Source organism: Ornithorhynchus anatinus, chromosome 3 (assembly GCF_004115215.2).
Source record: "Ornithorhynchus anatinus isolate Pmale09 chromosome 3, mOrnAna1.pri.v4, whole genome shotgun sequence".
In the NCBI taxonomy this organism is placed as follows: Eukaryota; Metazoa; Chordata; class Mammalia; order Monotremata; family Ornithorhynchidae; genus Ornithorhynchus; species Ornithorhynchus anatinus.
In genome coordinates, this window is record NC_041730.1 from 5,022,851 (window position 1) to 5,161,825 (window position 138,975).

The following is a 138,975-nucleotide window of genomic DNA, read 5'->3' on the forward strand; positions in this document are numbered from 1 at the left end:
GGCCGTTCCTGCCCGGGCACGGCCCGCGGCCCCAGCGGCGGCTGCCAGCCCACGCCCCTCCGAGGGCACGGGGGAGGGAGGAAGCGGGGTCTCGATTCCCTCCGCACCTTGACTCACAGCTAGGTGATTTAATGGGCTCCGGCTTTAATGATAATGTTGGTATTAAACGCTTACTATGTGCAGAGCACCGTTCTGAGCGCTGGGGTAGACACGAGGGAATCAGGTTGTCCCACGTGGGGCTCCCAGTCTTAATCCCCATTTTACAGACGAGGTAACCGAGGCACCGAGGAGTTAAGTGACTTGCCCAAAGTCACACAGCCGGCAAGTGGCAGAGCGGGGATTCGAACCCATGATCTCTGACCCCAAAGCGCGTGCTCTTTCCACCGAGCCACGCTGCTTCCCGAGGAGGCGAAACCCGCCGGCTTCCCGCCGAGGAACGGCCGGCCGGACGTCTCTTCCGGCCACCCAGAAGCCCGAGTGACCAAGAGCCCCACCTGCCAGTCCCGCCAGCTGTTTTCCCTTCAAGCCCTCACCCCGGGCTGGACCTGTTTCGCACCCCTGCTCCCCGGAGTTGGCCTGCCCAACAGAATGTGTGACTTCAACCCGCCATTTTAGGAATCCGACTGGGCACAGAGAGGCGACCTCCGGCCCCTCCTCCCAGGCCTCTGCACATCCCGACTGAGCTCACCGGGGGACTCCTGCTTCTCCCACACTCCAAATCCGCTGGGAGAGGGGTCCCGCCCTGCCAAAGATTAACCCCCACCCCCCAGTCGGCCCTGAAAGATAAACAAGGACCACCGCTGGCTCGTCCTCTGTAGCGGAGGTGGGGATGGGGGAGGGAAAGAGAAAGAGTGTCTGTGTATGTGTGTTTCTGGCTTTCATCGCCCTCCTCCGCCACCCCCATCCACCACCCTCATCCGTTCCGTGCACTTCGGTCGTAGCGCAGGCTTCCAGCCCTTAGAACGGTGCTTGGCACGTAGTGAGCGCTTAACAGATACCGTAATTATTCTTGTCATTCCCCTCCTCTGCCTCCCCAGAGGGCCCGGCAGAGGGGAGGGGACACAGGCGTGCCAAGTCACGGGAGCGGGGCGGGTCTTGGTTTTAAAGGCCCAAGGCAAGAGGGCATCAAAGCCCGGGCATTGGCCCAGAGCAGGACGCTTCTTGGAGAGGGAGTGAACGGGGAGTTTGGTGTGGGCTGCTGGATGCCCATCGCATGGGAGGGAGGGAGGGAGGGCTGGGCGGGCTGGGGCACGCACGCCCTCCTCTGCTTCACCCCCCCACCTCCCCGATGCTTGAAGTCTCTGCCAGTGACTGCCCTGACTCCCTCCGGCCGGCTCCCTTTGTGGCCAAAGCTCCTGGGCTTCTCTGGGCCACCTGCACCCTGGTGCCCACAGGCCCACCTGCCCACAAGCAGGTTGGCCACTACGGGAAGCCACTTCGATGTCCGGTTTCTAAAACGTCCAGGCAATGGGTAGGCAGATTGTGGGGCTTAGGTGCCTGAGTTTGTCCTCCGCCTCCCAGACCCTGGACGGACTCCTCCCTGAAGCAGGAGGGGACTCAGCTCACCTGTCCAGTAATAATAATAATAATTATAGTATTTAAGTGCTTAATAATAATAATGTCGGTATTTGTTAAGCGCTTACTATGTGCAGAGCACATAGCCCGGGCTTGGGAGTCAGAGGTCATGGGTTCTAATTCCAGCTCCGCTGCTTGTCAGATGTGTGACTTTGGGCAAATCGCTTCACTTCTCTGGGCCTCAGTTCCCTCCTCTGGAAAATGGGGATGAAGACGGTGAGCCCCACGTGGGACAAGCTGATCACCTTGTATCACCCCCGCGCTTAGAACGGTGCCTTGCCCATAGCAAGGGCTTAACAAATACCAACGTTATTATTATTATTATTATTATCACCTGGGCACTGCCCGGCTCCCTTTGGGAAGACGCCCCTAGGCGGACACCCCTGAGCCCAGGTCCTACCCTCGCCTTTGCCGGGAAGTAGAAAGAGGCCCTGCAGTTTAATCAATCCATCAGTGGCATAGAGAAGCAGCGTGGCTCAGTGGAAAGAGCGTGGGCTTTGGAGTCAGAGGTCATGAGTTTGAATCCCAGCTCTGCCACTTGTCAGCTGTGTGACTGTGGGCGAGTCACTTCACTTCTCTGTGCCTCAGTTCCCTCATCTGTAAAATGGGGATGAAGACTGTGAGCCCCACGTGGGATGACCTGATTCCCCTGTGTCTCCCCCAGTGCTTAGAACAGTGCTCTGCACATAGTAAGCGCTTAACAAATACCAACATTATTATTATTATTATTACTCTGCACATAGTAAGCGTTTAACAAATACCATTATTATTTAGAGAAGCAACATGGCTTAGCGGCTGGACCCCGGGCCTGGGAGTCAGAAGGTCATGGGTTCTAATCCCGGCTCTGCCACTTGTCTGCTGTGTGACTGAGCAAGTCGCTTCACTTCCTCTGGGCCTCAGCTCCCTCAATCTGGAAAATGGGGATGGAGACCGTGAGCCCCACGGGGACAGGGATCGGCTTAGATCCAACTCGGCGCTTAGTGCAGTGCCTGGCACATCGTAAGCGCTTAACAAATACCTCAATTAATTATCATTATTTATCTGATCGCTTACTATGGACAGAGCACTGTACTGAGCGCTTAGGAGAGACCAATAGAGTCAGTCGATAGGATCCCCCACCCACAAGGGGCTTCATTCCCCAGTGCTGCCATTAAGAGGGGTTAACAGAGCTGACCTGCTCCATTTCCTTTCCTGTCCAGCCCAGGGCCCGGGATGGGGGAGGCCAGGGTGGGCCGGGGTCGGACTGAAGCTACAAATATGTGGAGGGGGGCAGGGGCCGGGGGGCGAGGAGAGGAAGGGAGGAAGAGGAGAGGGTTTCCAAGCGCTTAGTACAGTGCCCTGCAGATAGTAAGCGCTCAATAAATACGATCGAATGAAGGAAGGAAGGAAAGAGTCGTCCAGGGTCTGGGAGGCAGAGGAGCGGGAAGCAGCGTGGCTCGGTGGAAAAGGCCCGGGCTTGGGAGTCAGAGGACGTGGGTTCTAATCCGGGCTCCGCCACTTGTCAGCTGTGTGACTTTGGGCGAGTCACTTCACTTCTCCGGGCCCGAGTTCCCTCATCTGCAAAACGGGGGTGAAGACTGTGAGCCCCACGTGGGACAACCTGATGACCTTGCATCCCCCCCAGAGCTTAGAACGGTGCTTGGCACATAGTAAGCGCTCAAAAAATGCCATCATCGTTATTATTATAAGAGAGGGAAGGGGGAGAAGGACTGTCTCTATCTGTTGCCGATGTGTACATTCCAAGCGCTTAGTACAGTGCTCTGCACATAGTAATAATAATAATGTTGGTATTTGTTAAGCGCTTACTATGTGCAGAGCACTGTTCTAAGCGCTGGGGTAGACACAAGGGACTCAGGTTGTCCCACGTGGGGCTCACAGTCTTAATCCCCATTTTCCAGATGAGGTCAATGAGGCACAGAGAAGTGAAGTGACTCGCCCACAGTCACACAGCTGACAAGTGGCAGAGCTGGGATTCGAGCTCGTGAGCCCTGACTCCAAAGCCCGTGCTCTTTCCAAGAGGGGAGGAGGGGGGAAAAGGAAGGGTAAAGAGGAGAGGGGGATGGAAGGGGGGGGCCACCCTGTGCTCAGAGCTGGATCAAAGGGGAGCCCCTCCCCCCTCCATCTTGGAGGATCCTGGTGCACGTCTGATGTGATGTCATCCGAGATTCCTGCCTTTAGCTCTCCCTTGGCCTTGGGTGGGTCCCTGCTGCCTTATAACTCATCCACCCGTACCCCCTCTCCCCCTCCCCGCCCTGCACACGCACACACACTCCTCTGCTGCTTTGGCAGGAGATCCAGAGGCCTGGAGGGGGTGGGGGCGGAGGAGGGCCAGCCTGCAGCACGGGCCCGGGGGCTCTGTTCGGACCCCAGGTCGGGCTTCTGGGTCGGGGTGGCCATGGAGGAGGAGAAGTGAAGCCATCAGCCACCCCCCAACCTCCCGCCTCTGCTACTATGGGGAGAGAATTTGGACCAGGCCACCGGTTGTCCCTTCAGACCCCTCCTCCGTCCCCCAGGAAGCTTTGGTTTTTTCTTTTGCTTAATAGTAGTTGTTGAGTGCTTACTGTGTGCCAGGTATCGCGCATAAGCACTGGGGCAGATACAAGCCGATCAGGCTGGACGCAGTCCCTGACCCACGTGGAGCTCACAGTCTTCATCCTCATTTTACAGATGAGGAAACCGAGGCACAGAGAAAGGAAGTGATCCGGCCAGCCGACGCGTGGCAGAGGCGTCATTAGAACCCAGATCCTCCTGCCGCCCAGGCAGGCCCGCGCTTTATCCGCTGCCTCCAGACGCCCGGTGAGGCCGAAGGTGAGCCCCCCTCCCCGACCTCAGCCCCCCCACAAGCGGGGAGCTGCGGCCAGAACCCAGGAGGCAGATCTCCCAGCGGCGGAGTCCCGGCCCAGCGTTTTGGCCGATTCAGTTTCTCCGGCCGGTCCCGGGGTCACCCTGGGGCTCCTGGATCCACTGCCAGAGGAAGGTCCGACCCATCCTGTCCCACACCCCACCCCATCCCAACCCGGACCCGGGCCCAGAGATCCCCACCCAAGAGAAAGGAAAAGCGAGAGGACGGAGGGAGAAGATGTTCCATATATCTTCCTTCCTGGATTCCTTTCCTCTCCCGGGGGGCGGGGGGGTTATGGGAAAATCCTCATACTTTTCCAGGGAGAAAAATGTCCGGAGCCTGGAAGACCCGTTTCTGATCCCAGCTCTGCCAACTGCTTGCTTGTGACCTTGGGCAAGTCACTTAACTTAGAGAAGCAGCGTGGCTCAGTGAAAAGGACCCGGGCTTGGGAGTCAGAGGTCATGGGTTTGAATCCCAGCTCTGCCACTTGTCAGCTGTGTGATTGTGGGCAAGTCACTTCACTTCTCTGGGCCTCAGTGACCTCATCTGGAAAATGGGGATTAACTGTGAGCCTCACATGGGACAACCTGATGACCCTGTATCTCCCCCAGCACTTAGAACAGTGCTCTGCACAAAGTGAGCGCTTAACAAATACCAACATTATAATTATTATTATTATTAACTTCTCCGTGCCTCAGTTTCCTCAACTGTAAAATGGGGATTAAATACCTGTTCTCCCTCTTACCTAGGCTGTGAGCCCAAAATGGGTCAGGGACTGTGACCGATCTAATTAACTTGTACCTACCCCGGTGCTTTAGAACAGTGTTTGAAGCACAGTAAGCGCTTAACAAATACCACAAAAAGGACACTTTAGGGGGGATTGTCTCCTCAAGTGCTGTTTCTCTGCACGACCAGACTCCCTTCCGGTCTTCGAATGCCTCCGAATAAACCACCACCTCCATGAAACCTTCCCTGCTTGCCCTCATCCAACTCCAGCCACCCCACTCCCCATCCAGTGACTTCTCTGCACTGGGAATTATTATCATTATTATTATGGTATTTGTTAATAATAATAACAATGTTGGTATTTGTTAAGCGCTTACTATGAGCAGAGCACTTTTCTAAGTGCTGGGGGACGTACAGGATAATCAGGTTGTCCCACGTGAGGCTCACAGTTAATCCCCATTTTACTGGTGAGGTAACTGAGGCACAGAGAAGTGAAGTGACTTGCCCACAGTCACATAGCTGACAAGTGGCAGAGCTGGGATTCGAACCCATGACCTCTGACTCCCAAGCCCGGGCTCTTTCCACTGAGCCACTCTGCTTCTCTTCGTGCCAAGCACTGTTCTAAGCAATGGGGCCGGTATAAAATCATCAGGTTGTCCCATTTAAGGCTTACAGTCTTAATCCCCATTTTAGAGATGAGATAACTGAGGCACAGAGTAGTTAAATGGTTGCCCAAGGTCACACAGCAGACAAGCGGCAGAGCTGGGATTAGAACTCATGTCCTCTGACTCCCAGGTCCGGGCTCTGTCCACTAAGTCACTGCTTCTGTTTGCTGTTGCCTATGATCTTACATGTATTTTGTTCCTAATTTTCTGCTTCCAGCAGTTTGGGTTTATCTGTTGCCGCTGGGTGACTGTATCTGGAAGAGTGAGGGTAGGGATCAGTCAATCAATCTATCAGTGGTATTTATTGAGCGTTTACTATGTGCCGAGCACTACTTATTACCATCTTATTACTATTACTTATTACTACTTATTACCATCTCCTCCAAGAGGCCTTCCCAGACTAAGCCTCACTTTTCCTCATCTCCCACTCCCTTCTGCGTCACCCCGACTCGCTCCCTTTGCTCTCCCCACTAAAAGCTCCACAGCACTTATGTATAGATCTGTCATTTTATTTATTTAATAATAATAATAATAATAATGTTGGTATTTGTTAAGCGCTTACTGTGTGCAGAGCACTGTTCTAAGCGCTGGGGTAGATACAGGGTCATCAGGTTGTCCTACGTGAAACTCCCAGTTAATCCCCGTTTTACAGATGAGGTAACTGAGGCAGAGAGAAGTGACGTGACTTGCCACAGTCACCCAGCTGACAAGTGGCAGAGCAGGGATTCAAACCCATGACCTCTGACTCCCAAGCCCAGGCTCTTTCCAGTGAGCCACGCTGCTTCTTAATAAACAAAACAATATTTGTATTGATGTCTGTCTCCCCACCTCTAATAATGATAATAATAAAAATATGGTATTTGTTAAATGCTTACTATGTGCCAAGCAGGGTTCTAAACGCTGGGGTAGATACAAGGTAATCAGGTTGTCCCACGTGGGACTCATGGTCTTAATGGCTCAGTGGAAAGAGCACGGGCTTGGGAGTCAGAGGACGTGGGTTCTAATCCGGGCTCCGCCACTTATCAGCTGTGTGACTGTGGGCAGGTCACTCAGTGACTTCATCTGTAAAATGGGCATTAAGACTGTGAGCCCTACGCGGGACAACCTGATTCCCCTGTGTCTACCCCAGAGCTTAGAACAGTGCTCTGCACATAGGAAGCGCTTAACAAATACCAACATTATTATTCACTCCTCTGGGCCTCAGTTACCTCATCTCTCAAATGGAGATTGAGACTGTGAGCCCCACATGGGACAGGGACTGTGTTCAATTTGATTTGCTCGTATCCACCCTAGCGCTTAATACAGTGCCTGAACATAGTAAGAGCTTAACAAATACCATCAGCATTATTATTATTATTATTATTCTCTGTGCTTCAGTTTCCCCAACTGCAAAATGGGGACAAAGTACCTCTTCTCCCTCTTTATTTAGACTGTGAGTCCCATGTTGGGCAAGGACTGTGTCTGACCCCACTAACCTACATCTACCTCAGCATTTAGAACAGTGCTTGACGCATAGTAAGCGCTAAACAAATGCCACTAAAAAAAAAAAAGGCCCATCCGAGGACGCTGCGTATGGGCCAAGGACTGCCAGGTGGATGCCCGGCTATTCCCGGCGGGCAGGCTGAATCCAGCTGTCTTGTGTCCTGCCAGGAGGAAATGTCCGGGCTGTGGCTTTCGTGGGCCCCCTCTGTGGGGGCTTAGTACAGTGCTTTGCACACAGTAAGCACTCAATAAATACGATTGAATGAATGAATGAATCTGTCACTCACCTTGCCTTCCTCAGCTGGATTCTTGTTCTCTTTCTGGCCCTCCACACTCTGAGTTTTGGCCTGAATTCCCACCCCCACCTCCACTTAATAATAATAACTGTGGTATTTGTTAAGCGCTTACTATGTGTCAGGCACCGCACTAAGCACTGGGGTGGATTCGAGCAAATCAAATTGGACGCGGTCCCCGTCCCACGTGGGCTCACCGTCTCAATCCCCATTTTCCAGATGAGGTAACTGAGGCCCTGAGAAGTGAAGTGTAGGCCCTGGAAAGCAGCGCGGCTCAGTGGAAAGAGCCCGGGCTTGGGAGTCAGAGGTCATGGATTCTATACCAGCTCCACCGCTTGTCAGCTGTGTGACCTTGGGGAAGTCACTTCACTTCTCTGTCCCTCAGTGACCTCATCTGTAAAATGGGGATTAAGACTGTGAGCCCACGTGGGACAACCTGATCACCTTGTATCCACCCCAGCGCTTAGAACAGTGCTTTGCACATAGTAAGTGCTTAATAAATGCCATTATATAAAGCGACGTGTCCAAGGTCCCACAGAAGACAAGTGGGATTAGAACCCATGACTTTCGGACTCCCACTTCCACCCCCACCCCCATCTGTCTCCTTGGGTGTGTACTAGGGTCTCACGTGCCTCAGAATCTCTTAACTTCCTCATTCTCCCTCTTGAACTTGAGTCTTTTTTCCCTTTAAGGGAACTGCCTAGGGTCAGAATGACATCTGTTACCCTCTGACCCTTCCCGACCCCCTCACCCCACCCTGACCCTCTGCGTTTCTCTCCTCGAACCCCGGGCACCCTGCCAAACAGCCGCCAACCCCCGTACGCAGAAACCCTCCCGGCCCCGGCCCCGGCCCCTGCCCCGGATGTTCCCAGGATTTAAACGGTTTCCTTCAAGGGAAACACCCGTGGGCGGCTGGGAGTCCCCTTGCCATCCCCGGGCAAAGGGGTTCCCCCTTCAGGGGAGGTGCCAGGGTAGTGATCACTGTGGTGTGTGTTAAGCGCTTACTTGGTGCCAGGCACTGTGCTAAGCACTAGGAGAGATACAAGATAAATGGGTTGGACACAGCCCCTGTCCCACATGGGGCTCTCAGTCTCAACTCCCATTTTACAGACGAGGTAACTGAGGCACAGAGAAGTGAAGTGACCTACGCAAGGACACAAAGCAGGCAAGGGCGGAGCCGGGATTAGAACCCAGATCCTTCTGACGCCCAGGCCTATACTCTATCCTCTAGACCACGTTGCTCCTCTCCAGAGCCACTGGATGCCGATTTCTCCACAGAGGGAATCCCTCTCCAGTTCGGTGGAGGAATAATGACAGGGGAGGCAGGATGCCTGAGGATCACATCCCCAGGACCCTAAAACCACAAAACACGGTACTAAGCGCTGGGGTAGGTACAAGATAATCAGGTCCCACATGGGGCTCTCAGTTTCAGGAGGGAGAACAACCTCCAGCTCTAGATTGTAAGCTCGCTGTGGGCAGGGAATGTGTATGTTTACTGTTATATTTTACTCTCCCCGCACACAGTAAGCGCCCAATAAGTACGATTGAATGAATGAATTAATCCCCATTTTGCAGTTGCGGAACTAAGGCACGGAGAGGTTGAGTGACTTGCCCGAAAATGGCAGAGCCAGGATTAGAACTCAGACCCTCTGACTCCCAGGCCAAGGTTCTTTCGACTAGCCCACGCTCCTTCCCAGTGGTAATTGTTAAGTGTTTATTAGGTACCCTAAACAGTTCTAAGCTCTGAGGCAAATATAAGATCATCAGATCGGTCCCAGGCCCTCTCCCACCTGGAGCTCACAGTCTAAGTATGATAGGGGGGCGAGGGAAATTGCCATTTTGGGCAGGGTGACGGTATTGGGTAAAACTTGTGCTGAGAATTTACCAGTCCTGGCCAGTGGGGATATGTACCAAATCACATAGAGGATCACTCAATTTTACTCCCTTCTGGCTTCCTTTTCAGAATCAATCAATCAATTGTATGTATTCATTCACTCAATCGTATTTATTGAGCACTTACTGTGTTCAGAGCACTGTACTAAAGCTCTTGGAGGAGTACAAGAGAAGCAGCATGGCTTAGTGGAAAGAGCCCAGGCTTGGGGGTCAGAGGTCATGGGTTCTAATCCCAGCTCCGCCACTTGTCAGTTGTGTGACTGTGGGCAAGTCACTTCACTTCTCTGGGCCTCAGTTACCTCATCTGTAAAATAGGGATGAAGACTGTGAGCCTCACGTGGGACAACCTGATTACCCTGTATCGACCCCAGCGCTTAGAACGGTGCTCTGCACATAGTAAGCGTTTAACAAATACCCACATTATTATTATTATTATTACTTCACTTCTCTGTGCCTCAGTTACCTCATCTGGAAAATGGAGATTAAGACTGGGAGCCCCACGTGGGGAAACCTGATAACCTTGTATCGATCCCAGCGCTTAGAACAGTGCTTGGCGCATAGTAAGTGCTTAACAAATACCATCATCATCATTAGTATTACAACAACAAGCCGACACATTCCCTATTGAGCACGTACCTTGTGCAGAGCACAGGACTAAGAGTTTGGGAGAGGACAAGAGTTGGTAGACACGTTCCCCACCCACGATGAGCTCACGGTCCGGAGGTAGAGACGAACCTTAATATAAATACACAAAATTACCATATGGACATCGGCGCTGTGGGGCTGGGGGCTGGGTGAATAAAGGGAGCAAGTCATTGTGACACAGAAGGGAGTGGGAAAAGAGGAAATGGGGGCTTAGTCAGGGAAATTCTCTCAGAGGAGATGGGCCTCCAATAACGCTTTGAAGGCCGGGAGAGTCATCGTCTGTCGGATATGAAGAGGGAGGGCGTTCCGGGCCAGAGGCGGGATGTGGGCGAGAGGTCAGTGGCGAGACAGGCGAGATGGAGGGACAGAGGGTAGGATGGCATTAGGGGAGCCAAGTGCGTGGGCTGGGGTTCATTCCAAGTGCTTAGTACAGTGCTCTGCACATAGTAAGCGCTCAATAAATACTATTGAATGAATGAATGAATGAATGAATGAATGAATGAATGAAAGAAAGGAGAGCAGCAAGGTGATGGAAGGCTTTAAAGTCGACAATGAGGAATTTCTGTTCTTGAGGAGTGGGGAAAACGGACTGGTTGTTTTTGCAGGAAAATGATTGAGGCAGTAGAGTGACTTACCCTATTTATTTTGTTAATGAGATGTACATCACCTTGATTCTATTTATTTGCTATTGTTTTATTGAGATGTTCATCCCCTCGATTCTATTTATTGCTATTGTTCTTGTCTGTCCGTCTCCCCCAATTAGACCGTAAGCCCGTAAAGGGCAGGGACCGTCTCTATCTGTTACCGATTTGTACATTCCAAGCGCTTAGTACAGTGCTCTGCACATAGTAAACGCTCAATAAATACTATTGAATGAAAGTGTGGACTGGAGTGGGGAGAGGCAGGGAGGTCAGGAAGGAGGCTCATACTGTAATCAAGGCGGGAGAGGATAAGTGCTCGGTAGCAGTTTGAATGGAGAGGAAAAGGCGGATTTTGTAAAGGTTGAACTGACAGGATTTAGTGATAGATCGAATGTGTGGTTTAAAGGGAGAGATGAGACAAGGATATCGCCGAAGCTTTGGGCTTTCGAGACAGGAGGGGTAGTGGAACTGTCTACAGTGATGGGAAAATCAAGGGGAGGACAAATCAGATCAGATCAAATCAGACAAATCGAATCAATCAGAAGCAGCATGGCCTGAGGGAAAGAGCCTGGCCCTGGGAATCAGAAGACTTGGGCTCCTCTAATCCTGATTCCACCTCTTGCCTGCTGTGTGACCTTGGGGAAATCGCTTAACTTCTCTGGGCCTCAGTTCCCACCTCTGTAAGACTGTAAGCTCAACACCTGTCCTCTCTCCTACTTAGGCTGGGAGCCCCATATCGATGGTGAGAGAAATAAGACCAAGGCACAGTGAGTAGGTTGGTGTTAGAGGAGCAAAGTGTAATAATAATAGTAATAAGGACGGTATGTGTTAAGCGCTTACTCTGTGCCAAGCGCTGTTCTGAGGGCTGGGGTAGATACAAGGTGATCAGGGTGTCCCACGTGGGGCTCACAGTCTTCATCCCCATTTTATAGATGAGGTAACTGAGGCATACAGATGTGAAGTGACTTGCCCATAGTCACGCAGCTGACAAGCGGCGCAGCCGGGATTAGAAAGCGTAAGGGTTGAGCTGTAGAGGGAGAGGAGTGAGGTGAGGTGGGAGGGAGAGAGCTGATGGAGTGCCTTGAAGCCGATGCTGAGGAGTCTCAGTTGGATGCGGAGGAGAATGGGCTCCCACTGGAAGCTTTTGAGGATCGATCAATCAGTGGTCTTTATTGAATGCCTACCGTGTGCGGAGCACTGTAGTAAACGCCCGGGAGACTACAATACAGAGTTGGTAGTCATTTCCCCGCCCACAATGAGCTTACAGCCTAGAGAGGGAGACAGACATTAATGGAAATAAATAATTTACAATATATAATTGATAGATATGTGCATAAGGAGAGGGAAGACAGGCACAGAACTTTAAAGAAAAATTATTGCAGCCAACAGAGTTCATTCATTCATTCATTCAATAGTATTTATTGAGCGCTTACTATGTGCAGAGCACTGTACTAAGTGCTTGGAATGAACAAGTCGGCAACAGATAGAGACAGTCCCTGCCGTTTGACGGGCTTACGGTCTAACCGGGGGAGACGGACAGACGAGAACAATGGCAATAAATAGAGTCAAGGGGAAGAACATCTCGTAAAAACAATGGCAACTAAATAGAATCAAGTGAAGTAAGGACTCGAGAGACGAGAGGCTGGAGGCAGGGAGGTCAACGAGGAGGCAGGGAGGTCAAGGCGGGATGTGATAAGTGGAGTCAGCACTGTGTCCACCTGGTTATCTCGTTTCTAAGCCAGTACTTAGTACTGTTCTTGTCACATAATACTTGCATAATAAGAATAATAAGAAAAAGAAGAAAAACAAGTGGACGATATTGACAACCTCTATGATTCTGGGATCTTACCTTTCTAATAACAATAATAATTATGGTCTTTGTTAAGTGCTTACTTTGTGCCAAGCACTGTTCTAAGCGCTGGGGTAGACACAAGGTAATCAGGTTGTCCCACATGGGGATCACAGTCTTCACCCCCATTTTACAGATGAGGTAACTGAGGCACCAAGAAGTTAAGTGACTCGCCCAAAGTCACACAGCTGACAAGTGGTGGAGTCGGAATTAGAGCCCACAACCTCTGACTCCCAAGCCCCTGCTCTTTCCACTAAGCCACACAGCTTCTCTATCCACCTCTACCCCCAGCCCCACAGCACTTACATATGTAGCTGTCATTTATTTCCAGTAATGTCTGCTTCCCCCTCTAGACTGTAATCTCTTTGTGGGCAGGAATCTGTCTATTTGTTGTTACATTGTACTCTCCCAAGCGCTCAGAGCAGTGCTTTGCACCCAGAAAGCGCTCAATAAATACTATTGAACGGATGAATGAATGTTCTATTATTGTACTGTCCCCTCCCAAGCGCTTAGTACAGCATTCTGCACACAGTAAGCACTCCATAAAGATGACTGACTGACAGACGGTATTTTTTTCTGATTTTCCGCTTCCGGCAGCTGGGGTTTATTAGTTGCCTCTGTGTGACTGCAGTCGGGAAGGCAGGAATTCCCTCCCCCTCTCCCGTCCGTCCCGTCTGCCCCATAGCTGCTCTGCCAGTGCCCCATGGGTGTGCCGCTCCCAGGCCCGGAGACGCTCAGAACAGCTGAGCTGCTAAACTGACCGTGGCCCTGCCGCTTGACTGCTATCTGACCTTGTCCAAGTCACTTCACTTCTCTCGGCCTCAGTTCCCTCCTCTGTAAAATGGGGAGCCCCATGAGGAACAGGGACTGTGTCCAACCCAATTTCCTTGTATCCACCCCAGAGCTTAGTACGATGCCAGGCACATAGTAAGCACTTAACAAATATCACAGTTATTATTATTACAGGCCAAGGAATGGCACGATTTCCTCCGAATGGATGAGTCTCTTTTTCTCAACCCCAAAAGCCTGGAGGCATCTTGGGGCCACAGAGCAGGAAAGGAGCACTGGGGGAAGCTCTAGAGAAGGGTCATTTTTTAAAAGTGGTATTTGTTGAGTGCCTACCGTATGTCAGGCACTGTACTAAGCATTGGAGCAGATAGAGGCTAATCAGGTCAGGCAAAGTCCCTGTCCCACATGGGATTCACAGTCTTAATCCCCATTTTATGGATGAGGGAACCGAGGCCCAGAGAAGTGAAGTGATTTGCCCAAGGCCATATAGCAGACAAGTGGCAGAGCCAGGATTAGAACCCAGGTCCTTCTGACTCCCAGACCCGTGCTTCTCATAAGTCTCGGCAGCGGCAGCCCGGGAAGACACTCCGGGAGAAGAAGCGGGAGCTAAGGGGGGGGAGACAGAGCCCCTCAGGGTCCCCCCCAGAGGGGGACAGGGAAGCCTTGGTCCTCGGGAGAACATCAATCAACCAATCGACGGTAGTTATTGAGCGCTTACTAAATGCAGAGCACTGTGTGTCTGTTATATTGTACTCTCTCAAGGACTTAATACAGTGCTGTCCACGCAGTAAGTGCTCAATAAATACAATTGACTGACCAGCCCAACGGGGCGCGGGTCCACTTCAGGCTAACCTAGCAATAGAGGGAAGGGCAAACAATTCCCCTTCCCTACCCTCTCCCCCTGCAAGCTGAGACTCAGGACCTGGGTGAAAATGAGAATGGAAAGAGAAAGCCAAGCGGGGAGTTTGCGATTGTCAGCAGAGAAAGGCAGCGAGATGATGAATGAATTTATCCCCACAAAGCCCAGTCGAAAAGCAGCAATTCTTAGGAACGTAAAGCTCTGTTTGAGCACGGAGCAGTGGAAAGAGCACAGGCCTGGGAGTCAGAGGACGTGAGTTCTAATCCCAGCTCTACCACTTCATTCGTTCATTCAAATCCTACATGTGCACTTGGGAGAGTACGATACAACAAACCGCACATTGCCTGCCCACGGTGAGCTTACAGTCTAGAGCGGGGCGAGACAGACATTGCTATAAATAAATAAATAACAGATATGTACATAAGTGCTTTGGGGCTGGGAGGGAGGAAGAACAAAGGGAGCAAGTCAGCAGAAGGGAGAGGGAGATGAGGAAAAGGGAGCTTAGTCTGGAAAGGCCTCTTGGAGGAGATGGGCCTTCGATAAGGCTTTGAAGGCGGGGAGAGGAATCGACTGGTGGCTTTGAGGAGGGAGGGCGTTCCAGGCCAGAGGCAGGACGTGGGCTAGGGGTTGGCGGCTCGAGACAGGCGAGTTTAAGGCACGGTGAGAAGGTGAGAATTAGGCAAGCGAAGTGTGTGGGCCGGGTTGTAGTGGGAGAGTAGTGAGGTGAGGTGGGAGGGACAAGGTGATGGAGGGCTTTAAAGCCAACGGTAAGGAGTTTTTGTTTGATGCAGAAGTAGATGGGCAACCGATGGAGTTTTTTGAGTAGTGGGGAAACATGGCCTGAACGTTTTGCAGAAAAATGATCCGGACAGCAGAGTGAAGTATGGACTGGAGGGGGGAGAAACAAGAGTCTGGGAGGTCAGAAAGGAGGCTGATGCAGTCATCCAGGTGGGAGAGGATGAGTGAGTGTAGTAACTTGGTGACATTTTGGATGGAGAGGAAAGGGCTGATTTTAGCTATGCTGGGAAGGTGGGACCACCAGGATTTAGTGATGGATTGAATATGTGGGTTGAGAGTAGTGTCAAGGATAATGTCAAGGTTAGGGGCTTGTGAGACAGGAAGGCCGGTGGTGCCATCCACAGTGATGGGAAAGTCAGGAGGAGGACAGAGCTTGGGTGAGAAGATGAGGAGTTCTGTTTTGAACATGTTAAGCTTGAGATGCTGCTGGGAAGGATGGGAGAGTTGAAGAGGGGGTCAGAAGGGGGAAGGACTGAGGAGGGCAGGGGAGATTTTAGGGAGCTCATGCCTGATAGGGTCAATTCTCTTAATAAAGTAGGTGGCCAGGTCACTGGGGGAAAGGGAAGGGGGGGGGGCAGGGGGGTCAAGGGGTCTGAGGAAGAATTTCAATGTCTGGAACAACCGGTGAGGGCGATGGGCATGGGTGTCAATAAGGGTGGAGAAACAGTTTTGCCAGACAGAGGAGAGGGGAGAGTTAAAGCATGCGAGGATAAACTTGAAGTGGACAAAGGCAGTCTGATATTTAGATTTCCGCCGGCAGCGCTCTGCGGCTCTAGCTCAAGACTGAATCGGGGCAGTGGGTTAGTGGTGGGAGATCGACAAAGGGGTAGGGGAGCGAGTGAGTTGAGTTCAGGAGAGAGGATGGTGCTGAGAGCGTCTTTTTGGACATCAAGGGAGGGTAGTTTGAGTAATAATAATGATGGTATTTGTTAAGCGCTTACTATGTGCAAAGCACTGTTCTAAGCGCTGGAGTATGGAGGCTAAGTGGGGCACGATGAGTTGAGAAAACTGGATGGGGTCAAAAGATGGGAGGTGTCTGTGGGGGAAAAGTACAGATTTATGGGGAGGAGGTGTGTGGGAGAGGAGGCACGTGAGGAGGTTGTGGTCAGATGGAGGGACTTGAGGTTGTGGTCAGATAGTCAGATGTGGTCAGTTGGGGAGGGTAGAGATTGTGCAGTGGTTAAATTTGATTTGTTAAGCACTTACTATGTGCCAGGCCCTGGAGTCAGCGCTGGGGTGGATACAACCAAATTGGGTTGAACACAATCCCTCTGCCGCAAAGGGCTCACAGTCTTAATCCCCATTTTAAAGGTGAGGCGCCTGAGGCAGAGAGAAGCGAAGTGACTTGTCCAAGGCCACACGGCAGACAAGTGGCAGAACCGGGATTAGAACCCATGACCTCCTGACTCCCAGGCTTGGGCTGTATCTACTAGGCCATGAAGGGGAAGATCCAGGCTAGGGAGAAGGGAAGACGGTTGAAGATTCTTGGCTTTTGATGATGATGATGATGGTGGTGGTATTTGTTAAGTGCTTACTCTGCGCCAAGCACTGTTCTAAGCGCTGGAGTAGATTTGTGATCCCAACTTGGAGCCGGGCGCCGGAGTGCCTCTTACCTCCTCCCTCGAGCAAACTGGACAATCTGTCTTCCCCCCTTCCCCACCGCCACCCATGACAAGGGCAGGGCCCAGGAGTCTGGGCCCCCAGGCCTTTTTCATCTCTCAATTAATCAGTGATATTTATTGAGCACTCACTATGTGCATTTGGAAGACGCCCCCTCCCAGCCCCACAGCACTTATGTCCATATCTGTAATTTATTTATTTGTATTGATGTCCGGCTCCCCCCCTCTAGACTGTAAGCTCCTTGCGGGCAGAGAATGTGTCTTTTTATTGTTGTATTGTCCTCTCCCTAGGAGCTCTGCACACAGTAAGTGCTCAATAAATAGGATTGAATGAATTAACAAATACCCTCCCCATCCCCCACTCCTTCCTGTGGGCAGCTCCCTCCCCTAACCCTGTCAGGAAATCCGCTGCCACTGGTCAGAGTTACTCTCTCTGGGGCTGGTGAGACCAGCCTTGGGGTGTTATCTCACACATTCGCAAACACACGCTCTCTCTCTCAATCAATCATATTTATTGAACACTTACTGGAAGCAGAGCACTATACTAAGCATTTAGGAGAGGGCAGTATAAAAGAGTTGATAGACCTGTTTCTTGCCCACAAGGAGCTTACGATAATAATAATAATAATAATAAATATCTATTAAGCCCATACTATGTGCCAGGCACAGTTCTAAGCACTGGGATCGATACAAGATTATGGGTTGGATACAGTCCCTGTCCCACTTGGGGCTCACAGTCTTCATCCCCATTTTACAGATGAGGGAACTGAGGCCAGAGAAGTGAAGTGATTTGACCAAGGTCACACAGCAGACAAGTACAATGCCTGGCACCTAGTAAGTGCTTAGCAAATACTATTATCTCATCACGGGAAAGCAGCGGGGCTTAGTGGATAGAGCACAGGCCTGAGAGTCGGAAAGACCTGGGTTCTAATCCTGGTCCCGCTTCTTTTGTGCCGTGTGGCGAGAGACAAGCACCCAGGATCTCTGAAACACGGGCGACGTGTACCCTCAGCCCCCTACAGATGGGCAACTTACACTCAAGGATAAGCCTGGGGCCCAGGACTCCTGGGTCCGCGGTCACCTCATCCTGCACCTCTGCTCCTGCCCCATCCATACTCCTGCCTCCTGCCCCCAATCCTTGCCCCCGCTCTGCCCCGGCCCCTACTCCCATCTCTAGCCCTTCCAATAATACCGACGGCATTTAAGTGCTTACTAACAAGCACCGTGCTAAACACCGGGGTAGATATAAGACAACCAGGTCAGTCACGATCCCCGTCCCTCATCCGACTCACATTCTAAGCGGGAGGGACAGTGGGCATTTAATCCTCATCTTACAGATGAGGAAACTAAGGTCCGGAGAAGTTAAGCGACTTGCCCAAGGTCACAGAGGAGGCAAGTGGTTGAGCTGGGATTAGAATCCAGGTCTTTTGATTCAATCAATCGATCAGTGGTATTTACTAAGTGCTAACTGTGGGCAGAGCATCGTACCACAGAGTTGGTAGACATCATCCCCGACCTCGAGGAAGTTGGAGGGTGAGGGGCAGGGACCCCAGGAGACTCCTATCGACCTTCGCATGAAGCAGAAGCTCCTCACTCTCGGCGTCCAAGCCGTCCATCCCCTTGCCCCCTCCTACCTCACCTCCCTTCTCTCCTTCTCCCTCCCGGCCCTCACGCTCCGCTCCTCTGCCGCCGCTCACCTCCTCCCCGGGCCTCCTTCTCGCCCGGCCCGTCGTCAACCCCCGGCCCGCGTCCCGCCTCTGTCCTGAAACGCCCTCCCTCCCCTCCTCCGCCAAACTCACTCTCTTTCCCTCTTCCAAGCCCTCCTGAGAGCTCACCTCCTCCGGGAGGCCTTCCCAGTCTGAACCCTCCCTTTCCCTCTGCTCCTCCTCCTCCCCTCGCCATTCCCTCGACTCCCTCCCTCTGCTCTACCCCCTTCCCCTCCCCACAGCTCTTGTGTCTATTTGCATATACTTATCGCTCTATTAATTTTATTAACGATGTGCATTTACCTATGGTTCTAGTTATCTATTTTGATGGTAGTGATTCCTGTCTACTTGTACCCGTCAATTGTTTCGCTGTCCGCCTCCCCGCTTTTAGATTGTGAGCCCGTTGAAGGCCGAGGGGCAAGGGCCCGGGACCCCGGGGGACTCCGGGGCACGGGGCCGGACAGCGAGGGACCCCGGGGGGCTCCCGGGTCCAGGGGTGGGGGGCGAGGGGGTGAGAGACCCCAAAAGACCGCTGGGCCCGGGGGCGGGAGGTGAGGGACCCCAGGGGACTGGGGGATTCCCGGGGAGAGGGGCGGGGGGCGAGGGACAGGGACCCCAGGGGCTCCTGGGCCCAGGGGTGGGGGGTGAGGGACCCCAGGGGATCCTGGGCCCAGGGGTGGGGGGTGAGGGACCCTAGGGGACTCCTGGGCCCAGGGGTGGGGGGGTGAAGGGGTGAGGGACCCCAGGGGACTCCTGGGGACAGAGGTGGAACGGCAAGGGCCTCCGGGGCAGAGGGCCGGGCGGTGAGGGCCCCCGGGGGCCGGGGAAGGAGAGGGTGAGGGCCGGGCCCCGGCGGGGCCCCCCTGGCAGGGGGAGCGGGGGGGGCGGGGGGCGGGCCGGGCCCCGGTCCCCGGTCCTCGGCCCCGCCCGCCGCCGCCCGGGATTGGCTCGTCCGGGCCGGGGGCAGGGAGGGAGGGGGCGGGGCCCGGGGCCTCCGAGCCGGGCCCGGGGCCCGGGGCCCAGTGTCCGCCCCGACCCCTCCGCCCGAGGACCCTCCGGTGCCCCGGACCCCCAGGACCCCGCGCCCCGGAGCCCCTCGGTGAGTGTCCGGCGGGACCGGCGGAGGCGGCGGCCCCCGGGGACCCCGGACCCCTTCGGCCTGCACTGCGGGGCGGCCTCTCTCTCCCCGTCCGCCCCTTCCCCTCCGGCCGGCCGGCCGGCCTCGCTGGCAGCGCTCCTCGGGGCGGGGGCGCCCGGCCCGGCCCGCTCCGCTCCGGCCCGGCCCGGCCCGGCCCGGCCCGGCCGCCGCCTCCACCCTTATTTAGAGAAACGGGAGACAGCGCGGCGGGGCGGCCTATCTTTAGCCGCCGCCCCCGGGGGGGCCCGAAATGGATCCTTGGGCAGGGCAGGGCAGGGCAGGGCAGGGCAGGGCTGGGCAGGGCTGGCAGAGCGAGGAGAGCATGGCAAGGCTGGGCAGGACCGGCAGGGTAAGGATGGCAAGTAGGGCAGGGCTGGGCCGGGCAGGACTGGCAGAGGGAGGATGGCATGGTAAGGCAGGGCTGGCAGAGTAAGGATGGCTTGGCAAGTAGGGCTGGGAGGGACTGGCGGAGCGAGGATGGCATGGCAAGTAGGGCTGGGCGGGACTGGCGGAGGGAGGATGGCACGGTAAGGCAGGGCGGGGCTGGCAGACTAAGGATGGTATGGCAAATAGGGCTGGGCGGGACTGGCGGAGCGAGGATGGCACGGTAAGGCAGGGCGGGGCTGGCAGAGTAAGGACGGCATGGCAAGTAGGGCAGGGCTGGGCCGGGCAGGACTGGCAGAGCGAGGATGGCAAGGTAAGGCGGGGCAGAGCTGGCGGGGCAGGGCGGGGCAGGGGCGGGTGGCAGGTTGGCGCCAGGGCCGGGCCCGGGGCCCGGGCACGAAGACTGGGGGGAGGGGGCTGGGGGGCCGGACCCCCTCCCCGGCCGCTGTCTCTCGGCCTGTCTCTCAGTCTCTGTGTCTCTCCGTGTCTCTCCCTCCCTCCCGGGGCGGGGCGGCTCCGTCGCCCCCTGGTGGCGGCGGCGAGGGCCGGAGGGCGCCCCCCGGTGGCCACCTCTGACCCTGCCCCGGACGCCCCTAATCATTATTCATTCGTTCAATAGTATTTATTGAGCGCTTCCTATGTGCAGAGCACTGGACTAAGCGCTTGGAATGAACAAGTCGGCAACAGATAGAGACGGTCCCTGCCGTTTGACGGGCTTACGGTCTGATCGGGGGAGACGGACGGACGAGAACGATGGCGATAAATAGAGTCGAGGGGAAGAACGTCTCGTAAAAACCGATGGCGACTAAATAGAATCGAGGCGATGTACATTTCATTAACAAAATAAATAGGGTGATGAATAAATAAATAAATAGGGTAATTAGAACCGCGATATTCCTTAAGCGCTGACCGGACGCCGGACGCCGGACTCGACGCCGGACTGAATGCAAACAAGTGGGAGCGGACGCGGCTCCTACCCGAGTGCTGAGCACTGGACTGAGCGCTCGGGAGAGGATAATGCAAGACTTGGTAGACGCGGTCGTCATCATCGGTGGACTTTATTGAGCCCTGACCGTGTGCGGAGCACCGGACTAAGCCCCTGGGAGAGGACGGTGCAACAGAGGTGGTACACGGTCACCGTCTCAGTGGTACTTACTGAGCTCTCACTGGGCAGGGCGCTGTACTAAACGCTTGAGAGAGGGCGACGTAAGAGAGTTGGTAGATACGATCGTCACCTTAATGGTATTTATTGAGCTCCGACTGTGGGCGAAGCGCCGCACCGAACACTTCGGAGAGGGCAACGGAGTTGCTCGATATGGTCGTCATCTCGATGGTATTTATTGAACTCTGTGGGTAGAGCACTGTAATAATAATAATAGTGGTATTTGTTAAGCGCTTACTGTGTGCCAAGCGCTGTACTAAGCACTGGGGGGATACAAGCAGATGGGGTTGGACACGGTCCCCGTCCCACATGGGACAGATGAGGTGACCGAGGCCCAGAGAAGTGAAGTGACTCGCCCAAGGTCACACAGCAGACACAAGGTGGAGCCGGGATTAGAACCCATGACCTTCTGACCCCAGGCCCCTGCTCTATCCGCTGCGTCATGCTGCTTCTCTAATAATAATAATGACGGTATTGCTTACTATGTGCCAAACTCTGTTCTAAGCGCTGGGGTATATACAGGATAGTCAGGTTGCCCCACGTAGGGCTCATACATGGAGCTGTCCTGAGCGCTTGGGAGAGTACGGGGCAGCGGAGTTGGGAGACGCGGTCATCATCATCTGTGGTATTTACTGAGCCCTGACTATGGGCAGAACACTGGACTGAGCGTTCGGTTGAGGACAGTGCGACGGAGTTGGTAGACAAGGTTCCTCCCCTCAAGAAATTTATGGTTTAGAGGAGGAGCTTTAAAGAGAAGCCGTGTGGCCTTGTGGCTGGCGCCCGGGCCTGCGAGTCAGAGAACCTGGGTTCTAACCCTGGCTCGGCCACATGTCGGCTGTGTGACCTTGGGCAAGTCACTTAATTGCTCTGTGCCTCGATTACCCTCTCCGTAAAATGAGGATTAGATCCCACGCCCTCCTACTTACCGTGGCTCAGTGGAAAGAGCACGGGCTTTGGAGTCAGAGGTCATGGGTTCAAATCCTGGCTCGGCCACTTGTCAGCTGTGTGACTTTGGGCGAGTCACTTAACTTCTCGGTGCCTCAGTTACCTCATCTGTAAAATGGGGATTAAGACTGTGAGCCCCACGTGGGACAACCTGATTCCCCTGTGTCTACCCCAGCGCTTAGAACAGTGCTCGGCACATAGTAAGCCCTTAACAAATACCAACATTATTATTATTATTATTATTTAGACTGTGAGCCCCGTATGGGACAGGGACTGTGTCCAACCTAATCAACTTGCCTCCACCCCTGCATTTAGAACAGGGTTTGGCACATAGGAAGTGCTTAATAAGTATGATAATTAGGCAGTGTGACCTAGTGGATAGAGCACAGACCTGGGTTCTGATCCGGACTCCACCACTTGTCTGTTGTCTGACCTCGGGCGAGTCACTTAACTTCTCTGTGCCTCAGTTCCCTCATCTGTAAAATGGGGATTAAGACTGTGAGCCGCAATAGGGGCAGGGACTGTGTCCAACCTGATTAGCTTGTATCTATCTACCCCAGCGCTTAGCACGGTGCCTGACACATAGTAAGGGCATACTACTACTTGAAAAAAAAAAAAGAGGGTGAGCCCTCACTCTGAAACAGTGTGAAGCAGCATGGTACAGTGGAAAGAGCGCGGGCTTGGGAGTCAGAGTTCATGGGTTCAAATCCCGGCTCTGCCACTTGCCAGCTGTGTGACTTTGGGCAAGACACTTAACTTCTCTGTGCCTCAGTTACCTCATCTGTAAAATGGGGATTAAAAAACTGTGAGCCCCATGTGGGACAACCTGATTACCTTGTATCCCCCAGCGCTTAGAACAGTGCTTTGCACATAGTAAGCGCTTGACAAATACCACCATTTATTTTATTTATTTGAAACAATGCCCCACTGTGCAGGTGGTGAGGTTTGATGGTGTTCGGGGGAGCAGGTATACACCAGTCATATTTATTGAGCACTTTCTGTGTGCAGAGCACTGTACTAAGCACCAGGGCCCGGAGAGCCAGGCTGACAGGAGAAGAAGGAGGAGGAGGAGGGGATGAATCGGGCTTTTGCGCAGAACTTCACCCTGCTTCGGGTCCATCTCTTACTTCCCTGACAGGATCAGTGAACGAGAGTCCCTCCCTCGCCCTCCGTCCCCCCGAAAAAGATTCCAGTTTGAAGGAAGAGCCTGGGGGACCCCTGCCTCACTTTTTCTGTGGCACAGTCCAGTGGGTTCTGATGTGGGGGGACTGTCTGTGCCCACCCCGGTACCCTCGTGGTCCGGGGCGGCTGCTGGAACCCGGATGTCGAGCGACAGCGGGGGGAAACCTGGGCTCTCACGTTACGCTTTCAGGCCCAGCCGGGGCCGGGAGGGGCCCAGCCCCTCCAAACCAAGCCCGCCCTCCCCCTCTCCGGCCCCCTCCCTGCCCCCGGCCAAGGGCTCCCTGGGTGGCGGGCAGCCCCTCCCACATCTGGCACTGGGGCGGACACATCTGGCCCGGGGTGAGGCCGGCAGCTGGCGGGATTCTGGGGGCCCCGGCGGTGGGTCGGATGGGCCGAGCCCCTGGATTTCCCATCCGCTGTGGGGGCCTCGGGGTGATATCAGTGGCTGGGGGCTCCCCACTCCCTCCCCGTCCATCCAGCTACGCCTTTTCCTCCCCTCTAACTCCTGTCCCTTCCCTTCTGCTTGCTCACCCTCCCTCATTGTCCTCTCCCCCCGCACACATTCCACAAAGCTGGACAAGAAGTGCAGGCCGGATCCACGCCCCCCTCCCCCCAGATCCCTGGAGATGAAGTGCACCCCCTGCGTCCCCCAACGACCAGGTCACCCCTCACCCCACGCTCTTGGCCCCCCGGCCCCACCCATGAAGCCCAAGAGGATCCTACGCCTGAATCTGTGCAGGGCAGGGAGGGTGTGAAAATGCACTCCCCCAAATAATAATAATAATAGTACTTGTTAAGCACTTAATATGTGCAAAGCACTGTTCTAAGCACTGGAGTAGATCCAAGTTAATCAGGTTGGACACAGGCCCTGTCCCACATGGGTCTTACAGTCTTAATCCCCATTTTACAGATGAGGAAACTGAAGCCCGGTGAAGTGATTTGCCCAAGGTCATACAGCAGACATGTGGCAGAGCCAGGATCAGAACTCAGGTCCCCGGGCTCTACCCACTAGACCACACTGCTTCTCTAGGGACTGAGAGTGCTGCCTCTGCCCTCCCCCCTCCCTGCTTTTAGCGGGCCGGAGTGGGGGCCGCTGCTTGGCGGCCCAAGCCTGGGGAGGGAAACCTGCAGTGTTCTCATCTCCCCCCCCCCCGTAGCGAGCCCCCGGCCAACTCCTCAAGTACCCCCGGGACCTATTACTACAGTTTTGTTCCCTTTTTTTTTTAAGCTATTTGTTGAGCGCTTACTATGTGCCAGGCACTGTACTAAGCCCCGGGATAGATACAAGGGAATCAGGTTGGACACACTCCATGTCCCACATGGGGCTCACAATCATAATCCCCATTTTACAGACGAGGGAATCGAGGCACTGAGAAGGTGAAGAATAGCCGTGGTATTTGTTAAGCACTTACTATGTGCCAGACACTGTACTAAGCTCTGGAGTAGATACATGATGATTGGGTTGGACTCGGTCCCTGTCCCATATGGGGCACACAGTCTTCATCCCCACTTTACTGATGAGGTAACCGAGGCACAGAGAAGTGAAGCGACTCGGCCTAGGTCGCACAGCCGACGAGTGGCGGGGCCGGGACTAGAACCCAGGTCCTTCTGGTCCCTGAACTCGAGGAGCGAAATATTTCCCACCGTGTCCCTCCTGATTTGCTTGTATTCGTTCATTCAATCGTATTTATTGAGCGCTTATTGTGTGCAAAGCGCTGTACTAAGTGCTTGGAATGTACAATTCGGCAACAGATGAGACGATCCCTGCCCCACGACGAGCTCACAGGTCTAAAAGAGAGAGACAGACAGCAAAACGTCTACTCCAACACTCAGTACAGTGCCTGGCACACAGTAAGCGATTAACAAATACCACTCGATATTCTTATCTAGTGGAAAGGGCAGGGGCTGGGAAGTCAATCAATGGAATTTAATGAATACCTGCCCTAATGCCCTGGGGGAGCACAGCCGAGTAAGGAAAACGGACTCATTCATGCAGTCATATTTTTTGAGCGTTTACGGCTTAGACTCTGCCCTTGAATTGAGAGTCTAATCTGGCCTTATGTGTTGGTCAGCCATGGACAATAATAATAATAATAATGATAATAATAATTGTGGTATCTGTTAAGCGCTTACTATGTAATAATAATAATAATGTTGGTATTTGTTAAGCGCTTACTATGTGCCGAGCACTGTTCTAAGCGCTGGGGTAGACACAGGGGAATCAGGTTGTCCCACGTGGGGCTCACAGTCTTAATCCCCATTGTGCCAGACACTGTACTAAGTGCTGGGGTGGATACAAGCCAATCGGGTTGGACACGGTCCCTGTCTCATGTTGGGCTCACAGTCTTCATCCCCATTTTACAGACGAGGGGAACTGAGGCCCCGAGAAGTGAAGCAGACAAGTGGCGGAGCCGGGATTAGAACCCAAAGTCCTTCTGACTTCTAGGCCTGTGCTCTATCCACTAGACGTCTAATGATAATAATAATAATTGTGGTATTTAGTAACGATGGTATTTGTTAAGCGCTTACTATGTGCCAAGGACTTTTCTAAGCGCTGTGGTGGATACAAGGTAATGCGGTTGTCCCACGGGGGGCTCACAGTCTTAATCCCCATTTTACAGATGAGGTAACTGAGGCCCAGAGAAGTGAAGTGACTTGCCCAAAGTCACACAACTGACAAGCGGGTGGAGCCGGGATCAGAACCCACGACCTCTGACTCCCAAGCCTGGGCTCTTTCCCCCGAGCCACGTTTAAGTGCTTACTTTGTGCCAGACACTATATTAAGCACCGGAGTGGGTACCAGCAAATCGGGTTGGACACGGTCCCTGTCCCATTCGGGGCTCACAGTCCCATTTAACAGATGAGGCAACTGAGGCCCAGAAAATGAAGTGACTTTCCCGAGGTGACACAGCAGACAAGTGGCGGAACCGGGATTGGAACCCTTCTGACTCCCAGGCCCCGGCAGTAGCCGCTGCGCCGCTACAGGCCTCATCCATTCCTCTCAGGGCGTGTCGTGAGAGGAAACGAACGAAGGGCAAGGGCAGCGTGGGGATGAAAGCGGCCTGTAGGGATCCCAGCTTCTCCCCCTGCCTGGGTTACAGCTGGATATCCTCATTTGGACCCGACGCTGTAGGACGTCGACTGCCACCTGGCAGCGGACGCGAAAGGTCTCTCCCGACTCTGTTGTACCATACGCTCCCAAGCTCTAAGGACAGTGCTCTGCACACAGTGAGCAGCGTGGCCTCGTAGATACAGCAAAGGCCTGGGAGTCAGAAGGCTGTGGGTTAATAATGTTGGTATTTGTTAAGCGCTTACTATGTGCCGAGCACTGTTCTAAGCGCTGGGGTAGACATAGGGGAATCAGGTTGTCCCACGTGGGGCTCACAGTCTTAATCCCCATTTTACAGATGAGGGAACTGAGGCACAGAGAAGTTAAGTGACTCGCCCACAGTCACACAGCCGACAAGTGGCAGAGCTGGGATTCGAACTCATGAGCCCTGACTCCAAAGCCCATGCTCTTTCCACTGAGCCACGCTGCTTCTCACAAGCTGGGTTCTGATCCCAGCTCCACCCGTTGTCCGCTGTGTGACCTTGATGAAACCACTTCACTTTTCTGTGCCTCAGTTACCCCGTCTGGAAAATGAGGAATGAGATTGGGAGCCCCCTGTGTCTCCAAACCCGATTTATTTGCGTCTACCTCGGTGCTCAGTAATAATAATAATGATAATGACAGTTGTGGTATTTAAGGGCTTACTCTGCATGAAGGCTCAGGTGGATACAAGCGATTGGGGTTGGACACAGTCCCTAATCCACATGGGGCTCACAGTCCTAATCCCCATTTTCTGGATAATGAAACTGAGACTCAGAGAAGTGAAGTGACTCGGCCCAAGGTCCCACAAGTGGCAGAGCCAGGATTAGAACCCAGGACCTTCTGACTCCCAGACCTATCCTCTATCCACTAGGCCACGCTGCTTCCTGACACACAGGAAGCACTTAACAACTACCATCATCTTCATTATTATTATTTTCGCTGCTGTTGTTATCATTAGCTCGATAAATATGATCGACTGATAGGTTGCTCGGTAGGGGAACTGGGAACCTCCCCCCGCATGTCCCCGACTCATCCGAACGTGCTCTATTCCAGGGTACCGCGGGGCTGGAAAGGAGCCGCGGGGGGACAACCCCCCCTTGACCTCTGACCTCTGGAGAGGCCGCACCAGGCGAGGAAGAAGCCATCCCCGCCCCACGGCTTTCCGGCAGACCCGGGGCCCGAAATCTCCACCACCGCACTCGTCCATCCCCGCCGTCGGCAGGCCCCAGTGAAAATGGACGCCGTGGGCGTTAGGGTCTGAAGCCCCGGGTCTCCCACCCCCCTCCTCCCTCCCCCTCCCGGGGACCCCGGGGAGGGGGAGCCGGGGCGGCCGCGGGCCTCCGGAGGCCCCAGCCCGCTGCGCCATGTCCACCAAAGTGCCCATCTACCTGAAGCGCAGCAGCCGCAAGGGGAAGAAGGAGAAGCTGCGGGATCTGCTGTCGTCGGACATGATCAGCCCACCTCTGGGCGACTTCCGCCACACCATCCACATCGGCAGCGGCGGCGAGGGCGACGTCTTCGGGGACATCTCCTTCCTGCAGGGCCAGTTCCACCTGCTGCCCGGCGCGCCGGGCCAGGAGGAGCCCCAGGAGGGGGCGGATGCCCCCTTCGCCCTCCCCTTCCGGTTCTCCCGGACGGCCACGGTCGGGGGCCGCCCGGCCGGGGGGCCGTCCCCGCTGCTGAAGAACGCCATCTCCCTGCCGGCCATGGGCGGACCCCAGGCGCTCACGCTGCCCACCGCCCAGGCCCCGCCCAAGCCCCCGCGGCTGCACCTGGAGGCGCCCCCGCCCCCCGAGCCCGCCGAGGAGGCCGCGGGCCGGAGGACCGGGCAGGCCGGGCCGGCCCGCAACGGCCTGGGCCTCGAGGGGCACCCCGAGGAGCCCTTCCTGCCTCATGCCAGCTCCCTCCTCTCCCTGGACGTGGACCTGGGGCCCTCCATTCTGGACGACGTCCTGCGGATCATGGACAGGCAGCAGGAGGTGGGCAGGACGGGGGTCCCCACGTAAAGCCCCCCGTCCTCCCCCGGCTCGACCCCGCGCCTGGGGGTGTCGACTGGGAACCGGCCAGCGGGGCGTCGGGTGGGAGGAGCCGGACGGGGGCCGGGAGTCCCGCCACGGCGATCACAGACCGCCCTGCCCACCTCCCCAGAGAGGTTCTCTGCCCCCTCTGGACCCACGCAGGGGGCGGATAATAGAGCTGGAGCCCCTTCGACGGGAGAAAGGGGCGAGAGGATCGGGCTGGGCTTGCCTCCCCTGCTAGGAGGGGTCCCCTCACCCCCGGGGTTACCCCTAGGTGCCCCCCTTCCACCCCTTTAAGCAGGAACCCAACCATCTGGGTGGATGGGATGGAGAAAGGGGCTCCAGTGTGGGGAGCTATCACGGGGTGGATTCCGGGGAGGGGGACTGCGACAGGAATGACTGCTGAGGGTCCGGGGCAACCTCTGGACCCTTCCCCCTGCCCCCGCATCCCGTATCGCCCCTTCACTCTGCGTGTGCCCAAGTTGCAATAAACGTTCTGGCGTTTCCCACTCTCTGCTCCAGTGTTTCCAGCTCTTGGGGGCAGGACTGGGGAGTGGTTTGGGGGTTGCTGGGGAGGCAGAGGAGAACCGCCAGATTTCCTGGGTAAACCCCTCCTCCCTCCGACCCCTGGTTTCCCCACTGGTCTGACACTTCTCTGGTCAATCAATAGTATTTATTTAGCGCTTAGCGTGTGCAGAGCACTGTATTAAGTGCTTAGGAGGAGAGTCCAATACAACACACACATCCCCTGCCTACGGTGAGTTTACAATCTAGTGGGGAGCTTCCAGGCGCGATCGAGACCTAGGCTGCAGAGAAGTAGCTTGGCCAAATGGAAAGAGCAGGAGTCTGCAAGTCAGAAGACCAGGGCAGGCCCCGACTCTGCAGAGTGATCTCGGGTCAGCCACTTCACTGCGCTGGACCTCAGTTTCCTCATAATAATAATAATCATGTTGGTATTTGTTAAGCGCTTACTATGTGCAGAGCACTGTTCTAAATGCTGGGGTAGATACAGGGTAATCAGGTTGCCCCACATGAGGCTCACAGTCTTAATCCCCATTTTACAGATAAGGTAACTGAGGCCCAGAGAAGTTAAGTGATTTGCCCAAAGTCACACAGGTGAGAAGTGGCAGAGCTGGGATTCAAACCCATGACCTCTGCTCCCAACCCCGGGCTCTTTCCACTGAGCCACGCTGCTTCTCCTAATAATGTTGGTATTTGTTAAGGGCTTACTATTTGCAGAGCACTGTTCTAAGCGCTGGGGTAGATACAGGGGAATCAGGTTGTCCCATGTGAGGCTCACCGTTAATCCCCATTTTACAGATGAGGTAACTAAGGCCCAGAGAAGTGAAGTGACTTGCCCACAGTCACACAGCTGAGAAGTGGCAGAGCCGGGATTCGAACTCATGATCTCTGACTCCCAAGCCCAGGCTCTTTCCACTGAACCATGCTGCCTCATCTACCTGCTCTCCCAGCCTCTTAGACTGTGAGCCCTGTGTGAAACGGGGACCAATCTGATCCTCTTGTATCCACCTTGACATCTAGCAGAATAAGGACTAAACAGCATGGCATAGTGGATAGAGCACCGACCTGGGAGTCAGAAATAACGATAATAATAATAATGTTGGTATTTGTTAAGCGCTTACTATGTGCAGAGCACTGTTCTAAGCGCTGGGGTAGACACAGGATAATCAGATTGTCCCACGTGAGGCTCACCATCTTAATCCCCATTTTACAGATGAGGCAACTGAGGCCCAGAGAAGTGAAGTGACTTGCCCACGGTCACACAGCTGACAAGTGGCAGATCAGGGATTCGAACCCGTGACCTCTGACTCCCAAGCCCGGCCTCTTTCCACTGAGCCACACTGCTTCTCATGGACTCTAATCCTGGCTCTGCCACCTGTCTGCTGTGTGACCTTGGGTGAGTCACTTCACTTCTGTGGGCCTCAGTTACCTCATCTGTAAAATGGGGATCGAAACTGTGAGCCCCACGTGGGACAGGGACTGTGCCCAGCCTGATTAGCTCGTATCCACCCCAACACTTAGTACAGCAACTGGCATACAATAGTTGCTTAACAAATGCCATTATTATGATGATGACGATGATTATTAAATGTCCTGATTAATGAATTCATCAGAGAGTTACTGTGAAGCCTCAAGTGGCATCCTGCCCAAGGTGGGTACGAAATGTCCTGAGACGCGGCCCTCCCCTTCCCTTCGGACTCAGACTCTGTCCAACCTGATTATCTTGTATCTACCCCAGCGCTTAGTATAGTGCCTGCCACATAGTAAGCACTTAATAGATGACACAATTATTACTAATTTCCCCAGTGCCTGGAGAAAAGGACAGGGGAGAGCTTTCATCTCATTTATTGGGATGGGAACTCCCCCAGAGAAGCAGCTTGGCCTAGTGGAAAGAGCCCAGGCCTGGGAGGCAGAGGACCTGAGTTCTAATCCCGGCTCCGCCACTTGTCTGCTGTGTGACCTTGGGCAAGTTACTTCACTTCTCTGGGCCTCAGTTCCCTCATCTGCAAAATAGGGATTCAATCCCTGTTCTCTCTGCTACTTAGACTGGGTAATCATGTGGGGCCTGATTATCTCCTATTTACCTCAGCACTTAGTACAGTGCTTGGCACATAGTAAGCGCTTAATAAATGCCACAGTTATTGCTCACACCCTCCCCTCCCTGCTAATCCCTCCCACTGGGGCAAAGGTAGGAGAGAAATGGGTGGGATTAGAGTAGAAGGGTCCATCCAGTCAATGGTATTTATTGAGCATTTACTGTGTGTACTCAGCAATCAAACAATGATATTTATTGAGTGCTTACCCTGTGCAAAGTACTATACTAAGTGCTTGGGAAAAAAACAATACAATAGAAATGCTAGACTTGAACCCTGCCCACAAGGACTTTTCCATCTATACGGAAAGACAGGTTAAAATTAATTACAGATCAGGGAAGTGGCAGAGTATAAGGAAGGATATGGATTGTAGGGCTGAGAATAGGGAATCAATATGCTTAGGGATTAATAATAACAATTTCATTCATTCAATAGAATTTATTGAGCACTTACTATGTGCAGAGCACTGTACTAAGCACTTGGAATGTACAATTCGGCAACAGTTAGAGACAATCCCTGCCCAGTGATGGGCTCACAGTCTAAACGGGGGAGACAGGAAAGTAAAACAGAATAAAACAAAAACAAGACATCATCAAGATAAATAGAATCAAGGGGATGTACACCTCATTAACAAAATAAATAGGGTAACAAGTAATATATACAAATGAGCACAGTGCCGAGGGGAGGGGAAGGAGGGAGAGGAAGGAAAGGGGGGCTCGGTCTGGGAAGGCCTCTCGGAGGAGGTGAGCTCTCAGTAGGGCTTTGAAGAGGGGAAGAGAGTGAGTTTGGCAGAGGTGAGGAGGGAGGGCGTTCCGGGACAGCGGGAGGACGTGGCCCGGGGGTCGACGGCGGGATAGGAGCGAACGGGGGCCGGTGAGGAGGTGAGCTGCAGAGGAGCGGAGTGTACGGGGTGGGCGGGAGAAAGAGAGAAGGGAGAGGAGGTAGGAGGGGGCCAGGTGATGGAGAGCTTTGAAGCCAAGAGTGAGGAGGTTTTGCTTCATGTGAAGATTGATAGGCAACCACTGGAAGTTTTTGAGGAGGGGAGTGACAGGCCCAGAGCGTTTCTGTAGGAAGATGATCCGGGCAGCGGAATGAAGAATAGACTGGAGTGGGGAGAGACAGGAGGAAGCGAGATCAGAGAGGAGGCTGACACAGTAATCCAGTGGGGATATTATGAGAGCTTGTACCAGCCCAGTAGCCATTTGGATGGAAGGGAAAGGATGGATCTTGGCGATATTGTAAAAGTGAGACCGGCAGGCCTTGGTGACGGATTGGATGTGTGGGGTGAATGAGAGAACTGAGTCAAGGATGACAACAAGGTTGCGGGCCTTTGAGACGGGAAGGATGGTGGTGCCATCCACAGTGACAGGGAAGTCAGGGAGAAGACAGGGCTTGAGAGGGAAGATAAGGAGCTCAGTAACGATGGTATTTGTTAAGCACTTACTATGTGCCAAGCGCTTGGGAGGGGGGCAGGAATACAAGCAAATTAGGTTGGACACAGTCCCTGTCTCATGTGGGGCTCACAGTCTCAATCCCCAGTTTACAGATGAGGTAACTGAGGCCCAGAGAAGTGAAGCGACTTGACCAAGGCCACACAGCAAACACGTGGTGAAGTCAGGACTAGAACCCATGACCTGACTCCCAGATCCATGCTCTACCCACTAGGCCATGCTGGTATTTGTTAAGCACATACTATGTGCCAAGGACTGTGTGACTTTGGGCAAGTCTCTTAACTTCTCTGTGCCTCAGTTATCTCATCTGCAAAATGGGGATTAAGACTGTCAGCCGCACGTTAGAACGGTGGTGCTTGGCACATAGTAAGCGCTTAACAAATGCCATCGTTATTATTATTATTGACTGTTCTAAACATATGGGGCTCTAGGTGAGGTAATTGAAGAACAGAGAAGTGAAGTGACTTACCCAAGGTCACGCAGCAGACACGTGGGGGAGCTAGGATCAGAACCCGCATCCTCTGATTCCCAGGGCGGGGCTCGTTCCACTAGGCCATGTTCTAATCCCGGCTCCACTGCCTGTCTGCTGTGTGACCTTGGGCAAGTCACTTTAATGCTCTGTGCCTCAGTTACCTCATCTGTAAAATGGGGGTTGAGACCATGAGCCCCTCGTGGGATAGAGACTGTGTCCAACCTGCTTACCTTGTATCTACCCCAGTGCTTAGAACAGAACCTGGCACATAGTAAGTGCTTAACAAATACCATAATTATTATGTTGCTGGTTCAGACCCAAGTGCATAGGTGATGCAGAAGGAAGGGTTTAATAGGGAAAATGAGGGCTAAATTGAGGAAGATCTCTTGAAGGAGATGTGATCTGGGGAGGGTTTTGAAGGTGGAGAGAATGGTGGTCTGTTGTAAAGGAAGCAGCATGGCTCAGTGGAAAAGAGCCTGGGCTTCGGAGTCAGAGGTCATGAGTTCGACTCCCGGCTCTGCCACTTGTCAGCTGTGTGACTGTGGGCAAGTCACTTCACTTCTCTGGGCCTCAGTTCCCTCATCTGTAAAATGGGGATTAACTGTGAGCCTCACGTGGGACAACCCGATTACCCTGTATCTCCCCCAGCGCTTAGAACAGAGCTCGGCACATAGTAAGCGCTTAACAAATACCAACGTTATTATTATTATGAAGAGGGAGGAAGTTCCAGGCCAGAGGGAGGATGTGAGCCTGGCGTTGGTGGCCAGATAGATGAGATTGAGGTAGAGAGAGGAAGTTGGGATTAGTGGAGCCAAATGGACTGGGTTGCAGTAGATCAGCAGGATGAGGTAGGAAAGGGGAGAGCTGATCACATGCCTTAAATAATAATATGGCATAATAATATGGCATAATAATAAGATGGCATTCGCTAAGCACTTACTATGTGCCAAGCGCTGTTGAGGGCGATACAAAGTCATCAGGTCATCCCATGTGGGGCTCACAGTCTTCATCCCCATTTTACAGATGAGGTAACCGAGGCACAGAGAAGTCAAATGACTTGCCCAAAGTCACACAGCTGACAAGTACCAGAAGTGGGATTAGAACCCACGACCTCTGACTCCCAAGCCCGGGCTCTTTCCACTGAGCCACTCTGCTTCTTAAAGCCTGTGGTCAGGAGTTTCTGCCGGAGGAAGAGGTTGAGAATGGGAGTCCTGGCCCAGGAATAAGAATAACAACAATAATAATTATGGTACTTGTTAAGCTTTTACTGTGTGCCAAGCACTCTTCTAAGTGCTGGGATAGATACAAGTTAAGCAGGTTGGACCCAGTCTCTGTCCCACATGGGACTCACACTCTTAATCCCCATTTTACAGATGAGGGAACTGAGGCCCAGAGAAGTGAAGTGACTTGCCCCAAGGGAACACAGCAGACATGTGGCAGAGCTAGGATTAGAACCCAGGTCCTTCTGACTCCCAGGCCTGTCCTCTATCCACTAGGCCACACTGCTCCCAGCCTTCTTCCCACTCCGTGGTTCAGCACCGTGCCCCAGCGATGCCTTTTTCATTTTTTTTTTTATGGTATTCATTAAGGACTTAACCTGTGCCAGGGACTTTACAAAATGTTGGGGTTGATACCAGATAATCAAGTTGGACACGATCCCTGTCCGACATGGGCTCTCAGACTTAATCTGAGAAGCAGAATGGTGCAGTGGCTAGAGCCTGGGCCTGGCAGTCAGAAGGTTGTGAGTTCAAATCCCTGCTCCATCACTGGTCTGCTGTGAAACCTTGGGCAAATGACTTCACTTCACTGGGCCTCAATTCCCTCATCTGTAAAATGGGGGTTGAGACTATGAGCCTCCTGTGAGACAGGGACTGTGTCCAACCCCATTTGCTTGTATCCTCCCCAGCTCTTAGTAGTAAATAATAATGATCATAATGGTATTTGTTAAATGTTTACTATGTGCCAGGCACAACGCCTGGTCCACAACACTGGTACAATGCCTGGAGCACAGTAAGTGCTTAACAGATACCACAATTATTATTATTATATTTAATAATCCCCATTTTGCAGATGAGGGAAATGAGGCCCAAGGTCACACAGCAGGTAAGTGGCAGAGGCAGGTTTTGAACCCAGATTCTCTGACTCCCAGGCCCAGGCTCTATCCACTAGGCCACCTTGCTTCTCTCGCAAAGCGGAGCTGGCGGGGAAGCCTGGACCCCCGTGCGACCCCCTCCAACCCCCGCCTCCCCTGGCCTTCACCCCCCAAGTCCTGCGCTGAGACATTTTAGCAATAACTCGAAGGAGCAAAGGGAAAACCATCTCCCACCCCCAACCCCTCCCGTCCACTCGGGCCATGTGCAGTAGGGGAAGGGTGGTTTCCATAGCAACCGTGTGGGCCTGTCCATCCGTGGGAGGCGAGGGGAGGGGCGGTCAGCTGGTGGAGGAGAGACGGGACCTACTGGGGGAGGCGGAGGGTTCCGAGCTCAGCACGGGGTCGCTGAGGGGCAGTGTGGTCTAGTGGGTAGAGCCTGGGCCTGCCAGTCAGAGGATCTGGGTTCTAATCCTGGCTCTGCTACTTGCCTGCTGGGTGACCTTGGACAAGTCACTTTATTTCTCTAGGCCTCAGTTACCTTATCTGTAAAATGGGGATTGAGGCTGTGAGCCCCACATGGGACAGGGACTGTATCCAACCCGATTTGCTTGTATCCTCTCCAGTGCTTAGCACAGTGCCTGACACGTAGTAAGTGCTTAACGATACCATTATTATTATTATAAGTGGAGAGGTCGCGCTTAGAACCCAAGACCTCTGGCTCCTAAACCCATCCTCTTTCCACTAAGCCACACTGCTTCTTAGTGAGGTGGCTTGCTTAAGGTCACACAGCAGAAAAGAGGAGGAGCCCGGATTAGAACCCCTGCCCTTCTGACTCCCAAGCCCGGGCTCTAGCCACTAGGCCATGCTGCTTCTCTGCTTCTAATGCTGCTTCACTATGCCATGCTGCTTCTTGATGGGAAGGAGGTGGGAAGGGAATGCTGAGGCGGAATTAATGGGAATATAGACATCTGCATTCATTCATTCCTTCAGTCGTATTTTTTGAGAGCTTATTATGTGCAGATCACTGTACTAAGTGCTTCGAAAGTCCAATTCAGCCACAGATAAAGACAATCCCTACCCAACAACGGGCTCACAGTCCAGAAGGGGAGATCTGCATGCCCCTGTCTCAGCCCTCCTACCCCTGGCTCATTGGACACCGAAAAAGATTGTCCTTTTTGTTGTTGGACTTAATGTTTGTAGTGCCCGGTGCTGTTTTCTCTTTTGCCTCCTTGTCTCTCTCTCCATACACAGCTTTTGCTAAAAGGCAGCTAGCTATGGTATTGTATTGAGGGGGCACTGTGTCAAAAGCACTGTGCTAAAACCTGGGATAGATATAAAATAGTCAGACTGGACCCAGTCCCTGTCCCGAACGGGGCTCACAGTCTGAGGGAGGGGAGACAGATATTTTATTTCATTTTACAGATGCGGCGCAGGGAAGTTAAGATCGCACAGCAGACAAATAACAGAGCCACCCTGCCTAGAGACATAAGTATATTTTTATTCATGCCTTCCATTATTTTTTTCACCTACTCCACCTTTCTAAATTTGTACTACTTCCTGTGGTAGCCCTTTTCTTGCTCCTGCTTCCATTATTTGTAAATTCATTCATTCAATAGTATTTATTGAGCGCTTACTATGTGCAGAGCACTGTACTAAGGGCTTGGAATGTACAATTCGGCAACAGAGACAATCCCTGTCCAATGATGGGCTCACAGTCTAATCCGGGGAGACAGACAGCAAAGCAAAACAGAACAAAACAAAAACAAGACCACATTATCACAATAAATAGAATCAAGGGGATGTACATTTCATTAACAGAATAAATAGGGTAATAAAATATACAAATGAGGATAGTGCTGAGGAGAGGGGAAGGGGGGAGGGGGAGGAGCAGAGGGTCAGGGGGAGAAGTGGGGGAGCTCAGTCTGGGAAGGCCTCTTGGAGGAGGTGAGCTCTCAGTGGTGCTTTGAAGAAGGGAAGAGAGTTTGGCGGAGGTGAGGAGGGAGGGCATTCCAGGACAGGGGAAGGATGTGGGCCAGGGGTCGACAGCGGGATAGGCGTGAATGGGGGACAGTGAGAAGGTGAGCAAATGATTTTTGTGTCTCCCCCATTAGATTATAAGCATCTTAAAGGGAGGGAATGTGTCTTCCTCCTGTTACACTCTCTCAAGCGCTTAGTAAAAGCTATTGATTGAGTGAGAAACTCTCCCCAGCCTTAGTTCAGTTTTGTTTTGTTTTTAAAATGGTGTTTGTTAAGCACTTCCTATCTGCCAAGCACTGTTCTAAGTGCTGAGGTAAATAATTATCATCATCATCATCATCATGGTACTTGATAAGTGCTTACTATATGCCAAGCACATAGGCGCTGTCCCACATTGGGCTCACACTTTTAATCCCTATTTTACAGATGAGGGAACTGAGGCCCATTCATTCAATAGTATTTATTGAGTGCTTACTGTGTGCAAAGCATTGTACTAAGCACTTGAGAGTGTACACTCTAACATCAGACACATTCCCTGCCCACAGTGAGTTTAGAGAAGTTAAGTTATTGCCCAAGGTTGGAGAGCAGACGAGTGGTGAAGCCGGCATTAGAACCCAGGTCTTTCTGACTCTCAGGCCTGGGCTCTATCCTCTAATAATAACAATAATTATGGTATTTGTTAAGCGCTTACTATGTGCCAAGCACTGTTCTAAGCACTGGGGTAGATACAAGGTAATCAGGCTGTCTCACGTGGGGCTCACAGTCTTAATCCCCATTTTACAGATGAAGTGCACAGAGAAGTTAAGTGGCTTGCCCAAGGTCACACAGCAGACAGTGGCAGAGCTGGGATTAGAACCCATATTCTCTTGACTCCTAAACCTGTGTCCTTTCCACTAGGCCATACTGCTTCTCTAAGCCACACTGCTAAGCCATAGTATATAAAAATCCATCAGGTCAGCTCCAGTCCCTGTTCTACATAGGGTTCACAGTCTAAGTATTATTATTATTTGTTAAGCACTTACTAAGTGTCAAGCACTGTTCTAAGCACTGGGGTAGATTCAAGTTAATCAGATTCCAATCCCTGTCCCTGTCCCTGAGTCCTTGTCCCATTTCAGGCTCACAGTCTGAATAGGAGGAGGTAGGAATTTTTCCCCATTTTACAGTTGAGGCACAGAAAAGTCAAATGGCTGGCCCAAGTTCACACAGCAAGCCACTGGCAGTGTGGGAATTAGAACCCAGGTCCTGTGCCTCCCAGGCCCTTGCTCTTTCCAACTAGGCCATGCTGCTTTCCTGCAGTTGCTTTGGAGTGCACTGCTGGAGAACATACAACAGAAATTCATTCATTCAATAGTATTTATTGAGCGCTTACTATGTGCAGAGCACTGGACTAAGCGCTTGGAATGTCCCAGCAAGCACTGGTTGTTAGGAGTGGCCTCCATAATAGTAATGATAATAAGTGCTTACTCTATGCCAAGCACTAAGTGCTGGGGTAGATAATAATGTATTTGTTAAGTGTTCACTATGTCTAGAGCACTGTTCTAAGCGCTGGGGGAGATACAGGATCATCAGGTTGTGCCACATGAGGCTCACAGTTAATCCCCATTTTACTGGTGAGGTAACTGAGGCACAGAGAAGTGAAGTGACTTGCCCACAGTCACACAGCTGACAAGTGGCAGAGCCAGGATTTGAACCCATGACCGGGTTCTTTCCACTGAGCCACGCTGTTTCTAGATACCAGGTAATGAGGTTGTCCCATGTGGGGCTCACGTCTTAATCCCCATTTTACAGATGAGGGAACCGAGGCACAGAGAAGTGAAGTGCCTTGCCCAAATCACTCAGTTTACAAGTGGTGGAAGTGGAATTAGAACCAAAGCAGTGAATAACAATAATAATGATGATGATACTTGTTAAGTGCTTTCTATTTGCCAAGCCCTGTTCTAAGCGCTGGGGGAGATACAAGGTAATCAGGTTGTCCCTCGTGGGGCTCACAGTCTTAATTCCCATTATACAGATGAGGTAACTGAGGCACAGAGAAGTTAAGTGACTTGCCCAAAATCACACAGCTGACAAGTGGTGTAAGTGGGATTAGAACCAATGCCTTCTGAATAATACTAATAATGATGATACTTGTAAAACGCTATGTGCCAAGCACTGTTCTAAGCGCTGGGGTAGATACAAGGTAATGAGATTGTCCCACATGGGGCTCAGTCTTAATTCCCATTATACAGCCGAGGTAACTGAAGCCCAGAGAAGTGAAGCAACTTGCCCAAAGTCGCAGAGCAGACAAGAGGCAGAGTGGGGCATGGCTAAGTGGAAAGAGCCTGGGCTTGGGAGTCAGAGGTCATGAGTTCGAATCCCAGATCTGCCACTTAATAATAATAATAATGTTGGTATTTGTTAAGCGCTTACTATGTGCCGAGCACTGTTCTAAGCGCTGGGGTAGACACAGGGGAATCAGGTTGTCCCACGTGGGGCTCACAGTCTTAATCCCCATTTTACAGATGAGGGAACTGAGGCACCGAGAAGTTAAGTGACTTGCCCAAAGTCACACAGCTGGCAAGTGGCAGAGCCGGGGTTTGAACCCATGACCTCTGACTCCAAAGCCCGTGCTCTTTCCAGTGAGCCACGCTGCACTTGCCAGCTGTGTGACTGTGGGCAAGTCACTTCACTTCTCTGGGCCTCAGTTCCCTCAACTGTAAAATGGGGATGAAGACGGTGAGCCTCACGTGGGCCAACCTGACCCTGTATCTCCCACAGCGCTTAGAACAGTGCTCTGCACATAGTAGGCGCTTAACAAATACCAACATTATTATTATTAGAACCCACGACCTCTGACTCCCAAGCCCGAGATTGTCAAACTGCGCCACGCGCAAGGCCCCAAACCCTCCGTCCTCGGGAGGACAGACGGCACGTGACGCAAGTCATCCTTCCCATTGCGCCTGCGCCCCACCCGCCTCCCGTTGCCCCGGCAACGCGGTTCGGCGGAGGGCCGCCTTTCCAGCCGCACCTGCGCACTGGCCTCTCTTCGCCCCCCGCCCGCGAGGACCCGGAAAAGAGGGGCGCGCGGAGGAGCGCGCGCTCGTCCGCCCGCCCCCGCGGCGCCTGCGCAGTGAGCGGAGGACGTTAGCGGGCGGTCGGGGTCCGGCGCCTGCGCGCTGCGGGCCCCGGGGGCCCCGGTCCAGACAGAGACAGAGACGGGAGGAGGAGGGAAGATGGCGGCCGTGGTGGAGAATGTAGTCAAGCTGTGAGTGGCCATTCCCTCCCAAACCTCTTCCCGGGGCGGCCGGGCGGGGCGGGGGTGTGCTCAAGAGGGTCCCAGCGGGACCGGCTGTCGGAAAATACCGAGTCCTTGTCGGAATTCGGGACGAGGAGAGGGGGGAACCTATGGCCCCTATAGAGGACCTGCAGGGCGCGAGGCCCACCGTCGAGGACGGGTGGAACCAGCTGCTTTCCGGGACTGACGTGATGGGGGGGCCGAATTCGAGGGATCAAGCAGTCTTATTTATTCAGGGTGTCAGACGTGTTTATTGAGCGCTTGCTGGGTGCAGAGCGCTGCAAGAAGCGCTGGGAAGGCGCAGCGTAACCGTTGGTCGACACGTCCCCTGCCCTCGAGTGGGGGAGGCAGCCCCAGGGGGTGCTTAGTACAGAGGAAGCAGCGTGGCGCAGTGGGAAGGGCACGGGCTTGGGAGTCAGAGGTCATGGGTTCGAATCCCGGCTCTGCCACTTAATAATGTTGGTGTTTGTTTGCTTGCTGGGTGCAGAGCTCTGTTCTAAGCGCTGGGGGAGATACAGGGGCATCAGGTGGTCCCACGTGAGGCCCACGGTTTTCATCCCCATTTGACAGATGAGGGAACTGAGGCCTAGTGAAGTGACTTGCCCACAGTCGCATAGCTGAGAAGTGGCAGGGTCGGGATTGGAACCCATGACCTCTGACTCCCAAGCCCGGGCTCTTTCCACTGAGCCACGCTGCTTCTGCACTTGTCAGCTGGGTGACTGTGGGCAAGTCACTTCACTTCTCTGTGACTCAGTGACCTCATCTGGAAAATGGGGATGAAGACTGAGCCTCACATGGGACAATCTGATCACCCTGTATCTCCCCCAGCACTTAGAACAGTGCTCTGCACAGAGTATGCACTTAACAAATACCTACATTGTTATTACAGAGGGAGGAAGGTTGGAGGGTCGTGAAGGAGGTACAGGATGGGCATGAGGGACCCTCGGTGAAAATGGAAGGGGGCAAACAGGTGGCCCTTAGGGGGACACTGGAGGGAGGGACAAGATGGAGAGACGATGCCCCCGGGTACCAAGGGAGCACAGGGGATGCCCTCCCCCTAGTTATCCCAGAAATCTGATTTCCTTTGGCCAGGGGCAGTGGTGGAGGTGGGGAAGACTTGGCCTGATGCCCTTCCCTTCCCCTAGACCCTGCTACTGGCCACAGGATCCCCCCCGACCCCCAAGAACTGAGCCTTGGCATTCCAAGTGTTCTTGGACTTAATGTTTGTAGTGCCCAGTGCTGTTTTCTCTTTTACCTCCTTGTCTCTCCATACACAGCTTTTGCTAAAAGGCAGCTAGCTATTGTATTAAGGGGGCACTGTGTCACAAGCACTGTGCAAAACCCTGGGATAGACGTAAGAGATCTTGGACCCAGTCCCTGTCCCGAACAGGGCTGAGCTGGGAGAAAGAGGGGGCAGAGGCGGGGAGGTTTCGGGGCGCTAGCCTCTCCTCGGCCTTGAACATTAAAGGAAGGGCACATTCATTCTGGGCAGAGCGCATCCCGTTAAACTGACCCAGAGGCCCAGAGAATCCCCTGGGTGGGTTAGCGGTCAAGCAATCGTGTTTATCTTCTAGACTGTGAACCCGTTGTGGGCAAGGATTGTCTCTATTTGTTGGACTTTCCAAGCACTTAGTACAATCCTCTGCACACAGTAAGCGCTCAATAAAGACGCTTGAATGAACTGAGCTCTTATTGGGTGCAGAGCACTGTTCGAAGCACCTGGGTGAGTCCAATAGAATAGAGTTGGTAGGCAAGTTCCCTGTCCTTGAGGAGTCAGAGTACCTGGAGTCCCAGTCCAATTGTCTGATGTGTGACCTTGGGTATGTCACGTCACTTCTCTGGGCTTCAGTGGAAAGAGCCTGGGCTTGGGAGTCAGAGGTCGTGGGTTCTAATCCCAGCTCCGCCGCTTGTCAGCTCTGTGACTTTGGGCAAGTCACATCACTTCTCTGGGCCTCAGTTCCCTCATCTGTAAAATGGGGATGAAGACTGGGAGCCCAACGTGGGACAACCTGATGACCTTGTATCTACCCCAGCGCTTGGAACAATGCTTGGCACATAGTCAGCACTTAACAAATACCAACATTATTATTATCTATCCCAGCACATAGTACAGTGCCTGACATATAGCAAGTGCATAAAAAATACCTTAAAAAAATAAGCCAATGAGCTGATAGTCTTGAGGGGGAAATAAAGCATTAGTATAAATGAATGTTACCATGTTGGGCATGAGTGCTGTAGGGCAGAGGGAGGGGGAATAAAGGGTGAAAATCCCAGTGTCAGTGGTCTTGGGTAAGCTTAACAATCGCCCGGTGGGCTAATGTGGCCATCGGCCGGGGGGTGGGCTAGTCACTGTCTTGGGCCTGGGGGTTGGAGGCCCCAATAAATGGGTAGGCTGGGCTGGGGGCCAGGGGCAGAAGGGGCTTTGTCGCCCCTGGCCATTTTAGCGCCTTTCCCCAAACGGTATGAGAAAGGCATCCCGATTTGGGAATTCCAGTCCAAGGCCCGGAGGACTCTGAAAGGTCTCCATCATATTGACCGTTGGGGCTCCTTTCACTCAGTGGTGTTTATTGAGCTCTTACCATGTGCAGAGCACTATACTAAACGCTTGCAAGAGATCAGTACAGCAGTTCATTCAGTACTATTTATTGAGCGCTTACTATGTGCAGAGCACTGTACTAAGCGCTTGGAATGTACAAATCGGTAACAGGGACAGTCCCTGCCCTTTGACGGGCTTACAGTCTAATCGGGGGAGACGGACAGACAAAAATAATAGCAATTGGTAAACGTGTTCCCGGCCCACAACGAGCTGGTCTTTTTTCATCCACCTCGCTCCCCTTCCTGCAGGCCCTCTTCCACCCCACCCCGCCTCTGGTCTCCCCGATCTTCTCACTCTTTCTGCGCCCCTGCAGATGCCACCCTCCTTGGCTCGGATTTGGCGTTATTGCTGCCACCGTGCCCATCCTCCTGACGCGAATGTTCGCTCTCCTCCCCGGGTCACCCCGTGGTCGGGCGCTGTTCTCCTACTGGCCCCCCAGGAGGAGGCTTCCTGGGGATTTTCTGTTAGCAGGCTGAGATGGCCCCAGGGTCGAGGGGTCCCCCAGCCCACTCCCCACAGAGACCCTGGGTCTGTGAGGGGGCCTGGGAAGGCAGCGCTGCGCCCCAGCCCGGCCCACGCAGACAAAGGCAGGAGGGGAGATGTCAGCGCCGCTTGATGGGCCGGAGCTCACTGAGGGAAGTCAGTCAATCAGTGGTATTTTTTGAGCATTTTCTGTGTGCACAGCACTGTATTAAGCACTTAGGAGGGTACAGTATAACCGAGTTGGGAGATGCCTTCCCTGTCCACAATGATCTTATAGTCTAGAGGCGGAGGCAGACATTAAGATAAATGATGGGTAGGGATGGAAGTAAAATGGGGATTCAATACCTGTTCCCCTGGCATAGTGGGTAGAGCACAGGCCGGGGAGTCACAAGGTCATAAATTCTAATCCCGGCTCTGCCATTTGTCTGCCGTGTGACCTTGGGTAAGTCACTTGACTTCTCTGTGGCTCAGCGACTTCATCTGTAAAATGAGGATAAGACTCTGGAGGTGGGGAGAGTGAAGTCGGTTCCCTCCTGCTCCGCTTTCCTCCGGCTCTGGGGAGAGAAACTGTCCTCCCGTGGCTGGGAGACAGGACTCCTGTCTTCTGCTCTTGGCCCTCCTCTTCCCTGCAGGCAGCTAGGGACCTGGGTTGAGGGGAGGGATACCGGGGCTTGGGTGGAGTGGCCGGTTTTAAAGACGACCCCTCTCCCACCCCCCCGCAATAAGGAACCGTGTTCTGGAGGATTAGTGAGTGTCTCTTTGTGGGCTACTCAAGGTCCCACCCAGTGGCCCTCCTCCTCTTTGCCACCACACCACGTTCCCTGCCCTCGCCCACAGCTGCCCCCCACCTTCCCTCCCTCTCGGACCACGGATCCCATCGCCCACGCCCCTCGTCCATTTCCGGCCCAGTGGCCGGCGTCCCCTCTAGGGTCAGGGATGGGGTCCGCTTCCTCTCGGCTCCCGCTCCCCGGTCCAGTCCTGCCTCCGATGACTGTGATTACCGCTTATCCAATTTGCCTCAGCATCACCGGGCCTTCCTCCTCACTGGGGCTTGGGCACAGCTGGCAGCCGGGTGTGGGCGGGCTCCGAGGCGGGGACCGGGCGGGTCCTCATTGCGTCCATTCATGACCGGGACCCCATGGGGGCCCGGCCTGTAGTAGGCAGGGGTCTGGGCCAAGCCGGGACCATCGGGGCCCGGGGTGGCGCCGTCCCTGAGCTCCCGTGCACCCCATGTCCCCCCAGGCTCGGCGAGCAATACTATAAGGATGCCATGGAGCAATGTCACAACTACAACGCCCGCCTGTGCGCCGAGCGCAGTGTCCGCCTGCCCTTCCTGGACTCGCAGACCGGCGTCGCCCAGAGCAACTGCTACATCTGGATGGAGAAGAGGCACCGCGGCCCCGGTGAGCTCCCGGCGGGCGGACGGACCGACAGACGGACCGACGGGTGGGGGTGAGCCGACGGGTCAGCCCGGGTTCTAGCTCTCAGTTTCTCCTTCCCCAGGCCTGGCTTCTGGGCAGCTGTACTCCTACCCGGCCCGACGCTGGAGGAAAAAGCGGCGGGCCCACCCCCCGGAGGACCCCCGGCTCTCCTTCCCGACCATCAAACCCGGTAAGACGGGCAGAGACTGTGAGGCAGCCAGGGCCGCCGGGGTCTGGGAGCCTTGGGGGTGCTGCTGGGTCTGGGCAGGGGGATGCCCACCGTAACCGCCCCACCCCCCCAAGCACGGGGCAGGCTTGGGGCGGCCCCAGCTCCCTCAGGCTGGAGCTGACCGACCCCCTGACCTCCCCTCCCAGACACCGACCAGACCCTGAAGAAGGAGGGGCTGATCTCTCAGGACGGCAGCAGCCTGGAGGCCTTGTTGCGCACCGACCCCCTGGAGAAGCGGGGCGTCCCCGACCCCCGGGGGGCGGACGACGACAGCCTCGGCGAGTTCCCCGTCACCAACAGCCGCGCGCGCAAGGTGGCTCCCGGGGCCCCTCCCTCCATCCTCCCCCTGCCCGCGCGGGTGGTCCCAGGTGGACCCGGAGAGGCCGGACCCCGGGGGACCCTCCCGCTGCCGCCACCCAGACCCCGGTCCCTCCCTCTGGGAGACTGGGAGAGGCATCGTCGACCCCCTGAGGTCCAGCCCGGGACGGGCGGCCAGGAGCGCTGCGGGACGATGACCCCAGCCTCGCCCTGCCCCCCTCCCATGCCTATTTCTCCCCCTCCCCATTAGAGGATCTTGGAGCCCGATGACTTCCTGGACGATCTGGACGACGAGGATTATGAGGAGGACACCCCCAAGCGCCGGGGCAAGGGCAAAGCCAAGGTGCGGGCCGGGTGATGCGTCCCAGGGCCGGGGGAGAGTGGGCAGCGGTTGGGCAGGTCATGATAACCATAGTCGTCATGGCATCTGTTAAATGCTCACTGTGTGCTGAGCGCTGGGATAGACACAAGGTCATCAGTTGTATTTATTGAACGCTTATTTTGTGTAGAGCACTGTACTGAGCACTTGAGAGAGAAAAATAGTATAATAGGCACACTCCCTGCCCAGTTGGACACGTTCCCTGGCCCACCTGAAGCTCACATACTTATGTAGGAGGGAGGACAAGGTATCGAATCCCCATTTTCCAGATGAGGAAACTGAGACACCGAGAAGAGACTTGCCCCAGGTCACCCAGCAGGCAGGTGGAGGAGCTGGAATTAGAACCCAGGTCCTCCGACTCCCAGGCCCAGCCTCTGTCCGTGGGGCCGTGCTGCTTCAGGCCGAGGCTCCCGGCTTCCCAGGCTCCTCGGGGGCCCGACTGCCCTCCCCTCGCCCCTCGGCCCCGATCTCCTGGGAGGATGAGGGGGACCCCGCTACGCCGGGGGCCCACGAACGCCGCGGCCCCCCCGGCCCCGACTCTCCCGCCTCACCCTTGGCCCTCGGAGCAAGGGCGACTCTGGGGGAGGCCCACTGGTGCCCAGGGGTGAAGTTTGCCTCTCTGTACCGGACCTAGGGCAAAGGCGTGGGCAGCGCCCGCAAGAAGCTGGACGCGTCCATCCTGGAGGACCGAGATAAGCCCTACGCCTGTGACAGTGAGTCGAGAGTGGTGGGGAGTGGGGGGGCCCCCACCCTGGCCCCGGCTCCTTCCCCGGGGTGGGGGAAGGGTGGGGGAGGGAGGGAGAGGTCCGTCTCCCCTTAACCCGCAACCAGCACACCCTGCCCGATCCATGGGGCTCTGGGCCCGGGAGGCAGAGCTGCCCTCGGTGCCCCCGCCAACAGTGTCTGCCTGGGGGGGTGTGGGAGGGCTTGAGGCGGGGGGTAAAGGGGGCGTGGGGGCTTGTGGTCCGAGAGCCCCCCCCCACAGCAGCCCTGCTGAGCACCTGCACCGGGACCAGCGATGAAGGTGTGGCCTTAGTGCCTCTGCCTCACTTCCTCTTCGTCTGTCTGTCCTTCTCCTCCTCTCCCTGCTCTTCCCCCTCTTCTTCCTCCTCCTCCACCTCCTCCACCCTCTCCGTCGCTCGTCTCCCGTCTGCAGCCGTCCGGGCCTCTCTCTCACGACTCTTCTTTCTGTCTTTCAGATAGTTTCAAACAAAAGCAAACCTCGAAAGCGCCCCCGAGAGGTAGCCGCCCTCTCTCGGCTCTGAGCCCTTTGTGTTCCCCTCGCCCCCGCCGTCCCCTCCAGTGTGGCCTGGCTCCTCCCACCTCTCCGCTCTCCCTTCTCCCGACGCCCGTGTCCTCCTCTGTCCTCTGTCCTGAAGCTCTGCTTGCGTCTGGCTGCCAGCCTCGGGCCGGGGGGACAGTGGGGCCCCGCTTCTCCCCACCCCGGTCTCCTCTCCTCCTCCTCCTCTTCGTCGTCGTCGTCGTCGTCCTCCTCTGCCTTTCCCCTCGTTCCTCTCCCCTCTCGCTCCTTCCTCCTGCTGCTGCTCAGGGTCACTGGATACTTTGGGGCAAAGGGGAGGTCCGCTCTGGGGGCGGGGGAGCCCAGGAGAAAGTAGGTGGAGATGTTGGCTTGTGCCCCAGCTGGCGTCGGCCCCCCGCACTGGTCGAGCGGCGACCGAGAATCCCGGGTCGGGACGACGCGGTGCCCGTCGCTGTGCCCGCCGCCGGGAGCGCCCTCCCCGTCCTCCTGGCTCCCGGGCACACGGCGGGCAGGCGCGCTCTCCGGCCCTCCCACCCTCCTTCCGTCAGCCGCCTGCTCCCCCAGGGCCCCCGCCGCACGGCCGCCCTCTCCTGCCCGCCTGACCCCCACCCCTCAGCCCCGAGGGGTATGGCCGCCCCCCCCCCCACCGCCCCGAGGTGGTTCCTTCCCGCCTGCTAGGCCGAGCTCAAGAGGCACCATTCCCCCTCCCCCCCAGCCCAGCTTCGGTCTCCCCCCACCCCCACGGAGGCGGGCCAGGGTGCAGGCTGCCCAGAAGCCCGCCCGGGAGGGGTCGTAGGGACCCCCGGGGTGGAAAGAGGCCCGGAGCGGTGCCCATTCTGTGGGAAAGCCTTGAGACCCGGCGCCCGTGGGCGGGAGTGCCCCCTGGCTTAAGCCCCAGGGGTTGGGGGGCAGTGAGCGTGGGCACCGGGTCTGACACCCCTCTCTGTGCCCTCTTCCCCATCCCCTCCCCCGTGCAGTCTGTGGGAAGCGCTACAAGAACCGTCCTGGGCTCAGCTACCATTATGCTCACTCCCATCTGGCGGAGGAGGAGGGCGAGGACAAGGAGGACTCGCAGCCGCCCACCCCTGTCTCCCAGAGGTCCGAGGAGCAGAAGTGTAAGGAGACACCCCCACCCCCTCCCCCCGGGGGGTGCCGGGGTCGGGAACCGGGCCGAGGGCCACCCCCCGGCCTTTGACTCCTCTCTTCTTCCTTACCCCTCCCTCCTTGTCCATTTCCCCTCCCTCCCTCTTCCTTTCCCCTCCTTCCCCACTAAGAGTTCTTTCCCCTTTCCCAGTCGAGGGCTTCCTTTGCCTCTCTGTCAGTCAGTGGAATTTATTGAGCGTTTAGTTTGTGCAGAGCCCTGGACTGAGCTCTTGGGAGAGTCCGATATAACAGAGTCGGTAGACGGGAGACGGACATTAAAATCAATGACGGGTCTGGACCTAAGGACCTTGGGGCTGAGGGCGGGGTGGATAGCAAGTGCTTCAAGGGGACAGATCCAACTGCTTGGGCCATATAGAAGGGAGAAGGAGTTGGGAAAAAGAGAGCTTAATCGTGGTAGGCCTCTTGGAGGGGATGTGCCCTCAGTCAGGCTCTGAAGGCGGGAAGAGCAGTCTTCTGTCGGCTCTGGAGCGGGGCGGGCGTTCCAGGCCAGAGGGAGGATGTGGGAAAGGGGTCGGCGGTGAGCAGGCCGGCACCAGAGGAGCGGAGCGTGCGGGCGGGCTGACCGGCCGGCTCCAGGAAGGCGCAGGGGTCCCCTGAGACGCCGGACCCCCTGCCTTCCTCCTCCTCCCGCAGCCAAGAAGGGCCCCGACGGACTGGCTCTGCCCAACAACTACTGCGACTTCTGCCTGGGGGACTCCAAGATCAACAAGAAGACGGGGCAGCCAGAGGAGCTGGTGTCCTGCTCCGACTGCGGCCGCTCGGGTGGGTGCCGTGCCTGGGTGGGTGCCCCCGGGGGCCCGGGGCGCCAGCCCGTCCGCCCCGCCTTCTGCCCCTCGGGGACCCGGTGGGTGAGCGGCTTCCCCTTGTGTCCCCCCCCGCGGCCGCAGGACACCCCTCCTGCCTGCAGTTCACCCCGGTGATGATGGCGGCCGTGAAGACCTACCGCTGGCAGTGCATCGAGTGCAAATGCTGCAACATCTGCGGCACCTCCGAGAACGACGTGAGAACCCTTCCGCCCCCATCCGTTCTGTGCCCACCTGGGAGGGTGGGGGCAGGAGGTTCCTCTGTGCCCGCAGGGGACGGGACCCTGGTCCGCCCTAGACTGCCCTCCCAGGGGGTGTGTAAGACAGAGAGTCAGTCAGCTGTACTTATTGGTGCTTACTTTGTGCAGAACACCGAACTAAGCGCTTGGGAGACAGCAGGAGAGCAATAAACAGACATTCTTTACCCACCACGAGCTGACAGTCTAGAGGGGGAGAGAGGTGTGACTACAAACCAATCTATAATAGATAATGGACATAAGCGGTGTGGGGCTAGGAGGGGGGAAGAATAAAGGGAGCGAGTTGGGGCGACGCAGAAGGGAGTGGAAGAAGAGAGGGGCAGGCCTGCTCTCGGGGGTTTCGGGGGCCAGGGTGGCGATGGCACGTAGCTAGACGGAGGGTGAGAGGGAAAAGGCTGGAGGCGCCCACGGCACGGGGCAGATGGGTTGGGTGGGGATGCCTAGGGGGCTGCTTGGACTGCGGGATGTGATCTGGGTCGGCTGTCTGGAGGAGGTAGGTCTGTACTAAGTCTTGGGTGGGGGTCGGGGGATCGGAGACGTGGTTGGGCCAGGGGGGGCGAGGGGAGAGGGGTTTACTTCTCCCTGTTGGCTTCTGAGTAGAGGAGGGGGTGAGGGCCCAACCAAGGCACGTTAATCATCCGAAATCCCCCCCCGCCCCGCTCTCCCACCCCCCTCTGCCTAGGACCAGCTGCTCTTCTGTGACGATTGTGATCGTGGCTATCACATGTATTGCCTCACCCCGCCCATGTCCGAGCCGCCCGAGGGTGAGTGGGGCTGGGGGCGGCCCTCTGGGGCGGTGGACGGGGCGGAACGGGAGGCGGGCCAGGGGAGCCCGACCCCGGAAGCGTGGACGGGCCCGCCGAGCCGCACCGTGCCGCTGGCCGGGCGGCCCCTCGGCCAGCAGGCACCGGCCCCAGGAGGGATCTCGGAGCTCCGGGCGACGGGATGAGGGGGTAGCAGGTGGGAGAATCCAGCCCGGGTCCTGGCCGGACGCTGTGTCTCTTCTCCCCACCACCCCCCGCCCCTGGACTGGGTTGGGGCCCCTGGATTGAGAGCACAAGGGGCAGGCGGGGCTGGGGTCACCCTCGTCATCGTCCTCCGTGCCCTCCCCTCATCCCCGGAGAACGTCCCGCTCGGTGCCCCGAAGGGAGGGGTGGCCGCCCGAGTCGCTTCCCTCCCCGGCCCCCCGGATGGACGGCGGAAGCAGCATTTGGAGGGAGGGAGCCCAGCTAACCCATAGCCGACCCCGAGTCGGAACTCTGGTGGTTCCCTGGAGCCCACTGGGGATCAGGTTCCTGCCCTCCTGCCCAAGGAGAGCCGGCAGGATAGGCGTGTCCTCTGTGGGGAGGGGCCTCCAGGGCTCCTGTCAGGCCAGAGTTTGGACCGGGGGGTGGGGGGAAGGGGCAGGGGCACGGGTCCACCCTGATCGCATCCGCCCACAGGGAGCTGGAGCTGCCATCTGTGTCTGGACCTGCTGAAGGAGAAGGCGTCCATCTACCAGAACCAGAACAACTCCTGATGGGCCCGCAGCCCCGACAACCGCCCGCCCCACACAAACAGGCTCTGTCTTCCCCCACTCCTCTTCTTCCTCTTCTTCCCATCCCCACCCCTGTCCTCACCCCCAGCCATCCCTTTCCCAGGCCCCGGGGAGCCTCGGGAGAGGAGAGGCCCCGCCTCGGGTCGGAGGGCAGATGGAGTCCGTGCCCGTCCTCTGGCGTAGAGAGCCAAGCCCCCCCGCACCTCCCCGCTTCCTCCAAAGTGCATTCACTCTGCCTGCCTTGGGTCCAGCCCGGCTCCCCAGTCTCCCTGCCGGGCCCCGTGGCGGGGGGTGGAGACCGGGGAGGGGTTACCGGCTGTCACCCAGCGCTGCCCACTGTGTCTCTGGGGAGCCGGGCCCGTCGGGATGCCCAGAACGGCCACCGGAGGCGGGGAACCTCCGCGTTCCCAGCCCCCGCTGCCCCTTGTGGGAATGGCCCAGGGCCCCGGGGTACCCCCCCGGCACCGCCCCCGCCACCTCACCCTCCCCGTCCGGACCCGGAACCCAAGAGGCCGGGGGAGCCATCCCCCTGTCCCCCCGGCCCCGCCCACTGTGCCCAGCACGAGGGAGAGTAGCGCCCGCCGCTGCCCGTCCCCTCCCGCCTGGTTCCCCCGGCCTGCACCCCAGGGGCCCGGCCAAGTCCCCGCCCTCTGCCCCCCCAGCCCGTCCTCCCTTCGCCCCTCCTTATGTCGAGGGGGGGCGGGGGGCGGTGCCAGCTGGAGCCGCAGCCCCAGGGTGACCTGGGATAATGTGCCTGTTTTATAACTACTTCGAGCCTACCTCCAGAATCCCCTCACCTGGCCCCGGGTGTGGCCCGGCCCCCTCCCCCCTCGCACGCTCGCTAGCAGCTGGTAAGGCCTCGACGCCCCGGTCCCCTCCGCCTGGCACCGCCCCTCCCGTCTCACCCCCCCCCCCCCGGGGTGTGCCGCTTCTCACCGTCGCTTTGGAGTCGAGGTTTTGTGTTGGTTTTTTTTGGTTTTTTTTTTGTTAAGTTTCCTGTATCCCAGACATTGGTACAATAAACATTTTTACACAGAGACGGCCTTGCCCGGCTGCGTCAGCTCCATCTGCGGCCTCTTGCCCCGGGAGGTCCGGTGGGAGGTCCGGCCCCACCCCCGGGCTCCTCCACCAAGGACACGGGAGCGCCCTGCCGGGCTGCCCCCGCCAACTTGGAGGGCGTCAGGCCCGAGCGCGGAAACGGGTACAGCAGGCTTGCAGGTAAGCACCAAAATTTACCAGCCCACCCACTCTGACCACACGAGCCCAACCTTTCTGATCTGCCGGAATTCGCTCCGGGCCGCAGGCCCGAGGCTTTCGTGGCCCAGCCAGGCGGACCCCCGCGGGTCAGGCGTTTCCTCCCTTCCCTAAAGACTCTGGTCCCCCTCCCACCCATCCTGCGAGAAGGGTGGCCCGAGGTGAGAAGTCACATGGCCTAGTGGAAAGAGCATGGGCCTGAGAGTCAGACCTGGGTGCTTATTCCAGCTCTGCTACTTGTCTGCCGTGTGGTCTTGGGGAAGTCCCTTCAGTTCTCTGTGCCTCAGTTACCTCGGCTGTGAAATGGGGGTTAGGATTCTGAGCTCCATGGGGGACATGGATTGGGTCCAGTCCGATTATCTTGTATCTACCCCAGTGCTCAGTCCAGTGCCTGGCACATAGTAAGGGCCTAACAGATACCATTTTTTAATTTTTTAAATTTTGTTTTAGAGGAATGGCAGGGAAGGAGCAGATTTGCCCGCTAGGGCTGCTTGGGATGACAAAGCGCCAGCAGGGGGCGCCGAAATGGCATCCCATCACTCATTCATTAAATCGTATTTATTGAGCGCCTACTGGGGCCGGCCTCCCTAACTGCCGGTTTCAGGGGTGGTTTTTGATGGTAGTTGTTAAGCACTTACTGTGCGTCAGACACTGAACTAAACACTGGGGTCGTACCAGGTTGGATAAAGCTCAATTTGTTTGAGATGTACATCACCTTGATTCTATTTATTGCTATTGTTTTAATGAGATGTTCATCCCCTTGATTCTATTTATTGCTATTGTTTTTGTCTGTCTCCCCCCGATTAGACTGTAAGCCCATCAGTGGGCAGGGACTGTCTCTGTTGCCGATTTGTACATTCCAAGCGCTTAGTACACTGCTCTGCACATAGTAAGCGCTCAATAAATACTATTGAATGAATGAATGAATGACAAAGTCCGTGTCCCACATGGGCTCACAGTTTTAATCTCCCTCTTACAGATGAGGAAACTGAGGCCCAGAGAAATGAAGTGACTTGCCTGAAGTCACACAGCAAACAAGTGGGCAGAGCAGGGATTAGAACCCTGATCCACTGACTCCCAAGCCTGGGCTCTTTCCATTAGCCTACTAGCCAGTTGGTTTGTTAAGGTTTGGCTCCACCCCGGCATCCTAATAATAATTATGGTATTGATTAAGCACTATGTGCCAGGCACTGTACCAGTGGCTGGGTTAGATACAAGAGCATCAGGACAGACCTTGCCCCGATGGGGCTCTCACTCCAAGGGGGAGGGAGAACACGCATTGAATCCCCACTTAAAGATGAGGAAAGTGAGTGAAGTGACTTGCCCAAGGTCACACAGTGGGACAGTTACAGAGGCAGGATTAGAATCCAGATTCTGTCATATTTATTGAGTGCTTACTGTGTGCAGAGCATTGTACTAAGCACTTGGGAGAGTATAAGGTAATATAACAGATACATTTCCTGCCCGGAACAAATTTAGAGTCTAGAGGGGGAGAGAGACAGTAATAGAAATAAAGAAATGACAGTTATGGACGTAAAAGCCCCGGGGGCTGGGAGAGAGGACAAATAACGGGAGCAAGTCAGGGCGATGCAGAAGGGAACGGGAGAAGAGGAAAGGAGGGCTTAGGGAAGGCCTCTGGGAGGAAATGGGCCTTCAGTACAGATTTGAAAGGGGAGAGTCATTGTCAGATAGGAGGAGGGAGGGTATTCCGGGTCAGAGGCAGGATATGGGTGAGAAATTGGTGGCAAAATAGATGAGATTTTGGTGCAGTGAAAAGGTTAGTGTTACAGGAGCGAAGTGTGTAGGCTGGGTTGTAGTAGACTTCCAGGTCTGGGCTCTTCCACTATACTACAGCAGCTGACCAAGCCCAACTTGAATAACAGGAAATGGATCTAAACTGTGTCATAAGTAAGACACTAGGAAGCGTCCCATCAGGCGGCTTCAGCACTGATGCAGACCCCCATGTGTGAAGCGTCACCTCCAACCCTGGGAGGTTTTGATCTTTTGATCGTGTTGGGATTTTGGGCAGGGGCTGGCCCAGAACACTCTGCCCTTCCAGCTCGAGGACCCAACATAAAATCGTAATTTTTTTTTGGTGGTATTTGTTAAGCATTTCCTATGTGTCAGCTTCTGTACAGAGCAAGGGGTAGATTGAAACTAAACTGGTTGGACACAGTCTGTGTCCCGCATGTGGCTCACAGTCCTCATCTCCACTTTACAGATGAAGTAACTAAGGCACAGAGAAATTGACTCACCCAAGGCCACAGCAGGCAAGTGGTGGAGCTGGGATTAGAACCCAGGTCCTTCAGATTTACAGGCCCAAGGTCTATCCACTAGGCCACACTGATTCTACTGTTATTCTTACTAATCGTGGTAGCTCTTAAGCACTCACTATGGGCCTAGCGCCATATTAAGCACGGGGTGATTCAAGATACGCAGAACTCGGTCCATTTCCCACAAGGTTCAAGTTAAGTGTGAAAGAGAAAAGATATTTAAACCCCATTGTACAGATGAGGAAACTGAGGCAGAAAAGTTAAGTGACTTGCTTGTCCAAAGCCTGCGCAAGTCGCCAAAAATCCAACTCGTGGACCAGGACAGTCAGCCCCTGCCCAGTGGGGCCTTTGGCATGATCCCTTTCCAAACCCATTTCGGAAAGAGTTGGGCATTGGTGCTGGCAATCTATCAAGCAATTATATTTATCGAGCGCTTACTGTATGCAGAGCACTATACCAAACACTTGGGAGAGTACTTAGGGTAGATGCAAGATAATCGAGTTGGACACAGTCCTTGTCCCACATGGAGCTCACAGGCTTAATAATAATAATAATAATAATTATGGTATTAAGTGTTTATTAGGTGCCAGGCACTGTTCTAAGCACTGGGGTAGATACAAGATAATTGGGTTATACACAGTCCCTGTCCCACATAGGGCTCATAGTCTCAACCCCCATTTTCAGATGAGGGAACAGGCCCAGAGAAGTGAAACGACTTTCCCAAGATCACACAGCAGACAAGTGTCAGAGTCAGGATTAGAACTCATGACCTAACCCATGACCTTCCAACTCCCAAGCCCAGGCTCTAGCCACTAGGCCATGCCGCTTCACTAAGTAGGAGAGAGAACAAGTATTTATCCGCACTTTTGCAGATGAGGAAACCGAGGCCCGGAGAAGTGAGTTGCCTAAGGTCACATGAGAGGCACGTGGTCCAGCTGGATTAGAACCCAGGTCCTCTGAGTCCAAGGCCCAGGCTCATCCCCACCCACCGGGGCTCTAGGTCCCACCCGCTTCTTCCCCTAACCCTTGGCCATGCTCACTGCACTTAGCCCTGCCTCCTGAGCCCCCCAACCCCCCTACTTAGGGCCCCTCCCGACATCCTAACCAGTCCCACCCTTCTCTTTTTATTCATTCATTAATTCAATAGTATTTATGGAGCGCTTACTGTGTGCAGAGCACTGTCCTCAGCGCTTGGAATGTACAATCGGCAATAGAGACAATCTCTGCCCAATATGGGGCTGACAGTCTAAAGCCCCAACCACCACCTTTGGACCCCACCCACCGACCTTGCTCACCCTGCGACCCTGCCAAGCAGCGTGGCTCAGTGGAGAGAGCCCGGCTTGCCAAATTGTACATTCCAAGCGCTTAGTACTGTGCTCTGCATGCAGTAAGTGTCCAATAAATACGACTGAGTCAGAGGTCGTGGGTTCTAATTCTGCCTCCGCCACTTGTCAGCTGTGTGACTTTGGGCAAGTCACTTCACTTCTCTGGGCTTCAGTGACCTCATTTGGAAAATGGGGATGAAGACTGTCAGGCCCATGTGGGGCAGCCTCATCCCCTTGAAATAATAATAATAATAACATTTGTAGAAGCAGCATGGTTCGGTGGAAAGAGTACGGGCTTGGGAGTCAGAGGTAATGGGTTCAAATCCCTGTTAAGCCGCTTGTCAGCTGTGTGACTTTGGGCAAGTCACTTCTCTGTGCCTCAGTTCCCTCATCTGGAAAATGGGGATGAAGCCTGTGAGCCCCACGTGGGACAACCTGATCACCCTGTATCCTCCCCATTGCTCAGAACAATGCTTTGCACATAGTAAGGGCTTAACAAATGCCATAATTAATAATGTTAGTAAGCGCTTAACAAATACCATGTGCAGAGCACTGTTCTAAGCGCTGGGGAGATACAGGGTAATCAGGTTGTCCCACGTGAGGCTCACAGGCTTCATCCCCATTTTACAGATGAAGATGCTTCTCTAATTATTATTTGTTTATAAGGATAATCAGACTGTCCCATATGAGGCTCAGTCTTAATCCCCGTTTTCCAGAGGAAGTAACTGAGGCTCAGAGAAGTGAAGTGACTTGCCCGCAATCACACAGCTGACAAGGGGCAGAGCTGGGATTCGCACCCATGACCTCTGACTCCCAAGCCCGGGCTCTTTCCACTGAGCCACGCTGCTTCTCAAGACCGCGAGCCCGTTGTCAGGTAGGGATTGTCTCTATCTGTTGTCCAAGTGTACCTTCCAAATGCTCAGTATAGTGCACTGCACCCAATAAGTGCTCAATACAGCGTGGTTCAGTGGAAAAAGCACGGGCTTTGGAGTCAGAGGTCATGAGTTCGAATCCCAGCTCTGCCACTTGTCAGCTGTGTGACTGTGGGCAAGTCACTTCACTTCTCTGGGCCTCAGTTCCCTCATCTGTGAAATGGGGATTAAGACTGTGAGCCCCACGTGGGACAACCCGATTCCCCTGTGTCTACTCCTATAGCTTAGAACAGTGCTGTGCACATAGTAAGCGCATAACAAATACCAACACTATTAATAAATACGATGGAATGAATGAATGAATAGTAAGCGCTGAACCAATACCATCATTAGCCCCGCCCCCTCTCCGCGCGGCCCCCGCCCACCCAAGCTCCTGTCACTCACCGGACGGGGGGCGGGGCTCCGGCTCCTCGGCGTCCAGTGAGATGCGCCCGGGGGCGGGGCCGAGCTTCCCCGGCGGCTAATCGGAAGGGGCGGAGCGGGGGCCGCACGGGGGCGCTGTTCCTCCTCCTGCTCCTCCCGGAGCCGCCGCGGGCTGCGCGCGCACCCCCCCCCCCCCCCCCGCCGCTCGCCGCGCGGCCCCGACCCCCCCGCCGGGGGCGCGCGCGGTGGGGCGCGCGGCCGCGGGAGCCATGGAGCTGAGCGGCAAGAAGAAGCTGCACGCGCTGTCGCTGGCGGAGAAGATCCAGGTGCTGCAGCTGCTGGACGAGTCGAAGATGTCGCAGTCGGAGGTGGCGCGGCGGTTCCAGGTGTCGCAGCCGCAGATCTCCCGCATCTGCAAGAACAAGGAGCGGCTGCTGGCCGACTGGTGCAGCGGCACCGCCAACCGCCAGCGCAAGCGCCGGCGCGAGTCCAAGTACAGCGGCCTCGACGAGGCCCTGCTCTGCTGGCACCACCTCGCCCGGGCCAAGGGCTGGGACCTGGGCGGCCCCGTCCTGCTGCACAAGGCCAAGGAGCTGGCCCGCGTCCTGGGCCAGGACTTCGTGCCCAGCGTCGGCTGGCTGGTCCGCTGGAAGCGCCGCAACAACGTGGCCCTCGGGGCCCGCCGCCCGGGCCCCCCGCCCCGGGCCCCCCGCCCCGGGCCCCCCGACGACGTCTTCGGCTGCGCCGAGGTGCCCTTGCTCTACCGGGCCGTGCCCGGCGGGACCGGCCCCCCGGAGCGGGTGCGGGTGCTGCTGTGCGCCAACGGCCGGGGCACGGAGAAGCCAAGGCCGCTGGTGGTCGGGGGGCGGCCCCTGCCCCTCCCCGCGGGCCGCGGCCGGGCCCTGCCCGTCCTCTACCGCCCCGGGCCCGGCCTGCCCTGGGCCGAGTGGCTGGGCGAGCTGGACCGGGAGCTGGGCCGGCGGGCCCGGAGGGCGGCCTTGCTGCTGCCCGGCCGGCTGGCGGGCGAGGCGGCGGCGGCGGCGGCGGCGGCCCTGGCCCCGCTGCCGCACGTCAGCCCGCTGCCCGCCGCCCCCGACCCCCTGCCCGGCCTCGTCGTCCGGGACTTCAAGGCCCGCTACCGGCGGCGCCTGCTGGCCAAGCTGGCCGCCCTGCGGGCCCCGGGGGCCCGGGCCGTCACCCTGCTGGACGCCCTGCACATGGTGGCCGCCGCCTGGGCCGGGGTGCCCGCCCGCCTCATCGCCGGCTGCTTCGCCCGGGCCGGGCCCGACCCCGGCCCCGACCCCGGCCCCGACCCCGGCCCCGGCCTGCCCCCGGCCCCCCGCGGCCTCAGCCCGGACGAGTTCGCCCGCTTCGTGGACCTGGAGGACGAGGAGGGGGCGCCTGGCGGGGGCAGGGAGGAGGGCGAAGGCGGGGAGGGCGACGGCGGGGAGGGCGCCTCGGACCCGCCGCCCACCGGAGCCGAGGCCCTGCGGGCCCTGGGTACCCTGCGCCGCTGGCTGGAGTGCAACGGGGCCTCCCCCGACCTCTTCGCCAAGTTTTACGACTGCGAAGAGGAGGTGGAGAGGCTGTGCTGCCCCTGAGCCCCTCCAGGACCCGCCACCGACGTCCACGCTGTTTCCCACGGAAACGCCCGTGGCCCGGGGTTGCACCTTTCCCGGGGAAATGACGCCCCGGGGGTGGGGAGGAAGGGAGCCGGGCCCGGGCCCGGTGAGGAGGGGGCCCCGAATCTCCAGCAGCCTGGCTCGGTGGAAAGAGCCCGGGCTTGGGAGTCAGAGGTCATGGGTTCGAATCCCGGCTCTGCCGCCTGTCAGCTGGGTGACTGTGGACAAGTCATCTCACCTCTCTGGACCTCGGTGACCTCATCTGGAAAATGGGGATTAACTGGGAGCCTCACGTGGGACCACCTGATGACCCCGGATCTCCCCCAGCGCTTAGAACGGTGCTCTGCACAGAGTCAGCGCTTAACAAAGACCAACATTATTATTATCATCTCCGACGCGGTCCCTCGCATCAGAGGGTGGCCTGAAGCGTTGGAATTTCCAGCCGCTCTGGCGTCTGGCCTTCCCAGCCTGGGGAAGATAAAGTTTTTAAATGGAGAGGGGATGGCTTCCGCAGAGGGCGAGGGAGGCCAGAAACACCGATTCCTAGCCTCTTCCCCTCATAATAAGAAGTAATAACGTTGGTATTTGTTAAGCGCTTACTATGTGCCGAGCACTGTTCTAAGCACTGGGGTATACAGGGTAATCAGGTTGTCCCACGTGAGGCTCACAGTCTTCATCCCCATTTTACAGATGAGGTCACTGAGGCCCAGAGAAGTGAAGTGACTTGCCCCAAGGCCACACAGCTGACAAGTGGCCGTTACTTGGGAGTCTGTTGCGGGTGGGAGCATTCATCCTTGACCCCTGAGCAGGGTCAGAGCACTGGAGAGTCTGAGCTGGGGCACCCCCTCCCCACCCCGCCCAGGTGAGAAGCAGGGCGTGGGAACCCCCTGTAGGGGGGCGGGGGTCTTAGAAGTGGGGGGTGGTGGGGTGTGAGGGGAGGGCCGGGCTGGGGAAGCAGGTGAGACCCAGACCAAGAACTCTACCTCTGCAGGAAGGCTCCAGGCCCGTCCTAGTAGACCTAGAGAAGCAGCCTGGCCTGGTGGAAAAAGCCCGGAGCCTGGCTGGCGGAAGGACCTGTGTTCCAATCCCAGCCCTGCCACCTGTCTGCCGTGTGACTCTAGGCAAGTCACTTCACATCTCTGGGCCTCGGTTACCTCATCTGTAAAGTGGGGGAAAGCCTGTGAACCCCACGTGGGACAGGAACTGTGTCCTACCCGATTTGATTTGATTGTATCCACCCTGGCGCTTAGGCCAGTGCCTGGCACATAGCAAGCACTTAATAAATACCACAATTACTGTTACCACCCTCAACCCTGACTTAGTGGAAAGAGCACAGGCTTGGGAGTCAGAGGTTGTGGGTTCTAATCCTGACCCCGCCACTTTTCGGCTGGGTGACTTAGGGCAAACCCGTTAACTTCTCTGTGCCTCAGTTACCTCATCTGGAAAATGGGGATTAAGACTGTGAGCCCCATCTGGGACAACCTGATAACCTTGTATCTACCCCAGCACTGAGAACAGTGCTTGGCACGTAGTAAGCACTTAACAAATACCGTCATTATTAAGAGAAGCAGCCTGGCTTAGTGGAAAGAACACGGGCTTGGGAGTCAGAGGATGTGGTTTCTAATCCCAGCTCCACCACTTGTCTGCTGAGTGACCTTGGGCAAGCCACTTCACTTCTCTGTGTCTGTTACCTCATCTGGAAAATGAGGGTTAAGACTGTCAGCCCCAAGTGGGATAACTTGATTATGCTGTATCTACCCCAGCACTTAGAACAGTGCCTGGCACCTAATAAGCATTTAACAAATACAATTATTACCTTGGCCTTTCCCTGCCTGGTGTCTCCAGCTGCCATCCTCCCTGACCTTTGACCTTGGCCCCAGCTGGGGACTTGACCAATCTGGCTCCTGCCCCCTTGGAGCAGCACCTGCATATTATGCCCGGTTGGGTTTGACCCATTAGAGCAGAGACTGGCAATAACTTTATCAGAGACGGAGGCCCAGTGGTTCCCCCGGCCCCAGCCTTGGAGCGTTTGGCCAGAGGGCAGAGGTCACAGGCAGGGTGGGATTCAGGTGCAGGCAGGAACCAGCTGCGGAAGAAGCAAACCAGCCTCCTGAGGGGGAGTGAGTTTAGCTCTCCTGTAGCCCAGTCAGTCTGCCACAGTGTCTTGTACTGTACCCAGTTGAGGAAGGGGGCAGAGGCTTGGGGGTAAAGGGGGGCCTGGGCCTCAAAGCCTGGGGAGACTGTGTCTCAGCCTTTTCCTCCCTCATTCGGGAGTTCCTCAAGGCCCCTTCACAGAGAGCCCCTTTGGGGGTGGGCGAAGGGAGTGGGGGATGAGTCGGGGCCGGCCCCGCAGTAGCACAAATGGCAAATGGAATCGCCCACCTCAGAAATGCCCCTTGTTTTCCAAGGGAAGCAGTGTGGCCTAATGGAAAGACACAGCCCTGGAAGGCAGTTCTGATCCCAGCTCTGCCGCTTAACTGCTTTGTGAATGTGGGCAAGTCATTTCACTTCTTTCTACTTCCATTTTCTTGTCTCTAAAATAGGGCTAGAATCCTCCTCCCTCCCACTTGGACTGTGAGCCCTTTGTGGCCGCGCAGATTTATCCTATATTAAGCACATAGGAAGCATTTAACAAATATAAAATTATTATTCCGGGGGGGCAGGAAGAGCAGGGGTCCAGCTTGACAAGAGGCTGGGGGATGCTGCTTGGGAGGATAGGCCCGGCCACAGTTGGGGTCAGGGGTGCTGTGTTGCCCAGGCGAGTGGGTAGATGGGAACTAGACAGCATCACCCATGGGGGTGCCAGGCCTCCAACTCCAGCTGTCCCCGACCAGGGAAAAGGGAGGAGGGGCCCAAGATCATACTCAACAGCTGAACCTGTACCAGCAACCCAGGGGAGCGGGGAAGGAAGGTGAGGCTGTGAGCCAGGGTTGCCGGGTCAAAGGCAGGGCCCCGGGGCCCTGTAAGTGGTCTGATTCTGGGAGACCAATAGGGGGAGGAGGGCTCCATGTTTCCTCACTGGGCTGGAATTTTATTGTTCTGAGGCTGAGAGTAGTTGCACAGCCCAAATGCCCCCACGGCCCAGGCTGGCTCACAAGAGGAGGGACGGAGGCTGGAGAGCTAGCGGTAACTCCGGCCTCCCTTCCATCCCCGACTCCGGGTCTGGGCAGAATCACCATCCTCCTAGCCGGCGTTGGCGGCAGCTCCGCCGGGAGCAGCGCCGGGCCGGAGGACGATCGGCCGGTCGGCCCCGGTTGCCCGTCTGGCCTCCGTCGCCCATCCGGCGGCGTCCCCGCGGGCCCCGGCTCAGCCCAAGAGCCGCAGCAGCTGTTCGTAGCTGAAGAAGGTGACGGCGTTGACGGGGAAGGCCCGGGCGCTGTTGAGGGTCAGCCCCCGGAAGAAGACCCCCGGCCCATCCCGGCGGACGCTCCTCACCACGCAGTCCAGCAGCCCCCGGTAGGCCCGCCGCTCCGGCCCGTCCATCTGCATGCGGGATTTCACCACGTCCAGGGGGGTGGCCGTGACCCAGGAGGCCGTCCCGGCGCAGCCCCCGGCTACCAGCATGGTGGCCGGGCCTGTGGGCGGAAGGTGAACCCGAGGCGTCGACCTCCCCACGAGGAGGCCCGCCTCCTCCCACCCCTTCGCTCGCCCTCCGGGCCCCTTTGCTTACCGGGGTCCCCGCCCTCAGGGGTGAGCCAGCGGCACAGGCCCTGGTAGGTGAGGAAGTAGAGTCCGGAGGTGGGTGTATCCCGCAGCACCAAAGCCCAGGCTCCCCGGAAGAGGCCCAGGGGCCCCTCCTCCCGCAGGATGGCCCCCGTGCAGTGCAGGGGACCCCGGTAGCGGGGCGGAGCCCCCCCTCCGGCCGCCCGCGCTTCCGTCTGGTTCTGCAGCCGCACTTTGACGAGGTCCACGGGAGCCAGGAAGTAGGCCTGTGGGGGTGGGAAACAGTGAGGGCTAAGGGCTGGGTGGGCCAAAGTGGCTTGGTGGAGAGGCCCGGGCCCACTTCGCCACGCCCAGAGAAGGTTGAAACCAGGGAGTGAGGGCATTCATTCATATTTATTGAGCACTTACTGTGTGCAGAGCACTCTCCTAAGCCCTTGGGAGAGTCTGAGTGGCAGCTGAGGGAGCCGTCCCCCTCGTCCCTCCCCGGGGTCCCGTCCTGACCTTCCCCAACTCGCCCTGTATGGAGGGCAGAGGGTGCTCTGTCCCCCAACTACTGCAGTTCCAGGGGTTCCCCTGCTATCATGGGCTGGGCCTGCACATGCCTAGCCTCTTGGATCCTTCCAACCACTCCTGCTGCTAATTATTATTCCCCTCTCCCCCGGCCTGGGGCCCCCAGAGCGGTTGGGTGGCTTATTAATGTTCATAAATGATTTAACACCAGCCGGGCCCCTCGGGGTCTGTAGAGCTGACCATCGCTGGGAGAGGGTCAGGCCGAGGACCCGGAGCAGGGGCTGGACTGGGCTGAGGGTCGGAGGTCAGGGCTGGGATAGTAAAGATGACATTTGTTAAATGCTTAATATGTGCCCAGCACTGTTCTAAGCGCTGGGTGGATACAAGGTAATCGGGTTGTCCATGTGGGGCTGACAGTCTTCATTCCCATTTTACAGATGAGGTAACTGAGACACAGAGAAGTTAAGTGCCTTGCCCAAAGTCACAGCTGACAAGTGGCAGAGCTGAGATTAGTAATAATGTTGGTATTTCTTAAGGGTTTACTGTGTGCAGAGCACTGTTCTACGCACTGGGGTAGATACAGGGTAATCAGGTTGTCCCACTTGGGGCTCACACTCTTAATCCCCATTTTACAGATGAGGGAACTGAGGCACCGAGAAGTGAAGTGACTTGCCCAAAGTCACACAGTTGACAGGTGGTGGAGCTGGGATTAGAACCCATGACCTCTGACTCCTAAACCCGTGCTTTTTCTACTGAGCCACGCTGCTTCTCTTAGTCCCAGAATGGTCCCAGAATAGGGGTGTGGGGAGAGGAATGAAAGCAGCAGAAAGAGTTTGGGCCTGGGAGTCAGAAGAACTTGAGTTCTAATCCAGCTCTACCACTTGTTTTCTTTGTGACCTTGGGCAAGTCCTTCCACTTCTCTGGGCCTCAGTAACTTCATCTGTAAACTGGGGATTGAAGACTGTGAGCCTCATGTGAGAAAGGGACTGCATCCAACCTGATTAGCTTGGATCTACCCCAGCGCTTGGAACAATGCCTGGCACATAGTAAGCGCTTAACAAATCCCATGTTTTTTTTAAAAAAAAAGAGCAACTGGGGAAAGGCTAATTTTCCCCAGATCCAAAGGATTAGGAAGTGGTGATGAGATCGACTTGGAGATGAGGGCTTGGCCAGGGTCCGACCCCTTCACTCCTGCACCTCGATTCTGCTGTAGGCAGAACACAAAGCTCCAGATGCCAGTGGGGGCGGGGGGGCAGGCAGGAGACCCCAGGGCTGGGAGGGAGAGTGGGCAGGGGGGCTGGGAGGAATATGGGGGGGCTGCCGTCTCCCCAATCATCAGGTGCACAGCCCCCATCTGGGGGCACGGAAGGGGCGGGGGTGGGTATGAGCTGTCACCTGGCCTCAGCGTCAGTCCGGTTTGCTAGGGGAGCCAGAGCCGGTAGCTCCATCCATGAGTGTGGTGGTCGGGGGGTTGGGAAGAGGGGGTCCCTAGCCCGGGGCTCCCTGTCCCCATACCGACCTGCACGGCCCCCGCGATGCAGCCGGCGAAGAAGACGTGCTGGTAGGCGGGGGGCTGGGCCCTGCGCTGCTGGGGGGCGGTGGCGCTGAGCAGCAGCAGGCAGTTGCTGTAGACGCCGAACAGCACCGCGTTGACCAGGGCCACGCTTCCCAGCGGGAAGCTCAGACCCTTGAAGAAGCCCAACACCTGCCACCGCAAGGTGGGATGGGGGTCAGGGGAGGAAGGGTGGGAATGGGGGGCCGGGAGGCGGGGAGGGGATGGAACAGGGCCGGGGAACGGGGGAGGCGGGGAAGGAGAGTGGGAGAGGAGGCAGGCGCTGCCTCCACACTGGGCTCGGATGATCACGACACCGAGCCACCCGTCCTTCGGGCCACCCACCCTTCCCCGTGACCACCTGTGGGCCCCATCCCTGGGCTACCGGCCCACCCCCCCAGCAGCTGTAGGGCGGGAGGCAGGAAGTGGGGAGTGCGGGGTGGGCCCTGGTCGGGGTCCGGGCTGCCCACCGACTCATGGCGATAAGTTTTGATCACGCAGTCCACGATGCCTCGGTATTTGTTCTGAGTCTGCAACCGGACCTGGGGGAACAGGGGGCCGAGGCCAGAGTCAGGAGCTGGAGCCGGGGGCCGGAGTCCAGAGTGGGGACGAGGGCGGAGGGGCCGGTGACGGCAACCCCCAACCAGCAGCGGGGCCCAGGGGCAGGGCAGCTCCACCCGCCTCCCGGGCCACAGTGAGTCCAGCACTTCCCTCCTCCCAGCTTTTTGGGGAGATGTCCAGTCCCACCCCTCCCTCCACCATCTGGATGTGGGATGGGGGGAGGCTTTACTCCCCGGCCCCAATGCTCTCACCTTCACTGTGTCCATGGGGTGTCCCAGAAGCAACCCCAGTGCCCCTGTGTGGACAGAGAGACCCCATGGCTCCCGATGGGGGAGGGTCAGGGGTGTTCACCCGTGCAGTGGTCAGCGTCAGCCCCGGGGAACCTGGTTCTATCAGGGGCCTCTGTTTCTGGCTGGGCGACCCCAGGCCTGCTCCCTCCATAGCTGCCACCACCACCCCCTCGGACTGACCGCTGGGGCCACGGCCCTGTTTAGGGATGGACAGATCCCTCTCTGTCAAGGGCTTCCTTGGGCACTAAGTGACCAGGTTGGCATTCAGGAGTGCCGAGGTGTATGATGGGACTGGGAAATTGGGTGCTAATCAGGAAAGGCTTCCTGCGGGAGGTGGGGCCCCTGCCTGATGCTGGGGTAGCCACCTGAGCTCCACGGGGGTCAGGGGCTGGCCTGGGCAAATGGACCATGCGAGCTCTTTGGGAGCAGATTCTAATGATCCTCCTGCACCTTCCGGTTCCCAAGAGTGGCAGGTCCTAGATCTGGGGGAACCACCCGGTGACAGGCCTGGACCCCAGAGGGTACGGTCAGGGTAGAGTTCAGATCTGAAGCCCGACTGGGGCACCGGACAGAGCTACCCCGGGGTTAGCTGGACCCCCCTGCAGGAGGCTGGTACCCCTTTCGGGCCCTGGGGTCAACCCTGGAGGGGCTAGAAGGAAGAGAGTCTGGAAGGGAAGAAGAAGAAGCCATCAACGCCCGGCCCGTGCCCGCCACTCCCCAGCCTGTGCCCACTACTGCCCGATACCCACAGGCAGCACCCTGACCCACAATAGGAAGAACTCACCGGAGATCCAACCGGCCACAAACTCCTCTGCGGGCATGGTAGTCCCGGCTGCGGGGCAGGAAGCAGGTGGGTCTGGTGGCAAAGAGATGCCGCTGAAAGTTTAATGGCGACTCCCTCACGCCTCAGCCCGCCGTGACCCCTTACTAATGTTTAAGCCGGTCTGCCGGCCCGGGGCGGCCGCCAACCTCCACAGCGGGGCCCGGCCCACCCCATGAGGAACTCGTGAACTCGGGGGTGGGGGGAGGGAGCCAAGATGGGCACGTGGATGCGGCGGACTGGGGCTGCCCAGACCCACAAGGTGCTGTGGGCTGGGCCAGTGTGCCGGCAACCAGGAGTTCTGCTGCCTCTCGCCCCAACCGCTGACCGACTGGAAGCCTGGACTTTGCTCCGCCACCGATGGCAACAACAACTCGGTGGAAGCCCCAGGAGACACATACAAGGACCCAGTGTGGGGGATGGGGATTCTGGGTGGCCCCCTCCCCCACTGGCCCCAGAAAGGGACAGAATTGCAGCTCCAGGGTCCGGGAGGGAGGTTTCTCCGGGGGGCCGGATCGTAGAGGCCACCTGGTCCCGGGGAGTCACCGGTGTTGGGGGATGGACGGCTGAGGTCTGTTTGTTCCTCGGAGTTGTTTATGGTGTTGTCGGGGAGTGACCCTCCCTCCCAGCACCCGTGGCCGCCTCTCATTATTATTATTACTATTAATAATAACTGTGGTATTTGTTAAGCACTTACTATGTGCCGAGCACTGTACTGAGCGCTGGGGTAGATACGAGATCATCAGGTCCCACATGGAGCTCACAGTTTAAGTAGGAGGGAGAGCAGAGATTGAATCCCCGTTTTGCAGATGAGGGAGCCGAGGCATAGAGAAGTGAAGTGTCTTGCCCAAGGACACACAGCAGACAAGCAGCAGAGTTAGCATTCAAACCCAGGTCCTTCTGACTCCCAGGCCCAGGCTCTATCCATTAGGTAATGCTGTTTCTTTAGGAGAGAACAAGTATTTTTCCTCATTTTTGCAGATGAGGAAACTGAGGCACGGAGAAGTGAAGTGACTTGCTTGTGGTCACATGGCAGGCAGGTGGCCCAGGTGGCTTAGAACCCAGGTTCTTCTAGTAATAACAATTGTGGTATTTGTTAAATACTATGTGCCAGGAACTGTACTAAGCGCTGGGGTAGATATGCGGTAATTTGGTTGGATACAGTCCTACTTAGGGCTCACAGTTTTAATCTCCATTTTCCAGTAGAGATCACTGAGGCCCAGTAAAGTGGCTTGCCCAAGGTCACACAGCAGCCAAGTGGTAGAGCCGGGATTAGAACCCAGGTCCGCTGACTCCGAGGCCCGGGCTTTTTTCACTAGGTCGTGGTGCTCCTAGGTTGGGTTGTCTCAGGGTCTGATCTGCCTCCCCTTATAGTTCTGGGGATCCACAAGGACTCTATCAGAACCCAAGTGCCAGCCAGGGCTGTGCCCACTTTGGGCGCTTGGTAAACACTTACTGGCTCACTCGATGGTCATTCAGAGACACATTGGCTCTCAGGCATACCCTGCTGTCAGAGAGATACTGGCACTTTGTCCTGCCCGGACAATGCCCTTTTTAATAAAAACCGTGGTATTTGTTAAGCGCTTACTATGTGCCGGGGACAGTACTAAGCAGGTTGGGGTAGACAAGCAAATTGGGTTGGATATCGCCCCTGTCCCACATGGAGCTCAGAGTCTCAACCCACCTCAAGTCACTGAGGAACAGAGAAGTAAAGTGATTTGCCCAAGGAGACAAGTGGCAGAGCCTGAATTAGAACCCATGACCTTCTGACTCCCAGGCCCGGGCTCTATCCGCTTTTTAACACGGGGGACCAAACTGCACAGTGTGTTCCACTCCAGGGTGGTGGGCAATGGAAAAGGTTAGAGAAGCAGCGTGGCCCAGTGGAAAGAGCCTGGGCTTGGGAGTCAGAGGTCATGGGTTCAAATCCCCGCTCGGCTGCTTGTCAGCCGTGTGACTTTGGGCAAGTCACTTAACTTCTCTGTGCCTCAGTTACCTCATCTGTCAAAAGGAGATGAAGACTGTGAGCCCCACGTGGGACAACCTGATCTCCTTGTATCCTCTCCAGTGCTTAGAACAGTGCTTTGCATGTAGTAAGCGCTTAACAAATGCCATTAAAAAAAAAAGGTTGCTTACTGGGTCCCATTCGTCAATGCATCTCAGCACCACGTTGGCATTTGCAGCTTTGCATCTATACTGTAAGTTCCTCAAGGACAGGGAACATGTCTACAACTCCATTGTCTTTTACTCTCCTAAATGCTTAGTACAGTGTTCTCTCTGCCCGCAGTAAGCGCTCAATAAATATCATTGATTGCCTGCCTCAGTGGTGGCAGTCATCTCTGACCCCAGGCTCTGTCTCTTCTGTCCTCATGCCTCGTGCCAAGTTCTTCCGGGTCCTGGATTTGTACTGCCGATTGCAATCCTAGCTCGGCCACTTGTCTTTTGTGTGGTCTTGGGCAAGTCACTTCACTATGCCACAGTTCTCTCAGCTGTAAAATGGGGATTAAAAATGTGAGACTGCGTCCCATCCGATTTGTTTGCACCCACCCCAGCGCTTAGGACGGTGCCTGGCACATAGGAAGCACTTAAATACCAAAATTATTATTATCATTGTCATCTCTAGTTGTCCTCCTTAGTTCTTGCCCACCCAGTCTGGGAGGGACCCTCTTTCCCAACTGGCTGGTCTCTGAAGTTAAGCACCATGGCTTAGTGGAAAGATCCTGAGTTTGGGAGTCAGAGGTGGTGGGATCTAATCCCGGCTCCTCCTCTTGTCAGCTTTGTGACTGTGGGCAACTCACTCCATTCATTCCGTAGTATTTATTGAGCACTTACTATATGCAGAGCACTGTACTAAGCTCTTGGAATGTACAATTTGGCAACAGATAGAGACAATCTCTGCCCAATGATGGGCTCACAGTCTAAATGGGGGAGACAGCAAAGCAAAACAAAACATCATCATCAAGATATGTAGAATCATAGAGATATACACATCATTAACAAAATAAATAGGGTAATAAATAATATATACAAATATACACAGTGCTGAGGGGAAGGGGGAAGAGCAGAGGGCGGGAGAGGGGGGGAATGGGGAGAGGAGAAGGAGCAGAGGGAAAGGGGGGGGCTCAGTCTGGGAAGGCCTCTTTGACTCTTGGAGGAGGCGAGCTCTCTCAGTTCACTTCTCTGTGCCTCAGTTTCCTCATCTGTAAAATGGGGATTAAGACTGTGAGCCCCACGTGGGACAACCTGATTACCTGGTATCTACCCCAGTGCTTAAAACAGTGCTTGGCACAAAGCAAGTGCTTAACAAATACCATTATTATTATTACTCTGGACCAGACATGGCACTTGGCCCCTGACACCCAATTCAAGAAGCATCGTGACGTCGTGGAAAAAAGCACAGGTCTGGGAATCAGAGGAACCAGATTCTAATCCCAGCTCCACCACTTGCCTGCTGTATAACCTTAGGCAAGTCACTCAACTTCTCAGTCACTCAACTTCTCTGGGCCTCGATTTCCTCATCTGGGGACCCAATAACTGGGTTTTGTTTTTTTCTTGATGGCATTTGTTAAGCACTTACTATGGGTCAGGCAGTGTTCTAAGCACTGGGGTAGATATGAGATAATCAGGTTGGTCACAACCTCCCTCAGACTGTGAGCTCCATGTTGGACCAGAACTGTGTCCAACTGGATTATGTAGGCCTCGAGAAGCAGCATCCAGGGCCTGGAAGTCAGAAGGACTTGAGTTCTAATCCCGGATCCTCCACTTGTCTTCTTGGTGACCTTGGGCATGTCACTGCACTTCTCTATGCCTCAGTTCTTTCATCTGTAAAATGAGGATTGTGACTGTGAGCCCCATGCACGACAGGGACTGTGTCCAATCTGATTCTCTCATATCTACCCCAGAAGTTAGAACAGTGCCTGGCACATGGTAAGCACATAAATACCATTAAAAAAAAGTGCCTAAATGCTGTCGTCATACTTTCAGTATCACCGGCCAATGACTGAGAACATCCCCTTGCCCTTGCTCAGTACTCTCCCCGCCCGAGTAACCCCGGCTGGCTCTGAAATAATCAAGGAGAGACCCAGGTCAGACTGCGAACAGAGGGGCTGGTGAGATTTGAGGAGCAAATACTCCTTTACTGCTGCACAACTCCTTCCTTGCTCAGAGGGAAAAGTGGAAGCATCTTGGTGGACCTGGGAGTCAGAAGGTCATGACTAAGGTTCTAATTAGAAGGTTCTAATCCTGGCTCCACCACTTGCCTTCTGTGGGATCTTTGGTAAGTCACTTCACTTCTCTGTTACCTGTTACCTCACCTGTAAAATGGGGATTGAGACTGTGAGCCCCATGTGGGACCCACTCGAGTGCTTAGTACAGTGGCTGGCACAGAGTAAGCACTTAACAAATACTACAATTATTATTCTCTCGGGTCAGGGCAGCCTTCTGGATATCCTGGGAGGGGCTCTGGAGCCAGCAGCGACTGCCAGCTCAGCACTTTGATCAGGACTTCCCTTACCAGCTCGTCCGTTGGATCGCCAAAGGGGCCGGGATCGGAGACGTCCTGCAGTCTAGATCCCCAGCCTGGCTTCTGTGCTGCCATTAAAAAAAAAAGTATCTCCTGTGAAATAATCCAAGGGGGACACAGGCACACCAGTAGTCAATCAACGGTATTAAGGGAGCGCTTACTCTGTGCAGAGCACTGTAATAATAGCCTAGAGAAGCAGCATAGCCCAGTGGCAAGAGCCCCGGGCCAGGGAGTCAGTGGTCGTAGGTTCTAATCCTGGCTCTGCCACTTGTCTGCTGTGTGACCTTGGGCAAGTCAGTTAACTGCACTGTGCCTCAGTTACCTTATCTGTAAAAATGGGGATTAAGACTGTGAGCCCCACATAGGACAACCTGATTACCTTGTATGTACCCCAGCACTTAGTAAGGTGCTTGGCCCATAATACAATAATAATTATGATTCTTGTTAAGCACTTACTATGGGCCCAGCACTATACTAAGCGCCAGGAGTAGAGACAAGTTAATCAGTTTGGATACAGTCCCTGTCCCACATGAGACTCATACTGTTATGCCCATTTTTTACAGGGGAGGTAACGGAGGCCCAGTGAAGTGACTTGCCCAGGGTCACATGGCAGACATATAGCAGAGCTAGGATTAGAATCCAGGTCCTTCTGATTCCCAGGCCCATGCTCTATCCACAAAGCCAAGCTGCTTCTCTTACTAAGCGCTGCTTCTGTTTGAAGCACTTGGTAGAGTACAAGAGAACAATAAACAGACCCATTCCCTGCCTACCAATGTCAAATCCATCCGCCTCCTGTGTCCAGGCCCCCTGGGCTGCCCAGCAATACGACTGAATGAACTGAACAAATGGTTCCCAGTTCCGACCATTCAACATCCCTGTCACCAGTCCAACGAGCCCAACTCCCCTTGATCTGTCTTCACTTCCCGCTGCACAACTTCCCGTGGGGACGGATTCCCTGAGTTCCCACCGCCAACCCCACTAAGTGGAGGATTTTCTGGTTAGCTTTAAACCGGTCTCATTCAGCTCCAACGGGCGACCCTGGGCCTGGTGCCAGCAGGGTGAGGGAGCCACGAGGCCACGTAGGCCCCAGCCTTGATGCCCCCTTGATGCCTCAACCTCTCTGCTCCGACCCTCTCCCGGTCCATCCTCCTAGGGAAGCTGCTCCATCTCCCTGACCATTATTCTCCCTGAGAATAATAATAATGTTGGTATTTGTTAAGCGCTTACTATGTGCAGTCACTGTTCTAAGCGCAGGTGTAGATACAGGGTAATCAGGTTGTCCCACATGAGGCTCCCAGTCTTAAGCCCCATTTTACAGATAAGGTAACTGAGGCACAGAGAAGTGAAGTGACTTGCCCACAGTCACACAGCTGGCAAGTGGCCGAGCCAGGATTCGAACCCATGACCTCTGACTCCTGAGCACAGGCCTGGGAGTTGGAAGGTCATGGGTTCTGCTGCTTTTCTGCCTTGTGACCTCGGGCAAGTCGCTTCCTTCTCTGTGCCTCAGTTACCTTGTGGAAAATGCGGATGGAGACTGTGAGCCCCGCGTGGGACAGGGACTGTGACCAACCCGATTTGCTCGTATCCACCCCGGCACTTAGTAGAGTGCCTGGCACGTTGTGTTTAACAAATACCACAATAATAAGGACAATTATAATTGTGGGATTTTTTAAATGCTTACTACCCGCCGAGCAATGTACTAGATCCAAGATAAACAGGTGAGACACAGTCCCTGTCCCAAATGGAGTGCACCAGCTAAGAAACTGTGTGGCCAAATGGACAGAGCACGAGGCTGGGAGTCATCAGAGGGCTTGGGTTCTACTTCTGGCTACACCACTGGTCTGCTGTGTGACCCTGGGCAAGTCACTTCACTAGAAGCAGCGTGGCTCAGTGGAAAGAGCCCAGGCTTGGGAGCCAGAGGTCATGGGTTCGACTCCCGGTTCTGCCACTTGTCAGCTGGGTGACCGTGGGCAAGTCACTTCACTTCCCTGGGCCTCAGTTACCTCATCTGTCAAATGGGGATGAAGACTGTGAGCCTCACGTGGGACAACCTGATGACCCTGAATCTACCAGCGCATAGAACAGTGCTCTGCACCTAGTAAGTGCTTAACAAATACCAACATTATTATTCGCTGTACCTCAGTCCCCTCATCTGGGGGTCAGGGAGGGACTGTTCAACCTGATGAGTTCGTCTCTCCCCCAGCTATTAATCGGTTAACAAATACGATAAAAACAACCCTAAAATCCAACAGGGATTGAATGCCGATTTTTCAGATGAGTAAACTGACCCTTCCCGGTTGGCTTTTCCCCGCTTCGGGGGGGGGGGAGGGAAGTGGAGAAGCAGCGTGGCTCAGTGGAAAGAGCATGGGCTTTGGAGTCAGGGCTCATGAGTTCGAATCCCAGCTCTGCCACTTGTCGGCTGTGTGACTGTGGGCGAGTCACTTAACTTCTCTGTGCCTCAGTTCCCTCATCTGTAAAATGGGGATTAAGACTGTGAGCCCCACGTGGGACAACCTGATTCCCCTATGTCTACCCCAGCGCTTAGAACAGTGCTCGGCACATAGTAAGCGCTTAACAAATACCAACATTATTATTATTATTAAGTGGTCTGCGGTCCCCTCAGGCCTGCCAGCAGGCCGACGCCTGAGGGGCGGCCATAGCTGGGGGGGAGGGGCCTCCCCGCCCGGCTCCGGAGGCTACGCGCCTGCGCAGAACCACTGCCTTCTCATTGCTCAGGCGGGCTGAGGCTCGGCGCGTGCGCAGGGGCCCCGGCTTCTCATTGACTCCCGCGGGCCGAGCGGGAGGCGGAGGGCGGGGGTTTCCTCAGAGGCTAGGCGCCTGCGCAGGATTCCCGGCTTCTCATTGGCTCCCGCGGGCCGAGCGGGAGGCGGAGGGCGGGGGCTTCTCCGCCTACCCGGAGACCAGGCGCGTGCGCAGGATCCCCGGCTTCTCATTGGCTCCCGCGGGCCGAGCGGGAGGCGGAGGGCGGGGGCTTCTCCGCCTACCCGGAGACCAGGCGCGTGCGCAGGATCCCCGGCTTCTCATTGGTTCCCTCCGGCGGCGGGGGGCGGGGCCCGGGGTGTCTCCTTCTCCCGCCGCTTCCGGGTCCCGGAGCTGCAGCTGCATCGCAGTAAAGGCGGGAGCGCAGCTTCAGTCCCCCCAGATGGACGGCAGCGAAGGGGCAGCGGGGCCCTCCGGCCCGGGGGAGCGATCCCACCGCAGCAGCGTCTCCTCCGTGGGAGCCCGAGGTGGGTCTCGCCCCCCTCCTTTCTCCTCCTCCTCCCTGTGCCTCAGTTTCCCCTCGATCTCTGAACCCCGTCATACCCCTCTCGGGCCCCTCCATGGGCAAGCTGCGGCCCTCCCCCGCCGGGGGATGGCAGGAGGAGAGGAATCCGCCCATTTCACAGAAACGAAAAGAATAATGACTATGGTGCTCGTTAAGCTGTTACGATGTGCCAAGCATTGTTCTAAGCGCGGGGGTAGATGCAAGTTTATCAGGTTGGACACGGTCCCAGTCCCACCGCCGGCTCACACCCTTAGAGAAGCAGCGTGGCTCAGTGGAAAGAGCCCGGGCTTGGGTGTCCGAGGTCATGGGTTCGAATCCCGGCTCTGCCACTTGTCCGCTGTGTGACTGTGGGCAAGTTACTTCACTTCTCTGGGCCTCGGTGACCTCATCTGGAAAATGGGGATAAAGACTCTGAGCCTCACGTGGGACAACCTGATTAGCCTGTAAATTCATTCAATAGTATTTATTGAGCGCTTACTATGTGCAGAGCACTGTACTAAGCGCTTGGAATGTACAAATCGGTAACATGTAGAGACAGTCCCTGCCCTTTGATGGGCTTACAGTCTAATCGGGGGAGACAGACAGGCAGATGAGAACAATGGCAAATACCCCGGTGCTTGGAACAGTGCGCTGCACACAGTAAGCGCTTAACAAATAGCAACGTTATTATTATCCCCATTTTACAGATGAGGGAACCGAGGCCCGGAGAGGAAAATAATAATAGCAATTACGGTACTTGTTAAGCTCTTACGATGTGCCGAGCACTGTTCTGTGCGCAGGGGTAGATACAAGGTCATCATGTTGGACACCATCCCTGTCCCACATGTGGGGCTCATACTCTTATCCCCATTTTGCAGATGAGGCAACTGAGGCCCAGAGAAGCAAAGTGACGTGCCCAAAGTCCCACTGCAGCAGACAAGTGGCAGAGGCAGGATTAGAACCCAGGTCCTTCTGACTGCCAGCTCCGGTCTCTAGGCACTAAGCCTGCAAGCCGTCAAGGGCTCCCTGAAAGAGGACCAGCTTATATCGTGGAGCCTCGGCCATATTTCATAGCAAAACTCCCACTGCCCCCACCTCTGCAAATAGTTACCAACCCCTGCTGCTTTTCCTCCAGAGCATAGCTCTCCCAGCCCCCAGAACTCAGCCTGGGAGGCAGTCCAGGCAAACACTTCCTGCTTCCCGTTCAGGCTCCTCCGGGAATGAGCCGAGACAAACGTAGGGTGGGCGCTGTTAACAGTGATTTGGATCCGCCGGACACACCTATCAGAAACACGTCCTACTGTCTGAGCGGCAGGTCTCTCCCCAGGATGCCCAAACAAATGTCCCCTTGGTTGGGATCAAAGGCAGTCTCCTCTATGGGACAGATCCCCCTGCTCCAAACTCCCTTTTCCAGGAAATTGAAGTCAGATTCCTTCAAATCCTTATCCCTGATAAGCTAAGCGGCCCCTTCCTCTGAGTTCCTCCTGCTACTCTCTAGCCAGGCCTGTAGCCTGCCCAACATGTATTAGTGGACTCTCTCCTTCCTTAGCTAGAGAGAGCTGCTGAGGAGATGGAGTGGGATCTAGTGACTGTAAAACCAGCAGTAGGTGTGGGATTCATCCAGATTTCATCTTTAGCCAGGTAGCCCTAGATTACCTCAGTGGGAAGAGCTGGGGATCTCAACAGGAATTTGGTTGGAAAACGGTGAAAGCCAGTCTTCAGAAGGGTAACCTTCCTGGTCCTGAATGATTCTGGCTCAGGGTTTCCAGAAACAGAACGCAGCAGGTTAAGGGTGCAGGATTGAGGGGGTACCAATGGGCCTGCCTCTTCCTCTCTTCCCCAGCCCCACTCTTGAGTGGCTTCATCCAGAAAGGGCTCAGTGGCTGGGCAGGTTTGGCCTGTCTAGAAGTGAGGCTCTTAAAGGCCTTGGGGTTCGTGTTTTTCGGTGCTTAGCAAGCATTAGCGTTCCTCACAGTATTGGGGTAAGGGGGGTCACTACAACTCCGGGTTTCTTAGGCTGTCAGGCAGATGCCAGGGAACCAGGGGTAGCGTGCCGGACCCCAGTTCTCCAGAACAGCCTCTGCCCAGGGGCACGCCACCGCCCATATTCATTGATTTATCCACTCGGGTATATTATTTATTGCCAATCTTCTCTTTCCTCCCTAAGGCGGAATTGTCTCCTCCGTTAGAGGGTAAGCTCCATGAGAGCAGGGATCCCTTGTTTGGCTTTCTCTGAGTGTCCCCAAGGTTCTGCCCTCAGAAGGTGCCCCGGTGGTGCTTTGCTGAAAGAAGGCACCCAGAATGTAGTGTTGTTACCACCCCTGACGTGAAGCAATGCTGTTTATTGAGCTCCTACTGTACTCTTTGCGTGGGAGAGGACAATAGAGTAGAGTTGGTAAAGACAATCCCTGCCGTCAAAGAGCTTACAGGTGGGAGCGGGAGGGTCAGTCAGTTAGCCAGTTGTCTAGGGAGAGAGGGAGAGAGAGGCAGCGAGGGAGAAGGAATTTGTGAGGGGCATGTTAGTGTCAGAGGCGAGGACGAAATCGCCAACCAGAGCCTTGCCTCAGGACACTTTGTCTATCAGTCAATCAGTCAAGCTCTGCACACGCTTACTGTGTGCAGAGCACATACTAAGCTCTCGGGGGAGTCCGATCCAACAGAGTTAGATACGTTCCCCGCCCCCAGCGAGCTTACAGTCCAGAGAGGCTCTCGGACAGGTTCTGACGGCTGTCACTCAGTGGTATTTACTGAGTACTTTGCACAGAGCACTGGGAGAATCCAATAGAACAGTATAACAACAGACACATTCTCTGACCACACCGAGATGTTGTGTGTTGCAGCGGCGGACGTGCTGGTGTACCTGGTGGACGACACGGTGGTGCCCCTGTCGGTGGAGAACCTGCCCTCGGTGACAGCTCACGACCTGCACCGGGTCATCCGAGACACCCTGCAGCTCCCTGACATCGCCCTGGAGGCTTTCTCCCTCTGGCTCATTTCCCCCTTGCTTGGTAAGGACTGGGCTTGTCTGGATTCAACATGGCAGGAGGGCTCTTGAGGATGATTTGACACGTAGGAACCAGTACCTCAGCTATATGTGTCCCTTTTGATATGCCGTCATGGCCTGGTAGCCCTCTCTCCCCGCCCCCGCCAACCCTTTGAGACTCCCAGGCCCATGCTTTTCTCTAGCATGAGGAGAAAGGGCCAAGAAGCACCAGGAAAAGAACATTAAGACTGTGAGCCCCATGTGGGGCTCGTATCCTCCCCAGTGCGTAGTACAGTGCCTGGCATACAGTAAATCCTGTAGACTGTAAGCCTAGACTGGACTGGAAATGTGTTTATTATCTTGTTCTGGTGTACTGTCTCAAGAGCATGAGATGGTGCTCTGCACACAGAAGTGCTCAGTAAATACAATTGACTAAGTGCTTAATGAATACCTTTGAAAAAAAGAATCTCCAGTCATTCATTCAGCCACATTTTTTGAGCACTTACTGTGTGCAGAGCCCTGTACTAAGCACTTGGAAACTACAGTTAGCCAATAAAGAGAGACAATCTGGGGGCCCGCTTCCAGGACCCTAGTGCCCCCTCGCCCTCTAAAGCCCTGCCAGGCCAGATATGCCAAGCGTCCGTCCACCCTGGGGCAGGACCCAGACAAGGTGTGACTGAGCGTTGACCTGAGCCTGCCCACCACTTGGACAGCACAGCAGGCCAGGGTAGCACAGATGGGTCTAGGGAGTGGAAAAATTATTACTATTGTATTTAAATGCTTACTATGTGCTGGGCACTGTACTAAGCCCTGGGACGGATACAAGCAAATTGGGTTGGACACAGTCCCTGTCCCATGTGGGGCTCACGGTCTCAATCCCCATTTTACAGACAAGGGAACTGAGGCCCAGAGAAGTGAAGTGGCCTGCCCGAGGTCACACAGCCGACAAAAATCACCGGCAGCCAGTTCTGCCGGCCATCGGGGGCTTATGCCTTCAGGCTGCATGTCTTCAGCTTGGGCCCTGTCTCGCTGACGCCACCCATAACGGCCTCCAGCTCGCACTCCGGTTTTCCGGCCTGTCCGACCTTCCTGGACAGGGTTCCCGCCTGCCATGGCAACATCCTCCCCCCCAGCTCATCTGCGATCTGGGAGTCAGGATGTAGTTAAAAGCCTGTTTCTCTGGGCTCTGGGGGCAACTGGTTGGGGTTCTTGGGGGTCGGGGTGGTGGTGCCGACATTGATGGGAAGGGTCCAGCTGGCTGCTGGGGTGTGGGTCCCGATCTGTCTGACCCTGGGCGACAAAGCACAGGGGAGCATGGTTTTCTCACTTTCATGTAGGGCTTCCCAGGCCCAACTCCATTCTCAGAGCGGTAGCAAAGTCCTGGGTCTGGAGAAAATGCCGGGGGATATTCTCGGCATCATCCTCCGAGATGTCAGGACCTGTCCCACACCAGAGGGGAGAGGTCATCCTCGTCCTGTGGGAGAGGGCAGAGCCACCGGCCGGGCACGGGGATAATGAAGGCAGGACTTGGTCCTGGGGCCGCTCATGCTTCAGAGTCACCCCAGCCCTGATCCCAGCTGGCCCCGGCCACAAGCCAACCCCTCTTCCCTCCCCCTGGGGTGGGCTGAGGTCTCCTGGGCTGTCTGCACAGGGGAAGATCCCCTCCTCCCACACCCTGTGTGACTACCTGGTGTCCCCTGCCAAAAACAGGCTAAAGGGTCTCTGGCTTCCCTGCCACAACTTCAGTATGCCTGTATCTCCCGCGTCAAGAGAGCTGGCAATCAGCCAAGTGGTAGGAGGGGGTGGGGAGAGTGGCTCCAGCCCACTGGAAGGCTGAACTGCCCCCAAGGCGAGCACAGGCTGGGGCGGGCAGACAGGGGCGGTCTTGTTTTTCCCATCCAAGGTGCCCCAGGCCCTGGGGGCTGTGGAGAAAGCACTGCTGGGAGAGGAGGGGCTCAGCCGGGGGAGTGAATGACCTGGGCCCTCAGCCAGCCCCATTAGCTGACGTGGTGGGTGCCTTGTTCTCTTCACTCCTTGATCTCTCGCCCACCATCTTTCCCCCGGCCAACTCTCCGCTTCAACCCAGACCGTCTATCTCATGCGGGGCGGGGGGATGGCTTGTGGGCGCCAAGACCCCCCACCCCTGGGGACCTGAGAATCACCCCGGTTCCACCCAGGTTTCTCCTTCCAGCCCTCACTGCCGCCAGCCCTCAGGGTCTGTTTCCTCCTCCCACGCCATCCCTGCTCCCGGCTGGGTAAAGTGGGGCCTCTTGTTGTTCAGCCACGGCAGCTGGGCTGAGGGAGGCTGGGGTGGGGAGGCTGCCTCCCTTCTACCCCCACCAAAACACAGATCAATCAGCCGTGCTTACTGAGTCCTTCCTGGGTACATAGAGCTGAACTAAGGGCTTGGGAGAGGACAAGAGAGTTAGTAGCCTTCGCTCCACTAATGTCAGCCTACTCACCGCAGTTCACGCTCATTTCTCATTCATTCATTCATTCATTCAATAGTATTTCGCTCACGCCCTCCCTCCCACTTGACGTCCGACAGACCACCGCTCTCCCCTCTTCTAAGCCCTACTCATCAATCAGTGATATTTGTTTCCCAGACTAAGCCCCGCTTTTCCTCAGCTTCCCCCCCGCACGTCACCCTGACCCGCTCTCTTTGCTCTTCCCCCCACTCCACGCCCCGCAGCACTTATATATTTATATGTGTACATCTCTAATTTTATTTATATTGATACCTGTTTACTTGTATTGATGTCTGTCTCCGCCGACCCCAGACTGCAAGCCCGCTGTGGGCAGGGATTGTCTCTCTTTAGTGCTGTATTGTATGCTGTTTTGTACTTTCCAAGCGCTTAGTACAATGTTCTGCCACAGTAAGCACTCAATAAATACTATTGAATCGAATTGAATTCATTTTTAATGGTGTTTGTTAAGTGCTTATTCTGTGGCAGGCACTACTAAGTGCTGGGGGAGATACAAGTTAATCCGGTCCCCATTTTACAAATGAGGAAACTGAAGCACAAAGGAAGGAAGGAACTTGCCCAAGATCACACGGCAGAAAAGTGGTGGAGCCAGGATTAGAACCCAGGTCCTTCTGTCTCCCAGGCCTGGGCTCTTCCACTAGGCTACGCTGCTTCCCTGCCCTCAGCAAGTTTAGAAAAGAGCCCATCTTCTCCAGGAGCCCTTCCCTGATTAACCTCTCATCTCCCCATCCTATTCTTCTTCTTGCATCACCTATGTACTTAAGTTCATTCCTTATAATCAATGGTAAAAATAATAATTATATTTATTAAGCACTTACTATGTGTCAAGCACTGTTTTAAGCACTGGGGGAGATACAGGGTTATCAGATCGTTCCAGGTGGGGCTTCACAGTCTTAATCCCCATTTTACAGAGGAGGTCACTGAGGCACAGAGAAGTGACTTGCCCAAAGCCACACAGCTGACAAGTGGCAGAGCTGGGATTAGAGCCCACGCCCTCCGACTCCCAAGCCCGGGCTTTTTTCAATAAGCCATGCTGCTTCTCTAATGGTATTTGAAGTTTCTCTTCTCTAATGGTATTTATTGAGCACTTACTCTGTGCTGAGCACCGTACTAAGCACTTGGGTGGGCTCAGTACAATAGAGTTAAGCAATCTTTGTTTGCCCCGCTGACCCTAATTGTAGTGTCTCTATTACCTGCTAAATTGCAAGCCCTTTGAGGGCAGGGATCATTTCTATTAATTATTGTATTCTCCCTAGCTGTTAATTCAGAGCTCGTTGTAGGCAGGGAATGTGTCTGATACATTGTTATATTATACTCTCCATTGAGACCATTGATTACCACTGCCTTATCCCATTCCCTTTTGCAGAAGTTCAACTGAAGCCCAAACACCAGCCCTACAAAGTATGCCGTCAGTGGCAGGACCTCCTCTTCCGATTCACCGATGCCCCAGAAGATGACATTGCTGTTGGTTTGTACTGCCCGCTTTTAGTTCTTTTATGCTGTTTGTTAAGCACTTATGTGCCAAGCACCGTTCTAAGCCCTGAGGAAGATCCAACGTAATCAGGCCGGAGACGGTCCCTGTCCCATGTGCGGCTCCCGGCCTGAGTAGGAGGGAGAACAGGGATTGAATCCCCGTTTTGCAGTTGAGGGAACCGAGGCCCAGAGAAGCAAAGAGGCTTGCCCGAGGTCCCCCAGCAGGCAAGTGGCAGAGCCAGAATTAGAACCCTGGTCCTCTGGCTCCCAGGCCCGGGTACTTTTCAGTAGGCCCATGCTGCTTCCCACTCTTTCCTGCCTGCCTGCCTGCCTTCCTCCCTCCCGGCCTCCCTTTCCCTGGCGATCTCTATTTCCACCACCTGTTCAGCCCCGGAGGCTGGGAAGCTAAATGGTGTTGATCCTGGACAGAGCAGGGGACCCCCGCCGCCCTCACCCCTCCTCCTCCCCACCCAGCACATGCCATGGACTTGGTCCTGTCCGCCCAGTTGAGGTCGAGACACGCTCCCAAAACAGGTCACCCAGATGCCGGCGGTGTGGGCCTTGTTCTTGGGGTTTTGGAGAGGGGACGAAAATGGCTGAATGGAGGGGGAGGAAGCCGGGTGGTCGAAGGAGATCACTGTGGGCCAGGGGTGATGGATCTTTCTCCTCACCTCGCCCTTCTCCTCGCCCCATCCGTCTTGCCCACCTTCCCTCTTTCTCTCCCCAGATGAGCCGTCCCTGCAGTTCAGGAGAAATGTCTTTTTCCCCAAGAGGCGGGAACTCCAGGTGAGGAAGCCAAGGTTCATCTGATCGACAGGGGGGACTTATGGAGCAGGGGAGGGAGACTCCCAACCTATTCCTGCTGTGTGGGTTCCCTCCCCCATCAGCCCCCGACTGACCGTGAGGGCCCTCCAGCCCCTGCGGCCTCCAGCGTCTCCCCTCTTCTCCCCCTCGCAGGTCAACCACGAGGATCTCTTGAGGCTGTTGTTTGAAGAGGCCAAGTTCAACGTGCTGGAGGGGCGGTACCCATGCGACGCGGAGGACTGCGAGAAGCTGGGCGGCCTGGTCTGCCGGGTGAAGCTGGGCCCCTACCGTCCCGGCCAGCAGACTGCCGGCGCCCTCAAGTGAGGAGAGAAGCCCACCGGCGTGGCTGGGTGGAGGGCTGGGGGGAGTGGAGGGGCACAGCCAGGATAGAGGGTGAAGAGGAAAGGTTAGAGACCAAGCTCTGAAGTGCTCAGTCAACTCTTCATGGCCTAGTGGGTAGTGCCCAGACCAGGGAGTCAAAAGAACCTGGGTACCAATCCCGGCTCCGCCACTTGTCTGCTCTGTGACCTTGGGCAAGTCACTGCACTTCTCTGGGCCTTAGTTATCTAACCTGTAAAATGGGGATTAAGACGGGGAGTCCCATGTGGGACAGGAACTGTGGCCAATCAATCATCTTGTATCTACTACAGCTCTTAATACAGGGCCTGGCACATAGTAAGCACTTGACAAATACCACAGTTATTATTTTCGTCAGTATCGTTGTTGTCATTCCCGGAGGAATCGCTCTTCTCATCTTCTTTGCCTTGCCTCTCCGTTGGTCAGGGAAGGGTGGGGAAAGTGAGGCCCAGGCTAGAATTAAGAAATGATCAAAATCCTCAACTTGATGTTCTGGGATGGGCCACTTTTTCCTCCTATACCCATGAGAATTTAGACTATTCAGCGAAGGGGGTGGGGGGAGTGTCACAAAGACAAGGAAGCTTGGCTTGCCGGGCCTGATAAATTGGCATTCAGTAAATAGCACGGTCAGCTTTAGGACTTCCACTGGGGAGTGCCCGGTAATGCTCTGGCCAGACACCCATGATACCGGGAGATGTGGGGAGAGATGGACTGAACCTAGCCGGGTTGGGTTTGGGGGTAACCCGGTCCCACAGACTCAGTACCGGGTCAGCCCCAAATGCACTTCCCAGAGGACGAGGCAGCCGAGGGGGTGATCCCAGCGGGCGCTGGAGTCAGGTGCAGCCGTGGCGCCGACTCCCATGGGGCAATTGGAAGATGGCCACCAAAATCCTAGAAGAAGAAGGGGTGCAGGTAGCTGGGTAGCTAGAGAAGGGCAGGCTGTTCAGCTCCCGAGAGACTGGGGGCTGGAGGTGGAGGGGGTGGGGGTCTTTGTTCGGGCTCATTCCGCACTCCCTCTGGGGGCGTCGACCACCCACCCTCGCTCGGACAGGTGGCTCTCCTGAGTTGGCATTTCCGTCCTCTGTCCCCGGCAGAGAGAAGCTGGACTCCTTCCTGCCTGCTCACCTGTGCAAAAAGGGTCACGGCCTCTTCACAGCCTGGCGGGGCCGGGGGACCAAAGCGGCCCCGGGTGAGCAGGGCTTGCTGAGCGCCTACCAGGAGGTGAAGGAGGAGGCGGCGGCGGAGGGCGAGGAGGCGGAGACCCTGGCCCGCCATTACCGGGCCTACCTGCACAAGTGTCACGAGCTGCCGTACTATGGGTGGGTTGGGCGGGGGGAGGAAGGGGACTGAGGGCCTCTTGGGCGAGTAGCCGAGGAGGCTGTCCTCGGGGGCGCGGGGAGGGAGGCTGACGGGTCACTCCCCCTCTTGCCTCAGCTGCGCCTTCTTCTACGGCGAGATCGATAAGCCGGCCCAGGGCTTCTTCCTCCACCGGGTGGGGCGCAAGCCAGTGACCGTGGCCATCAATCTGGACGGCGTCCACGTCATCGACAGCAAAGAGAAGGTAGGTCGTGCACGGAAGCGAGGGGGCCGTGGGGAGGCTGCCACGTCGGGGGGTGTTCCGCCTGGAAAGTCACTGGGACATCCCCACCCACAATCTAAACCCCACAACACGCCTAGTGATGGAATCGCTCAGTACCACCCCTGGCTTCGGCCTGTGCCAGTGGGGACCCCATATTTAGAGAAGTGCCTTCGGTGGCTTGAAGGCCCCGGGACAGCAATTGAAGGGAAGGTCCCCTCTGCTCTGCTCTTGGGCCCTGGCCTTCCCATCTGTCAATCAGTCAATGTTATTTATTGAGCACTTACTATGCACCAAGCACTCTACTAAAGGCTTGGGAGAGTACAGTACAACAGAGTTACCAATTAGCCAATCAAGCAGTGGTATTTAATTAATTTATTATTATGGTATTTACGCGCTTACTATGTGCCAAGCACTGTTCTAAGCACTGGGGTAGATACAAGATCATTAGTTTGTCCCTCGTGGTGCTCATGCTTTTAATCCCATTTTACAGGTGAGATAACTGAGGCACAGTGTAGTTAAGTGGCTTGCCCAAGGTGACACAGCAGACAAGGGGCAGAACCGGTATTAGAACCCAGGTCCTCTGACTCCCAAGCCTGTGCTCTTTCCACTAAGCCATGCTTAGTGGCTTTTTGATTGAGCATTTAGTGCAGAGTCCTGTGCTAAGCGCTCGGGAGAGTACAACAGAATCAGCAGACATGCTCCCTGCCCATAACAACTTACAGTCTAGAGGGAAAGATGGACATTAATATGAATAATATATAATTTAGACATCACCTCGTCAGCTCTGGGTGCCTTTCTTTCTCAGCAGGAAAACCCTTCCCTAAATAGCCCCAGGTGGGTGGGAGTCAACTCTGTGGTTGTCTCATCTGTAAAATGGGGATTAAGACTGTGAGCCCCAGGTGGGACAACCTGATTCCCCTGTGTCTACCCCAGCGCTTAGAACAGTGCTCGGCACATAGTAAGCGCTTAACAAATACCAACATTATTATTATTATTATTATTATTTAGGCAATGAGTCAGTCGTATTTATCGAGCACTTCCTGGGTGCAGAGTGCTGTACTTAGCGCTTGGGAGAGTATGACAGAACAGAGTCGTTAGACACTTTCCCTGCCCACAAGGAGCTGAGAGTCTAGAGGAGCCGCTTATAATCTGTCGGTCAGTGTTATTTACTGGATGTTCCACGAATACTGTACTAAACATGGGTCCTGAAGCTCCCAAAGAAGGGAGAGTCATTCGTTCAGTCGTATTTATTGAGCACTCACTGTGTGCAAAGCAGTGGACTGAGTGCCTGGGAGAGGATGATATACATTCCCTGCCCACAATGAGCTTCCACAGCTACGGTGGGAGTCGGGGTCGCATTCAGAACGTGGGAACGGAAGGGGGAGCATAATGGAGGGGGCTCTGGGAGTGGCAGGTCAGCAGACTTCAAAGAGTTGGGGTGTCATACCAGTCGAGGGGCTCTTTCAACCCAGTGAGGTTCTAAACCCAGCTTATCCCCCGTATGCACCCCATCCTCAGCCCCACAGCACTCACCTCCAAATCCATAGTTCATTTTAATGGCTGTCTCCCCCTCCGGCTTGTAATAATAACAATAATACCATTAATAATAATGGTATTTGTTCTTTGTGGACGGGGGGCGTGTCAACCGACTCAGCTATGTTGTACTCTCCCAAGCACTTAGGTACAACGTTCTGCGCACAGTAAGCGCTCAGTAAATATCACTGATGGATGGTCGTAAGGACTGTGGGAGTGGGGTGGATATCAAGATTTAAGAGATGCCTATCCAAGAGCACAGGTGAAGAAGGGAGGGTAAATCAATCCATCGGTGATATTTATTGAGCGCTTCCTACGGGCAGACCACTGTACTAAGCGCTCGGGAGGGTGTAATATGATAGAGTTGGTAATTCTGGTCTAAAACTCCCTCCCTATACCCTAGACCACCACCCTCCCCACCTTCAAAGCCTTATTAAGGTCACATTGCTTCCAAGAGGCCTTCCCTGATTAAGTCTTCTTTTTCCCAACTCCCTCCCTGTTCTGTGTCGTGTTTGCGCTTGAGTCCGTACCCTTGGACATTTGGCATTCACCCCACCTTGAATCCCACAGAACTCGTACAATTTCATAAATTATTTCTATTAATGTCCATCTCTCCCTCTAGACTGTAAATTCGTTATTGGCAGGGAAATGGGGCTTAATCCGGGAAGGCTTCTTGGAGGAGATGCCATTGGGGTTTCCAGTTGAGTGGCCCATGCCAGTGTCAGGCAGTCAATCATTTTTACTGAGCACCTCCTCTGTCCAGAGCACTGTAGTAAGATATATCAATATAGCAAGATGCATTCCCTGCCCACAATGAGCTGACAGTCTAGAGACGGCCTTTGCGTCTAGCTCTGTTGTAGTGTACTTTCCCAAGTGTTTAGTAGAGTGCTCTGCACACAGTAAATAAATACCGTCGATTGACACAATCCCCGCTCACAGGAACTTACAGTCTAGAGGGGGAAGACAAACAATGAAATAACTTGCAGAGTGTAAAGATGTGGACCTAAGTGCTGTGGGGTTGGGAACGTGGGTGCGGAGAATATCAAATGTTTAAAAGGGGAATGGATCGAAGCCTCTGCTGTTTCCCCGTATAATTCATTTTAACGACCGTCTCCCCATCTTGACTGCAAGATGGGCATGGGCAGCTGGGGGCCATTCAGAGATGAGAGCAGCGTGGCCTAGTGGATAAAGCCCTGGCCCAGGAGTCAGAAGGACCTGCGATCTAATCACGGCTCTGCCACTCGTCTGCGGTGTGACCTGGGCAAGTCACTTCACTTCTCTGGGGCACGGTTACCGCATCTATAAATTGGGGATTAAGACTGGGAGCCCCTCGTGGGACGGGGACTGTGTCCATCCTGATTATCTTCCCCAGCGTTTAGTACAGTGACTGGAACATAGTAAGCGCTTAACAAATACCATTTAAAAAAAAAATCCTCGTGGGCAGGGATTATGTCTATCAACTCTCCGAGGTGCTTAGTACAGTGCTCGGCTCACAATAAGATCTCAGTAAATACCCCCGATTGGAGGAGTTGGGGCCTGTGTCCCTCCACCCTCCTCAGAGATTCAGTCCAGGACCTGACCCCACTTCAGGCCTGGTGTCTTAATCAAGATTCTCCTGCTGTGGCCTTGTGGAAAGAGCCTGGCCCTGGGAGTCGCAGAACCGGGGTTTTCATCCCGGCCCTGCCCCTTGTCTGCTGTGTGACCTCAGGCAAGTCCCCGAGCTTCTCTGGGCCTCAGTTTCCTCATCTGTAAAACAAGCATTCAATCCCTGTTCTCCCTCTCCCTTAGAACAGGAGCCCCATGGAATGGGGGTTGTGTCCGACCTGATGGGATTGTCTCTACCTCGGTGCTTAGTATAGTGACTGGTCCCTAGTAAGCATTTCACAGGTACAACAATTATTACTACTTAATCAATGATATTTATTAAGTGCTTCATGTGTGCAGAGCACTGTCCTAAGTGCTTGGGAGAGTCCATTACAACAGAGTTGGCGGGCGAACCAAGGGGCTCTCTTCCTTTTGCCATCAGTAGAGATGGGGGAGGGACCAAGCACCTCTTGGTAAACTTCCCTGCACCCACGTTTCCTCATCTGTTGGCGGATGGGTAGGAAGGGATCCCAGTTCCGGTTCGGTGGGGAGAGTGGAAGGCTGGTGCTCACGTCCCTCGCCCGGTCTCCTTCCCCCTGCCAGCACGTCCTGTTGGGCCTGCGCTTCGAGGAGCTGTCGTGGGACCACACGTATCCCGACGAGGAGGACCACATCCTCTGGCTGGAGTTCGACGGGGAGAGCGAGGGCACCCCGGTCAATAAGCTGCTCAAGATCTACTCCAAGCAGGTACCTCACCCACGGGACCCAGGGGAAACGTGAAAGGGGAAGCAATCAACCAATCATAGGTCGACATTATAGAGAAGCAGGGTGGCCTGGTGGGCCTCCCGGAGACACGGTAAGGGGGAACCAATCATCAGTCAGTAGTAATAGAGAAGCAGCTTGGCCTAGTGGCTAGAACCCAGGCCTGGGAGTCAGAAGGACCTGGGTTCTAATGCCGGCTCCACCACGTGTCTGCTGCGTGACCTTGGGCAAGTCACTTCACTTGTCTCTGCCTCAGTTACCTCATCTGGGAAGTGGGGATTAAGATCATGAATCCTACATAGGGCATGGACTGTGTACTGTGTGCAAACTGATGAGCTCGTATCCACCCCAGCGCTTAGTACAGAGTCTGGCGCATAGTAACTGCATAACAAATACCATTAAAAAATAGTATTTGTTAAGCGCTTACTATGTGCCAAGCAATGTACTAAGCACTGGGTAGATACAAGATCATCAGGTCCCACATGGGGCTCCCAGTCTAAGTAGGAGGTAGAACTGAGATCGACTGTAAGCTAGCTAGACTCTAGACTCAGCTTGTTGTTGTCCTGGGAACATGTCTACCAACTCTGTTATATTATACTCTCCCAAGTGCTTAGGATAGCGCTCTGCATACCGTAAGCGTTCCTTAAATACGATTGATTGATTAAATCCCCATTTTGCAGATGAGGGAATTTAGGGACAGAGAAGTGAAGTGACTTGCCCAAGGTCACGCAGTGGACAGGTGGTGGAGCTGGGATTATAACCCAGGCTCTTTCCACTAGGCCACACTGCTTCAACCAATGGCATATGAGCACTTTGTGTGTTCAGAGCACTGCTCTAAGCAGTTGGGAGAGTACAAGAAGAGAGGGGAGTCTGGAAAGAAAACCAGGCCCATCTGAAACATCTTGGAAGGCAGGGGATCGTGTCCAGCCCTGACATGGCATGTTTCCACCAATAGGCCCAGGGAGGAAGATTGAGAGTAGCAGCCTGAGCCTGGGAGTCAGGGGACCTGGGTTCTAATCCCAGTTCAGCTCCTTGCCTACTCTACTCTGGGCCCCAGTTTCCTCATCCGTATAAAATTCCTGTTCTCCTTCTCTCTCTTAGATGTGGAACAGGGACCGTGCACGATTTGATGGTGTTTGTAGCTCCCCCAATGTTTAGTGTTCTTGGCTCTTAGTGAGCGCTTTCCAAATTCCACGGTTATCATAAGTGCTCTGTACAGGGCTCTGCACCCGTAAAGCGCTCGGTAAATATCATTGATTAATGGAGGGGGAGGTATGTGGAAGTGGAGCTGAGGTAAAGTGGGCCATGTTGGGTTGTAGCGGTCCGGCTCACTTAAACTATCCACTTTGGATTAGTTTCACGTCACTCCTTCGTTCCCAATTCAAAGTCCGTCCTCCATCTGGGAGGCAGTCATTCCCTCCCCGTAGAGGGAAGGCAAGCGTGAGTCCAGAGAGCCTCGGGTGGAGAGTTTTCCCGAGCCCTTTATCTGGGTCCTTCGGTTCTCTCCTGTGTCCTGGCCCTCTGACTTCTTGCTGAAAGGGTCTCTCGTCCTGTGGAGGTGCTCCAGTCAGGCATCAGGCCCTACGGCTCCATTGACCTTCGTCCTGGCTCGGGGGGAGACTTGGGAGAGTGCAAGAAGAGAGGGGAGGCTGGGAAGGGAATCGGGCCCCTCTGAAAACTCTCGGAAGGAGGTGGGGTGTGGCCACGGAGGAGGGCAGTCGTGTCCAGCCCCCGCACGGTGCTGGATGAGGATCTGGGCTAAAATGAGGCCGGAGGATTGTATGCAGGTCTCGCCTCCCCTTGTCCCCAGCCGGCCGGTAATGAGGAGTTGGCCCTGACCGGAATTTAGTTTGTCTTCATCCGTGGTATTTACTGAGTGCTCATTCTGTGAGGAGCACTGGACTCAGCACTCGGGCAAATACAACATGTACAGAGCACTGGGCTCAGTGCACGGGTGAATACAATACGGTCAGAACATTAGACTGTATTCCCTTGGGTGAACACAGCATGTGCGGAACATCGAACTCGACACTTGGGCCAATATAGCATGTGCGGAGCACTGGACCCAGTACGGGGGTGAATACAAAACGTGCGGCCCACTGGACTCAGTGCATAGGCAAATACAATATTTATCGAGCAGTTATTCTGCAAAGCGCTGGACTGAAGTGCTTGGGCGCATACAAAATGTGCAGAGCACTGGACTCAGCACTTGGCCAAATAGTGTGTCATCTATGATTTTGAGGGCTTACTCTGTGCAGAACACTGGATTCAGTGCATAGGCAAATACAATATTTATTGATCAGTTATTCTGCAAAGCGCTGGACTGAAGTGCTTGGGCGCATACAAAATGTGCAGAGCAGTGGACTCAGCACTTGGCTGAATAGTGTGTCATCAATGGTATTGAGGACTTACTTTGTGCAGAACACTGGACTCAGTGCTTGGATGAGGACAATATCATTCATGGATTTTACTGAGCGCTTACTCTGGAAAGAGAACTTGACTCGCACTTGTGCGAATTATGATGTCATCCATGGAATTTGAGTTCTTACTCTGTGCAGAGCACTGGACGGGACTCAGTGCTCGGGAGAGTCCAGATAACAGAGTTGTTAGTCACATTCCCTGCCCACAGGAGCCTACGGCCTAGGAGGAAACCCAAGAGCCAGTAGAACTAATCCTTGCTCTCAGCCAATCAGTGGTATTTATTGAGTGCTTACCGTGTGCACAGCACTGTATTAAGCACTTGGGAGGGTACAGTGCAACAAACTTGGTAGACACGTTCCCTGCCCACAAGGAGCTTCCAGTCTAGAGGGGCAGACACCGATATAAATAAATGAGGGATATGCACAATAAGTCCTGTGGTGCTGAGGGTGGGGTAAATCAAGGGTACAAATCCTCAGGCAAGGGTAAGTCAGTAGGGGAGGGGTTTGCAATTTCCCTTTTCCAGCAGGCACAAGAAGCAGCATGGCGTAGATTGAGCCCGGGCCTAGGATTCAGAAGGTCGTGGGTTCTAATGCGGCTCCACCACTCGTCTGCGTGCGTGACCTTGGGCAAGTCACTTCACTTCTCTGTGCCTCCTCAGTTCCCTCGTCTGGAAAACGGGGAATGAGACAGTGCCCTCCATGTGGGACAGGGACTGTGTCCAAAACCCAGTTTGCTTGTATTCACCCTGGCGCTTACTATGTAAGCTATTTAATAAATACCACGGTTATTATGTGGCCAGCCCAGGTCCCAGGAGTAAAATTAGGGTCCTAGGCTGTGCCGTGCATCTGGGGGAACTTCAAGACAGGAATGTTCGTTTCCCATCCCCCTGACCAATCCCTACAGCTTGTCCGGCCTGGGCCCGGGGCCCGGAGAGACTTTCTTTGGCCCTCGTGCGGGGACGGAGGGGGGACGCCTTAGTCTACCAGACGACCGTGCCCCATCCCTTCTTCTCTCCCCGGCCCACTGCCCCTGCAGGCTGAGCTGATGAGCGGCCTGATCGAGTACTGCATTGAGTTGAACGTGACCACTGAGCCTGCTCCGCCCCTGGAGAACGCAGTGGAGCCCGCCGGGGTCACCAACCCCCAGCCTCCCAGCACTGTTCCCCAACGCCACAAGCTGAGGCGACAGGGCAGCGTCATCTGTAGCCGAATCCAGCACCTCTCCACCATAGACTATGTGGATGACGGTAAGGGCTGGCCCAACCCTTCCGGTCCTTGGCGGGGGGCGTCCGGACCCTAATTCTTTGGAGTTCCTGACTTCCCGCCTCCCTCTGAGATCAGAGGGAAGTTCCGGGGCCAGGGTGGGGAGAGTGACTCCACCCTATTTGGGACACATTCCATCTCCATCCCATTGGCTCAGTCTGGCTCTGTCCTGGCTCCGGATGGCAATGAGGGAAACTTCTTAGCATTCCCCTCCCTCTTTCGGTCTGGTTCACAATCTCTCTCTCGTATCCCCCTAATCCCTCCATCTAAGTGTGGGAAAGGAGTCCCCGCTTCTTCCCTTCCCCTGCCCTAGGTGGGACCAGAGGGGAAAAGGAGCCACCAAGGGTTTGCATCGACTCAGCCGGCAGTCTAGCAGAGGAGTTGGGAGGCCCGGACCGGAAGCCCGTAGTTCCGACTGGGCGGGAGCCGGTGGCCCCAACCCGTCCTCCCTCCACGCTTCGACTAACTGTTCTTCTCATCCACGGGTCTCTCTCTCTTGCAGGCAAAGAGATTAAGCGAGTGAAACCAAAGCGCACGACTTCCTTCTTCAGCCGCCAGCTGTCCCTGGGCACTACAAGCTACACAGTGGTCCAGCCCACAGACGGCTTGGAGCAAGGCTGACCTCCCCTAACCCCCCCCCGCCCCTGTTTCCACTTCGATCCCAGGAAGGGGGCCTGGCGAAGAACCAAAGTAAACACTGGTCCCCAGGGCACAAAGTCTCTCCTCCCAAGGGACTTGGACGACCACCCCCGCCAACAGACCCCTTCTATCTGCACACCAGGCTAAATTATTCTCCTAATTTATATATAGGCTTCCGCCTCTCGTGTGTCTGTAGTTTGATCTACTCTGCCCCCCCCCCCCCCCGGTTTGGGTTTCGGATCCAACCCCAGAGGTTCTGGCTGACTGTTCTTGGTGACCCCTGACCTGACCCACCTGGCGGGTCAATAGTGCAGATGGCTTTTTCCTTTCTCTTGCAGTTCCTTGCTGCCGGGGAAGGTCTGTTTTGGGCAGCCTGGGCTTCTGCATCTGGGCACTGGCCCCGAGAGGACTTTCTCTGGATCCTGGGGATGTTTTGGGGCTAGGGTCCATTTTGATTCCATCCATGTCCTGGCACCCCTAAGTTCCGGCAGGGAGCCACTTGCTAAGCTGCACCAGTGCGCTTGGCAAGGCCTTAGCCAAACAATGCCTATCTGCCCTCCCTTTTTCTCTCTTTCTCACAAGTGCCTCTCGCCATGTAGATACACCGCAGCCGTGAACACCTCCAGCTCGGGAGTCACAAGGAATGCCGAGGCGGTATTCATTCAACCATCCTTGGAAGTTAGGATTGAGTTTGAGGTTTTATGACCGCCTTTCCCCAGTCCCTTGGAAGAGCTTGTTCTTCCTCTGAGGTTTATTTCCTGGAGGCTTGAGTGTGTGTGTGTGTTTGTGGGGGCTGGGGGGAGGAGTGGTGTGTGTGTAAATTATCACAGTTTCCTAAAAGCCTGGTAGCTCCCATCACATTGGAGTCCAGGGGCAGGCAGGGCTCTGAGGGTCTCCTTTGTCCTGAACCCAGGAAGTAAATTCCTAAGCAGTCTGTGGGCCTCTTTCCAACCCTCTGCCACCTCGTTCTTCCCCACCAGCCGGTTGGATGGGAAGGGTGTGTCACTTTTAGTTGGGCGAAGGCCAAAAAGGGAAGAAGGAATGCAATGAGTTAATTTCAAAACAGTTTCCCCCCTGCCCACCATCCCTGGGGCCCTGAAACCAGGAGGATGGGGGAAGGGGTAGAAGAGAAGGGAAGTTTCTTTTTCCCCTTTTAGTCAATAGGGAAATGGCTCAGTCCCCTCAGTACATTAACCCTGTTTGGGAAAACCTCAGGGCCTTAATTAAGCATTTCCCAGGAGGACCTTGGGCCTCGGGGTCCTCATTGCTGGTTGGAAATGGGTGGGTCGAGCTTGAACCTTGATGCACTCTCGAGATTTCAGTCTCCAGGATTGCACTCGTGCGCCTTTGGAGAAAACACTAAACAAAAAGAGGCTGTTTTAACCGTGGGGAAATTCAACAAAGAGGAGGTGGGTGGCGGTTTCGGCTGGGCTTGGGAGGGCGGTGTAACGTGTTGGATCGGCCTCTGAGTGTCCGTTTTGTTGTCCTTTAATGGCACTACCACAATCAATCTTTTTTTGCAGCCTGCTTGTAGGACAAATTCCATCTTGACATGAGAATAATCTCCTAAGCCAAGCAGAAGTCCTAGAGTTATTTTCAAAGGATGATGGATTTGATCCGATGAGATAATTGGTTTTCTTGGTGGGGGGTCAGCAGTCTATCTCTTGCTGGTAACGATTTTTGAACCACAAAAGAAGTAGGACTGCGGTTGTGGGTGTGGGTTTGGTTTTGTAGCGCCTCTGTGGATTTAAAAAACGTGGGTCTCTCCTTGCCCACACCCCCCACTGAAGTGACACAGAAAAATGACCTAAAAATCAGCTCCATTCACTCGATTTGCTTTTGAAAAAAGTCCTGTTGCTTGGAATTCTCAAGACTTTCTCTCTCCGAGGTCTTTCGTTTTAAGGAATCTTTGGAGGTGGGGGTGTTCGGACTTCACAGAACATTTCTGGGAAGAGGTCAGTCCCCTTAAATGTCAGCGTGCGGAATTCCACCAACTTCACCGGCTTTGTTAATAGTTACAAACTATTAGCTGGCTTTGCTAATAGTTACAAACTCATAAACTGCCCAGTTTAGAAATCTAGAACAATTTTCCAGTTCTTCATCAAGGGGTTTTGAACTCAACCTGCCCAAAGGTGCTTTGTGGTTCTTCATCTTGGTTTCTCCCGAGTGTTCAGATTCTCTCTTCACACACCTGATCCGAAGAGGTGGATCAGCCTGTCCTTGTGAGGCGTTGTACATTGTTTAAAGCATTAGTTTTTCCTGTATGCAAGACTTAGCTGTTTTTCCAGACCTGGGCAACAAAATGGTGTCTTTTTTTTTTTTTTTTTAACTAACGGCTGTGGGCTGCTTTTAAAAAGTGTATATACTAATTCTTTTGTATGATAGAGAAAGAATTAATAATAAACACTGTTTTCGGAAAATGGCTGGATGGTTTATGAGGGAAAATAACTGCAGCAAAAGAATTTGATAGATTGCGTGTTGGATTTTTTTTTTAATATCCATACCCAGCTTTGGTATCCCTTAGAGGCACTTGTTAATTCAAAAATTATATCCTAGACTAGAGAAGCAAAATTAGGTTTCTTTTTGGCCGGTTTTCAAACCCTTTAGCAAGAGTAGGAATGCTTTAGCTATCCCTCCAGGCAGCTCTACCACCATCCCTTGTGGACTGACCACAGCCAGCTCCGCTGCCATCCCTCCCCGACTCTGGGCACAGCTGGTTCCACCACCGCATCTCCTGCTCCCACGAGCACAGACAGCTCCATCTCCATCCCCCACAGATTCTGAGCACTGCCAGCCCCAGCCATTGAGCACGGCTAACCCGGCCGCTAATGTCTTCCGGTTGCTGAGCACAGGCAGGTCCAGCCACCATATCTCACCATCTCCGAACTCAGCTGGTCCCACCACCATAGCCCTACCATCATATCGCCCGGCTGCTGAGCACCGACAGCCCCGCCACCGTCCCTCACCAACTCTGAACACTGGTCAGCCCCAGCCGTTGAGCATATCTAACTGGGCCGCTATAACTTCTGGTCGCTGAGCACGGGCAGCTCTGCCGCAATCTCTCAACATCTCTGTACTCAGCCAGTCCCACCACCCTATCTCCCAGCCACTGAGCGCAGAAAGCTCCGCCACCATCCCTCACAGACTCAGAGCTCAGAAAATCCCTCCACCGTATCTCCCGGCCGCTGAGCAGAGGAGACTGTTGCCATCTCTCACGGTCTCCAAACTCAGTCAGTGCTACCACCATATCTCCCGGCTGCTGAGCAGACAACTCTGTCACCATCCCTCACGGACTCTGAGCTCAGCCAATCCTACCACCACATCTGTCCACTGAGCCCTGAAAGTTCTTCCGCCATCCCTTGCGGTCTCTGAACTCAGCCAATCCCACCACCATATATTGCAACTGCTGAACACAAAAAACTCCACCACCATCCTTCACGGACTCTGACCCCCACCGGCCCCGCTGCTGTGTCTTCTGGCTGCTGAGCACAGCTAACCCCACTACCGTATCTTGTGGCTGCTGAGCCCAGCCAGGCCTGCTGCCATCCCTCACAGATCTGAGCACAGGCAGCCTCACAGTTGTCCCTCCCGGACACTGCCCACAGCCAGCCCCGCTGCCATTCCTTCCTAACGCTATGACAGACAGTTCCACTGCTGTCTCTCTCAGCTGCTGAGAGCGCAGACAGTTTCACCCGTTCTCGTCCGCTGTGAGCTCAGACGGCTTTGTCACCGTCCCTCCCGAGTGCTGTGACCGCCGCCGGGCCCTCTGCTGACGCTCCTGGCTGCTTTGAGCACCGCCAGGTCCACCACCATCCCTCCCAGCCACCGCGAGCGTGACCAGAATCAACGCCGTCCCTTCCGGCCACCATGAACGCCACCAGGCCCCGCTGCCGTCTCTCCTGGCTGCCGTGAGCACTGCCAGATCGGCTGTCATCCCTCCAGGCTGCTGTGAGCACAACCAGGCCTGATGCCATCTCTCCTAGCCTCCGTGAGACCCTCCAGGCCCTCCCGGCCTCCATGAGCACTGTCATTCCTGTTGCCTACTTTCCTGGACTCTCCCTCCTTGTCACCGTCCCTTCTGCATCACCTTTTCACTTGGGTCTATAATCCTTTAGCCCGTGGTACTCACCCCACCTTCAGCCCCCAAGCCCTTATGCCCATTTCCTTATACTCTCCCCTTTCTCCTATTAGTTATTCATATTAATGCCTGCCCCTCTAGACTGTAATCTCTTTATGGACAGGGAACGTATGTCAACTTTACTGTCCCTCCCAAGCCTGGCAGAGTGCTTAGCCCACAAGTAAAGTCTCATTGAGTGCCACTGATGGATTGATTTAGCTGCTGGCTTTTCAGGGAGAACCTATCTCCAAGCAGGGGCCAAAAATGGAAGAAGGTGGGACGAATCAGAAGATTTCAGCCGAACGTGGGGGAAGCAAGAGGAAAGAACAGAAACTGTCAAACTGGGGCAATCTAGATCCCTGTCTCAGAGGTCAAGGAGTGGTTTGATTTCCTAAGCACTTAATACAATGTATTGGACACCCTGTGGGTGTGTCCCATAAATAATAATACCACCACCACCACCACTTTTTCTCTACTATTTTTCTCCCCTTGTGTGTTTTTTAAAGTCACATCACTGGCAGAGAAGCAGCATGGCCTAGTGGGAAGAGCCCAGGCTAATCCCAGCTCTGCCTCCTTTCTGCTATGTGACCTTGGACAAGTCACTTAATTTCTCCAAGCCTGTTTCCACATCTGTAAAATGAGGATTCAGTATCCATCCTTCCTCCTACTTAGACTGTGAGCCCCATAATGGACAGGGACTGTGTCCATTGTGATTAACTGTCACCTACCCCAAGGGTTAGAACAGTGCTCAATACATAGTAAGTGCTTAACTAAAACCATTATTTTTTTGTCTGAGTTGGACAAATCAAATCCTTTATGGTTCCAGTAGACCTCTAGGCGTAGTCCTACCAGATAAATACATACAGACATCCTATCCCAAAACCTACATGATGTCTGAAGATGAATGCTAAAATTTTCCAAATAATACCCTATCGTTCTTTTCCCTTCCCTCTTGAAATGAAGAGGTAGGATAGAAACTGCCTTTGGGAGACCATAAAGTACAGGTGACCCATGTGAAAGAGGTTTGGCCTTGTATAATAACCTGCAAAAAAACCCAAAATAAAACCCGCATTGCCTCCGGCAAGCAAAACTTTTATCTTAAATCTAATTTTCAGTGCCAAACTCCAGATTCTATATCAGTTCAATCTGTCCTAAATGTTCAAACAGGAAGCAGGCTCTGGAGACAATTTTATTCTTATTTTTTGAGGCTTTTTTAGGGTATGATATCAGCCCTGGATAGGGTATAGAAATAAAGCAGTGTCAGACAGGAAACATGACACACACTCCCCATTTATCCAGTCTTTAGGCCTCCCAGCAAACGAGCCTCGGTCCTGAAATTAAAGTGTTATGATTCTGGTGGTCTTGGCAGGGCGCCATTTGCTCCCAGCCATATTCCCGCTGGGACCGTGGAGTGCAACAAGTGAGTAGGTCAGCAGGGGTGCAGCAAAGGTGTGCATGGAAGGTTTTTTGGCATGCAAGACCCATTTTGGGACCACACCATGCCACGGCACCCTGAACCAACAGGCAGTTCCTTGGTAGCTGCTGTGGTTTTTACCGATGGTGATAGTCTGCTTTTTTTTCAGAATTCCTGCTGTACTTGTGCACTCACGGTGTTTTGTATTTCAGTCAATCAGTCATATTTATTGAGCCCTTACTGTGTGCAGGGCACTGTACTAAGCGCTTGGGAGAGCACCAATGACAATCGGATCCGAAACCCTCACTCCGTTTGGCCTAGTCCCAGCAGGCAGAGCTGGGACTAAAGTTGTGTTTCTTTCCGACTCTCAGAATCCTTACACTGGAAGGTAGGGTTTTCCCCCTACCAAGGCAACATCATCTGTTGAGTGAAAGTGACACATCTTTCCATGGGGGCATTGCCTCTTACCTACTCACATATAAATATACAAGTACTTGTAACTGTACAGGAACTGAAGTCATAGCTAAGGATAAGACCAGGGCAGGCCAAGAGTAATGTGATTAGGCAAAGGAGGATGAAAGAGAGTAGAGAAATAGCCATCAATCAAATGTACTGATTGAGGGTTTACTGTGTGCAGAGCACTGTACTATGCATTTGGGAGAGTACAACACAGTTGGTAGATAACAAATCCTCCCCACGATGAGGTCACGGGCAGTGAATAGGCAGGAGTGGAAGTGCTTCCAGACTCTGGCTGTAAAGCCTTAAGGGGAAGAGAACATACTGTTCAAGACTAAAATGAGATGGGAGTTTGAGGTGGGATGCTTTGAGGAATCTGAGTGAGGCCTAGCCAACTGGGCCTATCTTGGGGAAGGGCAAGGAGAGTCCCCAGTCCTTCTATATGCAGGTAGAGATGGGGGGGGTCCTTAAAGCTGTCTTACAGCACCCATCCCCAACTTTCGGGTGCTGCCATCAACAGCTCAGCTAGAAGATATGAGAAAACTCAGCGGTGGGTGGGAGAACCTTCGGAGTCTGGAAGATGGGGGAAAGACATACGGCTACTTTACTTAGTAGGCTTTTCCTTCTGCCACCTCTCCCCTTCCCATCTCCCCACCACTTCCCGCTGCTGGGTGGAGAGGGGGTACAAAACCCTTGTGGGTGAAGATCGCTCCGGCCAAGAGGTGCCCGGTGCAGTGACTCCTCTTTTTAAAGGGTAATCTTTTTGCCAAGCGGCGTGTCTGTGGGACAGGGGTGGAAGGAAGAGCTCTAGGCGAGGTTTTGGAGAGGGGGAGTGGGGAAGTCGGTCGGGAAAGGCCTTTGAAGGGGGCCTTTTCATGGAGCTCGAAACCTTTATTTAGTGGAAGGGAGCGGCGTGACTCAAATCTGCTACCAGCAGATGGCGCACGAGGCTCACGGTTCCCCCCCACCCCGCCACCCTGCAATGCTCCGGCCCGCAATGCCGCAGGTTGAGGTGTCCCCACGAAGCCCCCCAATCTAGTGAGGGGCAACCCCACCGGAGACACCCCGACTTCGGGTTCCCTGAACCATGCATTAAAAGGAGCTTGCCTGCTCCGGAAGGCAGTAATAGAACGATAGTTTTTTACCCCTACCTCCTGGGCGCAGTACACCGTACTAAGCGCTTGGGAGGGGACAGTGGATCAGAGTTGACTGACATGTTCCCCTCCCCCCATGGAGCTTAGTCTAGAGGAGGCGAGACAAGAACATAAATTACAGATATGGTTATACATGCTGAGCGGCCCAGAGGATGGGGCGAATATCAAGTGCTTTAAGAGCAAAACAGTAGCCTCGAAACTCTATGCTGCCAGTTCCTCCTCTTTGAAGTGTTCCCTTCTTTCTGCCCGTTGCCCCCCACGGGAGATCCCGCTTTAATGATTATTATTATGCTATTATTTTATTTGCTCAGCACCAACTATGTATTAAGCGCTGGGGTAGCTCCGATGTGAGCCGGTCGGACCCAGGCCCTGCTCCTCGTGTGATTCACAATCCCCGGAGGAGAGAGCATCGTTATATAGTCTCCATTTTCCATTTGCGGAAACAGCTTTTATTCAATCTCACACACACCCCCACCCAGCAAAGTGTTACTGCAGTGAGGGTTGTTGCGTTAGTTGAGCGGATATATTCCACGGATTCAGCCTCACTCTTCACCGCTATCAGTTTATGCCTTTTAACCGGGCACAGGGACAGGCCAGGGATGACAGGCTGTCGGTTTAGTCCCAAGCCATGTCGGGTTCTTTTGTGGGGGTAGCAAAGCTGCTGTCTAATTTTAGAGTCCTAATACCCAAGAGGCCCCGCTGAGTCCTCAGCCCCCAAGGGGAGGAGAAAGTGCACTTCTGTGTGTCATCTGCTAGATCAATCAATCAATGGTCTTCATTGACCTCTTACTCTGTGCAGAGCACTGTAGTAAGCGCTTGGGAAATACAGTAGGGTACAATCTCTGTCCTCAAGGGTCTGACAGTCTAGAGGGGGAGAGACATTAAAATAAATTACAGGTAGGGGAAATAGCGGAGAATAAGTGTCTGTATATAAATGCTGTGGGGGTGGGCTAACAAAGCATTTTAAGGGGTGCAGTGCATAGGAAACACGGAAAGGAGGAATAGGGTGGGGAAACAAGAGATTAGGGAAGACTCCTTGGAGGAATTGTGGTTTTAGTAAGGCTCTGGAGATGAGGAGAACGGTGCACTATCAATCTAAAATGGAGCACAGGGCCGACTCAGGCCAGGTTATAGAAAATGGAGGTCAGACTTGGGCTAGGGCAGTATGGCCTACCCTTCCCCTCTCTACCCCTCCAGACCCCAGCAACACTGAACAATTATGTCCCTTTGAGGGCAACACATAGGAGTCACACCACCCTTTGGTGACATGATGGCCCCTCTTCTTCCTGCCCTTGGAGGTCAGGTGGACCTGCACCTTAAGTAGAGCCAAGCCTGGGTCCCAAACTCGTGGGGTTTAACACCAGCACAATCAAATCTGCTAGATCAGGCCCCGTAATTCTTCCCAACTCAGGGCTCTTGGTGAAGTTTTTACTTGATTTCTAGCCAACAGGAGTTAGGGGCTTCATCATCCTCAAAAACATAGTTTATTGAGTGTCTAACTTTCCAGAAAGACAGGGAACTGACAGTGCAGGACAAGCTTAAGCTCTAACACATTCCTTTTGTTAGAGCCGTTACCATATTTGGCCTTGTTGAAGGCTAATCTCAGCCGAGAGGCCTTCGGAGAATGATCTCCCCTCCACTGCCCCCCTCCCCTCCCCTTTCCTCCTCCTGTGGCTCCTTCAGGAAGAATGGGGGAGGGTCAAAATGAACCAAACCTCCCCAGCTAAACAAGAGAGTCCAGTGTCTAGAAAAGGGAGGTAGTCAATAGGTCGTCACTTATTTTTAATAATGATGACATGAGAGATGAAACAGAACAGAGGAGGGGGCAGCTGCTGAGTGAAAGCACCTCCCCTCCCCAACTTTTCTCTTTCCCTTCCTGAGCCCCATTCCTTTTCACCCTAAAACAAACAGCAATGTCAAATGAAGAACTGAGAAAAATGACTGCCATTTAGGGCTGGGGAAGGACAGGGAATCCAAAGTCTTTACCCACCCCGCAAGTCTGCAGTAAAAACCTGTTTACTTCTTTGAGGAACAAGCTTGTTTTGATTGCGAAAGTGCTGAAGTGTCTCTTCCGCATTGCGCATTTGCCAGAATTTTTTTTTTCCAGGAGGGGTGGGGAAGGAGGAGGAGGAGAGGAGCGGATGTGGGCGTTAGTAGTTTTCTTTTAAACAGAACAAAAGCTGATAGAATTCTGTATGATTACTTCGGCAGCTGAGTTGCCTGGCTGTAGCCTGGACAAAGCTTTCATTTTAGTCAGAGATCGTCTGCTTGCTCCTCGCTATTGCCCCCTCCTCATCTCTCTTCTTCTGCCCTCTTCCCCTCCTCCTCCTCCCCTGAGAAATGTGCAGCTGTTTTCCCCTTGGGGCCTGGGAGTTGGGCCCAGAGGAGGGCACTCAGGCCAAGATGCCATCTGGTCGTCGAGAACTGGGTGGACTAGGCAGGATGGGCAGATAGATTGGTCTTCTACTGGCCCCACCCTCCCCTCTGTGCCCCCACTGCTGGCTCGGCTCCAGGACATTCCTCATTTGGGATCAGGGGTGGGGTTGTTTTCAGGGAGGTTTGCGTTGTGGGGGGTTTGGGAGAAGTGAAACCAGCAGGAGAGAATTAAGACAAAATATGGTTTTGAGTACTCACACCCAACCATAACACACACACAAACAGCCCTTTATGTACATATCCTTACACTCGGTTTCTTTCCCTACATATAATTTATTTTAATGTTTGCCTCCCCCAACTAAATTGTAAACTGCTTCACCGCAGAGATCGATCTACTCTACTGCACTCTCCCAAGTGCTGAGAACCGTGTTTTGCAGAGAGTAAGCGCTCAATAAATACTATTGATTGATTGAAATGTACAACAACCCCCTAACTCTCCAGGTACTCCTCTTTGTTCCTCCCAAGATCACTTTTACCGGCTCTTAAGGTCCGATCCTCAGCTCACCCGGTTCCCCAGACCTGAAATTTCCTCCCTTTCCAAAGCAACCAGTTCACAACTTTCCCCTTTTTCAAAACTCTTCTAAAATCCCACCTCTTCCCAAAAAACCTTCCTTAATTAATCCTCAACACCCCAACTAGTATCAACTGGACAGCCACCCCTAGAAGTTAAGTAGTTACTTAAATTCATTTTTTCTCTTTTTGTTTCACTAGTGGCAAATATTTTTATATCCTGCTCCGGCATTAGAGTGTAAGCTTCTTGTGAATAGGGTATGAGAAATTGCTTCTGTTGTTCTTTCCCAAGGACTAAGTCCTTGTACATTGTACTTAGTAGATGCTGACTAAATACCAGTCTTGGTTAAAAAGAGCCTCGTTTGACAGACCCTTGGGCTTCTTGGTAATTCCCCTGCCCAAGTCTTCTTAAAGTTTCCCTCAGGACTCTTGAGAGGTGACCCCAACTATACAGATGGGGAAACTGAGTCCCAGAGGAACAATTGAATCAGTCTAGATAAGGTGTCAGACTCAAAGGCGCCCTGATTATTTTGACTTTGGTCTCCTTTTGACAAAGTCCCAGGAACCTTTTTTTTTAATCTACGCATAGAGAATTTTTCTGGGGATTTGGGCAAACACTGCCTATATAGGAATTTTTAAGGCATTTGAGCCCTTAAACCTCATTTGAACAAGTTTGGACTTGCTCGGGGACTTCGAGTTTATCTTCAGTGTTTGCTGACGGTAAGAGGAGTCATCGTTTTTGAAAACAGCAAGGGCGGTGGCCTTCTGGCGCCCTGCCCGGTGCTTGCTGCAGAGAGCAAGAGCCTTGCAACGCCATTTTATATCTATTTTCCTTCACTAGGCAACCGAGTCCTGCTGACTCCTAAGGAAACCGTTTTTAGTCTTGTGACAACGCCCTCCGATTTTCTGTTCGGGGCCTCAAAGGTCTGAGGCTGGGGTGTGCGTATGGCGAGGGGGGATAGGCTGTGGCGTCGATAACCTTTCAGGGAATACTGAAAGATTTTCTCGCCCCGGGGGCCCTGCTTCAAAATGTCCTCTTTTTCTCCTCACTCTCTAGCCCCTCAGCGTTACAAGGAGGTCCGAAGCGGGAGGCGAGTGAAGACGACCCAAGGGAGCCGGTTCTGAAAGGAGGGGCTCGAAGGGTCTTTCTTCTAAGTGGGGAGGAGGGCGAATATGTGTGGTGATTTGAGGGTCCGAATGTTTCCCTCAGCCATTTCAAGCTTTTCATCTCTTCCTTCTACGACGGCCTCACAAAACAGGGAGAGCTTCCCCTCCCTCCAGCTCCGCCAGCCCTCTCTCCTTTGTTCCCACTCCCGCTCTGGAAACCGTTGGGGCCGTTGGCCCCCTGGGCCCCCTCCCCCACTTCCTGGCCCCTCCATTGGGCGCGCGGGTGGGCGGGCGCGCGGGCGGGCGCGCACTAAGGCACTGACGTCAACGATCGGCTCACGCGGCCGCCCCAGCTGCCGCCACCGCCCTTCCCCAATCACGCGCCGCTGAGGTCGCCGGGAGCGCGCGCGCCCCCACCTCCCTCCCCCCGCCGAGTGACAGGGCTCTTTTTCTTCCTCTGCAAGTTATGCGGTCGCTCTGCAGAGATTCTTCCGCCAGCCTGCCCGCCTCCGTCCCCGGCCTTCTTTCACTTCTTTGTTCTCCCTCGTGAGTCGTTCATTCATTCATTCACTTATTCATTCAGTAGTATTTATTGAGCGCTTCCTATGTGCAGAGCACTGTACTAAGCGCCTGGAATGTACAGGGAAGCAGCGTGGCTCAGAGGAAAGAGCACGGGCTTGGGAGTCAGAGGTCATGGGTTCGAATCCCGGATCCGCCACTTGTCAGCTGTGTGACTGTGGGCAAGTCACTTAACTTCTCTGTGCCTGTTACCTCATCTGTAAAATGGAGATTAAGACTATGAGCCTCATGTGGGGCAACCTGATTACCCTGTATATCTCTGTGCTTAGAACAGTGGTCTGCACATAGTAAGCGTTTAACAAATACCAACATTATTATTATTACAATTCGGCAACAGAGACAATCCCTGCCGTACTGGGTCCCTTCCGCCGTCCTCCGTATTAAACACCAAGACCCCTGAAACTTCCCCAAATACTCCCCCTCGCTTAGGCGTACTCGAAAATGTTTTTCCTTCTCCGAGGAAGTGAAAATATCTTGGAAACCGTTCCTACTTCCAGCCCCCATGCCTGGGTGGGAAAAGCGCGGGGTTCCTATGGGAAGACCCTTATCGAGAGGGGAAGAATAGCCTGACAGAGATGGGCCTCCCACCACCCTCCTTAGATTGAAAGAGGGGAAAGGTCGGCGAGGGACTACTTTTCTTCGCTGACTGCGGAGGAATCGTCCCGATGTGAGTCTTCGCGGTGCTGCGTCATAAAGGTATATAAGCACGCGGATTCGGCGCTTCAAAATAGGTGGTAGGGGGGTTAGGATGTTAGTGAGGTGTTAGAGAGGGAGGAGATGGGAGGGAAGGGGCTTTGGATAGAAGGGTGGTGGGGGGAAGGAGGAAGGGAAGAAGGGTGGTTGGGGTTATGAGATGGAGAGAAAGCCTGGTGAAAGATCTGTGGGAGGTTGGGTTAGGGAGAGGGGAAAAAAGGGTTTAGTATGGGTGGTCTCTATTTTTTGAGGGAAGGTAAAACTGCGTTGTAAATCTCCGCAGCAGGACAAGTAGGAACAACAGGTCCGAGGCTCAACCTACCTGGCAGAGACCAAAAGAGACCATGACCCCGTGAAAAGCCACTTCTCAGATGTGGACAGAGGAAGACTCGAGGGTCCTGGTTTGTGGGGGGTGGAGAAGGGGGCGTCGTAATGAGTGGGGTTGTGGGTGAGCCTAGACAAGGGGCGAGAAGTGGCGCCAGGTTGAGGGGCAGGAGGCGAGGTTGCCAGGTGGGTGGAGGGAGGGGAGAACCGTGATCCCGCCATACCAGCAGTTACTTTTTTTTCCTAGGCAAAGAGGGTTGAGGACCGTCCTGGGATGAGGCTGTGAAAGCCCCAGGAGGTACTGAACACAGCTGTGGTACTGCTTCTGCAGGGTGGTATGTAACGCTTCCTCGATGCCTGGTCCCTGCGAGCAGGGAGGGGCTCCTGAGGCGTCGTCTGTTGTGGCCCAGAAGGCTGGGCGAGAGGCTGCGATCCCTGACTGAAGGGTGGTCGAGGGAGAGATTCGTGAGGCAGGACTGAGTACCTGTGTGGTAGTTGGTAATGAACTCCTCGGGTAGCATGTTGGGGGTGGAAAGGGTTCTGTCTGTGTGTGAAATTCAACCAAGTTTTATTTTTCCAGGTGGCAGTATTTCCTCTCCTTCTGGAGTCTTTCCTCTAGGTTGGAAGGGACCAGATGTGCTCACTCTACTCGTCCTGCTCCTCCTTCCTTTATCTCGGGAGGTTATCAGGCAATGAGTTCAATTTTTAATTTCCTTCTGGTTGAGGCGTAAGTAAATGGGGGAGGTGGTGTTCTCCGGTGGGTGACTATGCTGCCCGTTGCGTACCCATCAAAAGAGATTTTTCTGCCCTGAATGTCTGGGTGGGGTAGGTTCGGAAAACCGCCACCACGTGCCAAACCCCCCGGTATCCTAGAATATCTCTGGCTGGAAAAGCTGTATGTTGCCATCATTTAAAGAACGGGTGGAGTTCGGTTTTAATGGGCTTTAAGTCCAGAGGTCGGTCACTAGCTGAACTCACGGGGGCCGGGGTGGTAAAACGAAGCTATTTCTAGACTTTTTTCCAGGTGAGTTTGCCATAGAGTAAAAAGATAGCGTTCATCGTGGCGATCAGAAGGCACCATAAGAAATGAAGCTGTTTGGCAGTGTGTAACGTTAAAGCAGTGCAGGAGAGGAGATTCCCAGAACCCCGTACCCGAGAGCTTGAAACCCCTGTCTCCAGAGCCCGCATAAATTGATGCCTGCAGAATTTAAGTTTCCAGAGCCGTTATAAGGAAGTCCTCCACTTAATGTTTCCAGAGCCTTGTCCCGGTGTCGAGGCTGCTGTCCCAATGTTTTCAGAGGAGCTGTTTCGATTGGGCTGCCTCTGCGTGGGCCAGAGAGAGCACGTCCGTCAGTCCCTACCTACCATCATTAGATGTGCGGCTCTTTGAAAATTTAATCCGTCATCCGCTCTGGCTGTTCCGAGCCTGGCTTCCACGAATTGTGGGAGCCCCTCCCTCTTCTTGTCTACCAAGAAGCAATGGGGGGGTGGTGGTTGCCTGTTGTTGCTGCTTCCAAATTTGGCCTCCCTATTTGCATATATTTTTCCTCTATTGTGCCATGAAGCTCTGCTCCGAGAAGATCGAGCTGTTTAGAAAAAAAACGCTATAGCATTGATGCCACAGACTCTCAATAATGCTCTGCAGTGCTCTCGATGGACCCAGCTTCAGTTACAAAGATTTCCTTGTATGCCGCTTTGCTGAGGTGAAGTTAGTGTCCCGGAAGACCGAGAGGAACTGAAGTGGGAGCTCTTCAGAATGCTAGCCGCTGTGCTCGGGTAGATGATCTGTGCTTTGATGTCTTGAAGTTTGAATACTAAGAAAATGTAACATGTTTGTGCTACTCTAGGTGTGCAAACTCCCTAAGTAGTCCTGAGGAGCTTTGGGGGAATTTCCTCCCCACCCTCTCCAAACCTCACACCCCCAGAGTCTGATTATGTATGGATACTGCAGGTTTTAAGGAGCCCTCTTTATTCATGCAGTGTCTTAGCCTGGACCTTGGAGTTTTCCGGGCATGCTAACTTAGAAGCAATAAGGATCCAGATTCCTTTTCTGCATTAATATCTGTGGGACCCGCAGGACCAAAAGGAGAGAAGGGAGATGAGCAAATGGAAAATGCGAAATGTAATGGAAGGAATTGGGTGTCTTTTTTGATGGGAATGGGGAAAAGGAACAGTCTTTAATTTGAAGGGAAAGTAGTGGAAGTGGTCTTGGTGGCAAAAATCTGAAAGAGACCCCAAAGCACTAAAGGTTCCTTGGAAGAAAAAGCCGCCTCGAGATAACTGAATTGCTTCTGTTTTTCAGAAGGTTATTTGGAAGTTCCTTGACTAGTTTTCAGGGAACTCCTGAACCAGTAAAGAACTTTAATGCCGGGGGCTACATTTGCCTTTTGACATCAGACTTTCCAGAACATAGAAGGCAGAGTCTTTGGCCCTAGTCTCTAATGCTTGGCAAGAAGGTGAGCTAAGTCTTTGAACCGGACTGTTCCATGAAGCTGACATTTAAATGTTTAGAAAGTTAAGAAGGAAAATAACTTCACCCTCAGGTGTTTAATGTACTCATTTAGAGGGAATTTAAGTTACTCTGTTACTGTTGAACTAGCATCACTGTAATTAGGAGGTATTGAGCCTTAATTTGTGGGGTGGTTTTATCACGAAAAGAAACCAGTCAAAATTTTAGTTTGCAAATGTCAGTTTTTTAACTTTGCAAAAAAAAATGACTGCAGTGGTAGGCAGTCCAGAGCTCAAAAACTTACCAAGAGTTTAACAATATTTATTTGCAAAGATTGTCTTTGGAGTACCTAAAAGTAACTAGGTAGAAATGTGGTAAATTGGTGCATAAACAGTGTCTATAATTGGGAGAATAATTGACACTAGTATATTTGTCAGTCAACGTTGGTACAGCAAAAGCTATACTGGCTGCAGCTTGCAGTTACAAAGGTTTCTGGAACTCCAGGAGTAAGAAATATCAATATTTTCTATTCAGCATGTTGGGCCGGAAGAGTGGGATCACTGAGTCTGAAAATAAGTTCTAGTTTGCAAAAGTAAGTTGGGTGCAAAAGGGAAAATTTCCCTAACTTCTCACTCTTTTTGCTCAAGAGAATGGCTTGTAAATTAAGGCAAGGTCTTTATTGAAAGAAATCCTGCAATATGAGCCTTTACTAGCCCTAAACCATGTAACTGTGGCTGTCAGTCTTCATTTCATTTTTGATCACAATTCTTACCATTTTGAAGAATGTGGCAGAGTCAAATGCTTGTGTCAAGTCCTTCCTAGTATAAATATCAGCAGAAGGAATGTCTTTTAAAGTAAGTTTTATTTAACATGTGAAATATAGTGGCTTTAGCAACTCCAATCAAAATGATTTGAGTATAATTCCCATCTTTTACTCTCTGGTGCAAGTAAAGTAGCTACTATTATCATGGGGAAATGAATAACTGATTTTTTTCATCCTTGGTTTCACAATGATTGCACAAGTCTTATGTTCTCCTAACTGGTGTCTTTAAGCAGAGGTTTGGTATGGGCATGATGCAAGCAAAACTAAAATAGAAATCCATGTGCATTAATGATTGTATCCTTGAAATGTCAAATGTTTCAAACGGGAAAATAAAGAGGTCACTTGGGAAAATGCGGACAATAATGTAAATGTCAAACTAGGGAAATGGAAATACGTTATTTCACTGTAACTTGTTCAGAAGTAGCATTATAATTACATTGTAACTGAATTACTAATCCTTTTTTTCCTCCCTCTGCAGCAGAAATAAAAAGTTTCCTTTAAAAGTAGCAGATGGTTGTTATGTTACCTCATGACATTTATGTGGCTCTTTAAAAATCATAACTTGCTGGGGAAGGCTTGGTATCTGTACACTGACTTTTGTGTTTGGTAAATTGCAAGCCAAAATGGGTATTTCCTAAAGTAACTATGCCGTCAAGATGTATAGAAACTGAAATAAACCGAGTTCGATGTGTGAATTGTGGGGGAAGGAGAGAGTTGTTGCTTCCTCTTTCAATAGTTGGTCCTGGTTGCCTAATTCCTCATGAATGTTACTTAAATTTTCTTTTGCCTAACTTGAGTACTTGGCTCCCAAAGAAGCCCCCCAGTTTTAAGCAGCTTTTTATTTTTAATTTTCCTCTGCAAACAAGGTTGTCTCAGGCTAGCACTCAACAGAAGGAGAGCCAGTATCACAGTGTGAAATGAATGTCTCGGGTGAAGAAACGAAATACTGATTTTTCTTCTAGTCCTAATGGTTAACTGGCTCTTTAGATCTGAGGAGCCAGAAGGTCACATTTCAGTGCAACAGTTTCTACATAATATATTGGGAGTGTTTTAACTTGTTTTCAGGTTTGTCCTTTATCAGTGAAGTTTTTCCTCTCCTGGCGTTGAGGTGTGGGCTATTCAAAAAGGAGCAGTTTGTACTCTCTGAATGTGGTGTTCTGTGATATTTTTTGTGCCTAATGTGGGTTCTGGAACTGATATTTTAAGTGTTTTTGGTGATTGGGGGAAGAAAAATCAGGCATGCCTGCCTAATTCTGATCTGCAGGGACAACTGCCCTCTCCCCCACCTCCACCCCACCACAGGTGTGAAATCAAACTTACTGTGCGCTTCACTGTTCCAACTTTATGCCGGGGGAAGGGTTTTCCATGCTCAATCCGAAGGGTGAATAAGGTTTGCTTGCAGACACATAGCAAACCAGAGGCTGGAGCAAAAGAGGGCAAAGGTGGAAAACATCTAACTGGCTCTGGTCTGACCCCCTCCCCATCCTTTTCTTTCTATCTGCTACTATCTTGCCATGCCCTCAAAGCTTGCTGGCTGTGGTATCTTGGACCTTGGAAAGGGGTTTTATGTTCCATCAACATGGGGTTGTGTGAAATGTCTCTGTTTCTGTCTGACACTCATTACCTCCCTTTCTGATTTTTCCTTTCCTGTGATATCACTCCCAAGGTGGCCTGGCCGGGGTCGGTGTATGTATGTGAGGGAAATGTGTTTGCTCCCTCGGGGTAAGGTTTCCACTCTGATTTAGTATTTTGCAAAGCAGAAATGCCCATTTGCCAAGGCTGTGACCCTCTTTGTGCTGGAGCCCAAAATAGGGGCCTTAAACCTGACCCGGTGTGGTACTTAGGGAATGGGGAAGGTGAAAATGCGTCTTACCTCTGAATCTTTGTTGCTGGCTGGTGAGGGAGAAGGGGTAACATGAGTGGATGGGGTGGGGATTGGCATAATTTTGTCACTGTCAATCTCCCCTCCCCTGGGGGTCACAGGTACGTGTTCTGGAATGAGAACACCAGGGAGAGGCCCTACTCCGACAACTCCGCCGTTGGCAAGGCTGCCAGGGCAGCCTTGACTGTGAGCCCGTCATTGGGCAGGGATTGTCTCTGTTGCCGAATTGTACATTCCAAGTGCTTAGTACGGTGCTCTGCACATAGGGCTCATTAAATACTATTGAATGAATGAACAGGCTGCCGTTGTGCACAAACCAGTAAGAGCAGCCTCACCCCTCTGAGTTTCTCGTGCCCCTCCCCGGGCACCAAGGGGCGTGAAGCAGCGGGGAAATGGTAGCCTAGGTGCGGTTTCGGGGCACTTGGCGCCTTTTCCAGGGGAGGGCTCGATGTCTAACAGAAACTGCCGTACTCGTGCTGTTGCCTTTGAATACAAAGAACGTACCAAACTCGTGCACCCTAGGGGTACCCGACCCCGTTACTGCCCAATCCGAAGGCTCTGGAGACCCCTCCCAGTTGTCATGGCCCAGCAGTGCCTACAGTCTGGTCAATAGCCTGGCACCGATGATGGGTGTCTCAGGTTGAGGGTTAAGTGCAATGGAAAATGGGAAACAAGCTCTGGGTGCTGATTGATTCCAGAAAGGATGTCGGTGAGAGGGGTCTGTTGGGGCTCTGCACAGACTTCTCAAGCAGAGGAGGGGGTGGGGGTTTTGAAGTGCCCTGAGTGACATTGTTGAGGCGATTGATTGCCTGTAACCGGGAGAGGTGGTAATCTCGCTGTGGCAGCTTTTGGAGCATGTGCGTCTCTAAGTCCCCTTAGGGGCCTCTAATGGTACCATGTACAGTGAGGGACCAGTGACGTAAGCCTCATCCATCCTGTTCCTCCCCCAACTTCTCTGCTGCTTTCCATACCCACGCCAACACAGTGGGCTTGGAGTTGGGCGTGTCTGTCTATCACTTGCTCTCCACTGGCTTCTGGAGCCCCTGTGTCCATCACAGAATCATGGTACATGGTTTCATTGTCATAGATGGTCTCAACTCCTCTGTGGGGTTTATCACCTGTGATTGATCACTGGGGGCGGTTCTCTGTGTAATTACGTTTGCCTGTATCACCCGGCCTGCCTGTAGCTCCCAGGATCCTTGCCCTCTGGACCAGACCACTGGTCTTGGTGGCTTGGGGTCCAAGTCTTCCCCTCCCCCTCAGGCAATCCTTGCCACGACTCCCGGTCACTTGGAGCTTTGTGAACTCGGTGTATTCTTCCCACTTTAAGATCCCCTTCCTTCTCCTCTGCCTCCCTCTTGCCCCTTATCCCCTTATAGTCTCTGCCCGGCTTTAGCAAATATCTCAGGCTCAGCCTGAAACACTGCTTGTCACAGTTGAGGTCCCCGGCTCGGGACTCTGGCAGGATGCAGCCGTGGACCCGCGTTGGCCACTTGGTTTGCAGCACGCCAGCCTGCGGCTCCCTTTGCTGCTGCTCCGTCGTCAACCTTCCTCTCCACATGATCGTCCGTTTGTGGTGGGGACCTTCTGGGACCCAGCTTGGAACCCGGCTCTCATTAGGCCTTGGCCCCAAGAAGTATGTGCCCAGGACATTCTGCCCAGTGACAGTAACCTCCCTATTAATAATAATTGTGGCAATTTTTAAGCGCTTAGTTTGAACCCGGCTGGCTCTTCCTGCTCTGTCTATTTTCCCCCTTCCTCCTCCCCAGCCCCACTGAGGGTCCATACCAGGTAACTTCTTGTCTATGTCTACAGTGCTCTTTTTGGCCGGAAGTACTCGTATGCCTTTGGGCCCTTGAGTAGACCCCCTAATTACTATAATAATTGTGGTATTTTGTTAAGGATTTCTATGTGCCAGGCCCTATACAAAGCATGGGAGTGGGTACAAACAAATCAGGTTGGATGCAGGGCCTGTCCCACTTGGGGCTCTCAGTCTAAAGTTCCATTTTACAGATGAGGTAACTTGAGGCACAGAGAAGTGAGGTGAGTTGCCCAAGGTCACACAGAAGACAAGCGGAGTTGGGTTTAGAGCTACCAGGTCCTTCCGACTCCCAGGCCCGTGCTGTCTTTCCAGTAGGCCATGCTACTTTTACTGGGAACTGACAGGGCCTGGGGGAAAGTGGGAATGGGGTGTCGGGTGATGTTAACATCTTTGTGCCTCTGTCTCCTTATCTGTAAAACCAAGGTAAGCAGTCTGCCTCTTCTTTCGAAGGTTGGGGGCCTCTTGGGGGAAGGAGACTGTGTTTGCTTATCTTGCAGCTACCTGAGAAACAGTGTGGTCTGGAAGCAAGAGCCCGGGTCTGGGAATCTGAAGACCTGGGTTCTATTTCTGGTTCTGTCAGTTAACCTTGGGCAAGTCATTCCCTTTTCTGTGCCTCTTTCCTCACCTGTAAGATGGGGAATTCATTGCCCATGAGCCCCATGTGGAACAGAGACTTCCATTTACCCTGGTGTTTAGAACAGTGCTTGGCACAGACTAGTGGCTAATGAATATCATAATGGTACTAGTGGCTGGCATGTAGTGGCACTTAATAGCATGAATCTGTGGCTTGCAGAGGCCGCTAACAGTACCTAGGGCTCCTAGGTGTTATGTGCCCTGTGGCCCCCTATACCCAGTGATGGTGTAAACTTGTTGTGGGCAGGGAATGTGTCTGTTGTTGTACTCTCTCAAGTGCTTAGTACAGTGCTCTGCACACAGTAAGAACTCAGTAAATTTGATTGGTGACTCCCCAGGACCGAGGGGGCCGGGACTGGGGGGCTTGTATGTGTTGTTGGTATTTTTTTCCCTCCAAGCATGTAGTAGAGTTCTCTGCACGTAATCAGTGCTCAAGTACCATGGATTGAATTTTCCCGAATTGCTTTCATGTATAAAGGTGCTTCCTCTTCTGCTCTGCAGTGGGATTGGCTTGCGACCCCTCTCCTGGCCCATTGCAGCCTTGTGCCATGCTGGGCCTCCCTGTGCCGGGGTGAGGTCATACCAGAGAGGGCTTGGGGAGGGTCTCTGAATCCTTTTCATGGGGACCCACTGTGGGTTGGGTGAGCAGTTAAGGTGCATGTTGCTGCATTGGTGCTAGTTCTGACACCCCCACCACCCCAACCTCCCTATCCTCCCCACCCTCAACCATCCTGCACCTCTGGATCCTTCTGTCTGGAGCTTGGGAACCTGGACTTGTCAGTGTTCTGCCGCTGCTTTCTCCAGCCCCCATGAGAGACATGCATCTGGTGCCCTCTGAGGCAGGTGGCACTGAGCTCAGCTCTCGGCCCCATCGAACCGAGTGGTAGCCCCCAGGTCTCCGCTGAATCCCTATCTTCGGGGCCCCATCGCTGTTGGAGTAGACGGGCAACTAGCCGGGTGCCGGAATGAGGTACAGGTTGATAGGCATTTCTGCTGTGTTGGGGGTGAACCCAGACTTCTGAGCTGGTAAAGCTGTGTGCCCTCCCAACCCACCTTGAGACCTCAGAATGCTCTGACCATGCAGGGAAGGCTGGCATATCTGCCACCACCCGCCTGCCCCTCTCACTACTGCAATGCGCTTACTGGGGGGGCTTTGGACTAGTGCAGCAGCTGGTCCTGGTTGGGCATTTTCATGCCAACCAGCCACCGGTGGGCATCTTGCTCCAGTGCTCCTTGTGATCCTGTTGCCTCTAAGCCTCAGTCTCCGTTTCCTGGGCTCATGGTAAGGGACCCTACCCGCTCAGTGACCAGTCCCCATGGCTTGGCCTCCTTCTACTTTTGTGTTTGTGTGTATGTGTGTCCAGCATTGTCTGTCAATCATTGTCCTTTGTGTCCTCAGAGGGCACACTAATGGTGAAATTCCCCAACAAGCAAATGTCTTTCAGAATGAAAACTACAGTCCAGCTTCTCTGTGTATACAGAAAGGCTGTTGGTTGTGTTCTATTGTTTACAGTGATGGGTAGTGTCTTCCCTTCTACCCCCTTGCTTGTCACCCTACACAAAGCTTTTTTTGCCCAAAGAGCCACTCCTTTGTTAACGTCAGTGTGCTGTGCTGGTCTGTTGTCAACTGCTGTCTGCCGGTCTTGTCAGCCAGCAGTATTGTCCGGAGTATTTACCTCGTTCTGGAAAGCTTCCCTTTGCCCCACCCTGGCTCTGCGTTTCTCAGTTTCAACTCTCCGTCCAAGAGTTGTTTGCGTCTTCTCAGGCACTCCACCCTGCGGAGCTGTTTTGGTGAGTGTGGCTTTCGTGTTGGGAGACTAGTGGTGGTTGTCTTTTGCTGTTTGATATTGAGTTTGGCCCATAAGCGATGCCGGAACCGCTAAATGAGACGGGTGTGGCGTCTGTGAGGGCACATGGCTGTAGGGAGATTGGACAACGCTACAGCTCTGTGGGTTTCTGGTCTGAAGCTCGAGTTCATATTATTGCCACCCTCCGTTGGGCAGTCTCTCGGGACATGCTGGCCTTGATTTGGTTTTCTCTTTGCCGTTTGTCAGGATTTGGCCCTAAGTAACAGCGAAGCAGGGCGGCCTAGTGGATAGAGCACAGACCTGGGAGTCAGAAGGACCTGGGTTCTAATCCCCAGCTCCACCACTTCTCTGCCGTGAGTTTGGGCAAGTCATTTTATTTCTCTGGGCTTCAGTTCCCTCATCTGTAAAACGGCTATTAAGATTGTGAGCCCCTTGTGAGATGTGGATCGTGTCCAACCTGAGTACCTTGCGTCTACCACAGGACTTACTGAACTTGTCTGGAACTTAGTAAGCGCTTAAATGCCATTTAAAAAAATCGTGATAGCATTCAGCTCTGTGTTGCCAGTATGACTCTGGTTGTGGCTCATTTTGGTGCAGAGTGATACATCAACTTGTTTTCGTTACGTTTACCATCAGCTCGTAATTCCTGACTGGTTCACTGAATTGGTTTGCAATTATTGCTGGTAATGTACAACATGATGGTGGATCCAGCCTGCCTGTGCCACCCTGAAGTTACAGTGTCCATCACTTTTTTTTTTTTCACCCTCTGGTGCCAATGCGTCTTCATGTTTCTGCAGTCTGGGCTCTTCGGGCTCATTTCCTGTGCATCCAGGACTCCCCCTGCGCTACCCCTTAGGGCTTAGGCATTGGTTCATGGACCAGGGCACTTGTCCACCCTACCTCTGTGACCCACACTTTAGCAATGCCACTAGTCTCTTGCCTTCCGTTGTCTGTTTCTCAGGGCTAGCAGTCTTTTGGGGAGCCTACCCCAGCTGCCTCCCACTTCCCTGTGTGTATCTGTGTCTCTGGCCTCTCTGAGTGGTGCCTTGCTCAGCTGCCATGCCACTTCATGCCACTGTCCATGACAGGTGCAAAGCAACATGGGCGTAGAACCCCATCCATGGTTTCTAGGCCACGTGACCCCTTTCCATGGTGCCAGGACAGATCCATCGCTCGGTGGCTGAGTTTGGTGAGCAGATCATCTGAGAGCTTCACGCCCACCATGTGCCATCCTCCCTGGGGGACCTAGTACCTTGAGTATCTGTTTTCCTGTTGCCAGTGGTTCTTGGCACTTGGATCTGGGTAGTCTTGCCCATCCTTGTGGGCCTGGGGTGGCACAAAGCTCTCATGGGCGTGAGGTGCTCCTAGCCTTAGATGTCACTGAACTGATGTGTGCTGTGCCTACTTCACTCTTGAAGTAGGCTCTGCATCCCCAAGGGTCCGTCCCAGTGGCAAGTGGCCTTGTCAGTCCCAGTGGCCTGTGAATATTCCTCAACATCGTTCCTCAGATGTACACCACCCCAGTGCCCTTAGTCGCATTCAAATTTCTGGCTCCTCCCCTAATGCTCTCCTCCAACTCGCCTTTGGGCAGCCGGCTCGGTCAGCCTCCTACATCCTGTGCCCTGGTCTCGTGCCCACAGCGGGTATATATCCACTTGAACGCTTGTACCAAATGCCCACCCTCTGGGTACTGTCTCTGCAGTTGCACTCTCTCAACCTTGGGTATCACCAGCCTTCCCATCTCATGGGTCTCGGCACCGACTGGCTCCGTCCTGGCCCAGTGCCAGCCTCAGGCCTTGCGTATACTCGGTCAGTGCTGTGGTCTGTTCCTGGCTTGGGGTCCGGAACCCCCGACACCATCTCCGTGCGGCCCCTCAAAGGCTTGACCCGTCTCTCAGAATCTACCCCCCACTCCCCTCTTATGTGTCTTCCAGTGTGGGCCCTTCCTCCGGTGCATATCTCTCATTGTGCCTTTCACATGCAGGAAAAACTCACTTCTGTGAAGCCGAGGGCATGGGCGGGTGTTGAGGGGTCCGCTAGGGACTTCTGAGGCCTTTGGTGTGCCTAGTACAGAGCTCTGCATGCAGTAAGCACTCAGTAAATGTGATTGACTGACTGGTACCCTGCAAATTCCTCTCTGTTGGTGAATACTCACCCCATGCCAGCCTGTAGCCCCTTTCTCCCCTCTTCCCCCCCAACAACCCTACGCTGTACCCATCTCTCTGTTGTCAACTCTGTCCCCGCCCACCTCTCTGGAGATGCCAGCCCCAGTCCACCACATGTGGCCCTCCAGAAAGGCCTCCCCTCCTGTTTGCGCACCAAACAGTTCATTGTATCTTTGTCCTTCCTGAAGCGCGTGAGCTCATCGTGGGCAGGGAATGTATCTGTTATTGTACTCTCCCAAGTGCTTAGTACAGTGCTCGATAAATATGATTGATTGTTGCTCTCGGGCCCTCTGCCTATCCTGACTCTGATCTTTACCATATCTGAGCCATCCCTCTCCCCGCAGGGCTGACTAAACGCCATGCCAGTAAGCCGTCTTTTGAGCTCTCCACCCCTAATGCATGGTGATAACCAAACTTTTATTCATTCATGTATCTGCCAGGCAGTGGACCCGCCCAGTGCCATCCTCAGTAACGGATTGAGGTTGTACTTAGACTGTGATGCCCACATGGGACGAGGGACTGCGTCTGATCTCATTACTTTGTACCTACCCCAGTGCTGAAAACAGTGCTTAGCATTTGTATTCTCGTAAGTGCTTAGTACGGTTCTCTCCCTCCCTCCTCAAATCCAGCAATGACTCTCCCCCCTTCAAAGCCTTATTGAAGGCACATCTCCAAGCGGCCTTCCCTGATTAAGCCCTCCTTCTTCCACTTCTTTCTGCGTCGTCCTAACTTGCTCCCTTTATTCATCCCCCCTCCCGGCCCCACAGCACTTTTGTCCACATCTGTCATTTATTTCTATTAATGTCTGTCCCCCGCTCTGGACTGTGAACTTGTGGGCAGGGAATGTTGGTTTATTGTTGTACTCTCCCAAGCGTTTAGTTGCATGCTCTGCACACAGTAAGCACTCAAATATGATTGAATGAAGTAGGTACTGGCTGTTGGTGAATGTATTGAACCATAATTGGAGGGAGATAACTCCAGCCCCACACCTGGCTCCTAATGCGGCTCAAGCTGAGAAACCCCCAATCTCTTTCTCCCTCCCCAACCTGCCTCTGTGGCAGCACACCCATGAACCTGAGATCTCAGTAACCCCAGGCTCTGGCCAAACCCTGTTTTGGTAGCCCACGACCTTCTTTAGTCTCCGTCTCTAGACCCTCCCCAGATTGCGGGGTCCCCCAAGAAGACGTGCACCTCCTGCTCCAGTGTTTCATTTGAACCTCTGGCTCCCATGATGCTGTACTCCAACTCCCCTCTGGGCACCCTGCACCTTCAGCCTCCTACATCCTGCGTCCTGGTTTTGTTCCCACAGCAGGTATATATCCCCTTGAGTCTCTGTGCAAAGTGCCCACCCTCTGGGCACTGTCTCCCAACCAGCGTACCACCAGCCTTCCTAACTCCTGGGTCTCTGCAGCCACTAGCTCCGTCGTGGCCCAGTGCCAGCCAGGGGTCCTGTGTTCACTCAGTGCCGTGGTCTGTCCCTGGCCTGGGGTCAAGGTGGGCATGTTCTGCCTATCACCTCTGTGAGTTCAGTGAGTGCTGCTGCCCCTCTCGCGTCTGGCGTTTGGGACTCCCAGATTCCTCACTTGGCCCGTCGGTCGGTTTTAGCTCTCATGGACTCTGCCCTTGAACCGTGCCAGTTGGTGGGGGGACCCCCCCCCCCCCGAGAGATCGATGCCACCTTCTAAGTGTGTCCCACGGGTACCAACTTCTGAAAACCTGAGGGCCTTGGGAATTCTCCCTTGGGAATACTGCCCTGTCATTGGCCTTGCTTTGAACCTCCCCTATGTGTCCCTTGTGCCGGTCAGCATGTGTCTGCTTCCTGTGTACCCATCCATCCGTACTCTGCTCAACACTCACTCCCTAGGGATGCCAGCCCCCAACCCATCTCTTCTGCTCCAGAATGGCCACCCTTGGGGCCCCCAGCAAAGGCTCGTATTTACTGGTCCCCGTGTGCCCACTTCTGTGACAAAGGCTTGGGGTGTGTCTCCATTAGAGTTCCAGGCATGAGCGATGCCCATCCCTCCCTGGGTCCCTGTGTCGCTCCCTTTCTCTGGTGCTAATGTGGCTGCGAGGCTCTGATTCCTTTGCCTTGTTCCGCCCTCTGTGCCCCACTCTCTGGTACAAGCATTCATACAGTGTCTCCCTGTGGCTCAGTCCTCGGGTACTACACCTAAGTGTCCTTGGCACTCATCTGCCCCTTCTACTCCATGGGGTCCTGACTCCTGGGGGTCAGGACCGCAGACACCCCTGCTTCTCTGGAATTCTGATCTTCCCTACCTCTCCGAAAGCGCCTGGTTATCCCTACTGTACCCAGTGCCCATGTGCCACTGCCTCTGAGCCACCGGCCTTCCTCCCCTCCCCCCAGCCATGGCCCTCTGGGCTCAGCACATTATGTCATTGGCAGGACCAGATACCTCCGTCTCCTTGTATTTACCTATCCATGCCCTGCATGGCCAGGGCAGACACATCTCTGCGCGTTAGATGGCAAACTCCTCGAGGGCAGGGAACGTGTCTATTACTGTGGGTTCCTCAAGCATCTAATTTAACGTCATGTTCCGTCAACACTGGTGATGATAGTAGCATCTGTCTTTGCTACTTTTGTGGTTTAGCATCGGTGCGGGTTTTTTCCTTACTCGTTCCTCTGCCCTGGCATCTTTGATATAAAGTCTCTCTCCCCTCCTGCCAGCCCTAGTCTGTGTGTGCCATCTTTTAGGACAACCATGGGCCCAGCGTTCCCATGCTTTTCTGTTGCTCAGATCCCCCGTGTGTCCCAGTGTGGGCTGTTCCACTGTCCCTGAACCCAGAAAACTCCCTCTCCCCCTCCCTTCCCGCTCCAGAACAACCATGCCTTCGGTCCAGCTTGGGGCAACCCTGACGCAGAGTCCTGCTTCTGAGTATTGGTTCCCAGCAAACCTGCTGGCTCCATGTGTATCTGCCACTCACTGCCCTCTGTTTTATCTCAGTGCCAACTGCTACCCCCAAGCTCACCCTTTTAGTGCACTGATTTCTCTTTCTCTTCCCTCCCCTCTCTCTCCCCCTCCCTCTGGATGCCAGCTCTCTGGAGCTTGGCATTTACCCATCTCGCAGCTCCACCTACAACAGCTATCCTCTAGCCTGTAAACTCGATGTGGGCAGGAAATGTCAGTTTATTGTCATATTACACTCTCCCAAGCATTTAGTACAGTGCTCTGCACCCAGTAAACACTCGGTAGATACGACTGACTGACTGTCATGGGGGCTCTTGTGCCAGAATAGCCCTGCTTCTCTGCAGTTCCTGTTTTACTATGTACCAGCCTCTCTGTGATGACTTATGAGTACCCACAGCTTTCTGCCCTCCACAAATTCTCCACCTTTATCGTTTACCCAAATTCTGTGCCTCTTGGGAAGCAGTGTGGCCTAATGGATAGAACACAGGTCTGGGAGTCAGCAGGACCTGGGTTCTAATTCCGGCTCCACCACTTGCCTGTTGTGTGACCTTGGGCAAGTCACATAACTTTTCTGGGCTTCAGTTACCTCATCTGTAAAATGGGGATTAAGAGTGTGAGCTATGTATGGGACAAGGACTGTGTCCAACCTGATTAACTTGCATCTACCCAGTGCTTAGAACAGTGCTTGGCACATAGTAAGCACTTAAGTACCATATTTCTTTCTTTTGAGAGGCTAATTGCCACTGATTGACTCCTCCTGACTGTCTGTGGTTTTGGGACCCTGGGCACACTCATTTCCGTGGCCTCGCTGTTTCTCCATGGGTCCCTGCTTCCACCTCTTGTGACCTACCACCTGCTGTGGGCCCTGAGCTCACCCCATCAGCCCCTGCCTCTCCCCAACCTGAACCTCCCCCCAACCTGGCTCCGTCGCTCTCTGGGTCAGGAAAACGCCCACCTCTACCCTTGCGGCCACGGCTCTTGGCTTCCCCCACCACGTCCCCTGACAGCCGAACCATGGCCTGGTTATCTAACCATTTGCACCCCTTCCCCCCACACGACCTGTTTGGATGCTCAAGGTTGACAAACCATCTCTGCATGTACCTCAGTTACCAAGCTGTCCAAGGGCCCCGGGCTCAAGGTCTGCCCGTCTCCCTGTGCCCCTGCTGTTACTGCAACCAAATCCCCCGGTCGTCCTCTGCTTTCAGTGTTCTATTCGTGTCTTCCCGACTCTGCTAGTTGTCTGCTCTGGGACCTCGGGCAAGTCATTTAACTTCTCTGTGCCTCAGTTACCTCCTCTGTAAAATGGGAATTAAGACTGTGAGTCTCATGTGGGACAACCTGATGACCCTGTATCTACCCCAGCGCTTAGAACAGTGCTCTGCACATAGTAAGCACTTAACAAATACCAACATTTTCTGTGCCTTAGTTTCCTCACATTCAAAAAGAATTCAGTACCTGTTTTCCCTCCAATTAGACTTGAAGCCTGGTGTGGGGACAGGGACTGTGCCTGACCTGATTAGCTTGTATCTACCCCAGCACTTGGTACACAGGGCCTAGCACACAGTAAACGCATAAGATAACCAATGTTATTTTTATTCCGAAAAACTGCGGTCTGATCAACAACCCATCTGTCTCATTTTTAAGCTGAGAGCTTTTCAAGGGCAATCTAATTAGGCTTGTATCTACCCTAGTGCTTAGTACATTGCTTGGCACATAGGAAGTGTTTAACAAATCTCATTAAAAAAAAAAAGGCAGGGATCATGTCTCTTACCCTTTTGGTGTGTTGCTTATTATAGGACCGTTAGAGTTCTGAACCCTGTATTGTTCTCTGCTTGCAGTCAGCACTCATTCAACACTTTTGATAGTCAATATTCAGTATATGCCCTCCTCTCTCCCCCCTGTTTCTAGCAGGCCAGAGTATCCCCGCTCCTTATTCCCTTTGCTTGGCCTTGGCACCCAGACGTTGGTCTTCTCACTCCTTGTACCCTCCTTTTATGTGACTTAGGCCTCTGAGTCCCTTTCTAGGATACTTCTCACTTCACCCCCTTTCACCTCTCTATAGGGCCCGGGCACAGCTTGGTACCTGCTCACTGAGAAGCTGCCAGTCCAGCCCTCGAGCCTAGAGTTGAAATTGAAAATGATGGTAACTTCAACATGTCTCCCGCTTTGAAGTCTGAACCAAAAGTTATTGTATGTTAGAAATTATCGTGTGTCTCCTCTAAGCTGTAAACTTGTCGTGGGCAGGGAATGTGTCTATCAGCTCTGTGTACTCTCCTAGGCGCTTAAGATCATGTTCTGCACACAGTAAGTGATCAGGTACCTTTGGTGAAAGCTCTGGGGCCCACCCAGCTCTGGTTCAGTTTAACAGCTTAAGCTGGTTCAACAGCTTAAATTGTGTCCTCAAGACTGTAAACTCATTATGGGCAAGGGATGGGTCTGTTTGTTTATTGTTGTACTCTCCCAAGTGCTTAGAACAGTGCTTTGCACAGAGTAAACCCTCAAATACAGCTGAATGAATGGTGTAAAGGTCATATTTGTGAGTTGGACTTTTAGCTGCATGACTCACTGCAGGATATCCCAGTGATGTGCCTTCTTGACAATTCCCATCACATCCAGAAATACTCTGCTTAGTATTTCACAGGGATCCCCTCCCCCCGGTCTATGGCTATTAGATTCCCAACTCTGCCTGCTGATGCCACTGCCAACACCAAACTGTCATCTCCTTCTTGGCTCTTGGACTCGCTGCCCCTGTTGTTTTTCCCCTCTATCCACCGTGCCTGTCCATCTTCCCCATTACCCCCGGTTCTGGTGTGAATCGAACCACTGACTCTTTATTGCGGAGGCTGAGTCTGCCTAGGGAACAGGCTTTGTTGAAGGAATTTCCTAGAATGTTCCGGTCTCCCCCGTGAGCCACCTACCAGGGGATTCAGGGTCATAGAGGAAGGGCTACGGTACCACTGACTGAATCGGACATTGTGACAGCCCTGCCTGACCATGCCCAAAAGGAAGGATGTTGCCGATCCTGCTTATGGTCGGCCTGGGCCCCCTGGGTCCCTTCTTTTAGGATGATGTTTCTGGTGCCACCTTGCTGTTTATTTCTCTCTGATGCCGTCTGTAGCTTTTGTTCTGCTCACACTTTGTGGGAGTGCTAGTCCTCCGTCTGCCCCAACAGCCGTCCACTCTGCATCGTTGCCTCTCTGGCCTAGAACACAGATGGCCTGTGAGCTTTCTAGGCCAGAGCCTGTCCATGGAGGGCAAGGTACTTCCATAAGGACCGGAACTGAGGCTCTCTGGCACAGGACTCTCCTCTTTTTCCACCCCCAACCCCGACCTCACCCACCGTCGATAGCCACCTGCTGCTCTGTCTCTCTGCTCCGGGACCCGGCCAATTACATCTGCTTCCAGCCCCAGTTTCTGAGCAACAAGAGGAAGGACCCACCTCCCCGCCGACTTGACATTCGCTCGGTGAGTTTGGCCCAGCCCGCTGAGGGCTTTTCTCCCCCGCACTGCTGCCCTGGGCTTAGCCTGATGTTTCCCTCAGACTCAGCGACCACCAATGGAGGGGTGACCGTCCCCTCCCCACAGCTCTGCCATCCCTGTCCGGCTGACGTCACGTGCCCCTTCCTCACAGTTGCAGGCGTGACCTCCTTGCCCTTGCAGAAGCCTGGCACCGCTCTCTTTCCCTTCGACCTAAACTGGCTGCCCTGGTCAGATGGGGCCAAGTCCCTGCCCTGCCTCTGCCCATGGGGACTGGGCTTAGGCCCGTCGAATCTCCCCGGCCCAATGGGGGAGGTCACCCGTCTCGCCCCTTGGTCTTGCATCAGGATCCTGATAAAGAAGGTGGGTTGAAGGGTACCCGTCGGGAACTGGCAGGGATGACTCTCCAGAACTGGACTGTGGCTGTTGGGGTTAGGGGAAGCCCCAAAATGTGAGTAGGCCCAGGCAGTACAGAAATCTGAGGAAGGAAGAAGATGGTGCTCAGCTCATAGTGCCACCTGTAGCCTCTGCCATATGGGGTTGGGGCAGCTGTGGACCACTGGATGGAGCTGCACAGTCTGTGGGAGGTGGAGGCGGAGGAGTCCGCTGTGCCACCTTAGAGGCTTGGGTGGTAGGGAAATCTCGGGGCCAGGCTGGGACAAAGTAGTACCAGGGACGGGTAAGGGAGCCTTGTTTGGAGACGAGAGATTTGGGGACAAGGAGAGACTGTTCAAGGGAGTTGTGTTCAGGTTTGTGGCTGCGTAAGTGATCAGGGCAGGGTGACGTCTTTAGCTCCTCGCCCTTGTCTCAGTGCAGTTTTAAGTCGGTATGTGCATGTGTGTTGGGGGGTGCGTGTGTGTAAGTGTGTGTGCGCTTGCACGTGCACATTGCGGCGCTTGGTTGGTTTCAGGTGAAGGCCTGACTGCTCCCTGCAGTGAAGCCGAACGCATGCCAATCCCCCGCCCCCCAAGATCGCCTTCCTTCTCCGACCAAGCCCTTGGCCCATTTCCTCATTGTGTCTGCCGCTGCCATTTGCCCCGCACCAGTCGTCTCTGGCTACAGGGCGGACCTGAGGGGAGGATTGCTTCCGGCTCTTCCCCCCTCCCCCGCCGCCCCCCAGTCCCCCCACCCTGTGGGTCCAGGATCATCCTCCTCATGGCCGATGCCCAAGACTCGGCCCTGGGGTGCTGGATGAGGGCCCGCCTGCTGTCTGCTGCAGGTGGTGGCCACCTTGACCCACCGCTGGCCTGCCGCTACTTCTGAGGCTGACCGTGGGGCACAGGCGGCTCCCCAGTAGAGGGCCTGGGCCAACAGCCTGCTTCCTGGCCGGCTCGTGGCTGCCACCTCCCGGCGTGGTTCGCCAAACCCAACTGACTCCATCTGGGACCTGCCCCTTACCGGGAACTTCGGCTCAGGTAACTACTCTCAAGAGGTTTGGGTGAGGGGCGGGGCCTGCCTGCCCTGGGGTCAGCAGCCAGAGGGACAAATGCAGTGAGGTAGAGGGAACAACCAAGGAAACAGGCAGACAGCAGGACAGACTGGCAAGAGCAGAGGCAGTCGCCTAGGGGCGGAGAGGGAGCAGGCTGGGGACAGGCAGGCAGGCAGACCAGTGCAGACCAGTGCAGAGAGACAGTGGGCTGGGGACATACAGACCAAGGCAGGGTTAGGGATAGGCTGGGGACAGGCAGGCAGACGGTGACAGGCCGGGTCAGAGAGCTAGTGAGGGGGGAAACAGGGCAGACCAGGGCAGAAAGGCAGTGGGTTGGGAATAGATAGGCAGACCAGGGCAGAGAGGCAGCAGGTTGGGGTTAGACTGAGGCAGGATTGGGGATAGGCAGACAGACCAGGACAAAGAGCAGGCTGGGGACAGGCAGGCAGACAGAGACAGGCTGGGTCAGAGAGCCAGTGGGGGGAAAACACGGCAGACCAGGGCAGAGAAGCAACGGGTTGGGGACAGACAGACTGAGGCAGGATTGGGGATAGGCCAAGGCACAGAGGCAGCAGGCTGAGGATAGGCAGACCGACTAGGGCAAAGAGACGGCAGGCTGGGAACAGGCGGGCAGACAGAAACGGGTCAGGTCAGAGAGCCGGTGGGGAAGCACAGGGCAGACCAGAGCAGAAAGGCAATGGGCTGGAAATAGGCAGATTAGGGCAGAGAGGCAGTGGATTGGGGACAGACAGACTGAGGCAGGATTGGGGATAGGCCAAGGCAGAGAGGCAGCAGGCTGGGGACAGGCAGACAGACCAGGGCAAAGAGACGGCAGGTTGGGGACAGGCAGGCAGACAGAAACAGGTTGGGTCAGAGAGCCAGTGAGTGGGGAAGCACAGGGCAGAAAGGCAATGGGCTGGGAATAGTTAGGCAGACCAGGGCAGAGAGGCAGTGGGTTGGGCACAGACAGGCTGAGGCAGGATTGGGGCTAGACAGGCCAAGACAGAGAGGCAGCAGTGGGTTTAGGCAGACAGATGGGGGCAAAGAGACAGCAGGTTGGGGGCAGGCAAGCAGGCGGGATCAGAGAGCCAATGGGTGGGAAATAGGGCAGACCAGGGCAGAAAGACAGTGGGAATAGATAGACCAGGGCAAAGAGGCAGCGGGTTGGGGACAGACAGATGAGGCAGGATTGGGGATAGACAGGCCAAGGCAGAAGGCTGGGGATAGGCAGACAGACCAGGGCAAAGAGACAGCAGGCTGGGGGCAGGCAGGAAGACAGGCCAGGTCAGAGAGCCAGTGGGTGGGGAAGCACAGGGCAGAAAGACAATGGGCTGGGAATAGATAGACCAGGGCAGAGAGGCAGCAGGTTGGGGACAGACAGACTGAGGATTGGGGATAGACAGGCCAAGGCAGAGAGGCAGCAGGCTGGGATTAAGACAGACAATGGGGAATAGAGACAGCGGCCTAGAGGTAGGCAGACAGACCAGGGCAGAGAGGCGGTGGGCTGGGGACAGGCAGGCAGACCAAGGCAGAGGATAGGCAAACAACCAGACAGTCTAGGGTAGATAAGCAGTAGGCTGGGAACAGATTGAGGCAGGGCTGGGGATGGACAGGCCAAGACAGGCAGCGGGCTGAGGAGAGCGAGGCAGTGGTTTAGGGGATAGACCAGGACTGAGAGCAGTCTGGGCACAGGTGGGCAAACTAGACCAGAGAGACAGCAGCCTAGAGGGTAGGCAGACAGACCAGGGCAGAGAAGCAGCAGGCTGGGGACAGACCGAGGCAGCGGGCTCAGGGTCAGGCAGACAGACTGAGGCAAAGTGGGCCAGGGAGAGGCAGACAGGCAGACAGATCAAGGCAGACAGGCAGCAAACTGGAGAAAGACAGTAGACTTGGAACAGGCAGACAGACTGACAGCCTGGAGCACAGAGGCGACAGGCTGGGGACAGGGAGACAGACCAGGGCAGAGAGGTAGGGAGCTGGGGATGAGCAAGCAAACAGATAAGACCAGGGCAGGGAGGCAGCAGGCTGGGGACAGGCAGACAGACCAGGGCAGAGAGGTAGGGAGCTGGGGGTGAGCAAGCAAACAGATCAAGGCAGCAGGCTGGGGACAGGTGGACAGACCAGGGCAAAGAGGTAGGGTGCTGGGGATGAGCAAGCAGACAGATAAGAGCAGGGCAGGGAGGCAGCGGGTTGGGGACCGAGAGGCAGGCAAGACAGACTGGGGCAGGGAGGCTGCGACTGGGGATAGGGAGGCAGACGAAGGCAGAGAGAGCAAGCTGGAGAGAAGGAGGCAAATCAGGGCAGGAGTGGGCTGAGCAACAGAAAAGCAGAGGAGTACAAACAAAGGGGCAGGGCAAGGGGAAGAGGGACAGATAGACAATCTGATGTAAATGGACAGATGTGTAGGTAGCAGAGTAGCATTAAGAAAAGAGAGACCAGCAGAAACAGACAGATGGACGGAGGTCATCTATCACCCTTGGGGAAACCCACTTCCTTGTTGCCTTAATATCAGCCACTGTGCCTCCCCACACACACCAGCCCTGGGGCCAGGCACAACTGTTATGCCTCCATGTTCCCATCTGCTGTGCTCTCCCTGATGCCCAATGCCACTGTGTGGCTTTATCCCCATCCCCAAAGCCTCGGGCACCTCTTTCTTGGTTGGTTGACCGAAGATTCTCCGGCCCCTTTCCCCATTGGTGAATTCCAAACCATGATCCTCAGGCCTTGAACCCTGGTCTCAGCCCATCCTTCCTCCCCTTTTGCTCATTTTTGCCATTGGACTCCACTGAGCCCCCAGTTGACCAACAGTGCCGGTTGGGTTTGGATTCGAGTCCAACTCTGTCTTCTGCCCCGAGATGGGGCCTGGAAAGATGATTTCGGCCCTGGGCCGGCCAACCGGGCCTCAACCCAGCAGCCTTGAGGTCGGGGGCAGGGCCATACAGTCGATCTCGTCATCTGTGGACACCCGGAAGGAGGCCAGGAGCAGCTTCAAGGAAGCAGTGAGTGACCAGGATGGGGTGGAGGGTGTGGAGGGGGTCCCCAGCCTCTGACAAGACATGGGCAAAGGCCCAGAGTTTGGGGAAGAGGGGGTGCAGCGTGAGTAGAGACCACCACAAGCTTAAAGTATTTCTCTCATTTTATTGTCCCCAAATCTCACTGGGAATTGGGAGGGGGTAATCGAGGGGTTGGGGAAAGGGCCTTTCGCTAACCTGTGTGGGCATTGCATTCGCAATATGGGCCAGAAAGCTATCAGCAATGCTGTGGAGACTGGGTCTCTGCTCCCAGCCAGCAATCAATCAGTCAATCACCTTTCATCAGGGAGAAGAAGGTGGAGCCGGGTGAGTCTTGACCAAGGGCAGGGAGGGAGGTGGCCAGACAGAAATGGCAGCCTGAGATGGTCCCCTGTAGAACTAATTGGATCATGAGCCTCCTCTTTGGGGTGAGGTATTTGGGGTGCGGGGAGCATAGTCCGAGGCTCAGAGAAGATTCAGAAAGGGGAGCCAGGGCCTGGGGGGGGCGGCCTGAAAAGGCGAGTGCCATTCTCCCCAGAGGTGGGGGAGGATCTGAGGCAGAGAGCCCAGATTGGGCCCAGGCAGGACAGAACCACTTTCCAGCACAGCGATGGAGGGAGAGGGTGCTTCTCCGAGGGGAAACGCAAGCCTGCCTGGAGAGTGGAAGCAAGCAGGGCATTGGCTAAAATCGTAGAACGACCAAAGGACCGGGTTCACCCCTGAAGGAGCCAGTCGGAATTTCAGGCCCAGGTAAGGACCCGGCCCCCACCCCCGTTCCCCCCAGACACTTCTGGCTCCACAGCCGTTGCACTCGTTCTCCAGGGGCTGAACTGGCCAGTTCACACCGTACTTCGGAAAACCTGCAGGACTGGGACAAGAAGACCCTGCAGTCTCCCAAACCCCTTTTTCTCACCCAGTCAGAACTGACAGGGATCAGGGAGCTGAGGGCCACTTCCTGGACCTTGCTGCCATGGAGGGCAGGGAGGGAAACTAGCTGGGGGGTACACTGGATCATTTGGAGGGGGTGACTCGGAGGGCTGGGGGAAGCAACTCGAGTGTTTTGGTGGGGGGGGCATCTGCTGGGCCAGCAGGGGTGACACGGGTGGGGACAGACACTACCTGGCCCAGCTGAGAAGGGTGTCTGCTGCCCGGTCCAGCCCTGCGAAGTTGGGGTCCCAACTTGGACCGAGTCTGCAGGCTTAGCTGGACTAATCGACCACGCGGTGGAGCCTGGCTCGGGGGAATATTCCAACCTGAGGCCAAGGGAGGAATGCCAAGAATTCATTTGCGCCAGAGAGCAACAAAAAGGGGAGAAAAGAGCTGGGAAGGAAAAACGGGATGGGAAGAAGGAGGGGGGAGGCTGAGGTGATGCTTGAGCTCAACAGTGGTGGAGCCCCAAGCCCCTGGCCTGGATCTCCCCAACTTTGTGGCCCGGTGCAGCTTTGCTGCCCGGCGGGAGTGCTTGTCTTCTGGAGGGAAGTGGTGCCGTCGCAGGTGTTTCTTTTCCTGGATGCCGCTCATGGCGGCTCCAGGTTTTGCTTTTCACCTCCCAAGTTCGTGTGAGAGTGAGCCAAGGGCCGACAAAAGCAAAAGGCACCGGCGGTGGCGCGCCCAGATCCCGGGCCGGGGTTCGAGTCCCCGCGGAACCTTGCTTTCTGTCCCCCCAACTCTCCTCACTGATCCCCGCAGACCCCTGGCAAAAACAGACCTTCCAGGGAACCGGACTGTGATTACTATCCCCTGCAAGCTCTTAGTACAGTGTATTTCACCTAGTGGGCATCCAATAGTACCATCACTCTTGTCTTTCATTCATTCATTCAATAGTATTTATTGAGCGCTTACTATGTGCAGAGCACTGTACTAAGCGCTTGGGATGAACAAGTCGGCAACAGATAGAGACAGTCCCTGCCGTTTGACGGGCTTACAGTCTAATCGGGGGAGACGGACAGACGAGAACAATGGCAATAAACAGCGTCAAGGGGAAGAACATCTCGTAAAAACAATGGTAACTAAATAGAATCAAGGCGATGTACAATTCATTAACAAAATAAATAGGGTAACGAAAATATATACAGTTGAGCGGACGAGTACAGTGCTGTGGGGATGGGAAGGGAGAGGTGGAGGAGCAGAGGGAAAAGGGGAAAATGAGGCTTTAGCTGCGGAGAGGTAAACGGGGGATGGCAGAGGGAGTTGTCTTGCCCACCTAGGCTGTGTTGGAGAAAGTTCTGATTTGGGGGGCCATTTCCCCTTCGGGACAAGCTCAGCCCCTTCCACCGGATGGACCCCGCTCCCACCCCGTCCGTCCATCCATCCTTCCCACTGGATGATCTTGGGAGGGAGGGGGAGAGGGCAAGAGCCCCTGCTGTGTCTGGATCTGGAAGCACATGGCCACATAAGGACACGCTAGGATGGCCTGTGAGACCCCTACTCCTTCATGGGGAAGCTTCCCTTGATCTTTGACCTGTTCCTGACCCAGTTCCAGCTCCTCCTCGCCATCAAATGAAACCAGGCTCTCCCCAGATGACACAGTCTTCCCAGGTGCTCTCTCTAGATGGACCCTCATCTTCACCCACTCCTCGAGACTCACTGGGAAAGGAGGAGGTGTTTATTTCCTTCTTGCACCCCAGTGCCACTTTCAAACCATTCCACCTCCCCCATCCCTTTCTTTCCCTTCCCTTCCAAGTGGCGGAGCTGGGATTAGAACGCAAGTCCTTTTGACTCCCAGGCCTGGGCTCTAAACACAAGGCTACGCTGCTTCTCTTCAGCACTAGGTCTTGGTGCTGCCGGCTTATGTTAATAATACTAATAATAATAATGATATTTAAGTGCTTACTCTCTGCCAAGTACTGTTCTAAGCACTGGAGGGAGATACAAGGTCAACAAGTTGTCCCACATGGAGCTCACAGTCTTAATCCCCATCTTACAGATGAGGTTAACTGAGGCACAGAGAAGTTAAGTGACTTGCCCAGAGTCCCATAGCTGACAAGTCGTGGAATCGGAATTAGAACCCACAACCTCTGAGTCCCAAGCCCGGGATATTTCCACTAAACCATGCTCCTTCTCTGTTAGGCCCCTCTCTTCCCCCGACAGGAAATAGTATTTGCCGTGTGACCGCCATTTGTCTGCTGCGAGAGCTTGGGCAAGTCACTTCACTTCTCTCTGCCTCAGTTACCCCATCTGGAGATGGGGTTGGACAAATCTCCCCAAATGGAGATTTACTGTGAGCCCCATGTGGAACAGCGACTGTGCCCCAACTGATTATCTGGTGTCTACCCCAGTACCTACAAGGGTGCTTGGCACATAGTAAGTGCTTAACAAACACCATTAAAAAAAAATCCTCCTATAGTCCTCCATTTTGCTCAGTACAGGAATCTGGAAAAATCTCAGGAACCTGCTGGGTGGCAAAGACCACATTAGCTACCAAATTCATTCATTCACTCAATCATATTTATTGAGCGCTTACTGTGTGCAGAGCACTGTACTAAGCGCTTGGCAGAGTACAATACAACAATTAAACAGACTCATTCTCTATCCACAATGAGCTCATCAAATCAATCGCCTGCCGGGTATCGATGCTGCGGCCCAGGGTGAGTACTACCTATCCTGTGGATCCTGGCTCACATCCTCCCTCCTGGCTGGAACTCCATCTCTCCCCTAATTAGACCGTAAGCCCATCGATGGGCAGGGACTGTCTCTATCTGTTACTGAATTATGCATTCCAAGTGCTTAGTACAGTACTCTGCATATAGTAAGCGCTCAATACTGTTCAATGAATTAATATGACAGAACCCCTGCTCTCCCTACCTTTCCTTCTTATGGTATTTGTTAAGCGCTTATTATGTGTCAAGCACATATTAGGATCCCACACCTCAAGTGTCAAGCACTGTTCTAAGCGCTGGGGTAGATACTATTAATAAGGTTCATTTGTTTATTCATTCAATACTTTTTAAGCACTTACTGTGTGCAGAGCACTCTGCTAAGTGCTTGGGAAAGTACAATACAACAATAAACAGCTATTGGTCACTGTTTCTGTCCCGAAAGGGGCTCACTATCTAATTAGGAGGGAGAACGGGGTTTTTTTGATTCCCACTTTACAGTTGAGGAAAATGAAGCCCAGAGAAGTGAAGTGACTTGGCCAAAGTCGTGCAGCAAGCAACTGGAAGAGTTGATATTAGAACCCAGGCCCTCTGACTCCTAGAACAGTGCTCTTTCCACGAGGCTGTGTCGCTTCCCACCTTCAAGACCCTCCTAAAATCATGCCTCCTTCAGGAGACCTCCCTTCATTAGGGAAGTGGCGTCACTCAGTGGAAAGAACATGGGCTTGGGAGTCAGAGGTCATGGGTTTGAATACTGGCTCTGTCACTTGGCAGCTGTGTGACCTTGGGTAAGTCACTTAACTTGTTGATGCCTCAGTTACCTCATCTGTAAAATGGGGATTAAAGCCTCACGTGGGATAACCTGATTACCCTTTATCTACCCCAGTGCTTAGAACAGTGCTCTGTACATAGTAAGCGCTTAACAAATACCAATATTATTATTATTATTAATCTATTTCTCCAACCTGTTTGCTCTCCCTCCTGTCTGTGCACTTGGGTCTATTCCCCATAAACACTTTGATACTCACTCTGCCCCGCAGCTATGTACACATAATAATAATTACCAGTAACGATTGTGGTATTTAAGTGCTTTCTGTGTGCCAGGCACTCTACTAAGCGCTGGTATGGATACAAGCAAATTGGGTTGGACACAGCCCTGTCCCAAATGGGGCTCACAGTTTCAAACCCCATTTTAAGAAGTCACTTAACTTCTCCGGGCCTCAGTTCCCTCATCAGTAAAATGGGCATGAATAAAATGGGTATGAAGACTGTGAGCCTCATGTGGGACAACCTGATTGCCCTGTATTTAGCCCAGCGCTTAGAACAGTGCTCTGCACATAGTAAGCACTTAACAAATACCAACAAAAATACCAACATTTTACAGATGAGGGAACTGAGTTGAAGTGAAGTGACTTGCCCAAAGTCACACAGCAGATGTGTGAGAGCTGGAATCTTTAGAGTTTACCTCTTTCTCTATCTTTAATTCATTTAAGTATCAGTTCCCACGCTAGATTGTAAGCTCCTTGGGGTTACTAACTCTATTATTCATTCATTCATTCATTCATTCATTCATTTAATCGTATTTATTGAGCACTTACTGTGTGCAGAGCACTCTGAGTGCTTGGAAAGTACAATACAGCAATAAAGAGAGACAATCCCTGCCCACAACGGGCTTACAGTCTTGAGGGGAAGAGACAGACATCAAAACAAGTAAACAGGCATCAATATACATAAATAGAATTATAGGTAAGTACTTAAATAATAATAATAATTTTGGTATTTGTTAAATGCTTACTATGTGCTGAGCACTGTTCTAAGCGCTGGGGTAGATACAGGGTAATCAGGTTGTCCCACATGAGGCTCACAGTCTTAATCCCCATTTTACAGATGAGGTAACTGAGGCACTGAGAAGTTAAGTGACTTGCCCAAGGCCACACAGCTGACAAGTGGCAGAGCCGGAATTAGATACATAAGTGCCGTGGGGGGTGGGGGATGAGCAAGGTATAGTACAGTATACATTTGGCACTCAGTAAATATCACTGATTTGATTGGTCTTTTTGGCGGTCTCTATACTCATTCCCTTGGAGGATTAATTTGCTCCCCTGGCTTCAACTGCCATCTTTAGGTGGATATTCCCAAATCTATATCTCCAGCCCTGACCCCTCTTCCCTGCAGTCTCTCATTTCCTCCTGTCTTCAGGACATCACCACTTCCAACTTAACATGTCCAAAACAGAAACGCTCAGCTTTCTACCCAAACCCTGTCCTCTCCCTGTCCCCATGAAGACAACACCACTATAGTCCCAGTCTCACAAGCCTATAACTTTGGCAGTATCCTCGATTTATAGCTCTCATTCAGCCTACATATTCGGCCTGACCAGATCCTATTCGTTCAACTTTCACACCACTAAAATCCACCCTTTCATCTCCATCAAACTGCTACCACGTTGAACCAAGCACTCATCCTAACACTCTTTGCCTACTGCTAGCCTCCTTACTGACCTCCCAGCCTCCTGTTTCTCCCCATTCCAGCCCATACTTCACTCTGCTGTCTTGATCATTTTCCTACAAAAACCTTCAGTCCATGTTTCCCTGTTCCTCAAGAACCTCCAGTGGGGGAAGCTCATCTACCTCCTCATCAAACAGAATCTCCTCACCATGAGCTCTAAAACAGTCAATCCCCTTGCCCCCTCCTACCTCTCCTACTACAACCCAGCCCACACACTTAACTCCTCTAATGTCAACCTATCACTGTACCTTGATCTTGTCTATCTTGCTGCTGATGTCTCGCCCATATCCTGTCTCTGGCCTGGAACGCCCTCCCTCTTCATATTTGACAGGTTATCACTCTACCCACCTTAAAAGTTTTATTGAAGGCACACCCCTTCCAAGAGGCCTTCTCTGTCTAGGCCTTCATTCCCTCTTCTCCCACTTCCTTCTGAGTCACTCTTGTGCTTGGATTTTCACCCTTTATCCCTTTATTTACTCCTTTCTCATCTTACGTCCATATCCAGAATCGATTTAGTATTAATTAATTCATTCATTCAGTAATATTTATTGAGCACTTACTATGTGCAGAGCACTGTACTAAGGGCTTGGAATGTACAATTCGGCAACAGATAGAGACAATCCCTGCCCATTGATGGGCTTACAGTCTAACTGGGGGAGACAGAAGGACAAAAACAAGACAACTTAATCACGATAAATAGAATCAAGGGGATGGACACCTCATTAACAAAATAAATAGGGTAATAAAAATACATACAAATGAGTACAGTGCTGGGGGGGGAGGGGGAGGAGCAGAGGGAAAGGGGGCTTAGCTGAGGGGAGGTGAAGGGGGGGCAGAGAAGGAGCAGAGGGAAAAGGGGAAGCTCAGTCTGGGAAGGCGTCTCGGAGGAGGTGAGCTCTCAGTAGGATTTTGAAGAGGGGAAGAGAATTAGTTTGGCGGAGGTGAGGAGGGGGAGTATTCCAGGACAGCGGGAAGACGTGGGCCAGGGGTCGACGGCGGGATAGGTGAGAACGGGGGATGGTGAGGAGGTGAGCGGCAGAGGAGCGGAGCGTGTGGGGTGGGCCGGAGAAAGAGAGAAGGGAGGAGAGGTAGGAGGGGGCAAGGTGATGAAGCCCAGAGTGAGTTTTTGTTTCATGGGGAGGTTGATAGGCAACCACTGGAGGATTTTAAGGAGGGGAGTAACAGGCCCAGATCGTTTCTGCAGGAAGATGATCTGGGCAGCAGAATGAAGAATATACTGGAGCGGGGAGGGACAGGAGGAAGGGAGATCAGAAAAAAGGCTGACACAGTAATCCAGCCGGGATATTATGAGAGCCTGTACCAACAAGATAGCCATTTGGATGGAGAGGAAAGGGTGGATCTTGGCGATATTGTAAAGGTGAGACCGGCAGGCATTGGTGACGGATGGGATGTGGGGGGTGAATGAGAGAGCCGAGTCAAGGATGACACCAAGGTTGCGGGCTTGAGAGAAGGGAAGGATCGTCATACCATCCATAGTGACAGGAAGTCAGGAAGAGGACAGGGCTTGGGAAGGAAGCTAAGGAGCTCAGTTTTGGCCATGTTGAGTTTTAGGTGGCAGGCAGACATCCAGGTGGAGATGTCCTGGAGGCAGGAGGAGATATGAGCCTGAAAGGAGGGGAAGAGGCCAGGGGCGGAGATGTAGATTTAGGTGTTATCTGCATAGAGATGACAGTTAAAGCCTTGGGAGCGAATGAGTTCACCGAGGAAGTGAGTGTAGATGGAGAACAGAAGAGGGCCAAGAACTGATCCTTCAGGAACCCCTACAGTTAGAGGATGGGAGGGGGAAGAGGAGCCTGTGAAGGAGACCGAGAATGAACGGCCAGAAAGATAAGAGGAGAACTAGTAGAGGACAGAGTCCGTGAAGCCAAGGTGAGATAAGGTGTGGAGGAGAAGGGGATGGTGGACAGTGTCAAAGGCAGCTGAGAGGTCGAGGAGGATTAGGATAGAGTAGGAGCCATTGGATTGGGCAAGAAAGAGGTCATGGGTGTCTCCCCCTCCTAGACTTTGAGCTCACTGAGGGCAGGGAGTGTATTTGTTATATTGTACTCTCCTGAGTGCTTAGTATAGTGCTCAGTCAACACAAATATTTAATTGATTCTTTGATTATCGTATCCTGCCTTGACTACAGTATAAGCCTTCTCACTGACCTCCCAGTCTCCTATCTTTCCCCACTCCAGTCCTTACTTCACTCTGCTGCCTGGATCATTTTTCTGAAAAAACATTCAGTACACATTTCCCCACTCCTCAAGACCCTCCAGTGGTTGTCCATTCACCTCTGCATCAAACAGAAACTCCTCACCATGGGTGGTAAAGCACTCTTGGCTTTAAAGCCCTCAATCACCTTGCCCCCTCTTACCTCACCTCACTAACTTCCTACTATAACACAGTCCTCACACTTCGCTCTTCTAATGCCAGCCTACTCACCTCAATCTCATCTGGGGGCCTCGGAGGGATCACCACCCATAGGAATGAGAAAATTCAAGAGGTGCCACTCAGACCACAATGACGAGAATCAAAACTTTAAGAAGAGCATGACCTAATGGATAGAACCGGGGCCTAGGAGTCAAAAGGACCTGGGGTCTTATCCCAACTGACTCCTCCCCTTCTAGACTGTGAGCCCATTTTTGTTGGGTAGGGATTATCTCTATTTGTTGCTGAATTGTACTTTCAAAGTGCTTAGTACAGTGCTTTGCATCCAGTAAATGCTCAATAAATACGATTGAATGAATTAATTAATTAATTGTCTGCTATGTGACCTTGGGAAAGTCACAAGTTCTCTGGGCCTTAGTTCCCTCATCTGTAAAATGGGAGTTAAGACTGTGAGCCCCATGCGGACAGGGACTGTGTGCAACCTGATTAGCTTGTATCATACCCAGCATCATTATTATTGCTATTACTTACCTATAATTTTATTGATTTATATTGAGATCTGTTTACTTGTTTTGATGTCTGTCTCTCCCTCTGAAGACTGTAAGCCCTGTGTGGGCAGGGATTGTCTCTCTTTATTGCTGAACTGTACTTTCCAAGCGCTTTTTACAGTGCTCTGCACACAGTAAGTGCTCAATAAATACAATGGAATGAATGAATGAATAGAGTTGTTGTAACCCCAAGGAGCTTACAGTCTAGTAGGGGAACTGATACTTAAATGAATTAAAGATAGAGAAAGAGGTAGACCAAAGATTCCAGCTCTGACACTTACCTGCTGTGTCAGACTAAGTGTAACTATGGGCAACCCATTTAACTTCTCTGAGCCTCAGTTACCTCATCTGTAAAATGAGGATTAAGACTGAGCTCCATGTGGGACATGGACTGTGTCCAACTTGATTAGCTTGCATCTACCCAGCATTTAGCATAGTGCTTGGCACATAGTAAGTGCTTAACAAAAGCCATCAAAAAAAACAACAAACAAAAAACAAAGTGGTGGATCTGGGATTGGAACCCAGGACCTCCGACTCCCAGGCCCGGGTTCTTTCCATAGAATCTCATCGCTCACCAATCTCTCCCATTTCCAAAGGACTGAGAGGACAACATGCTCTCATTTGGAGTGGGGAATATATCTGTTTATTGTTATTTTGTACTCTCCCAACTGCTTTGTACAGTACAGTAGAGGTGAAACAGTGTGGCTTAGTGGAAAGAACAAGGGTTTAAGAATCAGAAGTCATGGGTTCTAATCCTTGCTCTACCACTTTTCAGTTGTGTGACTTTGGACAAGTCACTTAACTTCTCTGTGCTTCAGTTACCTCATCTGTACTAAGCATTTGGAATGTACAGTTCGGCAACAGATAGGGACAGTCCCTGCCCTAAAACGGGCTCACAGTCTAAAAGGGAAAAACAACTCCCCAGCAGGGAAAAGACACCTGTCCTGGAAGCACTACAATAACAGGCCGACAAGTGAAGGGGACAGAGCAAGCTCCCAACCCACCTCCCTACTTCAAAAAGACACAGTACAGCATCCTCATGTTGAGAACATATCAGATATTAAGCTGATAAGAACAGACACTGCACTAGATTTTAGTCAAAAGGCGGGAGACTGTGCGGTCCACTTGGGATAACCTGATTACCTTGTGGCTACCCCAACATTTAAAAGAATGTTTGGCACATAGTAAGCACTTAAAAATACCATTATTATTATTACTATGATTATTATGGTTAATAATGTGGTTAATAATATGGTTATTATTATTATTACTCTGCACACAGTAAGCGCTCAATAAATACGATTGAATGGCTGAATGAATGAATGAATGAATGAATGCATGCAGCAGGGAAGCAGCATGGCTCATTGGAAAGAGCACGAGCTTGGGAGTCAGAGGTCATGGGTTCAAATCCTGACTCTGCCACTTGGCAGCTGTGTAACTGTGGGCAAGTCACGTCACTTCTCTGTGCCTCAGTTACCTCACCTGTAAAATGGGGATGAAGAAAGACTGTGAGCCTCACGTGGGACAACCTGATTACCCTGTATCTGCCCCAGAGCTTAGAACAGTGCTCTGCACATGGTAAGCGCTTAACAAATACCAACATTATTATTATGAATGAATGGTTGAATGAAAGAGAGAAGGAAGAAAGGAAGGAAGGAAAGAATGAGAGAAGGAAAGAGAGAGAGAAAGAGAGAAAGAAAGAAAAAGAGAGAGAGAGAACGAGAGAAAGAAAGAGAGAGAGAAAGAGAGAGAAGGAAAGGAAAGAAAAGAAAAGAAAGAAAGAAGGAAAGAAAGAAAGAAGGAAAGGAAGGGAGGGAGAAAGAAAGGAAAGAAAGGAGAAAAAGAAAGAAAGAAAGAAAGAAAGAAAGAAAGAAAGAAAGAAAGAAAGAAAGAAAGAAAGAAAGAAAGAAAGAAAGAAAGAAAGAAAGAAAGAAAGAAAGAAAGAAAGAAAGAAAGAAAGAAAGAAAAAGAAAGGTGAGAGGGAAGGTAAAACTGAAATTCAAAAACTTCTCCCTTTGTTTTTCCCTGCTGTTTGCCTTTTCCTCAGAAGGGGGCGTGGGGGCGGGGATGTGTCCGACGTGGTGCACTTCCCCTATCTGTCCACCAGAGGGTTCCACCCAACACCAGCTGAATCTTAGCCAAACTCGGTGCCCACGTTTAACTCTTTGAGTGTCACAGATATCAGAAAAGCCTCTCAAAAGCGACTTCCGGGCAGAGAACCATTCATTCATTCAATTCAATAGTATTTATTGAGCGCTTACTATGTGCAGAGCACTGTACTAAGCGCTTGGAATGAACAAGTCGGCAACAGATAGAGACAGTCCCTGCTGTCTGACGGGCTTACAACCAGCCGTGTTTAGTACAGTGCTTGGCGCATAGTAAACACTTAACAAGCACCACTATTACTAATAAGAAGCAGCTTGGCCGAGTAGAAAGAGGATGTGTCTGGAAGTCAAGAGGTCATGGGTTCTAATCCCTGCTCTGCCCCTTGTCTGCTCTGTGACCTTGGGCAGATTACTTTATTTCTCTGTACCTTAGTTACCACATCTTGAAAATGGGGATTGAGACTGTGATCCCCACAGGGGCAGGGATTGGGTCCAACCCGATTTGCATATATCCACCTAAGTATAGTGCCTGGCTCATAGTAAGTGCTTAATGAATGCCATGCTTATTATTAATGGGATAACTCTGTGGCTTGAAAGGGGCAGTGGGGGTTTATAGACTCAGGAGGTTCCAAACAGCCCAACCTGTTTTTTTCCGGTGAGGAGGGATGGGAGGGGAGGAAAGGGGAAAACAGTCTATCAACCTTGTGGTATCTGAGCCTGTCAGGGCCCAAGATCTTCAAGTTCAATCCAACCACAATCAAATTTTCCAGAAAAAAAATATAAAATCTCCCTGGGTTGTGAAGGGAGAGAAGCAGCGTGGCCTAGTAGAAAGAGCGTGGGCCTGGGAGGCAGAGGACCTGGGTTCTAATAACAGCTCCGTCTCTTGTCTGCTGTGTGATGTTGGGCAAATCACTTCCCTTTTTGGTGCCTCATTTACCTCATTTATAAAATGGGGAATAAGACCGTGAGCCCTATATGGGATCGGGACTGTGTCCAACTTGGTTAGCTTGTATAATAATAACAATAATGTTGGTATTTGTTAAGTGCTTACTATGTGCCAAGCACTGTTCTAAGCACTGGGGTAGATACAAAGTATTCAGGTTGCCCCACATAGGGCTCACAGTCTTCATCCCCATTTTACAGATGAG

At 53.7% G+C, this 138,975-nt stretch overlaps 5 protein-coding genes, 1 long non-coding RNA gene and 1 other non-coding gene across 13 annotated transcripts; 5 read left to right on the forward strand and 2 right to left on the reverse strand.

The window, feature by feature from the left end:
* The first annotated feature begins 19,407 nt into the window (after nucleotides 1-19,407).
* CDC42EP2 (CDC42 effector protein 2) lies at nucleotides 19,408-28,811 on the forward strand. Of its 2 annotated transcripts, none has more exons than XM_029059092.2 (2): nucleotides 19,408-19,481; nucleotides 27,338-28,811. In XM_029059092.2, exon 2 carries the CDS (start codon nucleotides 27,649-27,651, stop codon nucleotides 28,288-28,290), a length of 642 nt encoding a protein of 213 aa, XP_028914925.1. In that variant the 5' UTR covers nucleotides 19,408-19,481; nucleotides 27,338-27,648; the 3' UTR covers nucleotides 28,291-28,811. The 2 variants fall into 2 exon arrangements, with proteins under 2 accessions (XP_028914925.1, XP_028914927.1); XM_029059094.2 differs by lacking the exon at nucleotides 19,408-19,481 and adding an exon at nucleotides 19,819-20,217.
* Nucleotides 28,812-40,019: 11,208 nt separating this feature from the next.
* Nucleotides 40,020-51,670, forward strand: DPF2 (double PHD fingers 2). 3 transcript variants are annotated; one of them, XM_029061363.2, is made up of 12 exons: nucleotides 40,020-40,153; nucleotides 44,505-44,665; nucleotides 44,766-44,873; nucleotides 45,059-45,225; nucleotides 45,481-45,573; nucleotides 46,244-46,322; nucleotides 46,809-46,850; nucleotides 47,848-47,985; nucleotides 48,668-48,796; nucleotides 48,922-49,034; nucleotides 49,783-49,858; nucleotides 50,537-51,670. In XM_029061363.2, the coding sequence occupies exons 1-12, from the start codon at nucleotides 40,122-40,124 to the stop codon at nucleotides 50,611-50,613; spliced, it is 1,215 nt and encodes a 404-aa protein (XP_028917196.1). In that variant the 5' UTR covers nucleotides 40,020-40,121; the 3' UTR covers nucleotides 50,614-51,670. The 3 variants fall into 3 exon arrangements, with proteins under 3 accessions (XP_028917196.1, XP_028917198.1, XP_028917195.1); XM_029061362.2 differs by having other exon boundaries at nucleotides 40,122-40,153; nucleotides 49,777-49,858; XM_029061365.2 differs by lacking the exon at nucleotides 46,809-46,850 and having other exon boundaries at nucleotides 40,022-40,153; nucleotides 49,777-49,858; nucleotides 50,537-50,613.
* A 5,354-nt stretch (nucleotides 51,671-57,024) lies between these two features.
* Nucleotides 57,025-58,607, forward strand: TIGD3 (tigger transposable element derived 3). Its single transcript, XM_007658370.3, has one exon. The coding sequence runs from the start codon at nucleotides 57,048-57,050 to the stop codon at nucleotides 58,377-58,379; it is 1,332 nt and encodes a 443-aa protein (XP_007656560.2). The 5' UTR covers nucleotides 57,025-57,047; the 3' UTR covers nucleotides 58,380-58,607.
* A 2,420-nt stretch (nucleotides 58,608-61,027) lies between these two features.
* On the reverse strand, nucleotides 61,028-70,500 carry SLC25A45 (solute carrier family 25 member 45). 4 transcript variants are annotated; one of them, XM_029061505.2, is made up of 8 exons: nucleotides 70,307-70,500; nucleotides 65,761-65,832; nucleotides 65,593-65,641; nucleotides 64,938-64,981; nucleotides 64,596-64,667; nucleotides 64,093-64,278; nucleotides 62,071-62,329; nucleotides 61,028-61,975 (listed from the first exon to the last, which is right to left on the reverse strand). In XM_029061505.2, exons 1-8 carry the CDS (start codon nucleotides 70,388-70,390, stop codon nucleotides 61,707-61,709), a joined length of 1,035 nt encoding a protein of 344 aa, XP_028917338.1. In that variant the 5' UTR covers nucleotides 70,391-70,500; the 3' UTR covers nucleotides 61,028-61,706. The 4 variants fall into 4 exon arrangements, with proteins under 4 accessions (XP_028917338.1, XP_028917342.1, XP_028917339.1 ...); XM_029061509.2 differs by lacking the exon at nucleotides 65,593-65,641 and having other exon boundaries at nucleotides 70,307-70,385; XM_029061506.2 differs by lacking the exons at nucleotides 64,938-64,981; nucleotides 65,593-65,641.
* A 2,910-nt stretch (nucleotides 70,501-73,410) lies between these two features.
* On the forward strand, nucleotides 73,411-93,883 carry FRMD8 (FERM domain containing 8). Its single transcript, XM_029060319.2, has 10 exons — nucleotides 73,411-73,563; nucleotides 76,421-76,588; nucleotides 80,416-80,517; nucleotides 81,250-81,308; nucleotides 81,480-81,646; nucleotides 82,778-83,002; nucleotides 83,118-83,244; nucleotides 86,983-87,126; nucleotides 90,598-90,808; nucleotides 91,327-93,883. The coding sequence occupies exons 1-10, from the start codon at nucleotides 73,479-73,481 to the stop codon at nucleotides 91,443-91,445; spliced, it is 1,407 nt and encodes a 468-aa protein (XP_028916152.1). The 5' UTR covers nucleotides 73,411-73,478; the 3' UTR covers nucleotides 91,446-93,883.
* Nucleotides 93,884-103,968: 10,085 nt separating this feature from the next.
* LOC103167258 lies at nucleotides 103,969-108,031 on the forward strand. Its single transcript, XR_485095.3, has 2 exons — nucleotides 103,969-104,330; nucleotides 104,501-108,031. It is a non-coding gene; the product is annotated as an uncharacterized LOC103167258 (long non-coding RNA).
* A 28,619-nt stretch (nucleotides 108,032-136,650) lies between these two features.
* Nucleotides 136,651-136,838, reverse strand: LOC114810751. The gene has a single exon (XR_003758446.1). It is a non-coding gene; the product is annotated as a U2 spliceosomal RNA (small nuclear RNA).
* Between the last annotated feature and the right edge of the window lie 2,137 nt (nucleotides 136,839-138,975).

What these genes read in the sequence shown, in the direction of transcription:
- CDC42EP2 (XM_029059092.2), top strand. Translation starts at nt 27,649, where the DNA reads ATGTCCACCAAAGTGCCCATCTACCTGAAGCGCAGCAGCCGCAAGGGG.
- DPF2 (XM_029061362.2), top strand. Translation starts at nt 40,122, where the DNA reads ATGGCGGCCGTGGTGGAGAATGTAGTCAAGCT. An exon ending in GGGGCAAGGGCAAAGCCAAG is followed by an intron (nt 45,574 to 46,243) that starts GTGCGGGCCGGG and finishes TACCGGACCTAG; the next exon opens with GGCAAAGGCGTGGGCAGCGC. An exon ending in CATGTCCGAGCCGCCCGAGG is followed by an intron (nt 49,859 to 50,536) that starts GTGAGTGGGGCT and finishes ATCCGCCCACAG; the next exon opens with GGAGCTGGAGCTGCCATCTG.
- TIGD3 (XM_007658370.3), top strand. Translation starts at nt 57,048, where the DNA reads ATGGAGCTGAGCGGCAAGAAGAAGCTGCACGCGCTGTCGCTGGCGGAG.
- SLC25A45 (XM_029061505.2), bottom strand. Translation starts at nt 70,390, where the DNA reads ATGGCAGCACAGAAGCCAGGCTGGGGATCTAGACTGCAGGACGTCTCC. An exon ending in GACCCCAGGGCCCGAAAGGG is followed by an intron (nt 64,982 to 65,592) that starts GTACCAGCCTCC and finishes CTGTCCACACAG; the next exon opens with GGGCACTGGGGTTGCTTCTG. An exon ending in ACCCCATGGACACAGTGAAG is followed by an intron (nt 64,668 to 64,937) that starts GTGAGAGCATTG and finishes CTGTTCCCCCAG; the next exon opens with GTCCGGTTGCAGACTCAGAA.
- FRMD8 (XM_029060319.2), top strand. Translation starts at nt 73,479, where the DNA reads ATGGACGGCAGCGAAGGGGCAGCGGGGCCCTCCGGCCCGGGGGAGCGA. An exon ending in CAGACTGCCGGCGCCCTCAA is followed by an intron (nt 81,647 to 82,777) that starts GTGAGGAGAGAA and finishes TGTCCCCGGCAG; the next exon opens with AGAGAAGCTGGACTCCTTCC. An exon ending in CACGAGCTGCCGTACTATGG is followed by an intron (nt 83,003 to 83,117) that starts GTGGGTTGGGCG and finishes CTCTTGCCTCAG; the next exon opens with CTGCGCCTTCTTCTACGGCG.